Consider the following 121,896-nt stretch of genomic DNA (forward strand, 5'->3'; position numbering starts at 1 on the left):
ATTATTTTTAAAGACTATTTATTTTGTAGACTAACCCTCTACTGGGAATTTTCTTTATAGATAGATTTGCAAAATATATTTTTGTCAGGAACACCCCAGAAGCACTGTTGTGCTATTCTCAGTACATCCCATCAGGAGGCACATGGTATCTAACTGTCTCATTAATGTTGATGCTAATTTTGTTCACTTTGTCAAGGTTTCCCTTCACCCACTGGTTTTAGTAGCTATTAATGATTCTTGAATAAAAAAATTATTAGTATGGTGATTGTCAAATGGCCATTTTCTGAATACATCATGCTATCTATATTTATCCTTTGCCATTCTGCTGGAAAGAAGAACTTACCCCTCTGTTTGTTTGTTTGTTTACAATGGGCTTACAAATGTTCCCTATCTATATTCAGCATGGATTTGTGGATTTTCACTTTATGGGCTAAAAGACAATTATTACTATTTATTTTGATGTTCAAATTCCCTCAATTTGGGCCAGTGGGGTTTGTTCGAGCTGTCTCCTATAACCCTTTGATGTAGCCCATCTTTGTTTGAGCATTTCCTTACTTTTTGGTGTAAAAATATATTCCAGAATCACCTCATACTTTTCTAGCCCCAACTTTATAATTAGTATTTTCTATAAGGGTCCTTAATTCTTTTTACTGGAAAATAGTACTTAAAGTCCAAGATCTGAGGCTAGGTGTGCTAATTATTGTTGACACTGTCGTTGTTCCAAGAAATCCTCAATAGACAGAATTAAGAAATATATGCCTGTGTGTATTAAATATATGAGTACATAACTTTACAATTATAATACTTAAAATCTATCTATACAAAAAACTGATTTCTAACTGATGCTCTGAATTCCAATCCAAGATACTAGTTCTCAGAATGAAAGTCCCACAGAACCCCAAGAAAGATAAATAAAAAGAAACATAGTTTTTAATCCCATTCAATCTGATTTAGAAAACTTTCAGCACATCAAGTAGAAAGAGAAAATCCAAAATGGGATTTGAGGGAATACCTGAAAAAAATGAAAATCTAATAGGTCTAAAAAACCATGAAGATATTGAAAACAAACTTCAGGTTTATAATTCTATACACAGAAAAAAATATTATATAGTTTTAAGTTAATAATATGAATAAATTCTTGGCAACTGTGATCAAGAGAGAGGCATAAATCATGAATAAAGAGGGGATTCTTTTTTTTTAAAGATTTTATTTAGTTGTCAGAGAGAGAGAGCATGAGCACAAGCAGGCGGAGTGGCAAGCAGAGGGAGAAGCAGGCTCCCCAACTAGACAAGGAGCCTGATGTGGGACTCGATCCCAAGACCCTGGAATCATGACCTGATCCAAAGGCAGCCACCTTAACAGACTGAGTCACACAGGCTCCCCAGGGGGATTCTCCTTTATGAAACTTGATAAGCCATTTCTAACATTCAGGCGAAAAAAAATGTGTAAGAATAACCAAGATAGCTATGTAAGTGAAAAAGAGAGAGAGAATTCTTGTCCCAACAAATACCAAAACATATTATAAGCTTTTAAATATCAAATCAGTGTGCTAATAGAAACAAATAAACACAATTAGGCCAATGGACAGGCCAGAGAGTCTGGAAACAGAACTTATGTATACAACGGAATTTCTTATATGGCTAAGTGTTGTCTTTATATTGAAGAGAAATTCTAACACGTTCTATGGCACTGGAAAAACTAGCTACCCATTTGGGAAAATATTAAATGAATCCATAGTTTTCAACATTCACAGAAAAAATTTTTTACACGGATTTGAGACCTACATGTAAAAAAGCACACAAATATAAGAAGAAATATGAGATAATATATTTATCAACATAGGGCATGATTGTCCTTAAATTGAACACATAAAGCAATTGATATAATGGAAAATATTGAGTTCAATAAACGTTCAAATTTTGTAAGGCGAAACACACAAAAAAATAACAATGTGATTCATAGACTATAAGATATAACGCTTATAATGGTTGTAATGCTATACTAACAATTATTTTGTTACGAATCAATAAAAAAATAAATAATGTGCAACGGATAGAAAAATGAGCAATAAATATTAAGAAGAAATGCAAGAGGAAAAAATGGCCATAAATGACCATTAAACGCATAATAGGTAAATAATGTCTAACCTCTCTAGTGATCAAATGAAAATAAAAATAAACCAGTCTATTTTCACTCAACAGACTGACAACAACTTAGAAGTTTGATAATGGAAATTATTAGCATATATGTAAGAACTGGTTGTTATAGAAGGGAATGTAAAATAGTATGGCCATTTTTGTTTAAAATTTAACAGTAACTATTAAGAGAAAAGTGCATATCTCATGTCTCAGCAATTTCACTCTCAATATTTACTTCAGATAATTATTTGCAATATTCAAGACAATGTATTCAGTGATACTAGTTGCAGACTTATTTGTTGTCAGGAAATATTGAAAAAATTCTAAGTGTCCATCAGTATGAGAATGACTATCAAATATTATTGAAACAGTTAACGTATCTCTAAGGTATATCATTTAGTGGGAAAAAACAAATTTTAAGGTGAGATATATAATACCCTTTATGTCATGAAAAAACCCCAACAAATGCAAATTCTATGGTACAAACAGATGTGATGGAAAACAAAGAACATATTTAGAAGACATCTCAAAAACCTCTGAATGGATTAAGGTATCCCAGAATGAAAGTTCATTTATGAATGTAGCACCCAGTGAATCATTTCTATTGGACAAAAAAGACTCAGGTAAAAAGAAGACAAAACTATGTGACTCTCCCATCAAATACCAATGTAGGTGCAATTGAGAGAGAGAGAGGAGGAATCAAGAAAGCAAAGGAAAAACTCAAAAGAAGAATCTTTAGAAAGTAATTGTGGCTACTGTTGCAGGAAAGTGTAGACTTTAGAATTTTTGAAATCCAGCCTTTGCCATTTACTAAAGATCTGCATTCAAGAAAAACAGAGGGACAGAGCTACGAAGCTAAGTGACCCTCCCACCTCAGTACTAGTGCTTCAGTGATACAGTGATTTTTATTTATGAGTGCAACCCAAGATTCCCCTCAACACGACCAACTTTCCAGAAATTGTTTTGGAATCCACAGGGCTCTTAAAAGGTAAAAACAACAAATAATGTGTATTTCCGTATTTTCCTTATCTAGTTGTTTATCTGATCTTCAATCAGATCATAAGCTCCATAATGAAGACGGGGACTTTTTTGTTCTCATGGATCTATTCTCAAAGCCTAGAACAGAGACAGTTACCTTCATATACAAAAGTTTAACTCCCGCTTAGGAATTTCAAGAGAGAAAAAGATTTTCCCCAAATTATCAGTGATATTCCATTTCTGAGGGATGGAAAAATTTCCTTTATGTCATTTTTCAGATGATCTACCTTTCCAAGATGACTTGGAGATGCCAATGGAAAAGAAGCTTTTCCCACCTGTGTTTCAGCCTCTCTCCCTCCCCCTTGGTAGTGGGATGTTTGCAGGGGACCAGGTAGGGCCTGGCGGGGATTATTGGTGAAGAAACAAAAATAGATAATATAGGGCGCTTGGGTGGCTCAGTCAGTTAAGTGTCTGCCTTCAGCTCAGGTCATGATCCCAGGGTCCTGGGATCAAGTCCTGAATTGGGATCCCTGCTCAGCGGGGAATCTGCTTTGCCCTCTTCTGCCCCTCCCCTCTGCTTGTGCTCTCTCTTAAAATAAATGAATAAAATCTTTAAAAAATTTTTAAAAAAGAAGAGATGATATATATTTGAAACCAATCTAAGTATACATTTTGAAAAAGAGGAGTGGCAATAAATAAAACCAAATATACAATTTGAAAACAAGGGCAGGCACAGCGAATAAGGCAAAATATATACATGAAGAGAGACTTAGACATTTGAAAAAGATAGTTCCAATATAATATTTATACAGAAAGACTTGCAAGAATATGATATTTATTTATTTAAGATTTTTATTTATTTATTTGACAGAGAGACACAGCGAGAGAGGGAACACAAGCAGGGAGAGTTGGGGAGGGAGAAGCAGGCTTCCCAAAGAGCAGGGAGCCTGACACGGGGCTCGATCCCAGGACCCTGGCATCATGACCTGAGCCGAAGGCAGACGCTTAACGACTGAGCCACCCAGGCACTCCCAAGAATATGATATTTAATATAGACAAAGAAATCATGACTTTGTTCAAGGGATAAAACATTGCATATTTTTATTAGCATCTTATCTATTGATGGCAATAAGTTCCATATGCCACACTTAGACAAAAGCAGACCCTCCATATTTAACAGAGCATTGTGTCAAATGTTCTAAAAGTTAAAAAATTAACAAAGGTCTAAAATGATTTTTTTCTTGAATTTTCTTGTCACAAGTTTCACCTATCTGGATTAAAGGAGACTGTGTCTGTTCAAGTTTAAAATTAACCCTTGTACCTCCCAACTGTTCCTGGGTAAGAAATGGAACTTAAAAAAGCCTCTTAGTCCCTAAGGAGGTATATTAACCAGTGGTTTTTTCATATGTAGTCAGGGAGGATAATGAAAAAAGAACTTCCAGAAGGCCCTAGGGAACAGTGGACAAGGGAGCACAACCACTCCCTGGGAGCAACTGAGGACTTAATCAAGGAACATTACACACTTCCAAGATAGCGAGCACAAAACAAAACAAAACAAAACAAAACAAAACAAAAAAAAACATGTATCAAGAGGTCCCATATTTGGACCAGTGGTAGAGACTAGGGCACATTTTCCTTGGTGATAAGACTGCTCAATATCAGAGATCCTGAGCCTTGAGCTTGCTATAACTAGACTTTTGGCCTGTTTCCTGACTGGAAGGGATGTGGGCATTTCACATGTGGAAAAGAAAATGGGCAAAATGTTTAGTGATCAAAAGAGGAAACTGTGATTGGTCATTAAGGCTAACCATAAATATTCTATTTAATCCTCCTTCCAGGCACAAAGGAGGAGTGAATTCTGTACTTTATTCCCACTCTTGCAGTTAAATGTGGCCAAGTTAAATGTGACCAATAAAATGTAAAGCCGGAGACCGTGCCCTGCTATGTGTAAGCTTTCAGGGTTGGTAGATTTATTGATCACTATATACTTTTCCTGTCTGCCACAGGCACTGCCTATGTGCCAGATTGTGGCTGTTCCATCAGCCTGAGGCCTGGAGTGAGGAATGAGGCAAAACAGAATCCAAGATGGCCCTCAGGGCCCATATTAGGAGGAAGAAATAAACCTTGTTTTGCTAAGCCACTGAGATTTTAATATTGTTTGTTAATGGGGCATATCCTAACTTGTGCTAACTAGTTCAGGGATTGTATATTTTTTAAATAAAAATACAATGAAATATTACCTACATTGTGTGAAAAAGAAAACCACAGGCCCAAAAATGACATCACTTCAGCCAGGTCAAGTCACAAAACTAGGGCTGAATACCTAACTTAACTGCAGTTTCAACCTATCCCAGAAATGTAAGTCTTAACCTATTATTCAGGAATTTTCTGATAAGCACCAATGAGGTAATGTGTCACATGGGCCCTCTCCATTCCCCAAAGGAAGATGAGGAGGTAATCCTCCCAATAAGACCCCCTGTCCTTCCACCTAAGGGAAGGTGATTTTTTTTTTCTTTTCTATTGCTAATAATTTCTTGCCCCATCCTCCTTCCTATAAAAAGCCTTTGCTCTTATACAATTCCTCAGAACTCTCCTCTGCTTGCTAGCAGGGATGCTGCCTGATCTGTAAATCACTTAAAGCCAATTAAATCTTCAAATTTACCTGGTTGAATTTTTTTCTTTAGCAATAGTAGCACTTTTTTTAAGTAAGGAAAGATCAGAGAGGTGTTTGGGATAAAAATTAAAAGAGGAAAATGCTGGTGATTACTCTCTGTGAGAGACTTGTCTAGGGAGGGAGTTGACAATATGGGATTCAGCCCAAGCTGCTTTGTGAGATTTTCATGGTCATCCAAAAATAACCACTTGAGCCCTCAGTACTGCAGGTCACGTGCAAAGGGACTTCCTATAACCCACTGAGCTGGGAAGATGGGAAAGCAAAACACCAGTCAAGTCTCAAAATAACAAGGGTTAAATTCTTGGACTTCTGACTCAATCGCCCTTTGTGGTTAAAAATTAGAACAAAGAAAAATGGATATTCTCTCTTTTCTCACTATCAGTCAGCAACAGCTTCTGGGAGACAGGCATGGGCAAGACTTGTTTACCTTTACATTGCTCTGCTATGCATGTCCATAAATAATTATTACATGAATAAGTAAATATGAAAGAATGGATAATTGAATGAAATCTACATCGATAGTTTGGGCAAAAGACACACCATTTGGGGTATGTACAACTCATTCTTAAGTAGCCAAGTGAAGAGCATAATGAAATACCTCCTTTTACACAGGCATACACACGCATATTTAGTTCTTTCCAAAGGTTATTGAGTCCATCATTTAAATATCCCATATCTGCCTCCATTTTCCAACTTCAGTGGCTTAATTTGGAACCTCATTATCTCTTGCTTAGGCTATGGCCATAGCTTGCTAATTGGACTACAAATCTTCTTCATCTTCACCCCGCAATTCATCTCTACACAGCCCTCTGAATGTAAAGCAGATGATGCTACTTTCCTACTAAAAGAAAATTTTAGGCTTCAGTTAGCACAGAATCAAATTCAACTCCTTAGCAAGTTAAAGGAACCCTCATCTTGGTTCGTTTATATTCTCCAGTGAAATTTTAACTCATTCTTGGCCAACCACTAAATTTCCTGAACTACTTACCTTTTTGTCTTTTCCTCAAAATCTTGTATATGTGGCTGAACTCTTTCACTGGGCATGCGATTCCTTTAACAAACACCTGTCCATCTGCCGGAAGATCCCTTACACATAACAAAACATAGTATCAGCTGACTACTACTATTTCTTAAGTGCCCGCTATGTACCAGGCACTGGGCTATCCTATTAATTCTAAGACAAGTATCATTGGGACAATTAGATGGTGAAAAAAACTGAAGCCTCGAGATAAAAGAATCAACTCAAGTTCACACAGCTAATAGATTTGGGAGCTTGAATAAACTGACTCCAAAAGCCCATTAACTGCTGTCACACCAAACATCATTCCTGGCAACTTGAAGCCAATTACCCATACTTTTTGTCCAAAATTCTCTCATAGAACATAATATAGTATAGCTATTTGTTACACATCTCTCTCTTTAAGTAGACTATGAGCTCTTGAAAGTTAGGTAATGTATCTTATTGAATTTTGAATTTTCTTTTTGGACATCACTGCTGAGCAGAGTGGTTAAGCAAGAGAACCTAACAAATGTTTGGGAAAAGAAAAGTAGGGAAAGTGTGAGAACAAAAGTTTGTTCACAATGGAGAGAGAGACAGAGACAGAGACAGAGACAGAGAGACACATAGAGAGAGAGGGAGAGAGAAAGATGGGGCAAGGAAGCACAATTTCAAAACAAAAATGGTAATGCTGTATGGAAAAGATAATGTTTTATGGAGATACTTCCTCCTCCCAAAGGAAGAAGACATATAGAGATTAGAAATGACAAGAAGACAGGAAGTCATAGAGTTGATGAAAACTGAAATAATTGGTCATTTTCTGATTTGGTTTATTTTTATAAACACATCTCTGCATCTATCACAGCCTCCCTCATGGCTGCCCCTGCAAAGGGATAGTGGCGGTCAAGGGGGCAAGTAGGTTCAAAATGGGGATGAGTGGAAGAGAGCCAATGCAATGAGCCAAAAAGAATATAAAATTAAAATTAAGAATTAAAAGTGCCAACGACTTGGAAAGGGAAACAGTAACAATATACTGACTTGGAGCAAAGGTTATTTGAATCAAAACATTAATCAAGAGAGCATCTCAAAGAACTTAAGAATGACATTAGACAGCCTCTCAGATACTTCAGGAACATTGACCAAAGACATATTTTTATTACCGGAGAAGACTTTCAAACATCTAGCAGCTAGGCTGATTAGAATATTAATTAAAATTAATGGGCAAGGTAACAGTGCAACTAAGTCCCAAGGCAAACCTGACTTTGAAAGCGGGGGCCGACGTGCTCTCACACAATTTGCAGCAAAACAACCCCAACACCAACACCGAAGCCTGAGTCGTCTGGGCGCATCCACACAACCTGGCTCTAGGAGATTAGCCAAATGTGATAGACACTGTTAAAATCGGGAGGCATCTAAAATCCAAATGCTTTCAACCCAGTTCCATCTCAAATAACCATAACTATAACTATAAACGTAAAAGAAGAGAAGCAGGAGAATACTCCTCTGTTTTGTGCAATCCGGCTTCAGGAGATTGTAAAATGCTCGGAGGAAAGCAAGTTAACAGACAGGGAGGATGAGAAAACCTATGGGAACAATTTCAGAAGCATTGGGTTGTGCTTGAATGGAAATTGAGCTCCTTGGAATTCTAACCAGGGGGCAAGGGCATCGGAAGTTAGCCAAAGCTGGCTGAGGAAAGATAGCAGCGGAGTATGTGAGTAGACAGTGAAGTGCTCACAGAGTAAACAAACAACCCAGACATTTCGAGTAAGCTCTTTTAAAGTACAACCGTGCACTAACTTTCTCCTCTGTTTTTCTACCGAAAGGAGTGAAGTCGAGGACAAAAGCTTTCTTTTCCTAATGTGATGCCCAGGGCATCGATTTAATACCAAAGGAACACCTGCTAGGCATCTTCTGAATTAATAGGGTTGAATTTGGTTTATTGCGGTTTTAATACCAGATTGCAAGTGGCTCAGTCAACAAGTATTTACTGAGGAAGTGCAATGCACAAAGCAGAAGATGCCCTGGGTAATAACCAGAGTTTGATGTACATGTTGAGAATGGACTGTTGTGGGTAATTTTATCACCTTAGTGGGTGCATCAGTGTTTATTTGGAAGAAGAAAAATGAGAAAGTAAATGTTGTAAAGGGCTTTCTCTCGTTTGCAACCTCCTGCAGCCTCATTAAAAGATACACAAACGTTTCTTAAAAGTAGTCTATACTCCCTGACTTCCCTTCCTCGTCTCCAACTCATTCTTCCAAAAAATGTACTCTGCACCTAGTTTTTTAAATGCAGGTGTTTAGGAAATGCTAACTATATAGAAAAATAAGCAGACATACACTTATTCACCAATCAGATTTAACAAGTACCCCCCTTTTCCATATCTGCCATAGATTCTTGTTTAAAAAGAGAAAATATGACAAAACACTGAAAAACTTCCCCTATTCACCCTTCCCTCTTCCCATTTAATATATAACCCTTTATTTTCAGGTTGTTAAATGAAATTACATGCCGATGTTATAAGTATAATAAATATGTGTGTAGAATTTTTTTCCTGACCTTGTAGCCTATGTCCTAAAATTCCTTCTTAAAGTTTTAAGGTTTGTTTTCACCTTTAGGACCTTGCCCCACGGGGAATTCCATTTCCATCAAAATTGCAATAGTGTGTGGTAGTTAAGAGCTAGGGCTCTGCGTCAGATGAAGAAAGCACACCGCTGTGCTTCTGCCACTAAGTCGCTATGTGACTCTGAGCAGAGTCTGCCTCTTTCTGAGATTGGATTTGGTCATCTGTCAAATGCCTCCTTGACACGTAGAAAGGATTAAATGAGCTAACACGTATACAGCGCCTGGCATGTGAAGAGCACATAACACATGTTAATGATTACCGCTACTGTTGTTGTTGCTGCTATTATTATTGCCAGGTGAAGTAGAAATTGAATGTTTTACCAATGGGCAATTACTCCAAACATATGTATCATGCAGGCAACTATTTTTCCACCACTGATTTCTAAGCCACCTCATCAACACGCTTCTACATATACACGTGTCTGTGCCGGGCTCTTTGCTGTGCAGTTGCTCTCCTGGCCCACCCCTGCACCTCCACCGCTCTTCCCTAATTAGGAGACTTATAATAAACCTGGTGTCTGGGGTAGCTAGCTAGTCCATCCCCCTCTTCTCCCTCTTTTGTGTAGTTTTGGCATTTGTGGCCCTTTATTCTTGCATGTTAATTTTAGTATCCATTAGTTAATTTCTTTAAAAACAAGAAAGAACTAAGAACAGTGTGGGTTGGGGGTTAGAATTACAGATATTCAGTGTTTCCATTCATGAACATGACTTCTAACACCAACTATTTTGATCTTTTTAGACTAGCTCTCAATAATTTTTTTAAAGATTTTATTTATTTATTTGAGAGAGAGAGAGAGTGAGAAAGAGCATGAGAGCAGGGTGAGGGGCAGAGGGAGAAGCAGACTCCCTGCTGAGAGACCAACACAGGGCTCAATCCCGGGATCAGGGCCTGAGCCGAAGGCAGACCCTAAACCGACTGAGCCACCCAGGCGCCCCTCTCTCAATAAATTTTTGTAACTTTTCCATAAAGTTTATTCTCTAATTTTCTGAAATATTTTCCTATGTACTCTTGCTGTTGTCATGGATAAGATTTGTTGATATATATTTTCTAAGGTTTTATTGTTGATATAAAAACATTATTGTCATATTTAGTAATGTTGAGGCACTTCTATTAATTCTAATCGTTTGTGCATTTTCTTTCTTTGTGTAGATAACCATGCCACCTTTGAATAATGCTCATTTTGTTTCTTTCAAATTGCACGTTTTGGGCATTTTCTTATCTTATTGGCCTGGCTGAGACAGAGGGTATAATTCTGAAGGAAACTGCTGATAGCAGGCATCCTTTTTCTTTACTTTAGAGGGAGTGCTTTAATGTTTTAGCATTAAATACCATATTCAATTTCAGATGTTGATTCACAAAGCACTTTTTTTTATTAGTGAATATTTATTAAATCAATAAGTGATTAAATCAATAAGCTTATCAATGAGTACCTTTATTTCACCAACTTTGGTCAGTCTATTTTTCTTCCCTTTGAAAAGGGCTTCACTGTTTTAATTAATAATTTGTGAGTAAGATTAAAAATTTGTAGTTTAAATCTCAGTAATTCTTTTCATTGGATTGTTTTTTTTAATTTGATTTTTAAAAATATTTTTTAAATTTTTTATTGTTATGTTAATCACCATACATTACATCATTAGTTTTTTTTTAAGATTTTATTTATTTATTTGAGACAGAGAGAATGAGAGAGAGAGAAAAATGATAGAGAGAGCACATGAGAGGGGGGAGGGTCAGAGGGAGAAGCAGACTCCCCGCCGAGCAGGGAACCCGATGCGGGACTATATCCCGGGACTCCAGGATCATGACCTGAGCCGAAGGCAGTTGCTTAACCAACTGAGCCACCCAGGCACCCTACATCATTAGTTTTTAATGTAGTGTTCCATGATTCATTGTTTGTGCATAATACCCAGTGCTCCACGCAGAACGTGCCCTCTTTAATACCCATCACCAGGCTAACCCAATCCCCTCCCCTCTAGAACCCTCAGTTTGTTTTTCAGAGTCCATTATCTCTCATGGTTCGTCTCCCCCTCCAATTTCCCCCCCTTCAATCTTCCCCTCCTGCTATCTTCTTCTTTTTTTTTTCTTAACATACATTGCATTATTTGTTTCAGAGGTACAGATCTGTGATTCAACAGTCTTGCACAATTCACAGCACTCACCATAGCACATACCCTCCCCAATGTCTATCACCCAGCCACCCCCTCCCTCCCATCCCCCACCACTCCAGCAACCCTCAGTTTGTTTCCTGAGATTAAGAATTCCTCATATCAGTGAGGTCATATGATACATGTCTCTGATTGACTTATTTCACTCAGCATAACACCCTCCAGTTTCATCCACGTCATTGCAAATGGCAAGCTCTCATTCCTTTTGATGGCTGCATAATATTCCATTGTGTATATATACCACATCTTCTTTATTCATTCATCTGTTGATGGACATCTTGGCTCTTTCCACAGTTTGGCTATTGTGGACATTGCTGCTATAAACATTGGGGTGCACGTACCCCTTCGGATCCCTACATTTGTATCTTTGTGGTAAATACCCAGTAGTGCAATTGCTGGATCATATGGTAGCTCTATTTTAAACTTTTTGAGGAACCTCCATACTGTTTTCCAGAGTGGTTGCACCAGCTTGCATTCCTACCAACAGTGTAGGAGAGTGCCCCTTTTTCTGCATCCCCGCCAACATCTGTCGTTTCCTGACTTGTTAATTTTAGCCATTCTGACTGGTGTGAGGTGGTATCTCATTGAGGTTTTGATTTGGATTTCCATGACAAAGCACTTTTAGAAAGTTAATGCCAAGTTTTATGCTTAGTTTGTTGAGATTTTTTAAAATCATCAATGCTGAATTTTAACATACGTTTTTTGCATTTAAGATCATCACATCGTTTATCTCCTTTAATCATTAATTTGTTATGGTAGAGGAATTATAGTTATAGAAACTATCAACAAATTATTGGGATGCATCTTGCTCACTGAAAACGTGGCTGGATTCAATAGTCTACTAATATTTTATTTAGAATTATTGCATCTATATTCCTCTGTAAGATTGCCTTGCAGTTTTTCCTTTTGATATTTTCTTGGTCTAATTTTAGAACTGAGATTTTATTAATTTCATAAACTGACTTAGCTGCTTCTCTTTGGCTGTTTCCTGGAATATATTACATGCTTTAATTTGTTTTCTAGTTAGGCTTTTTTTTTTTTTTGGAGGGGTAATAAGGAGAAGGATGGATAAGTAGACTTTTTATCATTAATTGAATAACTTTAATGACATAATTACTAAACAGATATCTCTCTATTTTTGTCTCTCTATCAAGTATTTGCCTATAATATTATTTTTTTCGAAGAACCAGTTTTGATTTTTGTTAATCCTCTTTAGCTTTTTTTGCTGTCATTTTTCCCATTTATTAGTTATTTACCCTTCTTTTCTTTATGTTCACCTACTAGTCTTTCCATAGTTCACAAATTGAACACATAGCTCACATTTTTTTTTTTTAATTTGTGTTTATTCTTAACTTGTGCTTTTAAGGCTCCAGTCTTCTGTATTACTTTACTTGCAACTCATGAGTGGTGATATGTGGATTTTCAGTTCTCGAGATATTCTAAAATCCATTCTGAATTCCCCTTTGACTTATGAAATACTCAAATATTAACATTTTAAAATTTTTGGACAAGTTGTTTGGGTATTTGTGGAGATATTTTTGGCATTTGTTTTTAATGTGGTCTGTACCATATCAAATTCTGGCACATCTTAAGACATGGTAGATTTTTATCAGTATTCTGCCTGTTATTTAAAAAAAATAGTATCTTAATTGTTGGATACAGTGCTTAATATAACAATTTGAACAAATTTCTTATTGCACTCTTTGATTTTTTTTTTTACTTTTTACCATTTTTCCTGATTGTTCTGTTTTTCACAAGTGACAAGTAAGATCTGCTATAATTTTATTTTACCAATTTTCCTTGTAATTCTATTTTTTACTTTATATATTTTGAGATTATACTGTTCAAGTAGATGGATTTAGTATTTTATTTTCCTGGGGAATTGTTTCTTTTAATCTCTATCATTATCTTTATCACTAAAATTCCTTCATACTTTCAAATTTAATTGGTTGACATTAATATTGGTATACAAATTAATATCTTTCTTTAGGTTAACATTTGCTTTATATATCTTTTCTGATTTTTTATTAATGTCATTTCTGTATAATGCCTATAAATTGCATTTAACTTAACTTTTTGTTTATCCCAATTAGAGGGTCTTTATCTTTTAACTGATGAGCATGCTCTATATTTGTTGGTATTGTGGATATATTTGGAATTATTTGCATAATATTTTTGTGTGTTTTCATGCTATTTCTTGATTTTTTTCTCCTTTTCTTAATTGTCTTTCTTTAGATGATTTAGAGTTTTTTTCTGCTTTTCTCCTTTCTACCAAATTAAAAGATATTTAATATATTTTGTCTAACAGAATGATGTAATGTTAAAATGCATACCTGAATTAATAAGTTTTTCTCATGAGCAATAAAGAACAATCAAATGACTGTACCTTCCAGATTATTGTTGTGTGGCATTTTAACCACATCCTGCATTACCCCCTCCTTCTTAATTAGGATTGTTTTAATTATAATCACTAACTATGACAATAATTTTTATTGAGATTTACTCACATTGTTCTTATTAATTTCCTAACCATTCAATTTTGCTTCCTATTTCTCCCTTAGTTTCAAATCCCATCTTCATGGGATACACCTTGTAACAATTCTTTCAGCAGGGTATCTGAGGAGTTAAGTTAGTATCTGTGTGAAAATATTTCTATTTTACATTTGCTCTTGAAGGAGAAGTTTAAATGAGCATAGAAGTTTAAATTCACATTATATTCCTCAGCAACTTTAAGATATTATTCAATTATGTCTACTCTTTCTATTTTTGTTGACTGAGTTTCTAATTGACAATCTAATTGTTTATGTTTTGCAGGTAAAATGTCTTTTCTATCTCATTGCTTTGGAGTTATTCTGTTTCTCCTTTTGTGTGCAGTTCCACTATGATGCATCCCACTGAATGTTTGTTTCTATTTATCCGGCTCAGAAATTCATGATTCTTTATAATGAAAATTCATAGTTTCTTATCAGGTCTGGAACTTCTTAGTTATTTATCATTTTGTACATCTTTTTGCCCAATTTTTCCCTTATTCTCTTCTTCTGCATCTCTTAATAGACAAATGTCAGTCATCTTTATTCTATTTGCCATGATGCTCACTCTACTACTTCCATTCCTTTATCATACTAGGCTATTATTTCTTGTAGTTTTTGCCACACACTAATCTCTCAGTTCACTAATTCTTTATTCAGTTGTGTTCAACATGACATTTAGCTAAATCTTTGAGTATTTAATTTCAGTGAATATATTTTCATTTAAAAATTTTTTTCAAAAACATTTCTAAAATGTTACATTTTATTGTAATTGTATTATATCTTTTAAACCTTTAACAGTTTTAAGCACTTTTTATGATTTTTCTTTTACTTCTAGTTCTTGAGACCTTATTCCTTGTGTTTATTATTAACCAGATTCTCACTCAGGATAGATTATTTTCTTGTGTGGTTTGTAATTTTTGTGTGTGCCTTTTTTTTTTTTTTATGTTATGTTAGTCACCATACATTACATCATTAGTTTTTGATGTAGTGTTCCATGATTCATTGTTTGCATATAACACCCAATGCTCCACGCAATATGTGCCCTTCTAAATACCCATCACCGGGCTGACCCATCCCCCCACCTCCCTACCGTCTAAAACCCTCAGTTTGTTTCTCAGAGTCCATAGTCTCTCATGGTTCATCTCCCCCTCCGATCTGCCCCTCTTCGTTTTTCCCTTCCTACTATCTTCTTCTGTTTTTTTTAAACATATAATGTATTATTTGTTTCAGAGGTACAGGTCTGTGATTCAACAGTCTTACACAATTCACAGTGCTCACCATAGCACATACCTTCCCCAATGTCTATCACACAGCCACCCCATCCCTCCCACCCCCCTCCACTCCAGCAACCCTCAGTTTGTTTCCTGAGGTTAAGAATTGCTCATATCAGTGAGGTCATATGATACATGTCTTTCTCTGACTTATTTCTCTTAGCATAATACCCTCCAGTTCCAACCACATCATTGCAAATGGCAAGATATCGGCTTTTTTGATGGTTGCATAATATTCCATTGTATATATGTTGTGTGTGCCTTTTTATTTAGCTGAGATATGTTTGTGTGTGCGTGTGTGTATGTGTCTGCATGTGCATGAGCACTGGGCAAATATCTTAGAAAATGTTTTTTATCTTTTTGCTTAAGTCAGGATCCCAGCATATCTTCACTCTGGGACCAATATTTATGCCAGGTTTTTCTCTCCATTTGGCTAAATCTATGAAATGGGGGCTTCCATTTTCCAATGAATATCTTCTCCCAACTTATATTTCCAGGAAGAAATCAAGATCTTTGTCTCTTCCTTGAGTTAATGGATGGATATATTTTAATTTTCCTTTTACTCAGTGAGAAACCATCATCAGTTGTGGACTTTATGCAGAAGTCTTAATTACATATTGCTTTTTCAAATGTGCCTGACATCATGAACCCCACTTCTTCTCAGGTACCACTGCCCTAGGCCTGGAAATTCAATTCCTGCCTGGGCTACCATGGCATCACTCAGGAATTTTCCTCTCTGACTCTAAGATCTTCATTTCTGGCATCTAGAAATTTTACCTTCTTTCTTTTTAGGCCAAATATATATTAAAATATTTTTGTTTATATATTACCAAACACTTCTATGTACTAGTTGCAAAAAGGTAAGCAAATATCTCAGTATGTCATGCTGTAAGAACCAAAAGCCCAATTACTCTTCAAAAAAAGGTTATTGTGAAATAAATTTATGTACTAAAAAATGCCATATGTGTGTGTGTGTGTGTGTGTGTGTGAACTTTATTACCAGCACCTAAAGTCCGTGGGTCTCTCTCCTTCATTCACAATAATTAAAAACTGACTTTTGTGATAGGCGTTTTCTTGCTTTTCATTATAGTTTTAAAACTTATATTAATTATGAAACAAAAGAGTTTACTTTTGCTTGATTTTGAAATTTATAGGACTGGAATGATTCTCTATTCATTCTTATGTCCTGCTTCTTTTGATCAAGAGTACACTTTTAACATCCATCTATGTCAGGGGTTGACAAACTTTTTCGGTAAGGGACCAAATAGTAAATACTTTAGCTTTTTCAGGCTAGATACATTCTCTGACACATATGCAAAATCTTCTGAAGAGCTTCTTCTTTTGTAAGAGTGCTTTCTCTGTGCTTGATAATTGCATTTCTATGTTACTTTTACAATAAGTCCATCATATTCTAAAATAAAACAACAATAACAACTGGTGAGTTATTGATTGTGATTGCATTGAATCTTTCAATCTTGGGTCTTCCAAGCCATCAGTAGGATCTATTCCTTCTCTTGTTTATATTTTTTCTTCTTTAATGTCTCTCAAAAACACCAAATGCCTCATAATTTCTTCGTAGAAGTCTGTCACACATTTCATTAGATTTTTCTTAAGTGCTTCATATTACTTGATGTTCTATAAATAGTAAAATGCTTTTCCTAAATTTTATAACTTCCAATTACTAAATGTTCACTTTTTGCTATAATACAGAAGTAAAATTGGTTGTTTTATATTTCTTCAATATTCAGCTACTATTTAAAAACACTCATATTAGTTTTAATAATTTATCTATAGTTTTTTAGGATATACATGAAATCATATTATCTCTGTATAACTACCCTTTTTTTTCTTTCATTGCCACACTTGTGCTTAATTCTTTATCTTGTCTTATTCTTCTAGTGTAATGTAATTGGAGGCAGTGATAGCACACATGCCTGGCTTATTCAGCTTGTAGAAGGAAAGCTATTGCCATTTCACTGTGAAGTAGGATGGTGCTACAAGTTTTATGTAGATTTCTCAGAGGCTAAGGAGTTTTTCTTCTACTCCTAGGATGAGAGTTATATCATAAATGAATATTGGATTTTTATCAAAATTTTTGATAAATGTCTTAAGAAAAATCTTATGAATTTTCTCTTTTAACCTGCACATATTGTGAATCAGGTAAAAATTTGAGGATAAAAATTTAGGAATCATTGGTAGAGAAATAATCTGGAAGCCAGAGAATTCATAAGCTAATACATGGAAAAGTATAGAGACACAAGAGAAAAAGTCAAGGACTGAGCCTTAGGTAAATTCTTATAAAATATAAGCAGGTAGAAAATAATATTGAGAAGGAATATTTAGTGAAGTAGAAGAAATACCAGAGAGTTGAACACGGCCTAATAAAATATTTATTGGTTGACAATAGGGAGATCTTGAAATAACTTTTGCAGTAAACATGTTCACAGAATGGAGAAGAGTTGCTGAGTAGACATAGGGAAGCCAAACTGGAAAGAATCCAAACGAGACTCTGGAGGGGAGAAAAAAGTTTATGAGATCAGTCTTCTCAATAAAGCAGCTTCAAATCTAGACTAAAACATTTTCAAAGTCTCTAAAGCACTAAAAAGCTCACCAGACAGTCTAAACTTTCTGGAAAAGTTCTGCAGGAAATCTGGAATCCAGAGATTTAAGCAGAATATGGAGGTAACCAAACCAATTTTCTCTGAGAGTATTTTGAGTATCATAATCAAGGGCAAAAGAATACTACCTGAGAATTATCCATTAGCTCAGTACTGTCCTCAGACCCAGACAAGTAGGATTCCTCTCCTGAGCCCTGTGCTGCAGATGCCCCCTCAGGCCACAAATCCAACAACAGCAATGTTACAATGATGAAGTCTGCCTGGGCACCTCTGTCATTTGGGAATCCCACACTCAGTATTGGCCCAGCCCTACTCGTAACTGGTGACACCTGCTCTTCGACTAATAAGATTCAAGGAAATATTTTCCACGTCTCCTGTCTTATATACTTGAAATAAAACACAATTTTCTTCAAATTCTATAAAAGTTTGGGACTTGTTCCACTGCTGACATAAGAGGACACAGCTTTGAATTGCCCAGTGGGTTTGAGAGGAAGAAGCACTTAGATACATTATTTTACCTCTCAAGCCCTACCTCTTAGATACTATGAATGACATAGATCTTTACATTTCCCAGAAGTGTGTGGCATCCAGTTTTGGTTTCCTTTTGGTTCCAATTTGGTTTGGGAGATATTTACAAACAAACATGGAATATGGTACTAGCACAAACTGTACATAGTGTCTGAGGAACATTCTGTCATACTAAAAAATTTGTGTTGCTCTTAAATTTGTCTATATGTCAGACTAGATGTAAAATGCATGAAAAGCAATACCCATTATTTACCCTTGCAATGACATGGATACTAAATGTCAAAAGTTCAAATAGCTTTACTTTTGCAAAACTATATAGTAAGGCTTACTTATATTTGAGAGAAAACATTAAATTTTCACCTTTATTCAAGTTATTTGCATTTCCTTGTAAACTTTAATATTTAGATATATGGTCCCTCCTTTTATACTTTTGGCCTGGGCCTTACAAACATTAGAGATAGGATTTCATGTGGGCTAGATCAATAGGGCCTCATAGGTCATAGTAAGACAGGTTGATTTTATTCTTTAAGTAATCAAAAACCCTAAGAGCATTTTAAAGCAGAAGGGTGATGTTAGCTAACTTTGAGTTTAAAAGAATAGTTTTCATATTATATGGAAAATTTACTGTGGAGGATAAGAGTAAATGCAAGACTAAAGTAGGAGATTGTTATGGTCATCTAAGCATTGTATAATGACAGTCAAGACCATAGAATCTCTGGAGATAGGTTTCTCTCGTTTGAAATTCGTTCTTGAGCACAAGCTATCTCTATGACATTGTGAAAATGACAACATCTGTCTTTCCACCTCCTTATCAGTAAAATGGAGGTAAAAATAAGCTAGTTTATTCATTTTTTGTAAGGATTAAGTAAGTTATGTAAAGCACTTGCAACTGTGCCTAGATCTCAGTAAGTGCTATGTGAGTATTAACTATTACTATTACTGAATGTGGAAAGACAAAAAGAGTGAAATTGAAGGCAATTTTAATCTTTTGAGTTCAAGCAACAAGATGAATGGTGGCATCATTTACTGAGCTAAGAAACACTGGGATATGAGCTGGTTTTGGTAAAGAGAATGGAATCAAGAATTCAGCTTTAGTCTTACTGGATTTGCAATTTCTGTTCAACATTAAGTGGAGATTGGATGTTGAAAAGCAGTTGGATAAATGAGTCTTGTGAGAGGACAATTAATATAAACAGTGCACTGGTTGAGAATACTTAAGAAGTGAGTGTAGATTTAAAAGACAAGAGGTTCCAGGAAAGAGCCTTATGACACTACAACATTGAAGATTTGGGAAGAGGAGAGGATCCAGCCAGAGAATCAGAAAAAGCAGTCAGTGTGGTAGAAAGGGAACTAGAACAGTAAGATGACAGGGAAGCCACATATAGAAAGGGTCTTAAGAATGAGTGAGTGACCATTTGTTTAACAACGTCCTGAGAGGTCAGGTAAGAATGAGAATGTGAACTGACCATTAGATTTGATATTGTGGAGGACCTGTTGACCTTAATGACAATGGTTTCAAAGGAGTGATGAAGAGGTAAATGTATTGAGTAGATTTAAGACAGAAAGGAAGACAGAAACTTCAGACTGAATATAAACACACTTTTGAGGTGGTGTCTGCTGGGAATTTCCACTGTAGATATACTCTTTTCTTATTTGAAGTAAGTAAGTACGTTGTGGGTGTTTCTTCAATACTATGTAACTATTGCATTTCAAATCAAACATTCAATTTATTCATTTATTTGTATCAGAATAAGACTCATGATTTCCTATTTTATTCAATTAGTTATAATCTGTGACTACAATTATTTATTTTGATGCCCAAATTGTTTCTTATTTGGCCAGTGGGACCCTGTTCAAGCTGGCCTCCATTCCCTTTTTATCCTGTTTGGTTTTGACATCTCATGCCAGGCTCCCTTTTGCATCCATGCCCTCCTTACCCTTCTTGGGATATGACACTCTTTGTTTTTTCATCCCCAAGGCCCTTGCCACAGATCCCCCTTCCCCTGCCTGGGCTTTGACACACTGCTCTGAGCCACCATGGCTCATGCTCTGAGCCACCATGGCTCATGCTCTGAGCCACCTGGCTCAGACACTTACCTTACTTGACTCCACTTAATGACTTGTGCAGAGAATTGTTCCAGAAGGGAAGGAAGTGGAAAGGAAATACAGGTGAAAGAAAGGAAAGAATATAAAGGAAAAGAAAGGGAATTAAGGAGAAAGAAACTGAAGGGAAAGGAAGAAGTAAGGAAGGAAGGGAAAGAAAAATCAGGGAAGGAAGGCAAGGAAACGGGAAGCCATTGAGGAAAGGACAGAGGAGGCACAAGAAGAGCAGGAGTGAAAATAATTCTTAGTTGGTCTTTCCATGTTCACTCGTGGCCTTTTCCCATCCATTATCCATAAAGCAACTAAATACCATTTGCTAACTACATAAAATCATGTCAGTATGTAACATGATTGGAAATTCTTGTCTTCTGTGGACTTCTCCATCTCCATCTCTTCTACTGTCCCCCTAATTGACTGCAGTGCTGCTATGCTTAAGTTGCTCAAACCGTCTTTCACGTTCTTACACTGTTAAACCTTTTCCTTCATGGAGGTCCTCAGCCTGTGCCTTCCTTTGCCCAGCAAATTCCCATCTATCCCTCTGGTCTCAGCTTTACTAGAACTACCCAAGAGATGTCATTTCCCACCTACCAAACTATGAAACCCCTCCCTGGTGTTTTCTTTCACCCTGCACCCCACTTATTGCACTTAACACAATGGGTAATTATGTGTATTTATTCTTTAAATGCCACTCTCATTCATTAGGGATAAGGTCTACTTTGTCCATCTTTATATGTACAGTGCCTCATATATATTAGGTACTTCATAAATACATGTGGCCAAATGAATGTCAAGATAAATTAATAAATAAAGATAGCTGACTTCAAAACCAGGCGGAGCCATTAAACTACTGATTGTGTACCACTACTTTCCTAGAAACCATGCTTTCTCCCTTAGCATGGTTACTTTTGAACCTGCCACTTTGATCTTTAATGATGGTCTGGGGTGTGCACATCAGAAATAATTCTGTGTGTTCTCCCACCATATGTTATCCTAGAGACAGCCCCCAGAGGAGCCTTTTGGATTATTTCCTAATTTGAGACTCTACTGCTGACAAAGCATGCATCGCATTACAAAATGGGAAAGATTTCCTTAGAGCAAGATCACAATGAACTAAACTTTAGATCAGCAAGCCCAGGTAGGCTGTACTGACATTACTCCTCCTCCTACTACTACTCATGATGATGATAATATTTTCATGTATTTAGCACTTCTGATATGTCAATCATTTTACATATAATTTCATTCATTTATTTCATCCATTTATTTCAGCTGTAAGTTAAATTCTAGGGTGGATGGTATTGTTTTCAATGTCTATATCTGAAACATGAGTAAAGTAATATGATCCTATTTCTTTACAGATGAGAAAACTGAACATCAGAGCAGTGAGTTCCATGGTGAGATTCAAACCCTGAGTAATTTACTCAAAATATCCTCTTTTTAAAAAAAAAAAATTATTTTATTATGTTATGTTAATCACCTTACATTACATCATTAGTTTTGATGTAGTGTTCCATGATTCATTGTTTGCGTATAACACCCAGTGCTCCACGCAGAACGTGCCCTCTTTAATACCCATCACTAGGCTAACCCAACCCCCCACCCCCTCCCCTCTAGAAATATCCTCACTCTTGCCCTTAAGGCACATCCCAATATTCTGCCCCAGCTGCCTACATATTCACACACCATAAGCATCCAAAAAATGCTAAAATAGGAAAAATAATAAGCCCTCTATCATATGATTTGCCACATCTGTTGCTAATAGAAGCCCCATCCAGAATTACTGGGATGAGGGGGGGAGAAAAATAATTTGTAAATGTTAAAACTTTTTATTCTTCACCACCTCTCCCTTTCTCAGAGTCTGAAACCCTATTACTTTCTTACAGCTGCACCTCTTGAAACAAGACATTACCATTCTGTGCTCAAAAAGGGGAATCTTGACAGAAGGGGTCTTTGCCTATTTGAGACGACTGAGGGCGTATCTACCAGACCTTTATTTTCCCTTTCTAAATGCCTCCACTGTTATCTGGGAATAAAAAACACAAGGCCTCTCTGAACTCGTGTCACGGTGTTAGTTGGCCCTTCCTGAAGTGAAAGGCGCTCCATTATGAAGAGTCACCAGGCTGAGTCACCTGCTGATTAACACTTTCTAAAAGGAAGTGCCTGTAGACAGTGCCTTTATATGCAGAATCTGCTGGTGTTTGTTTTGGAGACCTCTTGCTCCAGAAACTTTGAAGAAAATACATCTTGGACTAAGAATTCTGTAATGACCTGTTTCAGTTCCTGGTAGACTGAATGCTGGACTTGGGGCTGTGGTTTTGATTTTTTTTTTTTATGTTGAAATCTGAGTGATGAAGTGACCAAATGATTTTCGTGAGTAGTACAATGCCCACCACAACTTGCTCTTTACCTTAGACACTGAGATCTGATAACTTTACAAAAAATTTCATCATCCACATATTTGGGTTGTATTTTGATATTTCTGGTTTCATCAAACATTGACAGAAATTAGAAAAATTTTTTTAAAGCCTGGAAGTATTTTTTAAGTACCATGGTATTGGCTTTGCAGGATGTCCATCTCCAATTAATATAATATATTTCATATTCTGACATCCAAGTATTAAGGTAAGTACTAGTGTTTGTATTATACCTCATTCCATGAAAGACTTGAATAACCTTGCAAAATTGCAAGGGAAATTTTCGATTGGAATAGAAGACTAAGCTTGTCGGGAGAATTAGAAAATGATCTGGATCATGGGGATGGGTAATGTGCCTTGGCAAAAAACAAAAACAAAAACAAAAGGCCTGAATAGAAATAAGGCACCAGACCTGAGGAGATCTGAGGAGACCTGAGGAAAACCCCTCCCTAGGCTCCACTGGCTTGTGGCAGGACAATGGGAAGGTTTCACCTTTGTATCTCTTCCTCTCCATCCTAGTTTTGTGTCCAAAGCTAATGAGTTGACTTTGGTAGTCCATGTGTAAAGGCTCCCCATGGTTCCTGAGTCTCCCAGACCTGGGGATGTAACATGGGGGTTGGAGAGGGGGAATGGGAGATCCCATCCCAGCATGGTTTCTCTGCCTCAGGTTGGATGCCTCCAACTGGTTCAGGCCTGACATCCCAGCAACTCCACTCACCCTTGCTGACTCACACACTTGTAAATTCAATGTAGCTTAGTAATTGCCCACAAGATTAATAATCAGTTCCTAAACTACGTTGGTTATATAACACATGACGTGATTACTCTTTGAGTATTATCATCTGTAAGATTAGTTAGATTCTCCTCAGTATAGAGAAGAGTGAACTGGCCTAGGGGTACCCAGCTGACTCAGTTGGTAGAACATGCAACTCTTGATCTTGGGGTCATGAGTTCAAGCCCCACACTGGGTGTGGAGATTACTTAAAAAACAAACTGGCCTTAAAAAGGTAAAATGATTTGCTTCACTTTTCATCATTAATAAGTGAAAGTGTTAGAGTTGGAACCCAGTTTTAGTGCTTGGGTCTCCACTCCATTACTCTACACTGCTTACTAAGATAACAATAGTGACAGGGGCTTCGATGAATACCCCCAAAAGTAGAAGTAAATCTACCACAATATTCTCCATATTCTTTAATAAAGAAGAAAATATATGCATATGTGAAACTGCCCAAATATGACAAATGGCAATAGATAAAAAGTTTTAGAACTGAAAGCAGGGACTTGAAGAGCTATTTGTACACTTATGTTCATAGTAGCATTATTCTCAGTAGCCAGAAGGTGAAAGCAACCCAAGTGTCCATGAATGGATGAATGGGTAAGGAAAATGTGGTATATACTTACAATGGAATATTATACCATCCTAAAAAGGAAGGGCATTTTGGGGTCCCTGGGAGGCTCAGTAGATTAGGCATCGGACTCTTGATCTCAGCTCAAGTGTTGATCTTAGGATCATGAGTTTGAGCCCCACATTGGGCTCCATGCTGGGAGTGGAGGCTACTTTAAAAAAAAAATGAAAGGGGCACCTGGGTGGCTCAGTTGGTTAAGCGACTGCCTTCAGCTCAGGTCATGATCCTGGAGTCCCAGGACTGAGTCCCACATCGGGCTCCCTGCTCAGCGGGGAGTCTGCTTCTCCCTCTGACCCTCTCTCCTCTCATGTTCTCTCTCTCATTCTCTCTCTCTCAGATAAATAAATAAAATCTTTAAAAAATAAATAAATAAATAAATAAATAAAAATGAAGGGCATTTTGACACATGTTAAAACATGGATAAACCTTGACATTGTGCTATAAGTCACTTGCAAAAAAAAACCAAAAACTGTATGATTCTGCTTACATGAGATATTTAGAGTAATTCAGTTGCTAGAAACAGAAAGTAGAATGGTGGTTGCCAATTCTGGAATTGGGGGGCAGATAGGGTGTTATTATTTAATGGGTACAGAGTTTCAGTTTTACAAGTTCTGTGGAGGGATGGTGACTGTGGCAACATAACAATGTGAATGTATTTAATGTCACTGACCTGTGTAAAAATGATTACGATGATAAATTTGATGTGTGTATTTTATCACAATTAAAAAAAAAGTATTTGAGATGCAGCAAAGACAAAGATCTTGGTGAATGGTCTGTGGGAGCTGTTGGGGAAGGAAGCACAATGTCAAAAGAAACACTTTGAAGGGTGTGTTCGGTCTGTGCTTCTCCCCTTCCAGTAATGGTCTTGATGCAAAGCCACAGGACCAGAATAGCCAAATTCAGTCATTCTTTCCTTTTGCAGCAACCAAGGTGATTTTCCTGTAGTACAAACATGATCACCTCTCTCCTCTTTCTAAAAATTGTCATCGACTCCCTATTGACTTCTACATAGAGTCTAAACTCCCTGATATAGTTCCAAGGCCTTTTGTAATCTGAACCCTGGGAATTTCTGGGTCCCCACTGCTCTCCTGTCTTTTCCAGTCCTCACTCCCTGAGCTCCAGGCCTCACTGAGCTGTTTTCAGACCCTAGATGTACTACCTTCTTTTAGAGCTCTGGACCTTCACATGCTTCAAGTTCATGGCATATGAAGATAATAAGACAAAAGTTACTTAGGTGCCCAAACCTCCCAACCCTCTCCATAAGCCTTTTTTGAAACACTCTTTTCTCCTGGTTCCCCTGGCTAACTCTTTGTCATCCTGCACTGGTGTAGACATTACTCTCTCCAGGAAGATTTTCCTAAGCATCCTTCTCAACCCAAGCCTGAATAATGTGCTTCTACTGGCATTCCTATAGTACCTTGTACTTCCTCATCTTAGCACTGACTACACTTCATTAAAACTTCCCTGTTTTTAGTCTACATTCCCCCAAAGACTACAAGATCAGTGAAAACAAGGACATTATTGGTCTTACTTACTGTCACATCTTTAATGCTTAGTGTAGTGTCTGCCATATAATAGGCAGTTATTGAATAATATTGGTTGAGTAAATAAATTCAGTGTATAATAATGTTTAATTTTATGCAAATATCTTCACAAGCTCTTTTTCATTTTGTCCTCTTAAAACTTTTGCCATCAAGATTGAGTAGATCTTAACTGCTTTCAATTTCACCCATGTGAAAATTGAGGACTAAAACTATTAAGGTGACAATGTAGGACCACACAGATAGAAAGTGGTGGAGTGATCTCTTATTAAAGCATTTGTTTACATCACAATGCCTCATGTCTTGGTTTCTTTATATAAAGAAGATTGCTCCTCTCTAAGTATCTCTTCTTTTGTTTCTCACCAGATGCAAATTTTTTAAAGATTTATTTATTTATATGAGTGGGGGCAGAGGGATAGAGGAAGAATCTCCCACAGACTCCCCACTGAGCGAGGAGTCTGACCTGGGGCTCTATCCCATGAACTTGAGATCATGACCTGAGCCAAAATCACGAGTTGGACACTTAACCCACTGAGCCACCCGGGGACCCCAGATGACAATTCTGCGTGTGTCTGCTGACTGTAGCAAACACCACTGATGTGCTCTCCCTGTATTCAGTCTATCTCTGAGTAGATTATAGTGGTAGTAGACAGTTTCCAGAATGTTGAGAACTTTTCACCTCAGGAGCCTACATTTTCTTTCCCTCTGCCTGAGGGTTTTCTTCAATACCACCTGGACTTGCTCTCTACATACCAGTGCAGCCTAGAAGTGTGTGCAGGGGCTTAATGTCCTTGGGAGGAATCCCCAGTGAATGCAGTTGGGAGTCTCTGGATAAATCATGCAGCCTCTGCACTCTCTGGTGGAACAGTTCTGAGGGGTGCTCTCTCCTCGTGGATTTTTACAAGGACTTCACCAGGGTCAAGCCCCAGTTGCCTACAGAGCTTAGCTCACACTATAACACACCCTCTAATGGTAATTTTCTCCCTCCCTGAATTGTTGTCATCACCTTCTCATTTGTGCCTCTAGAGGTCACTTCACAAATTTGTGGCACCCAAGTCTTTGTCTCAGGGACTTCTCTTGGGGAAAAACCAATCCAAGATATTGATAAATACGTAACAAGTAAGAAGGACAGGGGAAAAACACAGCTTTATCTGCGCTGCTAATTAAGGGTCCCTGAAAGACACTCCCTCGCCATGTCCCTCACCTGCTTTCTCCCTAAAGAACCTTGCAGGGGCTCTTTCATCTCTGAGAGGCCACTCATGCTACTCTAGGGTGTACTTGTTTATTATCAAATGCCGGATTTGGACATGGCTGTTCTTCCAATGTGGTGTTCCTATAGCTGCACAGGAGCCCTGAGGGCACTGACCTATGGCAGGTGGGCAATTGGCACAGAGCAAGCAATTTTCAACCTCTGTGCCCGTTTGCTCTGTCCTCTGTTTATCAGAACTGGCTGGAATTACTGACTAGTATCCCTAAGGGGAGGACAGAAGTTGCAAACAACCATGGCTATCTACACTCCATTAGCTGAAGCAGACAGAGCCAGCAGCACAATAGAGCATTAACTTCCAGACATGCACATTTAGTTTTAGACAGTCCGTGAAGAAGGGTGGAGAGTGTACAGAAAAAAACATACCCACGTAGCAAAATGCAAACGAGCAGCACACCAAATGCCCTTGGTCAACTCTTGCACAACAGGTTTCTGAAACCAGTATTCCCAGAGTTGCTGAAATGTTTGTTTGTGCAAGGGACATTTCTCTAAATTCCAAAGGTCAATTTAGCTGACTCATGTCAGTGCCACCTCAGCCACAAAATGTGCACTTCTGACTTGCGTCCTCTTTTCACCTCTCCCTGGGGATAATGGTGGCTACCTGCTTAGCACCGCCTCGGTACCAACTTACTGTTTTCTTCACCCCAACTATCTTAACCTGATGAGTGTGCCCCATACACTCTACCCTAGCAGAAAGAAATTACATGTGCAAGGAGGCAAATGTGTTTTATAGGCAGTGGTTGATACTTGATTAAACTTTGGGCACCTAAGTAACTTTTGTCTTATTTATCTTCATATACCATTCCTAAGTAGAGTATCTGGCACTTAGCAGATGCTCATTAAATATTTGTTGAATCCTTGGATACATGCATGAATGGATTACTTAATGTATACATAATTCTTTCAACTTGAAGCAATGAGGCTTATGATATGAATATATATCCAGAATAATTAGCTCTGTGCATAGTGAGTGCTCAATAAATGTGAATTAATGGATACATAATGTGCCTGAAAGGGCTTTGCAGAGAATAAGTCACTATGGAGGCCTGTGGATCTGCCCCCACCTGGCTGTTGGTGGATCACATGAGGTACTCACTGAGTGATTATAGTCTCACATAAGCGATTCTTGTGATAGTTTGCACTGCTGAGATTGATAAGACATCATTTTAGTTGGGCTTTTTATTTCGGCATATGCCCTTTTTCCATATCCCATTTTGTATTAGTCTTTTGAGGCATCTAGGCAGGTTTAGATAGCGGAGGAAGACCAGGGCTATCATTAGGTTCCAAACAAATCCCTTAATAGAGTAAGAGTTTGTAGTGTTAAGTATAGGCAATTAGTCCCAAGGGGAAGTATAGCTATGTTATCTACAGTGAACTGTGGGCATGGAATACATTTTATAAAGCCAAATAAAGTAATAGGTACAATCATTCATTGTTGTCTTTATCCATTTAAACCTGTTTCAGAGTGCTCTATCAAATACAGCTTCCTTTTTATAATTCTATTGTAGAGTCAAAATAACTTATTTTTCTACTCCTATATAGCATTAAATATTTCCAGAAAGTTGTATAAATAGTATACCTTGAGCCAACATTTCTTACATTTAGTAATAATAATAATAGTGATAGCAATTGCTGTTTTTGAGCATTTACTATGTGTTACACTCTGTACTAAATGCTTTATATGTATCATCTGATTTATTCCTTGAATTTTTTTTTTTATTTTTTATTTGGATACTTTTGAAGCATTTATTATTTTTTTCAGTTTATGTATGAGGAAATGGATATTCCAAGAAGAAATTTGATTAGTATCATAGAGCTGGTAAATAGTAGTTTATTTGATTCAAAATCCTTTGCTCTTAACTATTTTACTAGCATGAATGCAGGAATACTTCACAGAAAGCTAAAATTAGGACCCTCATTTTAAAAAATGGGACTTAGAATAGTAACAACCATCATCAGATGCTGTCCTAAGCATATTTACAAGTTGTCTCATTTAATATTTAGGCTGTGCATTTAATAAATTGTTACAGCTCCTTTACATAGATGAGAAAATTTAAGCTCCTAAAAGTTATGTGATTTGCTATAGGCAACCAGCAACTAGGTAGTACAGCTGTGACCTAAACCAGTTCTGTCTGACCTTGAAATCTTATTAGCTTCCCCATAACACTACTGTGTCTAATAAGGTAAAGATTGCCAAAGTATCTATAATGAACACTTGTCATTTTTTGTCCGTATAACATTCATTTCCCCTTCTTACTGACATCTTGATTTTGCATTTTTTTGTTGTCGGGGAAGGGAGCAAATACCTCTTCTCATTTATATAGAGTTATTGAGATAATAAATCCATGTTCATAGCTTTTACTAAAGAAGCTCAAGGACCACATTTTAACTTCTATCAATTCATATGGGCGAGATGTGGACAGATGACTTAAATTTGCCAATTGGAATACTTTTGTTTGTTTGTTTTCAGGAACTTGAATCTTGATGATGTGATGTAGGTAGTAAAGACTGACTGAAATGTATTAATCTCATTTGTCTTCCAACAAATTTCCCTGCAATGAGATTATTCTTGTGATTCCCACATTACTATAACCTCACTCAGGCATAACCCTGATGCACAAGGAAGAAAGAAATCCTTCCATGAGCTGAATTCTAAACAGCCCATTTCATTAATTTTGTTTAGGAGAGATGGTCTGAGACAAGATCCTCACTTAATCATGGTCAGATGACAAGGAACTTGAAGGAGTCTGATTAGTAAATTGTTGAGAAAGAAGTTTTGAGATGTGGATGCATCTTGAAGAATGGATCCTATCTTATTTAGGATTAGTTTCAGCTTATAACAGAAAACCCTAAAAATAGTAACCAAACTAGGTGGAAGGTCATTTTTTGTTTTGTTTTGTTTTTTTCTTCTCACATAAAAGAAGTTGTAGGTGGGCATCCAGGACTGATATACCTGCTCCAAGGTCATCATGGTTACTTTATGGTCTAAGATGCCTGCGGAACTCCAGCCAATCCTATTCTAGGCATTAGAAAGGAGGAAGAGGAGAAAAGCAAAAAGAGGAACACTTCGGAGTTGAATTAGCTTCTTTTTATCAATTTTCTTGAAAATTCCATACAATATTTCCATTTACATCCCATCAACCAGAATTTATTTACATGGCTACACTTAGATACAATGTGGCTAGAAGTATAGTTTTTTTTTTTTTAGCCAGATGGTTTGATACTCTAAATAAAATCAACTTTCTATTTCATATAAATTATCACCAACAGTCTGTCACTGCAAAAGAGGATCTTACTAATCAGGTGGACAGACTTGCATTGTACTAAGTTCCTTTCCTGTCACCCCAGATTTCCTCAATACATTCACGAACAAAGCAGCCACATTGGCAGGCATGGAAAATGTTCATTGGACTAGCTACAAGGACATGCCCTCACCAAGGTTGACATACAATTCACCACTGCTGAATATCCAGTGGTCCTACATTGCTGAACATCCAGTTTAGAACTGTTTACCGTCAAGAGAATCCAGTATGATGATGCTACATTGTTTATATTAGGCCACTTCCATCATGAAGGAGGCAAAGATTTAATTTTACTGGCACAACCTTTTCTTTTTTTTCTACATTTGGATTTTATTTCCATTCCTGTCATGCCTTTGCCAGCACTATAATCCATGAGATTGTAGAAGTAGTCATATACCACTATGGTATCTCACACTTTCATGATATCAAAAATATTGCCTCATTGTGAAAGTAGTAAGGCAATAATTCTATGCTAATGGTATTCATTGATCCTATTCTGTATCTCATCACCCTGAAGAAACAGCTATACCACAGCTAACAGACAAAAGCTTGCCATGTTGTAATGCTGTCCTGGAGAATGTAATTAGTGTTATGAGGCAATACCTGATATATGAAGGTGTTTTACCCATAGCTAGAATATATGGTTCTTAGTATTTAAAGATGGAAATGGATTTGGTGCTTCACAAGGCTACATATCTACTTGCCATCTACAACATCATTGCTTCCTGTTCTTAGGACTTGGAAATCTGAGATTTTTAAAAACATTTTTTATTTAAATTCAATTTAGTTAACATACAGTATTTCATGGGTGGCATTCAGTGATTCATCAGTTACATATAACAGCCAGTACTCATTACATCAAGTACCCTCCTTAATGCCCATCACCCAATTATGGTATCCCCCCCCCCACCTTCCCCCCAGGAAACTTCAGTTTGTTCCCTATAGTTAAAAGTTTCCTATGGTTTGCCTCCCTCTCTGTTTTTTTATTTTTTTATTTTTCCTTCCCTTCCTCTATGTTCATCTGTTTTGTTTCTTAAATTGCACATATGAGTGAAATCATATGGTATTTGTCTTTCTCTGACTGATTTATTTCACTTAGCATAATACCCTCTACTTCCATCCACATTGTTGCAAATGGCAAGTTTTCATTCTTTCTGATGGTTGAGTAATATTGTGGACATTGTTGCTATAAACACTGGGGTGCATGTACCCCTTTGAATCACTATTTTTGTATCCTTTGGATAAAGACCTAGTAGTCCAATTGCTGGGTGGTAGGGTAGTTCTATTTTTAACTTTTTGAGGAACGTCCATACTGTTTTCCACAGAGGCTGCACCAGTTTGCATTCCCACCAACAGTGTAAGAAGGTTCCTCTTTCTCTGCATTCTTGCCAACATCTGTTGTTTCCTGAGTTGTTCATTTTAGCCATTCTGACTGTGTAAGGTGGTTTTCTCATTGTGGTTTTGATTTGTATTTCCCTGATACTGAGTGATGCTGAACATTTTTTCATGTGTCTGTTGGCCATTGTGTGTCTTCTTTGGAGAAATGTCTGTTCTTATCTTCTGCCCATTTCTTGACTGGATTATTTATTTGCTGGGTGTTGAGTTGGTAAGTTCTTTATAGATTTTGGAAACTAGCCCTTTATCTGATAAGACATTTGCAAATATCTTCTCCCATTCTGTAGGTTGTCTTTTAGTTTTGTTGACTGTTTTCTTTGCTGTGCAAAAGCTTTTTATCTTGATGAGGTCCCAATCATCTATTTTTGCTTTGTTTCCCTTGCCTTTGAAGATTTATCTAGCATGTCTTTTTGTGGTTAACTTCAAGTTTTATAGCACTGTGCTCTTAAAATATTCATGGTATGATCTCAATCTTTTTATACCAGTTGAGAACTAATTTGTGACCCAATATGTGATCTATTCTGGAGATAGTTCCATATGCACTCAAAGAGAATGTGTATTCTGCTGTTTTAGGATGAAATGCTTGAATATATCTGCTAAGTCCATCTGGTTCAATGTGTCATTCAAAGCCTTGTTTCCTTGTTGATCTGCTTGGATGATTTGTCCATTGCTGTGAGGTGTTAGAGTCTCCTGTTATTTTTGTATTCTCAATGTGTTTCTTTAATTCTGTTATTAATTGGTTCATATATTTGGCTGCTCCCAAGTTAGGGGCATAAATATTTACAATTGTTAGATCTTCTTGCTGGATAGATCCTTTTTTTTTATGATATAGTGTCCTTCTTCATCTCTTATTACAGTCTTTGGTCTAAAATCTAGTTTGTCTGATGTAAGGATGGCTACTCCAGCTTTCTTTTGATGTCCATTAGCATGATAAATGGTTCTCCACCTCCTCGCTTTCAATCTGAGGTGTCTTTGGGTCTAGAATGAGTCTGTTGTAACCAGCATATCGACAGGTCTTTTTTTTTTTTTAATCTATTTTGATACCCTATGTCTTTTGATTGGAGCATTTAGCCCATTTACCTTCAGAGTAATTAGTGAAAGACATGAATTTAGTGCCATTTTATTGCCTATAAAGTCACTGTTTCTGTAGATTGTCTCTGTTCCTTTCTGGTCCTTTTCACTTTTGGGCTCTCTCTCCACTCAAAGGATCCCCTTAATTAATATTGTTTGCAGGGCTGGTTTAATGTTCACAAATTCCTTTAATATTTGTTTGTCCTGGAAACTCTTTATCTTTCCTTCTCTTCCAGATGACAGCCTTGCTGGATAAAGTGTTCTTGGCTGCATATTTTTCCCATTTAGCACATTGAATATATTATGCCCATCCTTTCTGACTTGCCAAGTCTCTGTGGACAGATCTGTTGCCAGCCTTATGTGTCTACCCTTGTAGGTTAAGGACCTCTTCTCCTAGCTGCTTTTGGGATTTTCTCTTTGTCTTTGTAATTTGCAAGTTTCACTATAATATGTCATGGTGTTGACCTATTTTTGTTGGTTTTGAGGGGGGTTTTCTGTGCCTCTTGGACGTGAATATCTTTTTCCTTCCCAGATTAGGGAAGTTCTCAGCTATAATTTGTTCAAATAAAACTTCTGCCCCTTTTCCCCACTCTTCTTTTTCTGGGATTCTTATATTATAGATAGTATTTTGCTTTATGGAATCGCTGAGTTCCCTAAGTCTACCTTCATGATCCAATAATTTTCTTTTCCTCTCCTTTTCAGCTTCATTATTTTCCATAATATTATCTTCCACAGCACTGATATGCTCTTCTGTTTCATCCATCTTCGTCTTTATGACCTCCACTTCGGACTGCATCTAGGTTATAGCATTTTTAATTTTGGCCTGACTAGACTTTAGTTCTTTTATCTCGACAGTAAGGGATTCTCTAGTGTCTCCTATGCTTTTTTCAAGCCCACCTAGTATCCTTAGAATAGTTGTTTTAAATTCTAGCTCAGAAATTTTACTTATATCCGTATTGATTAAATCCCTGGCTGTGAGTACTACCTCCCGTTCTTTCTTTTAGGGTGAATTGTCTATCTCATCATTTTGTCGAAAAAGAAGAGAAGAAAAAGAAAAAGAAAAAAAAACAACAACAAAAACAAAAAACAATAAATAAAATAGATTCTGGGTGTCTTTTGGTCTGCTTGTTAAAAGAATAGATCCCGATTTCGTCTGGTCTCAGGAATTCAGCTGGATAGGGATCAAACCATTCCGAACACCTATGAACTCAACAGGAGATCAAAGAAAAGAATAGCAACAACTCTCTGAACAGAAAAGCGACCAATTTCTGGAAGGTAGGACGTGCGAAGAAGTGAATCCAAGGCGACATTTGGGAGGATAGACGGCAGGGGAGGGGGCCTCCATGGGCCACTTCTGGAAAGTGATAGAGCAGTGGAGCACAAAATTGGAACTTTTAGAAGTCGGCTCCGCTGAGGAACGTTGCTCCAGTGGCTAAGCAGGGGTAGAACACTTGTAGGTCAGTGTGGTCTCAGGACCCTCGGGGTCACAGAAAGACCAAGGATGCCTGAGGGTAGCAGAGCTCCCACGTATCAGAGCAGGGAAGCCGGCTGCAGAGATGGAGCCAAGGCGCAAGCTTTCAGCTCGGGGTTGCCATAAACCATGATCCGCAGCACAGTCGGGCCACTCCTCCTCCAGCAGTGACCCAACAAACAGCAGATCCCGGGAGACTTCCCTTCCTACCCTGGGAGGAGCGGCATGGGAGAGCACTGCAGGAATCTGCTGGGTTTGGAGACTCCACACCGAGTCGGGTGCCAGAGATAGAAATGCTCGGTCACAAGCCAGGTGAGCACGGAGTGCGGCCTGAGACCAGGGAGAAGGGAGTGATTGACTGCTTCTTTCTGGGGGCTCACGGAGGAGTGGGGCCCAGAGTTCTTAGCTCCACCTGGGTAGAGATTGGGAAGCTGCCATTTCACTCTTGTCCTCCAAAGCTATAGGGAAAGCTTGCAGGGAACAAAAGTTCCCGAGAGCAAACCCGAGCAGATTACATAGCCCAGACCAGGCAAGGGTGGGTCAATTCCACCTCCGGCAAAGACATTTGGGAACCATGACAACAGGCCCCTCCCCCAGAAGATCAGCAAGAACAGCCAGCCAAGACCAAGTTTACCGATCAATGAGAACGGCAGAAATCCAGTGCTAGGGGAATACTGCACATAAAATTCATGGCTTTTTTACCATGATTCTTTAGTCTTTCAAAGTTAGTTCTTTTAACTGTCTTTTTTTTTTTAATTTTTCTTTTTCCCTTTTTCAACCAACATCTTATCAATCCCTTTTTAAAAAAACATTTTTATTTTTTATTTTTAGACTCATATTCTATCCCTTCATATTAGTTACACTTATTTTTGCTGTATATATATATATATATATATATATATATATATATATATATATATGTTGTTCTTTCTTTAAAATTTTGAGATACAGTTCCTTCTAACAGATCAAAATATACCCTGAATCTCTAGGGCATGGCTTTGTTCTAGTCTCCTGCCTGATCACATCATCTCCCCTTTTTTTCTTTTTTTTTTAATCTTCTTTCTTTTTTCAAACAACTTATCAATTCCTTTTATAAAATTTTTTATAATTTTTATCTTTACAGTCATTATCCATCCCTTCATCATATCAACCCTTATTTTTATACATGTATGAGTTTTTCTTTCTTTAAAATTTTGGGAGGCACTTTCTTCTAACAGACCAAAATACGCCCAAAATCTAATGTGTAGCACTGATCTATGCACCAGCCCAATCATATTTGATCATATACTGTTTTTTTGTTTTGTTTTGTTCTGTTTTTGTTTGTATTTATCCTTTTCTTTTTCTTTTTCTCTTTCTTTTCTCTTTCTTTCCCTTTCTTTTCCCCTGGTTACAGGTCTTTTCTGATTTGTTTAGAGTATATTTTCTGGGGACGTTGTTATCCTGTTAGCACTTTGTTCTCTCATTCATCTATTCTCCTCTGGACAAAGTGACAAGACGGAAAAAATCACCTCGACAATAGAACAAGAGGTAGTACCGTTTGCCAGGGACCTACTCAATACGGACATTAGTATGATGTCGGACCTAGGGTTCAGAATCATGATTTTAAAGATACTAGCTGGGCTTGAAAAAAGCATGGAAGTTATTAGAGAAACTCTTTCTGGAGAAATAAAACAACTAAAATCTAACCAAGTTGAAATCAAAAAGGCTATTAACGAGGTGCAATAAAAAATGGGGGCACTAATTTCTAGGTTAAATGAGGCAGAAGAGAGAATCAGTGTTATAGAAGACTAAATGATGGAAAATAAAGCAGCTGAGAAAAAGAAGGATTAACAACTACTGGATCACGATGGCAGAATTCGAGAGATAAGCGATACCATAAGATGAAACAACATAAGAATAATTGGGATCCCAGTAGAAGAAGAAAGAAAGAGGGGGACAGAAGGTATATTGGAGCAAATTAGAGAACTTCCTTAATGTGGGGAAAGAAACAGGCATCGAACTCCAGGAGGCACGGAACCCCTCTCAAAATCAATAAAAATAGGTCAACACCCCGATGTCTGATAGTAACACTTATGAGTCTGAGACAAAGAGAAAATCCTGAAAGCAGCTTGGGAGAAGAGATATGTAACCTACAATGGTAGAAATATTAGATTGGCAACAGACCTATCCACAGAGACCTGGCAGGCCAGAAAGGACCGGCATGATATCTTCAGAGCACTAAATGAGAAAAATATGCAGCCAAGAATACTATATCCAGCTAGGCTGTCATTGAAAATAGAAGGAGAGATAAAAAGCTTCCAGGACAAACAAAAACTAAAGGAATTTGCAAACACGAAACCAGCCCAATCAGAAATATTGAAAGGGACTCTCTAAGCAAAGAGAGAGCCTAAAAGCAGCATAGACCGGAAAGGAACACAGACAATATACAGGTAACAGTCACCTTACAGTCAGTACAATGGCACTAAATTCATATCTTTCAATAGTTACCCTGAATGTAAATGGGCTAAATGCCCCAATCAAAAGACACAGGCTATCAGATTGGATTAAAAAACAAGACCCATCGATATGCTGTCTGCAAGAGACTCATTTTAGACCCAAAGACACCCCCAGCTTGAAAGTGAGGGGGTGGAAAACCATTTACCATGCTAATGGACACCAAAAGAAAGCTGGGGTGGCAATCCTTATATCAAACAAACTAGATTTTAAAACAAAGACTGTAATAAGAGATGAGGAAGGACACTATATCCTACTTAAAGGGTCTATCCAACAAGAAGATCTAACAATTGTAAACATCTATGCCCCTAACATGGGGGTGGCCAATTATATAAGACAATTAACAACAAAAGCAATGAAACACATTGACAACAATACAATAATATGGGGGACTTTAACACCCCCCTGACTGAAATGGACAGATCATCTAAGCAAAAGATCAACAAGAAAATAAAGACTTTAAATGACACACTGGACCAAATGGACTTCACACACATATTCAGAACCTTCCATCCCAAAGCAATGGAATACACATTCTTCTCTATTGCCCATGGAACATTCTCCATAACAGATCACATCCTAGGTCACAAAACAGGTCTCAAATGGTACCAAAAGATTGGGAGTATTCCCTGCATATTTTCAGAACACAATGCTTTGAAACTAGAACTCAATCACAAGAGGAAAGTTGGAAAGAACTCAAATACATGGAAGCTAAACAGCATCCTACTAAAGAATGAATGGGTCAACCAGGAAATTAAAGAAGAATTTAAAAAATTCATGGAAACCAATGAAAATGAACACACAACTGTTCCAAATCTTTGGGATGCAGCAAAGTCGTCCTAAAAGGAAAGTATATAGCAATACAAGCCTTTCTCAAGAAACAAGAATGGTCTCAAATACACAACCTAACCGTACACCTAAAGGAGCTGGAGAAAGAACAGCAAATAAAGCCTAAACCCAGTAGGAGGAGAGAAATAATAAAGATCAGAGCAGAAATCAATGAAATAGAAACCAAAAGAACAGTAGAACAGATCAACGAAACTAGGAGCTGGTTCTTTGAAAGAATTAACAAGATTGATAAACCCCTGGCCAGACTTATCAAAAAGAAAAATGACCCAAATCAACAAAATCATGAATGCAAGAGGAGAGATCACAACCAACACCAAAGAAATACAAACAATTATAAGAACATATTATGAGCAACTATGTGCCAGCAAATTAGATAACCTGGAAGAAATGGATGCATTCCTAGAGATGTATCAACTACCAAAACTGAACCAGGAAGAAATAGAAAACCTGAACAGACCTAGAACCACTAAGGAGATTGAAACAGTCATCAAAAATCTCCCAAAAATCTCCCAAAAAACCAAGGCCAGATGGCTTCCCAGGGGAATTCTACCAAACATTTCAAGAACTAATACCTATTCTTCTGAAACTGTTCCAAAAAATAGAAATGGAAGGAAAACTCCCAAACTCATTTTATGAGGCCACCATTACCTTGATCCCCAAACCAGAGAAAGACCCCATCAAAAAGGAAAATTATAGACCAATATCCTTGATGAACATGGATGCAAAAATTCTCACCAAAATACTAGCCAATAGGATCCAAGAGTACATTAAAAGGATTATTCACCACGACCAAGTGGGATTTATCCCTGGGCTGCAAGGTTGGTTCAACATCCACAAATCAATCAATGTGATACAATACATTAATAAAAGAAAGAACAAGAACCATATGATCCTCTCAATAGATGCAGAAAAAGCATTTGACAAAGTACAGCATCTTTCTTGATCAAAACTCTTCAGAGTATAGGGATAGAAGGTACATACCTCAATATAAAAGCCATCTATGAAAAACTTACAGCAAATATTATTCTCAATGGGGAAAAGGTCAGGAACACAGCAGGGATGTCCACTATCACCACTGCTATTCAACATAGTATTAGAAGTCCTAGCCACAGCAATCAGACAACAAAATGAAATCAAAGGCATCCAAATCAGCAAAGAAGAAGTCAAACTCACTGTTTGCAGATGATATGATACTTTATGTGGAAAACCCAAAAGACTCCACCCCAAAACTGCTAGAACTCATACAGGAATTTAGTAAAGTGGCAGGATAGAAAATCAGTGCCCAGAAATCAGTGGCATTCCTATACACCAAAAACAAGATAGAAGAGAGAAATTAAGGAGTCAATCCCATTTACAATTGCACCCAAAACCATAAGATACCTAGGAGTAAATCTAACCAAAGAGGCAAAGGATCTGTGCTCAGAAAACTATAAAATACTCATGAGAGAAATTGAGGAAGACACAAAGAAATGGAAAAACGTTCCATGCTCATGGATTGGAAGAACAACTCTTTTGAAGATGTCAATGCTACCTAGAGCAATCTACACATTCAATGCAATCCCTATCAAAATACCATCCACTTTTTTCAAAGAAATGGAACAAATAATCCTAAAAGTTGTATGGAACCAAAAAAGGGGGCCTTTTTTGAATAACCAGAGGAATGTTGAAAAAGAAAAGCAAAGCTGGTGGCATCACAATTCCGGACTTCCAGCTCTATTACAAAGCTGTCATCATCAAGACAGTATGGTACTGGCACACACACACACACAAAAAAAAAAACACATAGATCAATGGAACAGAATAGAGAACCCAGAAACGGACCCTCAAGTCTATGGTCAACTCATCTTCCACAAAGCAGGAAAGAATGTCCAGTGGAAAAAAGACAGTCTCTTCAACAAATGGTGTTGGGAAAATTGGACAGCCACATGCAGAAGGATGAAACTGGACCATTTCCTTACGCCACACACAAAAATAAACTCAAAATGTTTGAAAGACCTCAATGTGAGACAGGAGTCCATCAAAATCCTAAAGGAGAACACAAGCAGCAACCTCTTCGACCTCAGCCACAGCAACTTCTTCCTAGAAACATTGCCAAAGGCAAGGGAAGCAAGGGCAAAAATGAACTATTGGGATTTCATCAAGATAAAAAGCTTTTGCACAGCAAAAGAAACAGTCCACAAAACCAAAAGACAATCGACGGAATGGGAGAAGATATTTGCAAATGACATATCAGATAAAGGGCTACTATCCAAAATCTATAAAGAACTTATGAAACTCAACACCCAAGGAACAAATGATCCAATCGAGAAATGGGCAGAAGACATGAACTGACATTTTTCCAAAGAAGACATCCAAATGGCCAACAGACACATGAAAAAGTGCTCAGCATCGCTCGGCATCAGGAAATCCAAATCAAAACTTCAGTGAGATACCACCACACACCAGTCAGAGTGGCTGAAATTAACAAGTCAGGAAACGACAGATGTTGGTGAGGATGCAGTGAAAGGGGAACCCTCCTACACTGATGGTGGGAATGCAAGCTGGTGCAACCACTCTGGAAAACAGTATGAATGTTCCTCAAAAAGTTGAAAATAGTGCTACCGTACAATCCAGCAATTGCACTACTGGGTATTTACCACAAAGATACAAATGTAGGGATCGATGGGGTACATGCACCCTGATGTTTATAGCAGCAATATCCACAATAGCCAAACTGTGGAAAGAGCCAAGATGTCCATCGACAGATGAATGGATAAAGAAGATGTGGTATATATATACAGTGAAATATTATGCAGCCATCAAAAGGAATGAGATCTTGCCATTTGCAACGACGTGGATGGAACTGGAGGGTGTTATGCTGAGTGAAATAAGTCAATCAGAGAAAGACATGTATCATATGACCTCACTGATAGGAGGAATTCTTAATCTCAGGAAACAAAGTGGGTGTTGCTGGAGTGGTGGGGAGTGGGAGGGATGGGGTGGCTGGGTGATAGACATTGGGGAGGGTATATGCTATGATGAGTGCTGTGATTTGTGCAAGACTGTTGAATCACAGATCTGTACCTCTGAAACAAATAATGCAGTTAATGTTAAGAAAAAAAAAAGAAGAAGAAGATAGCAAGAGGGGAAGAATGAAGGGGGGGAATCGGAGGGGGAGATGAACCATGAATTCATTTGACTCTGAGACAAACAAACTGAGGGTTCTAGAGGGGAGGTGGGTGGGGGGATGTGTTAGCCTGGTGATGGCTATTAAAGAGGGCATGTTCTGCCTGGAACACTGGGTGTTATGCACAAACAATCATGGAACACTACATCAAAACCTAATGATGTAATGTATGGTGATTAACATAACAATAAAAAAATTTAAAGAAAACAAAACAAAACAAAAACAAGAAAAATTTAAAAGAATGGATCCCATAAGAAAGAAAGAAAGAAAGAAAGAAAGAAAGAAAGAAAGAAAGAAAGAAAGAAAGAAAGAAAGAAATATATATATACACATAAAAAGAAATACAAAGAAAGGAAACAAAAATAAAAAAATATATAAAGTATATATGAAAATAAAAATTAAAAAAGAATTGAAAAAAATTAAGAAAATATTTGAAAAAATAATAATTAAAAAAAAAACCCTAAAGAATAAAAATACAAAGGATTTTAGATACTATTTTCCTCTAGAGCTGAAGTTTTGCAGCTCTGTATGACCAGTAAACTTGGTGTGAGAAAGTTGTTTGTGTTGATCTTCTCAGAGGGGGCCTGTTGCACTGATTCTCAGGTGGAATTGCCCTAGTGGAAATGTGCCTCCAGTAGGCAGAGAGTAAGGGCTCAGTGTAAGCACCCCTAGACTTCACTAGGTGGTATTGTTTTGTTCCCTGATGTCTCTCAGCACTGATGAGTTGGATGAATATGGTGGTGCCCCACTCTCTAGACCCCAAGCTGAAAGTTGGTGCCCCCCAGCTCTTCAGTGGGCCCTCACAGAAGAGCAATCAATTACTCTTGTCTTCCCAGTGTCCGTCAGAACTTTGTGCGCACCCTATCTGTGTCTGAGCTTTTTTATCTCAGGCTCACAACTGAGTTTCAAAACTCCAAATTTTAGAGACTCCCATTGTGTGGACCCACGTTGTTTTTCCTGTGAAGGGTCTCACCACACTTCCGCCTTTCCTTTTTCTTTTCTTTCTTTTCTTTCTTTCTTTTTTTTTTTTTTTGTGAGTAAAGTGATAGAAGTTTATTAAGTGAAGATACAGAAAAAGCTCTCAAGAGTGAGAGGGGTCCTGACAGGGTTGCCGATGAGGGACTTTAGTGTTGGTCTTTTATAGAAAGCTAACGAGGGAACTTAAACCTTTTTAAAATTTCTACTGATATTACCATTGAGCAAAGACTAGTAATAACATCTTCAGTGGATTACTTCCTTTTTAGGGTCCGGTTATTCCTTCTTGGTCACAGGTGATTATCATAAAGACACCCACCTCATACAACCCACCCCACATACCAGTCCCAGGAAAATGGTCACACAACTGCACAGCAGTTCACAGTTTATGGCAACACAGAGCAGAATGCCAGAACCTACACTCACTGTGTTTGGCTGGCTTCCATGTTCCTGTGCCTGAGAACAGTACATCACTTAGGCATAATCTGTTCTTGCAACCCAGGGGATCCTCAGATCATGGGGTCACACCTGGGATTTTGCCCTCCTTCACCACCTGAGCACCTTTAAACTAAGCATGTCCCCCACTGTAGCAGACTTCTGAAAGTTCTGATTCTGTGCTCTAATGCTTATAATACTTTGTAGTAGCCTCCTTAAGCGGGCTCCTTCCCCGCTGCTGTTTCCCCTCAGCTATGTCACACTGGATTCAAGTCTCTGCACCTCCTACCTTCCAAAAGTTGGTCACTTTTCTGCTTGTAGACTTGCAGAATTTGTTTTCTCAGACCTCCAATTGATTTCTTGGGTGCTCAGAATGATTTGATAACCTAGCTGTATTCAAGGGATGAGACAAACTTAGGTCCCCCTACTCCTCTGCCATCTTAACTCCTCTGAAATCTGAGACTTTTAATACCAATTCACTTGGGAACTTGGGGTTCCCCATGTTCCTGGGTGAAGACGTCAAAAAAAGATGTTATAGATTTAACTAGATGGAGAAATTGGACTATTCAAATACATTTGGTAAGGAAAGAACATGGAAGAAATCCAACTTATTCCCTTGAGGGTTTATACAACTTATGCCTAGTAGTAAATGGTTAATGGAAGTCCTTAATATAAGGGCTACCAAGGTCTGAGTTCATTAGTAAGGCAAAGGTGTTGGTCACCATGTTAAACAATCCTCTGATGAACCAGGATGGCAAGGGGGAATATAGCATATGTATGGGAGAAAGGGAGAGAGAAATTTTAGTTATTGTCTTGTGACCAGTTACAGAAATGAGACCTATAATCCCTATCTTTACAGATTTATTATGCAAATCACTGTAAAACTACTGGAGGAGTAATGGTCATCAAACACAGTTCTTTGATTTGGAGATGATATATAACTTATGAGACTTAAGGTACATAGTTTTCTTTGTATGTGAAATAGTTGTAATTATACTAATGGGTGGAGTTCTAGAAAGTTCAACCAAAGGGAAAAGTTCTGTGGATATTGGACAGCACTGTTCCCTAAAACATGCTATTTTTCTTTTGGATAGGTTTTTATAGGACAGAAATCTAGAAGCCTAATTCAGCAGTGAAAGCCATAAAGGCCAAAGTGACCCTAATGTTCACTTCTGTTATCATGGGGTATCACATATTCTAAGCTTGGCCAAAGCATATTCCTTTTTCTCTGTATTTTGAATTTTAATAGTTAGAGATTATTTATCCTAATGCTGTCAACTTGACCAGCTTGACGGAGCTCCAAACTGGACTTTTTGTTCCTTAGTTCCCCACTGAGATGTTTGCTTCTTGTTTTTTTCTACAAGTCTGATAATAGGAATTTTAATCATAGAAAAATTAAAAGACATAATTTCACTCTTCCCCCACCCCCAGCTAAATAGAACAAAAATCCCCTGATACAGTATGTAAAAAATCTTAAGACACTGAAAGGCAGAGTTAAGAAAGCAGGCAGACTAGGGGCCTCAGGACCTATGTAATGCCATGGCGATAAATTGACTAGGTTTTCTTTTTGTTTCATATACCCCTGACTGGATAGGAGAGAAGCCAGCAACCCAAAAATGCCAGTGGGTGCAGACATTAAAAAGCCCAACAAAAGCCTGCTATCTTTAGCCAAAGGATCAGGAAAGGGGCAGACTTCAGGACAGAAAAATTTTAGAAACTAGCCACTCTACTCCAGCCAAATGCTACAGAAAAACCATTGCTCTACCTCCACACCTGACAACAAAGGCCAATGGAGAGCATATGCTGTAATGAGGGTCCCTAACCCCCTCACAAGTATATTTTCAGGAAGAGTAGAGTACAGACCCAGGACATTCATCCTCACTAGGCAGTAATTAGCTTTCCTAGCTACATGATGTCAGTGTAGACCATTTGGGGGCCTGGATTACCACCACCACCCAACAGTAATAAGGTGACCTCCATTTCTTCTGTTGCAGTAGTATCAGAGGACACTAATGGAAAATCACCACCCAGTGACCTCACTGGGGAGCATGGTCTCATTGGGGAGCAATGATAAGGCATCCATTGTACCTCTCAACCAAGATAGTATCAGCAGGGGTCTAGTGCAGATACCAAACCCCTAGTCATAATGAAGAACACCTCCTTTCCCTGGGTGTTGATGGACACATAGTAGGGAACTCAGACTTCCACACCATCCAACAGTGATGAGAAGGTATCTCTCTTCTCTGATGAAATGGTATCAGAGAAGGCTTGCTACACCAGAAAGTATAAGATCCAGAGTATCCTAATATAATACATAAAATATCCAAGTTTATTCACAAATCACTTGTCCTACAAGGACCAGGAAAACCTCAATTTGAATGAAGAAAGATAATCAACAGACACAAACAAGGAGATGACAGATGTAATTATCTGACAAAGATTGTAAAGCTGGCCTCATAAAAGAATGTTTCAACAAACAATTACAAACACAGCTGAAACAAATACAAAATACAGTATCAAGAAAGAAATAGAATACATAAAGAAGAACCAATTGGAAATTTTAGAAGTGAGAAAAAGAATAACCATATTTTAAAAAACTTAATGGATGAGCTCAACGGTTGAATGGAGAGGAAAGAAGAATAAGGAAATTTGAAGTTAGAACATTAGAAATTATGCAGCCTAAAAATATACATTAAAAATACATACATACATACATACATACATATATACTTGGAATCTCGGCTATCTGTGGAACAATAAAAAAAAATCCAATGTTTGTGCTATTAGAGTCCTAGAGGGAGAGAAGAAAGAGGTTGACACTGAAAAAGTACTTTAGAAAAAACTTTCCAAATTTGTCAAAAGATACAAACAGATTCAAGAACTTGAGCCAACACCAATGAGGAGAGACCCCCCAAAGTCAAACTTCTGAAAGCTAAAGACAAAGTTCATAAAATCAGTAAGAATTGACACTTACCTACAGAAGAAAAACAACTTGAGAATCTTCAAAATCAAAGAAGGCCAGGGGAAAGTGACACACCTTTTTCAAGTGTTCAGAAATGAAAATATCAAGCCAGAATTCTATACCCAGTGAAAATGTTCTTCAGGAATAAAAGGGAAATGAAGACGTTCTGAAATGAAAGATTTGTCAGCAAACTACACTAAAAGAATTGTTAAAGGAATTTCCTTAAGAAGAAGGGAAAAGATGCATATGTCAAAAAAATCTTAGAATATCAGGAAGGAAGAAAAAGCAATAAAGAGAGTAAAAATATATGTAAATATAATAAAGCATTTTGAGTCTTACTTTTGAGTTTTCTAAGTTATATTTGATATTTTTAACAAAAATTATAACAATGTTTGATGTGGATCTCAAAGTATGTGAGGAAATACTGAGAACAATTACATTGTACATGGAAAATGGATAAGGTATATAAAGTGAAGTGAGGTTTATACACTTCACTTGAACTGATATAATGTTCATACCAGTAGACCTTATAGAGTTGTGCATATATAATGTTATACTGTGTATATATAATATAATAAAGCAAACGCTAAAACTGCTATACAACAAGATCCTGCTATACAACGAGATATAGTTAAAATACTGTAAATAAATAAAACTAAATTGCAAAAATGTTCAAATAACCCACAGGAAGATAAGAAAACAAAACAAACAACAAAAAACAAAACAAAACAAAACAAAAATGACAGATATAGCGCTACCATATAAATAATTACATTAAATGTAAATGCTCTAAATACACTAAAAAACAGAAATTAACAGCATGGATTAAAAAACAAAATAAAATCTACCACCTAACCAAATGCTCTCTACAAGAAATTCATTTCAAAATGACAGTATAGATAGGATCAAAGAATGCAAAAGTATATACCATGGAAACATTAATTAATAAAAGTAGGAGTGGCTATATTAAATTAGGTAAGGTAAACTTCAAAACAAAAAAATTTATCAAGGACAGATTAGGGACATCACATGATAAAAGGATCAATCCATTTAGAAGATATAGCAATTCTAGTAGTATATATCAAACAAAAGAGCTGCAAAATATGTGATGAAAATATTGATAGAACTGATATGAAATATAAATACTAATTCACAAATAGAGTTGCAGACTTCAGTATGCTTCTCTCAACAGTTGATAGAACAACTAGACAGAAAATCATCAAGTATATAGAAAATTTCAACAACACAACTGACGTGATCTAATTGATATTTATAGACACTTCATCCAGCAATGGTAGAATATACATTCTTTCAAGCACTCACAGAACATGGATCAAAGTAGACTATATCTTAGAAAACAAGTCTCCTCTCAGCAAACTAAAATAACTGGAATCATAGAGATTGTGTTTACTGGCCACAACAGAATCAAATTAGAAATCAATAATAGAAAGATAAGAGGAAAATCTCTAAATACTTGGAAACATATTTTTAAATAATTCATGAGTCAAAGAGGAAGTTTTAAGGGGAAAATGTATATGCATACATTGAACTTATTGAAAATGAAAATCCAGTATATCAAAATGTGTGGGACAGAGCAAAAGCAGTGATTACAGGGAAATTTATATGACTAAATGCTTACATTAGAAAAGAAGAAAAGTCTAAATCAATAATCTAAGCTCCCACTTCATCATATAAAGAGAGAAGATCAATATTTACCCAAAACAAACATAAGGAAGGAAATAATGAAGACCAGAATTCAATGAAATTGAAAGCAGAAAATAATAGAGAAATCTAATGAAATAAAAAGCTGGTTCTTTGGAAAGATCAATAAAATTAAAAGAAATCTCTTCCAAGACTGGCAAATGGGAAAAGAGAGAAGACATAAATCGCCAACAATAGAAATAAAGGCTACCACCACAGCCCTTCCTTGCAAATATAAATCAGGAATACTGCAAAAACTCTACATAAATAAACTCGACAACTTAGATAAAATGACCAATTTCTTGAAAAGCATAAATTACCACAATTCATTCAATATAAAATAGATAATTGAGTATCCCTGTAACTATTAAGGGCCAGATGGTTTTACCAGAGAGTTCTATGAAATGTTTGAAGATTTATTCTAAATTCAGTACAATCTGTTCCATACAATGGAAGAGGATGGAACACTACCGAATTATTTTATAAAGCCAATATTAACAAAGCCTGTACTGAAAAAGAAACAAACAATCCTTCCAAACTACAGACCAATATTTTTCATGAATATAGATGTAAAAGTCCTTAATAAAATTATAGCAGATAGAATTCAGCAATATATGGAAAAAGTATGCACCATAACTAAGTTGGTTTTATTTCAGGGATGCAAGACTGTTTCAGTATTTGAGACTGACTCACTGCTTACAGCACTAAGGAGGTACCTTGTTTCAGTATTTGAAAATCAAATGATATAATCCACTATATTTTACAGGTAAGAAAAAAATCTCATGATTATATAAATTGTTGCAAAAAAAGATTTAATAAAATTCAACATTTATTCATGGTTAAACTCTCAGGAAGCTAGGAATAAAGCACTACCTCAATTTGATAAAGAACATCTGCAAAAAGACCTGCGGCAAACATACTTAGTGAGGAAAGACCGCATGCTTTTCTCCTATGAGAAGAAAGTAAAGATGTCCACTACCATTCAACATCATACTAGAAGTTCTAGCTAGTATAGAAAGATAGGAAAGGGAAATAAATACAACACAGATTGAAAAGGAAGAACAAAAACTGTTTCTGTCTACAGATGACATGATTGTCTTTGTAGAAATCTCAAGGAATCTACAAAGGAACCCTTAGAACAAGTAAGTGAGTTTAGCAATTTAAGGATACAAGATCAACATAAAGAGATTAATTTTATTTGACTACATTAGCAGTAAAATCATTGAAACTGAAATGAAAAATACAATATCATTTACAATCACCTGATAATATGAAATATTTAGGTATAAATCTAACAAAACATGTACAAGATTTGTATACTGAAAACTGCAAACCACTGATGAAAGAAATCAAAGAAAATCTAAGTAAATGGAAAGACATACTGTTTTCATTGATCCAAAGACCCAACTTAGTAAAGATGCCAGTTGTCCCAAATTGGTATATAGGTTTAATGCAATTCCTATCAATATTTCCACAAGACTATTTTGCAGATATTGACAAGATTATTCTAAAATTTACATGGAAATGGAAAAGAACTAGAATTGCTTAGATTTTTTTGAGAAGATACTATAAAGTGGGAGGAATAATTACCTCTTTTTTAGAATTATATGTTATATAGCTATAGCAACCTAGAATGTGTAGAATTTGAGGAGGGATAGGCACATATGTCAAAGGAAAGTAACAGAGAACCCAGAAGTAACCCTATATCAGTGGAGCCAACTAATTTTTTTATAAAAGTATAAAAGCAATTCAATGGAGGAGGCATAGTCCTTTTAATAAATGATGCTAGAATAATTATATATACATAGGCAAAAAAAAAGATCTTTGACCTAAACTTCACACCTCACACAAAAATGAACTCAAAATGGATCATAAATTTAAATATAAAATGCAGAAACACAAATTTGTTTCAAGAAATCATAAGAGAAAACCTCTGCCACCTAAGGCTTGATACAGAGTTTGGGAATGTGTGACACCAAAAACATAATCTATAAAAGAAAAAAGTCCGTAAATTGGACCTTATCAAAATTAAAATCTTTTGTTCTATGGAAGACCATGGTATCGGTACAAAAAGACAAACTACAGACAGGGAGAAAATATTTTCAAACCTCACGTCTGACAAAGGACTCATATCTAGACTATATAAAGAACTCTTAAGACTCAACAATAAAAAATTAAACAATCCAATTAGAAAATGGGCACAGACACAAAGAGACGTTTTACCCAAAAGGACATAAGCCTGGCATATAAGCAAACTAAAAGATGTTCAACATTGGTAGCCATTAAGGAAATGCAAATTAAGACCACAATATATCATTACAACTTTTCAGAATGGCTAAAATTAAAAATAGTGACAATACTAAATCCTGGAAAGGATGCAGAGAAGCTGGATCTCTCATACATTGTTGGTGGAAATGTAAAATGATGCAATCACTTTGGAAAATAGTTTGGTAACTTCTCAAGAACAACAACAACATACATTTAACCTTATGATTTAGCAATCACAGTCCTGGGCATCTATCTTGGAGAACTGAAAATTGATGTTCACACAAAGACCTGTACAATGATTGTTTCTAATAGGCTTATTTGTAATAGCCAAGAACAGGGAACAGCTCACATTCCCTACAATAGGTGGATGATTAAAAAAACTGTGCTCCCACAATACCATGGAAGACTACTCAGCAATCAAAAGAAATAAACTATTGATACATCAAGAATTTGAATCATGCCAAGGTCATTATGTTGAGTGAAAAAAAAAAAAAGCCAATCTCAAGCCAAGGGCATTATGTTGAGTGGAAAAAAAAAAAAAAAGCCAATCTCAAGAGGTGGCATGCTGTGTGACTCCATTTATATAGTAGCTTTGAAAGGACAAAATTATAGAGGTGGAGGACAGATAAGTGGTTGCTGGGGGTTAGGAATGTTGGGGAGGAAGGGGTGATTTTATGTAACCATAAAAAGCAAAAAGCAGAGGCAGAGGCAAGGCCAGCATGAGAAACCCACTTAGCACCAGGGAGAATATAAAACCTCACCCAGGAATCTGTAGCATGAAATTCTGTTAATAACTCTGAGGTCATATCTGGCGGAGTTAAACAAGGAAGCCAGGTGCAGATTCCAGGACAGGTACACAGCGAGGACAAATAGTTACAGACAGTAGTTCATTGTGTCCAGGCTTTTTATTTTTTTATTTTTATTTTTTTTTAATATAATGTATTGACTTAGGAAACTGGAAAGTCCAAGGGCAGTGCCAGGTTCAGTTACAGCGGCTTGGACACATCTTCTAAACTCTCTTCTGTCTCCCTCTCTTTCTCCCCCCCACTTTCCTCTCACTCCACTCCCTGTCTTCACTCTACTTTCTATTTCTGTTGGTTTTATGCTCAGACAGGCTTTTACCTACATTTTCATGAACTTCTCTCAGCACCTGGATGTCCAAAGTCAGAGAAGAGTGTGATTGACCCTGTTTGAGTCACAAGTCAACCCCACTGGCCTGGGTACTTGAGTACCCCATTCACACATGATTAAATCACCCACCCACATCTGTGGGCAGGAGAACTGGAATTGGCCCCATTGGTAAGAGATGAAATGGAAAACAACCATTCTCACCCTGTTCCTAAAGTACTAATAGGAGTGGAAGGTGCTCTTGTGGGTAAGTTAGAGCCAGGCATGTGGGAAATTAGAAGTTGGGTATAAAAACACTAGAACATTTGAGAAGATTACATAAAAGGAAACATAGATGAAGGAGGGCACTGTAGACAAAAATCATTTACTTCAGTATTTTTTCAGATAAGTTGTGTGTAGAAGGAGGCCACACATGGAGCACCTTTGATACAGAGATATCACATTAGGATAATCACACAGAAGGTCAAAGGAGGAAAATTAAGATGTCTGAATTTCCCTGTAACTGCACCAGGCTGTCTCTGAACATAACAGTTACCCCCAAGGTTTGCTTAAATGGAGTGAGAAGTCTTCTGTCTCAGAAAGAAATGAAAAACAGAGTGCAATAGCCAAGCCTGTGTTATCTATCTTCCTCAGCTCAGTAATGAAGGAAACTGAAAGTCTGGACTCTGCAATAGCCTACAGCTACCCTTAAAATCATGAGTGAAACATCAAGGGGGTGGACCAGGAATAGAGCTCATAGAGCAAGTCCTTTTAAAATACTTAATACTCATGGAGTGATGGATGTTTTGAAGCTTTTTGTCTGGTATAAACACTAAATGTTAATGCATCATTTTCTGCCTGAGGCTCTAAGTATGAGACAAGGAGAAGAGTCATTCTGGTGTTTTGCAAAGTACTGCATAACACTGGTAGTGTGAACCTTACCCTTCATCTGACATTTTGGAGAGACTAGCAGTTCTTTGAGGACATGTCTTGAGACCATTCTCTATGTATATTATTTATATATCTCTTGCCTGGCATGTATAATATAAAGTGTGCTCCAAAAATTATCATTTATTTGATGGTTTAGAAATGAATGCTCTGAGGATCAGGCATTTGAAGTATGTCCTTGGTTTGAAAGCATACAATCTATTCCCTAATATTTTTATACCTTTATAAAATCACTAAATTACTTTATTGTGTTATATATAAAAGCTTATAAACCGACCATGATTCAGCCCCTTAACCATAAGTAGTGCCCCCATCAGACAGCTCTTTGACAGTACTGCTGAGAATTTCAGTCTAGGATCTTTTTCACTATGCCTGGGATAGTAAATCAAGCCTTCCTTTCCTCTTTGGACAGAACAATCCAGGTCTATAGTTTTATGATATCATTAGGGTTTCAGAGATGAGCACTAATGAAGCACCAAACCAAAGTTGTTCCACTTTCTCCACCCAGGGAGGCCCTGTGGAAAGCTGTGGAGGATATTTCAAATCACAACCGTGGAGTTCCTCCATCACTGCTGCAATAATCGGTGATCCCTGTCTCTGGATTAATCCCACAACTCGGAGGCCAGATTGCAAATGCACTTTGGATTGCTCCCTCTTTCACCATTGAGGAATCCTGGAGGTGACCACAGAGTGGGGAGGGAGGAGGAGATGCTATATTAATGGGTATTTCTATTGAGAATGAAAAGGGATATCTGCTTTCATTTTCCACTCTCTTTTCTCTCTGGGAGAGGACTTCTTGCAATTGCCCCTAGCTTTTAAATTAAAGACGTCTCAAGTAAATGGAACTGTTTATGAAGTATGAATTTAAGATTAGAGTTAAATGGCCTGACTCACTGGTGATTCACTGTAGGGGAAATCTCTGCCCAAAGCCATTAAGTGTAGACTCGCCAATTAGGGCCATCACGTTAGGATCCTGTATCCCTAGGGTGTTGCTGCCAGAGTGAGAGAAGCTCGGAGTTGCAACCCTGGGACAGGAGTCCAAGTGACAGAGGCAAGAAAACCAAGTCCTCTGTCAAGAAACGAGAGGGACTGAGACAGGCTGGCTGACATTCTCCTCCCACTGCCCCCAGGACAACATGCATCCCCGTGTTTGAAATTGCTTCTCCTTTGACAATCGTGTCGTGAAAGAACAGTACAAAGGAGCCAAACAATCTGGGTTGGGTTCTAGTTCTGCCATGTACCATGCTCTTGAGCTTGGGGAGACACCTAACTCCTTTGAGCTGCATTTTCTTTACTAGCTGAAGCAGGATCACAATAGTACCCACCTGAGCCGGCGGTGGCAAAAATCAAATGGAATAATATCTGTGAAAGCACTTCAGAAATTATACCCATATTTTTATTATTATATTGTTATGTTATTATTATTATTTTATTATTTATTATTATTACTACTATTGTATGCCCTGAATGCTTCTATCTGAGCTATGTCTGATGCTTATGCTGTAAGTCTGTCAGCATTTAAACCTTCGCTCGATGAAAATTTTACTATTTTTTTAGTATAAAAGTGTGGTGAGGGAAAGGCTCGTGAAGTAATTTGCCCCAGGCTGCAGATTCTACAGGGATAAGTAGACTCCTGTTTCCTGGTAAGGCAGTTTATTCCCCTTTTACCAAAAGTTCTACGTTTGCATTGCTGGCTCTCTCGCAAATGGGTTCTTGCCACGCACTCTCTGAGCTTACTCATTCCTTCACTCATCAAAAGATTATTTACTAAATACTCTTATGCCGGCATAAGAGAAACAGCAGTGATTTCATGGAATTTAGAGTTGCATGGAGGAAGCAGTTATAGAACAGGTAATTATAACCACCCTATTAAACAAATCTGGAAATAGAGGCAGGTCCATGTTTTCGGTTGGCGGGGGGGAGGGTGTTACAGGAAGGGCCCCCTGGAACTGATGCTTGAACTGAGTCTTCAGGGATACCTAGGAGTTCATCAGGAAGAGACAGAAGTGGAAGGTGCTGAGGAATTTCAGGCTCTCCTTATATGGAATTGAATGACTTAGTTAGCTATCATAAATGATGAAGACTTAAGATAACATGTTATTTCAAATAGCAATAGTCACTCAAATGTGTCGTGATACTGTCTGGGAGGAGCAGATGGCCATGGCATAGGGAGGGCTTGTTCAATGGAACCAGGGGTTGTGCGGTGAGTGTTTTAGGTAAGGGAGAAGATGGGTTTCTCTGGTGAATGTCATTGTTAAACTATGATTAATTAGTCTATTATTTACCACTCTATTTGTCATAAATGCAAACAAGCAGAGTCCAGCCTAAATGCCAATGAACCAGCTAGGGCTTAGAATAATTCCTAATTAATATCACAGACAGAGCTAATTCCTTGTGCACACAACCCAGGACCGCCTCTTGCACACCCAGCAGAGTATCACTGAATGTTACAAGAGACCTCAGAGATCAGGCAGTGCAGCCGGCTTGCTTCATAATCCAAGAGACAGGTTCAGTGAGGCAAGGCTGTGTACCTAAGATGGGCAACAGAGAGGAGGAATCCAATCATTTAGCCACACAAAGGTATGTATTTGCATAAGAATCCTGATTTGTATTAAACATTTTCCAGCTCTGACATAAGGCTAACCTTTCAGATGTAGACTGCTGTAAACTTATGGAATGCAACCCATTTAAACAATTTACTCCTGACCTTGAGAACAGGTAGAATTTCTTCCAACCTGAGAGTAGCTATTTACACAGGCAGGACTTCTTCCATATCACTGTAGCTAGCTGCAAGTTGAAGATCATGTTGGGATTTTTAGTACCAGTTGCCTGGCTTCAGGTGAGGTGGGCTGTCTATGTGCAGGGTGTTCAACCCCTTTCCTGTCAACACCACCTCTACTCTCCTTATTCTCCTTCTTCCTCCCTTGAAAATTTACTAGCAAAGTTTAATAAACTTGCTTAAGGCTTTCATCCTGTGGTAATTCATCAACATGCATTCATTCCCTTCTTCCTTTTTTTTAACAGAACACTGTTTTTTGCTAGGTGTGTGATTGTTCTGTTTAAGGACTATGTTTGCCAGTCTCTACTGTAGCTAGGAAGGCTATGAGACTAAGACACGGTCAATAGAAAAAGAAAAAAAAAATGGGGGATTTCTTGGAAGTTTCCTTAAAAAGCATAGAATTGTCTTTCTTTTCCCTTTTCTTCTTGTGATCTACAAGACAGATAGAATGGCTGGAGCTCCAGCAGCCTTCTTAAACCAAGAGGTGGAAGAAACCTCCTAAAGGCATCAAGGCACAGAAAGAGCAACTTGAGTCATTAACGACCCTACAGAACCACCATTCTATCCCTGGATATTTTAAAACACGAGAGAACAACACACTTATCCTTGAGATATTTTTGATTATATAAAATACAACATTGTCCTGAGAGAAGAGATGTCACCAAGATGAGGGTTGGCAGCATAGAGAGGGGAAGTTAGAAGTGTGGAGGATAAACTTCCCATACTTTACAGCCTAGCCAATCCCATCAGGCAGTAGGATATAGCATTCCTTCTCCCAGGAAATTAGCTTCTTCTTGCCAATATGCTTATGAGTCTTTAGCTCTGATCTTAGTTCTAGTTTTTGTTTTTTTTTCAGACTCTCCGTATCTCTGCTTCTCTCACAACACTGACATGATTTTCGTTTGATTTTAAAGTAAACATTTTATATTATTTAGAATTTAGAAGGAGTGTTGGAGAAGTTTTTGTATAGTGAACATGACAGTAATCAAACAGTCTCAGAAAAACATTTCCCTAAAAAAAGATGAGAAAGCAATATAATAGAAATTTCTCAATTTTTCCAAAGGCCTTCCTCTGGGGTTCTTAGATCATAAATTTCTCCTTTCCAGTGAAGCCTGAAAGGACAGAAATAAATGGAACTCTTCTATGACTCTGTCTTTGGTTTATGAAAGCAAGCTTTCCTCCACACTATTCAACAGTGTGTCTAACAGTCCCTGGTAATTAATAATAGCAATAATAGTAGAAGCAAGTAGTTAAATAATGTTTGCTCTACATAGACACTGGTCTAAGTGCTTTACATATAATAACTCATATAATTATCATACTCTTTAAGTGTGGTTATTACCCTACATGAAGATGTTACAAATATATTAAATGGAGGAACTGGAATTTGTACTCAGGCAGGTGCCACAGAAAGGAAGGATGTTATGAGTAGATTTGTGTGGGCTTCTTACTTTGTATTCAGATCACTAATCTCAAATTTATGTTTAATATGTGGCTACAGGGGATTGAGTAGTATATAGTGTAGATTTGTTGTTTTCATTAGTTTCATATGAGAATTTCAAGTTCTTTGTTCAGTGTCGTTATTGGTCATTGGAAGTTAATGACAAAGAAGATGATAAATAAGGACACTCTGAGTTTGTTTTCTTTTCCTCTTTTGTTTTTTGAAAGCAGGTTGAGCTTGGTAACAGTGAGCAGATCAGCTAGATGCCACATTGCCTATTCCCTCCGGTGCCCCAGGCCATCTGCATTTCCCTCTCCAGAGTTTTCATATAACTCCAGTGCTTGTCCGTAATAGGACATTTTTTAAGTGGAACCGCCTACTTGCAGGTGCAGATTGCATCACTGAGCTATTATGATAGGAGGTGTTCCCCACCAGTCATGCATGGCTAAGTGCCACAGAGTTGGGTTGGGTGTGAAGGGGCAATGAGGAGAGAAATATTTAATGTATCATGATAGTTGTCTTTTATTATAGACAAAACCCCGACTAACCTTTTTCTAAGCTTAAGGCAGTTATTTGGCTTTTCCTGTTTCCTGTATTTATGTGATCTTTCTCTTCAATGCTCAGTCTGATTACTAATCTTCTCTTCACAATTTGGCAACATTTAAGCGGCCGTGACAGTAAAGATTCTCAGATAACACTAGTCACTGAGGTAGGACAAAGAATTCCTCTCCAGCTTTAAAAGAAAAAAAATGCTTTAATGTTTTCCTTTTTAATAAAGAAAATTATCAAAAGAGGGATGCAAATTATCCACAGTTCTAGCACCCAGAATATCCCTATTAAAATTTATAAAGGAATAGAATATGATTTGCTTTTGGACACAGATATCTATCTGGATTGATTTAGTGTGGTTCTATCTAGAGGCAGCGTTCTGGGTGATAACCTCCTGAGATTCCTGGACCCAGTCCTACTGTGAAGAAAGAGACACTTCTAAAAAAATAGGAAAAACCTTTGGCCTATGATATCAGCTAAGAATACATACCTCGTTTGGAGCTCTGGGGCTGAGCATTGCAGGTCGAGATTGCTCTCTGGTGGTCATAGTCCAGACTTACAAGCAAAGATTAAACCTGACAAGCTTGATCCTGCGTCAGACAATCCTCACCCCTAATGTTTGCCAGGGCCTGGGGTAAAAATACAAATGGACATCCACGTACCATTTCTGTTCTATACATATGTAAAAGTTATAAATCAGGCTAGCAAATAAATAAAAGGTGTCCTACTATTCTACCTAGAAACAGACTTTCTTTTTTTAATTTTTAAAAAATTTTTCAAATTTTATTTAAATTCTAGTTACTTAACATATAGTGTAATATTGGTTTCAGGAGTAGAATTTAGTGATTCGTCACTTACATATCACACCCAGTGCTCAACACAGCAAGTGTCCTCCTTAATACCCATCACCCACTTATGCCCATCCCCCTGCCCACCTCCCACCAGCAACCCTTAGTTTATTGTCTATCGTTAAGAGCCTCTTATGGTTTGCTTCCCTCTTATTTTCCCCTTTCCCTATGTTCATCTGTTTTGTCTCTTAAATTGCACGTGTGAGTGAAATCATATGGTATTTGTCTTTCTCTGACTGACTTATTTCACTTAGCATGATACCCTCTGATTCCATTCATGTCATTGCAAATGGCAAGATTTCATCTTTTTTGATGACTGAGTAATATTCCATTATATATATATATGTATCCATTCATCATTTGGATGGACATTTGGGCTCTTTCCATAATTTGGCTATTGTTGATAATGCTGCTATAAACATCCGGGTGCATGTATCCCTTTGAATCAGTATTTTTGTATCCTTCGGGTAAATACCTAGTAGTGCAATTGCTGGGTTGTAAGGTAGTTTTATTTTTAACTGAAAAAGATACTTCAAAATAACCTGGAAGCCCATTCAAGGTAAAAGTCTCTCACTCTTTAGAATTCTATATCAAACATGGAGGCATGAGGACAGTCTCAGATCTAACCTCACTCTCTCCAGCTCTGCTCTGTTGTAACTTCCAGGGACCACTCCCTCATGCTTGTAGACACCCCAGCCTCCTGCCTGAGCTCCATCCACATACCTGCAAAGAGCCCTAACTCTCCTGTGAAGTACATGATTACGAATGGCACAATCAGGAGCAAACACAGAAGACAAGACTGTGCAGGTTCCAGAAGCATTCTTGAGGCCATTTGTGCAAGGTATTTTGGAGCTCCGGGCCTCCAGAGCATGATCTGGAAAATGGTAGTAATTGAGGTGGTGTGGGCTCTTAGAGGGCAGGTCTGGTGACCAAACTGGTTACCTGAATCTGACTTGCTTTTAGCACTGGAAGTCCCATGTCCTGAGAACCCCTTCACGGGGGATGTTAAAAGCCCCACTTTTCGATCTTGTGTTGGATTAAAAAAGAACAGTGAAAAATCCATATGACAGCAACCCTGTTTTAGTGTCAAATGGATTTGGTGCAGATTATCCATCTTCCATAGTCATTTGTTGTTGGTGGGTTGTCCCCTGATCTTTTCTGTTGGCAAATGTAGTTCGTGCTCCACAATGACGGATGGTCCATTGCTGCTCCGTCTGAATGACGTGACCAAAGCCAGCATCTGAAGTGGGTCCTCATTCTGAGTCTGAACAGTAGGCATCAGCTCTGCCTGTGGATTAACTGTTGTGTCTTGTATTGAGATAGTTGAGTGTGATTTTTCACATTGTGAATATTGTCATCATGTTTCCAGAACTCTTTTGAAAAGTTTAGATAATTAAAATGAAAGTAATTACATAGTATTTGTTTAGTCTTATTAATTACTATTTGCTGCCACTGTTAATTAGCCAATTGTTTTGTTTAAATAATAATACTTATGCGAGAGAGAAATAAATAATGCCAATTATGGTAATATAATTTCAAATGGATGCTTACTTCTCATATTTTAGTGACAAATTATTAACACTTATGTACATAATTACTTTTTATTTTTATTAATTATTATCATTATTGTTATTTTGTCTACTATGGCTGTGCCCCTGACTGGTTCTTTAAAAAGCTGATCATCCTAAAGGCAAGTTGTACTGGCCCCAGGACCCCTTGCCTTGTGAAGAAGGATGTGACCTGTGAGGGGTCAGAGTGGGGTCTAAGACCTCACTGCAAATGGCTCCCAATGTACAGTGAGGCCAAATTCTGATTGATACCTTAAAAAAAAAAAACTATTTGTGGATAATTAAAAGCAAATACCATAATCGAGTTTGGTTTGAAATCTACAGCTGCCATAGAACCATGTGGGCCAATAAATTTGTGAGTTTACGAAGGACATTACTTTGCAAAAAAAAAAATAATAATTTATTTTTGATGATGCTTAACATTCAAGAACTCAGTTTTTTAATGTTACTGGGAAGCAGATGCTAAACTGCAAAAATTAATTAGCGATTGCATTCCAGAAAGCAATGATATCCGACTTCTTTATTAAGTTTACTGTTATGTGAACAAAGAAAGAGGAGAGCATTTCTTCCATTAGCAAAGCATATAGGACATCTGTGCATAAGAAGATGCAAGACAGAATTTGGTGGGTGAAATTCATTGTTGTGAAAGGAGTAATTGGCTTGTAGGTCCTGCAAGTTTTATATCCCAGATCTTAAATCGGATAGGATCTCATGGGTTTCAAGCATTTCTTATCATTGGTGTTTAGTTTTATTTTGACTTTAACCCTATAGAGATTGTATTGAGGCAACAAAAAACTAATTTCAGACTAACAACGAGGGAGGAGAAACTCAGCCTCTGAGCCTCACTGTCTTGGCTTGACGCTCTGTAAGCTGAGAATTTGGGGGATCCTGTTCACTTGCATGCAGCCTAGGAATGAGGAAAGTGTAGGGCCTGTGTGCCCCACAGAACAAACACTGAATGTTACCCATGCCATCTAACTGGTATTCCTTTATGGGTTTTGTTTGCTTTCTTTTGAAATCATCCCTGAGTCTTTACTAAAGTCTTCTACAAATTACTAATCTAATCCTAGCCGTGCATGGGCACAGGATGAAAAGGAATCGGTGTCCCCTTGTCCGCAGCAGGACTAGGTGGGGGCAACATAGGGTGAAAGTGGACCCTCATGGTACAAGGGTTAGGACTTTAAAGGCCTTGTCCCCTTTCCCAGGTGAAGATTAGCCCTATAAAATCAACCTCAAAACAGTGTGTCATATTTTTATTAATAGAAACGATGGCTTTATTCTACATGGATCACCCAGCATGGAGAGCTTTTAGTCATCAACATAGTCAGATTTTTCTGGGCAGTATTCCAGGCTTTCCCTCCAATGCTCTGCTACATCCCTTCCTAGCATCTCTTGGGGAATAGCTATACTCAACGCCATTTTTGTACCTCCTCTCCATCATTACAAAGGATGATTCTTCTGAAGTGTGGGGGAGAGTGTCTGTCAGATACCATAACTGTATCCTAATTCAGGTTCTTCTCAAGGATGCTTGTGATGACTAATTTTCTGCCACCTTGGCTGGGCCATGATGCCCAGATATTTGGTCAAACATGATTCTGGATGTTTTTGTGAGGGTGTTTTGTTTGGATGAGATGAACATGTAAATCAAAAGGCAGTCAGCCTTTCAACTTGGTGCTTCCCCCGGTCTCCAGCCTGCTGGTCTACCTTGCAGATTTTGGAATTTCCAGCCTCCATAATGACATAAGCCAATTTCTTAAAATCTCTCTCTCTCTCTCTCTCTAGTACACAATAGTATATATATAGAACACATATATATATATATATATATATATATAGTCAGAGTGGGGTTTAAGGACCGGAGGGATCTGGAAAGTAGTCAAATGTTTTTCCAAGTGGCATAATAGAACGTTGAGGGCTGAGGACTCTGAAAAGCCTCTAGGGACAGGATGAGACAAGCTGCAAGCTCCATTTGACCAGTGCCCATATGGGGAGGGGGACTGCTCAGCAGATGCTAACTTGGGCAGAGGCTGCCTCCAATGATCAGGTACCTCTTCTTGAGGCCATGATACTAGATTGGCCCTCAGGAATGTAGATACTGTCCCAGATATACGTGTGTGTGCAGAGTGGGAGGCAAGCCTAAATTAATGGAGTTTACCCTAAATTGGCAAGATTAAAGTTTTCTAGCTTTCTACTGTCAGATGAAATGAGATCTTAAGATAGAAAATAAATCAATAAAAAGTTACATCTATTTGTGAACGAACCACGTGGATTTACCATTTATTCCCATTTTGATCATTTACTTTCAACGGGTCAATTAATTCATTTTACAAATACAAACTTTCAGTGTAGGGAGAAAGAATCATTCTTCTAAAAATAAAGAAGGAAATTAAAATAGAATTTGCAAATTGATGAACCATGTGGAAGAGCCTTATCTGTTCCCACATCATTAACTATTCATTGCTATACTGGTGACTTCTAAGACTTACGTGAGCCTCCTCTTTCCTCCGCTTCACCACTGGAGCATTTCCAACCTCCTGCCACAGACTCAGCACACACAGGGAGAAGAAGAAGGCTGGACTGGGGCCACAAAAAAATCTCTGCTCTAATCCCTAAACCAGTGTTCAGTAGGAACATAATAAGTTTTTAACTGAATGAATGAATGCATGAATATTTAACTTGCTTTTTAAAGAAATCAACAAGGGGATCTGTCTACAGGCAATTTTATTTGGTTTTGGAAATTTAGATTGATTTTCTATCACTTTGCAAATAGAATAGGACTAACTCACTCCTCTGTGGGGTTCTGAATGAGGAAGTGTCCAAACCCGTTCGCTATTAACCAGTAATCAGGTAGGGAAAGGAAAGTCTCTGGCCATGAAAATTCTTCTCTGTGAAGACTAACAGCTCTCAACAAAGGAGGAGCAGGAAAATAACTAAGGCTGAGGTCCCTTTCAGATTATTCCAGACATTCTTATTCTCTGGGCCCACATGCCCTCCAATGGGGGAGAGGGTAAGGGAAAAACCCGTGTTTGCTGGTTTTGCATTGTTGGGCAGAAGGCAGTCTCTTAATCACGTTGGTGGAGAATTGCCTCTAAGGTCTTATCCCTGACACTCTTCAGGAAGCTCAGAACTACAGTCCCGCCTGTGCCCCTCTCTTCTAGGGCTTGAGATGGCCCAGGGAGAGGGTTTGGCCTCCTGCCCTTTGCTTTGGCAGCCGCTGTGATGAGGTATTTTGTCACCACAGCGATGTGATAGCTGCGCAGGTCCACCAGGGCCTCCACACACTGATTATAGGCTGTCAGAAGTTGGCTATTTTCAGAGGACAAGATGTGGTCTCTCAGTGAGGGACTTGACTGGATTTCTTCTATAAAGTCCTTATGGGAAGGAGGCATGTACTCCCTCATCCTATGCAGAAAGTCGGCTGAAAGAAACAAACCAGAACAATGTCATAGCTCCACATGGAAAGATAAGAGAGCCTATCTGCTTTTCTGGACATCAGTGCAGCAAAAACTTGCTTTCATCCTAACTGTCCGATCTACATTGCTGGCTCTTTTGCTCACAGATGTCAAATACTATTTTCTTGACTACGAATAGGAGATGGGGAAGGAAAAATGAAGCAAATACATCTCGGATAACTGAGTTGGAACTAGATCTATCAGCCCATGTATAAATATTTGTTGCATACCCAAGGGGGGCAAAGTATCTTGCTAATCATCATGAGAGGTATCTACAAATGTAAGGCATAAACCCTTAAACTGATTTGCTAAATACTCTGATAAATTTTGCTCCCTAGGTGCTCTGTTTGGAGGGAGTTCTAAGGAGGAGGAAAGTAATAGAGTTTATAAGATCAAGAAAATAAAGAATGACAAACTGTTTTTCGTAATAGCCTCTTGAAGTCAACTTGTTTAAAAATCAAATCAATAGATATTTATAGAAAATGTGGATAGATCGATCATTTATAGGATATTTATAGGATATCCATTAGGTATTTAATACTATCATAGTTTTTGACAACTGACTTTTGTGGACAAGACTGGACCCTATGACACAAAGTTCTAGTCATTTCTTTTCCTTACCCATCTTGAAAACTCTGTAGTCTAAAGTGCCCTTTTGCAACTATTAAACATTGCCTTGCTGCTAGCAGGCAAAGAACTGAACAATTTCAAGCTTCTAAACTGGTAGACCCTTCTTCTAGTCTAAATAGGCTTGGCCTGAGGTTGCAGCATTTTTACAGGGAAAGGCTTTAGTGGAGGAGCTCAGACCCAACACCAGCTATATCCAGACTTAGTAACTTAATGCCACAGCCTTCAAACTCTAGATCTCTCCTCCATTTTAGAGAAAGGAGGCCACTGCCTAAGGATCCAAACAAAACTACAGGGAACAGCTGGATATGTAGCAATGTTTTAAGATTTGGACATGAAACCCAATAATCTGCTGAGATCAAATATTAATTGACTTGACACAATAACATCTGGCAGGCACACAGCCTCCTGGTTGGCTTGGAGAAGTATAGACTTCATGACATTTTAATTTACACATTACATTACATTTTAATTTAATTTTGGTCTTGTCAATTGGTAAAAAACATCTCTGTTCTTCCTCCCTGTTAAGGAACAAAAAGAAACAGCAAGTGTCCGACTTACCACTTTCCTTGCTATGGCAAATGCCTAAGAACTCATCAAAGGCATGAAGCACTGTGCTCTGAGCTGCACTCCCTCCAGAGTACTCCAGGGGCTCTGTGGAGACTCCTTCATAGATCAACCCCACAGGCATTGCTGGGTTATCCTTCCATCTAAGCCAGAGGAAAAGTCAAAGAGAAGGCGTGGGTGCTAGGAGTTAAGAGCATATTTTCTGTTACAGAAACAGTGAGTAAGAGAGCAAACACAACTTCAATGGTAATTTTAGAGCAAAAGACTGGATATTTTTGTAGGATATGTACTTAAGCATACTTCAATTTCGTAACAGGCCACAGGATACAGCTGTTCCTTTCCTCAGTTGAAGGATTATTCCAGAGAAGTAAAGGATGTTTAGAGAAGAATCCTTAGCACTGGTCCTATGACATATTTATTAGGAAAAAAAAAAATCACTTATAAAGATGATATCAGTGCTGATCAATAGGAGCAATTTAGGGGCTCTGGAATAATCTTCACCTAATCTCAACCCTGATAACCTGATACCTTTAACTCTGCAAGCAGAGCTTTGAAAGTAAACACACACACACACACACACACACACACACACACACACCTTTGCCCTTCCCTGAAATAGCTTTAACAGTTGTCATGCTGAACTATCAGTTTTAAATACTACCTGACTTTGTGGTAACACCTTTGTCAAATATGTTCTTGATAGCAGGTATTGATAACGAGGGCAGCAATAAAGAGAACACAGTACAACCCGGCAGGTTACCAGAGGGACGTGGAGATGGACGGAATTGAGGCTCTTTGTCTTGCTCAGATGAAGTGGGCCCGTTCTTCTCTTCTTCTGTCTCCCTGATTCCATTTCTTTGTCTTTTTGTGTCTGAGTCCCCTTACCTCTACCTCCAACTATTTTACTCATTTCCCTGTCACATTTGTTATAGAGTCTTGAACAATTCCAGAGACTACGTGGGTGACTCCATAATAAGACAAAAACAATAGCACTAAGAACATATTCTAGTTGTACTTCCAAGGCGTTAGTCTATAAAACCCCTGCACATTCATGTTCTCATTTGACCTCTTTTGAGTAGATGAAGGCAGGTTTTTAAAACCCCTTTTACAGATAAACAAAGACTCAAAGCTGTTAAGGCTCCAGGGCCACATTTTTAGAAAATGGGGAAACCAGAATGTAAATCCCAAACTTGTAATATATTTTTTTAAGACTTTATTTCTTTGACAGAGAGAGAGCGTGCGCGCGCACAAACAGGGAGGCACAGCAGGCAGCGGGAGAAGCAGACTCTGGCTGAGCAAGGAGCCCGATGCGGGGCTCAGTCCCAGGACTCCGGAATCATGACCTGAGCAGAAGGCAGATGCTTAACCGACTGAGGCCCCCAGGCGCCCCAAACTTGTAGTTTTCTATTTTCATTTTCCAGAGACCCCGCATGTGAATTTGCACTTTTACTAAGGAATAGAGTCTTTTTTCCTCTTATTTCCAGGAATGAGCCACAGTCCCTGCTGTGAACAGTTTAAATAACAGGCTTACGTTGATGTCTCGTCTCCTTCCTATAATTCTAAAAGTCATTTTGCTCAAGAGAAGGGAAACATCACACACATACAAAAGCCGTAGCCAGACTGCTCAGCTTGCTGTTCATGTCCTTTTTCCAATACTTCCTTGAGGTAAGAAAGGCTGTACGGAGCTGGGTTGTTTTCTTTGCAGGTTGGTTTGTTCAGCAGTTGTATGGTTTCCACTGCATGAATGTCAGAGTGGCCTTTGCAGTGGGGGTGACATCACTTCTGGAAACATGAGGCACAGAAAGCAGAGCCCGGGGAGAGCGAAAGAAGGATTCTGGTATTAAGATTAGAACATGCTGTAGCTGTTGGGTGAGAGGGCTCTTTTTCAGGCAGATAGAGAATTTAATCTCAGCTTTGGTATTTATTAACTGTGAGCCTTGGCTTAGGTAATTAATCTCTCTGAGCCTCAGGTTCCTTATCCAAGTGATATTAGGATCTACCTTATTGGGTTGTTATGGGAACTAATTAAAATAATACCTGCTCAGGGCCTGGAACATATTAAGCATTTGCTAAATATTAGCCATTTTATATTATTCAGAGTGAGTTGGAATCCCTGCTCCCTCCATTCATTATGTTGGAACTTTGCATGCACTTTCGTGAGTCTTGGTCCTAATTTGCACCTACTTCCTAAAGCTGCTGCATAATTAAACGGGTTTTAGAGAAGTTTTATGACTTATCAAAGTTCAGGACACTGCTTCAATAAAATTTCTAAACAACACTTTATTGGGAAGGAGTATTGAAAACGTAAGTGGAACAAAGAGAGCGGCCACAGTGGTTCAGAGTTGTTTTTGCCATCCTGCGGATGATCTCAGATGGTCACTTTGGTCTCTTTCAACAGTCCCTCCTCATCATGACCACTTCTGCATGTTGGACTTTCTCAGGGCTCAGTCCTTGGGCTCCCTGCTACTTTCACTTTCCAAGTGGTCTTATTTAGCTTCATTGATTTAGAAGGCAACTATATTAGGACTATTTAAAAGCATGCACTTACACCTGGGCCTCTCCCTTATGGTCCAACCTCATGTATTCAGCAGCCTACTTACAGATACCTTCACCAGAAATGAACATGTCCCAAACTAAGCTCCCAATTTCCCCTCCCTTCTGCCAAATTTGTTCCTCTGATGGCCTTCCTCATCAGAGAAAATGGCAGCTCCATTCTTTCAGTGGATCAGGCCAAAACCTTAGAGTCCTCTTTAACTAATCCTGTTCTCCTCCTTCTGTAAGCAATCCAATAGCAGGTCCCCTCAACCTTACCTTCAGTCATGTCCGGAACTGAACATTTTTTAGCACCTCTGCTGCTTCCACGCCAGTCCAAGCCACCATGCTGGATTGTGGGATAGCTTCTTAAAACGTTTGCCTGGCTTCCATTCTTGTTCTCAAATCATCTATTTTCCACTTAGAAGATACAGCAATGATTCGAAACTTAAGACAGATCATGCCATTTGTCTCCAGACTTTCTACCCCTGCTCTTCTCTCTCAGAAAGGAGCCAACAAGCCCCAACATGATCTGGTCTCCTGCTATTCCTTGTATCTCTCTCATTTTCCCGCATGTGTCTTTCATCCCAGCGACACTGGCTTCTTTGCAACAAGGAATCCTTGTTCCTCCATGACAAGCATGCTCCAACCTCAGGGTTGTTGCAATTTTTGTTTCTTTTGCTTGGAACAGGTATCTAGAAGGTTTAGTTCTCACTTCTTTCAAGTATCTACACAAATGTCACCTAGAAGTGTGGCATTCCCAGATGATAATAAATAAATGAGAACCTTCAGCCACCACCCACCCCTAGCTCTCCCTTGATGCCCTGTGTCTTACTTTACATTTCCCCATATTACTTATTGTTGTAACATATATTGTATGACACTTGCTTTAATTATATTTGTTTATGCATTATCTGGCTCCCATGATTAAAATGTAAGCTCCAGGATGCCTGTGGGGTTTAGTTGGTAAAGTGTCAGCAGGTCATACCCCAGGGGTGTTGGGCTCCTTGCTCAGTGGGGAGCCTCTGCCTGCCGCTCCCTCTGCTTGTGCTCTCTCTCTCTGTCAAATAAATAAAATATTTATAAATAAATAAATAAATAAAATGTAAGCTCCATGGGAATGAAGTTGCTGTTTTGCTTTATTGCACATTCCCAGAACCAGGAACTATGCCTGGCATATGGTAAGCACTTACTAAAGAGTTAATGAATGAATGAATGAATGAATGAAAACAATATCATTCTATAATTCCCTATTATATATCTAGAATATGTGGACCCAAATGTTTGTCTGGAAAGGATCTAGCTAGCTTTAAGGAGGCATCAGATGCTCAAATGGCCAAGAGACATCAATCAATCTTTTTTTGGTGCCCCAACATGATGAAAATGTATCAAAGCCACATTGAAGGTGACAGAGAAAACATCAGCATGTAAGTCAAAAAAGATAAAATAAGGGGATCTACTTTCAAAATCCATGTTCTCCACCTGTGATGAGATTAGTCTGAGGAAGGGAAATAGGGTTTCTCTGACTAGCCCAAGGACTGCGCCCATGCACTCTCAGCCCAAACTACTGTTTGTAAAGGAAAAGAATTAGTTTCCTTTCAAATCTCTGTAGACAAGGTTATTTTTAATCTTTCTCATAGCATATTTCTAGGAAACCCAAGAGGAAGTGTAAACAGAGAGAAAAAAAGAAAGAAATGAAGTGACATTTTTCCACAGGGGCTGATGACTTCCCTGTGAAATTTAATGTGAGTGGGAAATAAAAAGAATATGTTTAATCTACAGATGATGAAACTCTCCTAAATAAAAATGTTTTTAAAAAGTAAATAAAAACAGTAAATCAAACATGGGACAAGCCAAAAATATAGGAGTAGATTTCGATTTTTCAAGACAACTCTCTTGAGAATTCTCAACAATCCAGGTGATTTTAGCCATCAACACTTATCAATACATTTAAGATTTGGTGCCGCCCACTTAGTTGTGCTACATGGGAAATATTTTTGAGGGTCAGACAGAGGGGAGACTTTTATGGAGATCACAGATAAGATGCACCACTGACCCAGAACTTATTTTAATGAAAACAATATCACCCTGCAGTGACCATTTAATCATGATGGGTAGAATTTTGAAAATATTGCCCCAAGATCTCCATCCTAATTCCTAGAACTCTTTATATTATAAGCTACCATGCCTGTCAATATGATATATTATACAGCAAGGCCAAAGAGACTTTGCAAATGTAATTAAGGTTACTAATCAGTTGACCTTAACATAGGGATTTTCTGCATTGTCTCATGGGCTCAATCTAATCACATAAGACCTTAAAAGCAGAGATTTTCTCTGGCTAGTGGCAGAAGGAGAAATCAGAGGTATTTAAGTACTAGGATTGGAAGCACCATGGCTGCGTTGGAGGATACCATGTAACAAGGAAAGCAGGAGGCCTCTCTAAACGGAGGACAGATCCTATCCAACAGCCAGCAAGGAAACATAGACCTCAGTTCCAAAACCACAAAGAACTGGATTCTACCACAAACCTGAATGGTCTGGAAGTGAATGATTCCCCAGATTCTCCTGATAACAGCTCAGCCAAGCAGATAGCTTGACCTCAGTGTTTGGAGACACTAAGCAGAAAACCAAGCTGAGTTTGCTTGGCTTTCTGACCTACAGAAATGCGAGATAATAATTGTGTGTTGTTTTAAACTGCTTTTTTAATTTGTGGCAATCTGTTATGCAATGGTGGAAGACTAATACAAACTTAAACAGCAAAGTGAAGTACAAAGAGATTTTCCAGAATTAGGTACTTCCTAAATCTCAGTCTATTTAAAATGTTTAAAAAATGCCCTTTTTTTCTCTAATTCTACCAAAACCTATCTGCAAGTTTTGCTTAACATTTGTTGCTGGAATCACTATCATACAATCAGATCTTTGTCTTAACCCTGAGCACATGCAAAACGCACAGAGAGCAAGAAGAGTTCTAAGGACAGATAATCTCTTTGGGGAGGATTTCGGGACTGAATGGGTATACAGTAAAAGTCTGAGTTCTGAGAAACACTCCCAATTCCATTCTGCACCCTTCCCCATTTCTCTGGTTTCCTCATCAGTCAGGTACCCATTACTCTCAAGTTATTCACTAGAAACCTTCCTGCTTCCATTCTCTGAGTCCTGCAGTGAGGAATGCCCACCCAAGCTGGCCTCCCCTTAGACTGTCTCATACTCCAGACCTACTCAATCTAGAGAAAATACTGAGTTCATGTTGTCACTTCCTTCTTGCACCAATGTAATATCCACTACATCTACTGATAGATCAGTAGATCTGTTGATTTTGGTATTGGACTTGTCTCTTACTACTTCAGGGCACAGCTTCAGATTCTTTCTGTACATAGCACTTAGGCATCTCCTAGTTATCAAGATGGAACACTAGGTGAGCTCTCTTTCACATTTTTCACCTCATCCATTCACTACCTCCACTTTTCACTTTTCACCATTAAAAAGCCAAACAAACAAACTTAGTTTCTCTCAGTTAATGTGAATAGGAAAGCAATTTGATTAAAACATGTCAAGGTATAACTAGTGTATTTAAAGGAAGAAATATATCTAAGAGTAGAGTTCTCTAACTGGAGAAGTTAACAGGCCATGTCAGAAAAGACCCGCAAATATGAACAAATGACTTGGGGTAGCTCTTCCAGGAGTAATAGAAGAAAGCTTTTAAGCCCTTTCTATGCTTCCATCTGCCTTCGTAACAAGGGGGAGAGAATGGATATAAATGATAGAGCTTTGTGGTTGCATACTGGGCTTTTTTTTTCTGCCATCAAGATGGGATTCGAAGTGAATACAAATGAATCTAATATGGTCGTCTAAGGAAAACTATTCTAAACTTAAATATTCAAACTTCAATGTCATTTGTCATGCAGATGGTACCCCACCTCTTATATCCAAGAATGGATAACTGCTAGCAAGGGTTTCTTGGTGTGTTTCTTACTCTAGGAAGCTTCTCTCTCCTCTCATAAATTTGGAATATGCTACAGAGGCCTCATGCAGGAAAATGGTTGAACTGTACTTACCCAGAGAGAAAGATCCGGATGACTGCATAAAATATGTCTGGATCAACATAATCTGGAGAAGCAATCAAAATGTGAACTTTACTACAGGCAAAAAAGCAATTGGTTACATGTGCATGGGTCCTGCAGCTCTCCTGGGGCCGCCTCCTCTATCTGATCTTCATGGAAATCTGGAAGGAAGGCAGCAGAAGGAGGGGGATGGAATGTTCTCTTCTGTGGCCCCTCACTGGCGCTTACAGAAATTTTAAACTGTTCCAAATGCTGCCCTTTTCTATTTGTGGCACTTCCCTTTTCTGAACTTCATAACAACAAAAGGAGAGGTCAAAGCCATCTTTAAAAAATTAATATTTTTAAACAGACATGATATTTGAGAGAGCGTAGGAAGTAGAAAGAAGCAAAGCAGAGAAAAAGAGTCACCTCTCTCAAGGCTTGCACAAGAGAGGAAACCTAAAGTCATCAATGCTCACGCAGAGTTCTGTTCAGGCAACAAAGGATGGAGGGGAGAATGTCTTGCCCGGGGGCTGCCACACCAGGTCTGGTATGGGCTCGTGGAGCTGCATTCCTTAGTCTGTGCAGCTAGTTTTGCCTCTGAGCCGATGCTTGGGGATAACTGATTCCACTAGTTTATTAACTTGCATTTAAAGAAGCGTGTCTTCACATTTGTACTACATCTCTTCTCATTAACTTTTGAAGATTCTTCCTTCTTCTTTGCATAATAGGGCCCATCTATGACCTGGCATGTTTCTTTTACCTGGATTTCTGTCCATTATTTCCTTGTTTCTCTTTGAGAAAAAAAAAAAACAAAAAACAGGGGTGGTTGGTTGGGTGATTGAGGTGGCTGCCTTCAGCTCAGGTCATGATCCCGGGGTCCTGGGATCGAGCCCCGCATCGGGCTCCCTGCTCAGTGGGGGACCCTGCTTCTCCCACTCCCCCTGCTTGTGTTCTCTCTCTCTCTGTCAAATAAATAAATAAAATCTTAAATAAACAAACAAAACACCCCAAAGAACATCTTTTTTATGAGACCCAAACAATGTCATCTCTATACCATCAATTCCCTTTTCTACCATCATACTTACTCTCTGTTCCTCCATCTCTATTTTCTCTGAAACCCCACGGGCTCAGGTCACTCATATCTTCCTTTAGCCTCAGGGTTTCCCAGTGTTCCTGAGTGGTGTCACATTCTTAATGCTCTTCTGTGACAATGTCCCATGTGCTGGACTTTTATTTGGGTCCCGTTTCTATGTCTTTCCCATCTGGTCTTCTGCTCCCACAAAAACGTTAAGTATTATGGACAAATTTTTGCTGAAGCGACAATGACCAGCAATAGTGTAATATTTTACCCACAAAAGTAAAATGATTAGTCAGTAGATATAAAATAATTTTAATGTAAAAATTGTCAATAAATGTAAAAAAAATCCATTTATGATTATAAAAAACAGAAAAATTAGCTAATTAAAGATAGGAGGAACATTTTTGAACTGATAAATTCACAGAAAGCCTATTGTACATTTTGTACTTGATATTGAAAGATTAAAAATAAGTGTTTTAAGATGTGGAACAAAACAAGGATCACCACTTCCATTCAACACGGTGTTAGGAATCCTAGATAGAAGAGTACAAAAAAATATTTAAAGAAATAAAAGTTATAAGTATTATAAATGAAGGAACAAACATGATTCTCAAATAACATGATTTCAACATAGGAAACCCAAATAATCTGCAAATAATTATTAGAATTAATAAGAGTGTTTATCGAGGTACTAAGTTCAAGGTTAATAGTCAAATATCAATTTCATTTAGTAAACCAGCAACAAATAGTTAGGAGTTAGTTAAATCAAAAGATACCATATTCACTAGAAACACAAATCTAAGTTAACTATGAAAAAAACCCAGAAGATATCTAAGTCTCTTATTTTGAATGAAATTAAAAAGAAATTCAAGAAATTAAAGAAGAAATCTATATTTTTTTTTAAAGATTTTTATTTATTTATTGAGAGAGAGAGAGAGAATGGTAGAGAGAGAGCATGAGATGGAGGAAGGTCAGAGGGAGAAGCAGACTCCCTGCTGAGCAGGGAGCCTGATGCGGGACTCGATCCCGGGACCCCAGGATCATGACCTGAGCCGAAGGCAGTTGCTTAACCAACTGAGCCACCCAGGCACCCAGAAGAAATCTATATTGATGGACAAGAAAACTCAGTATCAATATCAAAGAGAAGAAATGTATCTAAGAAAGAATTGTCTATCTGAATAAATTTTAGCCGGCAGCCAGCAATATGAAGGCACAATTTGGAGTGGCTTGTCCAACAACCCTAGCTGGCGTTTCCATGCTATTCTCTGACTCTCCACTTCCTTGATCATAAGACAGAAAGACTAGATGCAATATCAGAAGCATGTCATTTTTTTCCAAATTAATGTATGGATTTAATGCAATATGAGCAAAATTTTTAACAGAGATTTTTTTCAATGCAATTTGACAAGCTGATTCTAGCAGTTTACATGAAAGGCAAAGGGTTGAAAACAGTACAGTCACCCCTGGAAAAGAAGGGCAAGATGAAAATGAGAAATACTATGAAGCTATAGTTCTTAAGACAAATGATATTCCTGATGGGAAAGAGAGACAATGAAGAAGACTAGGGAACCTGGAAACAGAGCCAGTCATTTCAGAAAATCTGATAGAAGACAGTGCCAATATTGGAGATTAGGGATTATTTAAAAAAAAAGAAATTGAATTTATTTCCTATGTCATGTCACATATAGATAATAATTATGTGAATTAAGGTCTAAAATGTGAAAGACAAACAACAATTCGAGAAGAAAATGCAGGAAAATATACTTATGACCTATGATTATGAAAAAATATCTTAGGCAAGACCTCCTAAAACATAGACTTCTGCAAAAGAAATGACAGATACCTTGACTATATTTAAATTAAAAAGTTCTGTTTTCAAAAGTCATAAGACAAACCACAATATTTGCAACACACATAACTAACAAAGAGCAGACCCCCAGGATGCACAAAAAACTTACAAAAAGATAAAAGATAAAAGGCCATTAAAAATATAAGGAAACGCATGCATTCACAAAAGAGGGACCTGAGTGGTGAGCACCAACCAGCACGTGCATGCACACACACGCACAAAAGAAAGAGTTAACTCAAATCAGAGAATGCGGGAGTGACATCATCATCATGGTGGAGTAAAAGTTTTCCGCTGTCTTCCCCACAGAGAACACTGGTTTAGACAATCACACATAGACAAGAGAGCCTTTGTGAAAGTCCGGGAATTCAGTGGAGACGTCCCAGCACAACACTGAGCAAAAAGATCTGGAGCTGGATACACTGAAGAGGGTAAGAATATTTCACTTTGCTCACAACACCCTGTCCACAAGGCAGCGCAGCTCGGTGCTAAGAGAGACCTTCTAGGGCTGTGATTCTTCCCGTGAGGGAAAATGAGAGCATATGAGTGAGTGCCTGGCTTCCCCAACTACACGGGAATGCTGCCAAGCAGACCCACTTCTTTCTCGCCCCATCCAGAACACTGAGGTGTACAGCACAACTGGGGAGACTGGGCGTGGGGAGGAGCTAGGAGAATGCCACATAGGGCTCTTGGGGGTTTCATTAAAGGGATGCGGATCATATTGATCACCTCACAGAGTCCATTCAGAAACCCTCCCACGAGATGCTGAGAACATTTCGCTGGCAGATCACCCAACACCCCTAGTGCTCTGGTGTCTCACCCAGTCCGGGGCCAACTCCTTGTGTGCACTCCTGAAGGCAGAAAGAGTGAGTCTTTGCTGAGGATTAGTGAGCTCATGCAGCAAGCTGGCTGATTCTGTGGGATTGGGAGAAAGCACACAAACTTGAGCTTTGAACACTCCTCTGTGGAAGGCAAACAGAAGGTGGTCAGCACCTGGCTTTACAGGATCAAGAGAAGGTGCACGCAATTAAAACTTCTGCCACAAGAGGGAGCAAGAAGTATGGAGCACAGGTATCCATAGCCGGTCTGCTAAAGCTTTGGAATCCCTGCCAGGGCTGATGGAAGGTATTTCTCTCCTGAAACCCGTCGGTAAATCCTGGAGGAGGTGAACACTTCTTGAAATACTTCTTGCAGCAATGCAAAGCTTCACAGAACATAAAAAAAAAAAAAAAAAAAAAATCAAGGAAACATGATACCACCGAAGGAACAAAATAACTTTCCTGTAACTGACCTGAAAGAAATGCAGACCTGTGATTTGCCTGATAAAATTAATTCAAAATATCTGTTTTAAGGAAGCCAGGTGAACTATAAGTAAACACAGAAAGATAACTGAGGGTTGCTGGAGGGGAGGGGCGTGGAGGGATGGGGTAACTGGACTTTGGGGAGGGTATGTGTTGTAATGAGCACTGGGTATTATATAAGAGTGATGAATCACAGACCTGTACCCCTGAAACCAATAATACATTATATGTTAATTAATTAGATTTAAATTTTAAAAAATGAAAAAAGAAAACAGAAAGACAATTCAATGATATCAAGAGAACAACACACGCACAAAATGAGAACTTTAACAGAGAGATAAAAATCATAAAAAAGAACAGACTACTAGGAAATATATTTTGGTGATGGACTCTGAACACTCTGAAAACTGTTCAGAAAATACCAAGTGTTGGCAGGAAGTTTTCCTGTACTATTAACATGGGGCTGGTAAGGTCGGAGAACCATGTGAACACTCTGGCTTCTGGGTCTAATGTGCGCACATCTTGGCTGAGAAGGGGGGTTCTTAAAAGCCAGTGACACAGAGGATCTAAGAACACACCTGAGTTACGTCTCCTCCTTTTCCTTCCATGTGGCTTCCCAGTAGAGTGAGAAAAAGGCATCAAGGACTATAGCTTCTGCCCAGATGGCCAAGCTCAGGTCCATTTAGTGCCTGGCGAGTCATCTTCCAGTGTTTCTGTGGTTGTGTTCAGCAAAACACAAAACATTTTGGCCAAGCAGCCTTCTCTTTTAAATCCAAGCGAATCTCTAGAGAAATATAATGTCTGCTTTTGATTCATTTACACTGATAATAATTTTGTGTCATAAGCATTATTTTTGTTTTGTTCGGAAAACCTAAGGAGACTAGGTTTTAAAGTTTTCAAGGGTAGGGATTTAGATTTTTATACTGAGAAATAGTCTTTACACAAAGCAACACTAGAAAATCCTTGCCTTGGATCAGTGCTGTAAAGTCACAGGCGAGGAATTACCGTAGTGTTTCACATTATTTTAGTAACATTCATCTGGTCTCACTCAGGGAAGTAGCATGGCAGGTGCTCTGGGGACATACGACAAAGCATGGTAGATGTAAAATCAAACCATACATCTGATGCTCATGACCACCAAACTGTAACTCTTTCACGTAATTCCAACTGTCAAAGCCACATATTTCCACTGGATGTCTTGTCATCACCTTAAGCATGACATATCTCAAAGCAAGTTCATCATCCTTCCTCTGTGTCCCTATTTACTTTGAAAACCAACCAACCCATCAAGCAGAACTTGATTCAATCTTCCAAGTGACAGGTCTTTGCCAGAGGCATCGTGATTTTTTTTTAAACCAACTTTGAAATTATATATACTTCCTGGACAACTCTTTCTGTCTCTGATCATACCTACACTCTGCCAGTCCTTCGTCCTTTTCCTTGATGTCTCTTGCCCATCTCTTCTGTTGCTCTGACTGTTCTAGCCCCTTCCCCTTTTCCCAGACTTGGTAGCACTGTTGGCAGGGTGTAAGAAGCTATATGTGCCTGGACGACACCAGGGCTTAAATCTGGAGTTTATGGAAGTAGGAGTGAACCAGGCAGAGGGTGACTGGGAAAGAATGAATGAAGCAGAAGGAATAGTGTGTAAACAAGCCTTGAAATTGAAGAAAGTTGTAGAGAGCAAAATGGAGTCTGTCACATCAAGCAGGCGCCTGTGTCAAGCAATGACGTGAGCAGTTCAGGTCCTGCAGCTAGGAGGTATCACCGGGACCCACGTCAGCCGACACCCCAGAACTGATCACGAAGAACCAGAGGAGGTCTGCAGAGATCCAAAACTGATTAAATCCTTTTAAAAAGGGAAGGATTTTGGCAGCAAACTGTTAAACTCTTCGGATCTGACCCCTCTTTGACCACTTAAAAAAGGCAATTGCCACGGAAGGCTCTGCCCCATTGATCTCCGTGATCTCTGAACAGAACCGGGAGCCTTCACCACTAGAACATCAGAAGCCCAGGGTGGAGAGCTGACCCGGACCAGACCGAGGCCTTAGCTCAACCACACGCCCACAGACTGACTCTGAGTTTGGTTCGTTCACTTCCTGTATCTTCTGTTACCTTGTTCGTTGTGTGGCTTGTCTTCTCTCCTGCTCTGGGTGCTGTGTAAGAAGCCAAGTTTAATCACATGGTGAACTGTCACTGAGTTTGGAATCCTGAACCTGCTTTATAACTGTGGTTAACTTTGCTTTATGATTGAATAAAGCTGACATTGTGGAAAAAGACATATTGATCACCTCACAGAGTCCATTCAGAAACCTTTTCAGGAACTAAAATATAGTATCAGAAAGAATAAGTGAAGGAAAACATGGTGTCAAATAAAGAAAATGAAATTAAAATATTCTGGGGTCAGATCATACTGAGTCCTACAGAATGGATTAAGGATTTTGTCCTTATCCTTAGAATAATGGATGAAATAGTGCTGGCAATAGGACTGTAATGTGACAGGCGTATGTAATTTAAAATTTTCTAGTAGTCATATTTCAAAAGGTAAAAAAAGTTGGGAAAATTAATACCAATACTATATTTTAGTTAACCCACAATATCCAAAATATTTTAATTTCAAAAGATAATCAATATAGAAATTATTAATGCGTTTTGTGTAATAAGTTTTTGAAATTTTCTGTATATGCTTACAGACTTAAAATTTATTTATACTCGGGGCGCCTGGGTGGCTCAGTCAGTTAAGCCAATGACTCCTGATTTCACCTCACGTAATGATCTCAGGGTCGTGAGATTGAGCCCTGCATCAGGTTCCCTGCTCAGTGCAGAGTCTGCTTGTCCCTCTCCCTCGGCTCCGCCCCCTTCTCTCTCTCAAATAGATAAATAAAATCTTAAAAATAGTTATTTTAAACTTATACTGCATTTCAACTTGGATGCTTAATTTTCAACAATTAAGTGAAATATGACCATTCAGTAATAAAGCTATGTTTAACCAAAAACCATTTTACATTGATTCCATTTTTAAATGTCAATTTCAATTGTTTAAAGTGAAATATGATTAAAATTTAGTTTCCCAATCACACTGGTCACATTTCAAGTGTTCCGTAGCCACAGGTAGCTGGAGGCTACCTTCCTGCACCGTGCCAGGAGAGAAACTAAAGAGTTTTAGGAGTAAGAGTGATTCAGCCGGCACTTCTGGCTTCTGTGTAAAGAATGAATTGGACTAGGTAAAGGGCAGATGAAAGACGGGATGTGGAAGGTCACTGCAGAGTCCTGGCAAGTGATGAGGAGAGCCAGGTCCAGAGCAAGTGATGGAAACAGAGAGAAAGGAAGGGATGCAAATGACACTCCAGAAAGAGTCTTCCATTTGGGGTAATGGAGTGCTACTTCACTTGGACCTATCCTTCCACTAAAAACAATCCAAAAAGAGAGATAAGAGATGCAAACATCTTAAAGGCATCAAAGCTGAAGAAACAGCAAGGAACCACAAGGCAAAAATTTAAGGGAAAGTGGGAAGCCCTAGAAAGGGAGGTAGAAAATTAGAGTGGCAAAACCACTTTTCCCTGAAGGCATTTGCCAATCCAGGTACACCTGGGCTTGGTTTTGGTGGTTTCTCTGTATGGTCCGTGCCATGAGTAAGACCCTGGTCCCAGCCACGGTGAAGCATTTTACAAGATACCCTGTTCATATTAATCTGGGGATCCCAACTGCCTATATCTCAACATCAGTGTGCATCAGAGCTCCCACCTCACCACTGCTTGCCCTAGAAGACAAAATCAGGGCTACCTTGGCATTGAGCAAAACAGGAAGACCAAAAAAAAAAAAAAAATCTGTCCCTGCAAAGTTGTGACTTTTTTTTTTTTTTGCACATTTTCAGCCCGAGTTTAATTGCCTGATTGATACATGGGCCCTCACTTGCTGAACTTGATTCAAGATGGGATGGAATTTTAATGTCCCCAAGAACCAGGAAGAACTGAATACAAATATTTCTTTACCCCAGTTCCAAAAGACTGCCTACAGACAAAGTTTCAAAGACAATGAGTAATACCTGGGCGGGGCGGGGGGGGAAGGAACAAAAGCAAGCAGAGACACAAGAAAACATGACAACCAGCAATGAGAACCATTAGGAAAGAAGAAATAACAAGAAGGAAACAGAATCAAGTTTCCAATATTAGAATCATCACATACAAATTATGAAACAGCCACACATAGCATGTTGAAGAAAACCAAAAGCAAGCTTGAAAACGTCTACAGCGGACAGAATGTTGTAAAATATGAACAGGTTAGAAAATAATAAAATACAACTTTTGGAAATGAGACAATAACCTATTGGATGTGTGTATTTAGCAGCAGGTTGGAAGCAGTTGAGAATTAATTAGTTAGATCAGAAGAATTAATCCAGAATGCAGCACAAAGAAATAAAGAGATGGGAAAAAACAGCAAGGCTTTAAGAATGGAGGACAGCAGAGCAAGATCTCCTCTCTTCAATCACAGCTGTGGTGGGAAGACAGGAGATGGCGAGGCACAACCGGCGAGGATTTAACGGATGAGGACTTTCCAGAATGACAAATCATATTCATTAAAGAAGCGTAAGGAAGCCCACGCGTAATAAATGGAACAACGGGAAAGACAGACCTGTTGAAGAGAAACTCACAAGCAGACGGGGAAAAGATAGGTTGCCCCCAAACAAGTAAGAGACTGACATCTAACTTCTCAATAGTGACAATGGAAACCAAAAGATATTGTAGTGATCTACTCAGCATCTAAAAGAATATAGTTGCTAGCAAAAATATTCTTCAGGAATGGGAGTGAAACAGGGCAATTTGCAGACGAGAGAGTTTGCCAGCAGCAGGCCCTCACTAGAGGAAATCCTAGTGGCAAAAGTAATGTGTGTAATGGAATGAAGGGCAAAAAAAAATAGGTTATAAATATGTAAGCAAATCTGAGTGAACCTTAACCATATGCAACAATAATAATCATTGTAGATTTCTGGATATTTTTGATGTGTGACATGCGATGTATATTCTTCTTTGTATGCCTAAAAACATCTTCTGTGAAGACTTAATGGGACTCTTCAATATTTGGAGAACTGCCAAAAGACATGCCAGTGTATGTGGATGCTTGGAAATCCGAACATATTTTAGCCTTCCAACAGAGCACAACACTCAGACCAGGTCAAGTTTTCTGCAAATCACAAAGAAAAGGGGCACAGCCAGGGATCCCACAGGTACCCAGTGCTGACTGGCAGCCAGCAATGCGGTGAGGTGGGGCACGGTCTGTTAGTTGTAGTGCTGGTACGGACTTCTGCCTTAAGAAGAGTCAGGCTGTGAAAATGGAGTCATCTGGTTTTATTTTCCAGTCCGTGGTGAGGATTATGTAAGGCTGTGAGGTAGAAGTCACATGTGGGCTGGGCCAAGGCCAAGTGACAGCGCGGGGGTCCTCAGCAAAGCAAATTGCAGCCTCACAAAGAGAGTACCTTCTCCTCTGCCTTGGGCATGTTTTCAGGCTGTCCTGCCTGGCAATGAGGTGCATATGGAGGAAGGGAGGAGACCCCACCGCTCTTGCTAAAGTTGAGCTGGGAAAGAAAGAATGTTTGGGTGAGCTCCATTTTCTGGGAGAAAGCAGAAGGAACAAGTGCAGCTGAGCTCGGCTGATCATGCAGGAAAAAATGCCATTAACTATAAACCAGTCACAGTGACAAACAAACCTGTGTGATTCCATAAACCTTGCAGTTTCTAGTATTTCTTATTTTTATAATTTCATTTCTCTCTCTTTTTTTTTAAGATTTTATTTATTTATTTGAGAGAGAGAGGAGAGAATGAGAGATAGAAAGCACGAGAGGGAAGAGGGTCAGAGGGAGAAGCAGACTCCCTGACCCGAGCCGAAGGCAGTCGCTTAACCAACTGAGCCACCCAGGCGCCCCTTTCATTTCTCTCTTTACTCTGGCTGCATACCAAACCACTCCGAAGTCAGTCAGCCAGTATATTATGCTCATGGATTCTGCGGGTTAGAAATTTGGACAGGACACAGGGGATGGCTTTCCTCTGCTTCACAGTGTTTGGGTCCTCAGGTGGGAACACCTGAAGACTGAGGATGATCTGAGGGTGGGAACCTAGAATCAAACCAAGGGCTCATTTGCTCCTGGGTCAGGTGCCAACCGGAGCATCTACATATGGCCCCCCTGTGTGGTCCAACACCCTCATTCACAGCCGTGGCGTCAGAGTGCGTGGCATTTTTGGGTGGTGACTTCGTATACAAGGTGGCAGTCGCATCCCCTCCCTCCTCTAGCCTTGCCTCAGCTCACGTGGGGTCACTTCTGCCGCATGCTGTTGATTACAGGCATGTCCCGAGCCCGCCAGCATCACAAGCGAGGACACAGACGGCAGGCACGTGAGAGTCGCGTTGGAAAAGGCAGTCTGATGCACTCATCTATTTCACCACAGTGACCACAGGTAAAACCTTTAAGAGAGAGTATGTCTGTGTGGGAAAAGTTGCCTTTCCGGAAAACAAGGGAAGTGGCCCTCGTACTTCCCCTGGCCATCAAACCTCCTACAGGCGATAGTCAAGAGAGCACTGGGGCTGGCCCCGCGCTGAAGAAGGAAGTGCCTCTGACAAGGAGCACAAGGAAAGTCTGTGACAGGCAGGGCTGCACCATCTCACCACTGCAGGCACTGTGATGGGGGTAGGGCCTCTCCTGAGCTTCCAGACTACTTGCTTTGGCTCATTCATATGATCTGAATGCACCTGCAGTGAGCCTCCCCTGGTCTCGGTATCCTGAGTAACAGACTCAGGGTCCCTAGGCAAGGCTAAAATCCACATCACCCAGGTTGGAGAGCTTGTTTGGCAGGAGGCCTCCTGATGTGATCCGGAGGGCTTTAAAATTAAAATTCAGGGTAATGGAGGAAATGTGAATCTGAAATATAAAACAAGAAGTTGAAAATAATGCCTTATTTCCATAACACTGTGATTTCAGATGGGTTTCCACTCGTGCAGAGGGTCTGAGATGACAAACAAATTCACTCCTTTAATAGAAGGCCATAAAGCTGGGCACCACCCTGTGTCCTCCCCCACTCCCACCCTCCCTCCCGTCCTTTCTCATAAACCTCTTCTTTCCTGGACTCCATCCGTCTGTGCAGCAGGATTAAGGGAAACTGATACTTAGGTCCTCACCCCTTGTTAAACAGATCACACCCCTCTCCCACACCTTCCTTAAACACACACTAGTTATATTCTTCTGATAGAGGAAGTTGAAGAGCTGCAGTCACCAGAAAAAGATATAATCAACCCCAGGCGGGGGGTGGGGAGGGTGGGGGGTGGTGCTGCACTTAACTGGCCACACCTATGATAACTCATCCCTAAACTAGCCACAGTGGAGGAGCACTGGAAGGGCCCTCAGATAAGGCCCAAAGCCAAGGTCAGTCATCTCAGGTCCCACATGAGAACAAAGAATCAAAGAGGCTTTAGAGAGTGTAAGCACAAACTCCCTCATACCCTAATTCTGCCCTGCAGTAACCTAATGTTGCTGGATAGAGGTGTGTACAACCCATGTAGCATGCTTCACCCCTCCCTCCCCAGTTTCATGCAAGACCTCGACATGCAAAGAGATATATGGCCAACGAGAAGAAGCCACTGAATCACAAGAGAATATAAAGAAGGATAAACCCATAAGAAAATCCCTGCAAACTGAGAGATCATTTTCCAGGAGCACGAACAAAGTGGGTGCCTTAAAACAAAGCTAATGCACCGGCGCCATCTTGTGGACGTTGCCAAACCTCCAGCCCCTTTTGCCCCAAGCAGAGCCCTCACTCTTCAAGAGCCTCATACCGTGCATTTGTCCTAAGGTTCTGGTGATTTCCTGAATGGAGAGTCTCAGTCGCTGCAGGGCTTGGAGCAGGGCGTTCTGGCTGCGCTGCGAGATGGCATTTACTGCCTCAACAAGCGCCTGCAGAGGAGATTCATTCACTCAGTTCAGGAGGAGCATTCAGTCCGTTGAGAGAGAGTGGGCTGAGCTGTGGGAACCTAGAGGAAGGGCACCCCTCTGACTGCTGGGCTGTTTGGCAGGGCTCCCTGGGGGGCATTCCTGAACTAGATGTCCTGAGAGCCAGAATCTTCCTGGGCACCTCCCAGATAGATCCCTAGTTAAATCTTTCTGGATCTTTCTCATTGGCTGCTTCTTCTTGTAACTCTCAAGGGCATAACCCTATCAATTTCGTTCCTTCTTCTGGATTTATCTCATATTATGATCATTTCTACTTCTGCTTTGCTCCTTCTGTGATCTTGAACTGGGGCACCCTCACTCCTGAGCTCTGCTGCACATAAAATCAGACAGGTTCTGTAGAACCCTTAGCTTCAGAGCCCCCTCCACCAGGAAGCCTTCCTTGTCTCCAGCAGTCTTCACTTTATGTAAGCTATCTTTGGAAGACCAATACTTTACTCTCTATCTTTCAATGAACTAAACACAGGAATGAGAAGTAGAGTAACCATATAGTTTCACTTTTGAGAGGGAAAGAGGGGTGCTGAAATAATTGTACCACAATCTGGTCACTCTACTGAGGACACAGTAAGCACTCCAAGTATGCTTAATAGGGAAGGCAGCGAGTGAGGAAAGACACAAATCTCACTTAAAATATCTCACTTAAATAAGGCACAAAATCCCTAGTTTGCAACCCCCCCGCGCCGCAAGGCTAGGGAATCTCTCAATGATGATTCATTGTCCTCTGAAGCTTTGCATAACAGTTCTCTGGGCCAGGAATACCACTCCCCACCCCCCATTCCCACCACCTGATTAATTCCTGTACATCACAAGGATGTTAACTCCAGCTCTCATTTCCCTTTGCCTGACCCTGCAAGTCTGGATTAGGTTTTAGATGTCTTTTCATGAAACACTGCTTTTTTTTTCTTGTTACCCTATATATCGGCCCATCTTCCTCCACTGGACGGTGAGCTTCTGTGGAGGCCAGAGTAGTGTCTGTTTTGTTCCCCCAGAGACATCCATTGCTTAGAATTAGGCTAGTCTGTTGAGTGGATAAATGGTCATTCCAAGTTTTACGGTCGTTGAGGAACGGCAGAGATCTCTGTGGGCTAGAGTTCAGATATAAACCAAGCAGGACAAAGCCTGTCCATCTATATTGATTAGCTCACCACAGGGAGAGGGACTTGGTGGGAAGTAAAGCTCACACTAATTTCTCATTTAGGGGAAAAAAAAAAAAGTTCTGTGAAGACAATACCTTAATCCCAGGCACTGCTGCCTTCTCCACCAAAACAGTCACCAGTATAAAGCCACGCAGGCTCTCTCCCCCAGGAAATGAGACAATGAGGTCCAAGTTCCTTGGGAAGGAAATGACCACATGGTTAGCAAGGCTTGGACACCGCAAGGCGCACAGCCGCCAGGCCACCTCAGAGTGAGACAACCGTGAGAGCAAGTGGACTCTGAGAGAAACCCTCTCGGCTCCACAGGACTGCCCTGGGGAGGAGCCTCCACCTCCAGCCACATTCCAAAAAAAAAAAAAAAAGAGAGAGAGAGAGAGAGAGCAGATCTATTCCAGACCCCGTTCACGGGACCTGAAGACTCTCAAAGTCTAGCATGGCCCTGATGGTCCTCGCCTGTCTCCCCCAGGGGATCAGCTGAAGCATAAGTGGGCCGGCCCTGCTGATTCTCCACAGGGCCATCCTGGGCCCGTCACACCACTCCTGTCAGGAGCAGAGAGTCTCGGAGCCGTAGTGACCACAGGCCATAGCTAATTCCATGCTCCTCTTTTAGACATGAAACTATGGCCCAGAGAAGCACGGTGGTTTCCCCAGAGTCATGCAGCTGATGAGTCCCAGGACCAGGGCAGGAATATCTCATAACTCAGACTAGTGCTCTTTCTCATCAGTGATTTATCTTTTTCCCCCAAGTGCTGTATTATAGTAGAATGACAGCAGGAAGACTGTTATACAGGGATCGATTTTAAATGACCACTCATCATATAGATGCAAATATCCCAGACGTCGATCCAGTCTATAAAACCGAAAACTTCACTCCATAAGTCACTTCTGCCTCTAACATCTTATGCACGATGAGAGATGAAAAAAAACGCAAAAGAAAAGTAAGTCCGGAACTCCATTGTGCCAGCAGAGACAATAGCGTGGAAGGTGGTGTCTTTGCCTTTCCACCCTCCATCTTCTGAGCTACAGCTTTTATACTGAACCCCCTCCTGTGCTGAGGTTTGGCTCCTTTAGAGGCTAATTTTGCTCGCTGGGGAAAAAGGAGACTGAGGATGTCTGGAGCAGGCCTGCCCCACAAGCACCAGTCCGTGTAAAACAAGACATTGCAAAGGGATTCTTTTGTAGTTGGAGCAACCGCTGCCTGCAGTTGGGCCATTCATAGACCTTATGGTGAGACCAGAGATCTTTTTCAGATCATCAGACTTCAAAGAATCACAGAGAATTAGAAAATTGGTAAATTTTTTTTTTTTTTTTTTTGGCATTGCACTTTACTTGTTGCCTTATGCACAGATTGGAAAACATAGTAAAGAAAATTAATCCACTAATCCTTACAAAGCAGGGCACCACCGTTAACTTTTGGACTGTTAATTTTTGGCACATGTCCTTCTAGTCTTTTTTCGGGCATTTTTAGATAGTTTATATACCATACATAAAAATTGGTATGCTTTCTCTTTTATTTATTATAAGCTTTGAGTTCAAATGTATTCTAAAGTGAGTGAAGGACTTCGGAGAACTTACCCAATTTCCAAGGGTCTTCAGTATTGACAACCACAAAGAAAAAAAGAAAAGAAAAGAACAAATCAGTTTGTAAGCCGGATATGCCTTTTGCAGTCACATATACACAGGCATGTGTATTTGTGTGCACACACATACCCGTGCACACTTTGGATGTCACAGGTAGTGACTACACTGTGAGCAGAATATGCGACCCCAAAATGCACCGCTTTGGCGCACTCATTTCTTGAACTAACATTACTTGAGAAAGAGCTGGTACAAGAAGGACACTCTGACCTCCTTTGTTCCGCTGAAAGCAGGAAATAAATCTGCTACATGAAAGGTACTCTCCTGAGCCAGGAGAATAGAAAGTGTCCTTATCACCTGCAATAGGGAATTTAGGGGTGAGATGCCTGAGTAAACACATCTTATTACTTCTTCCCTAATTTGCTACCCCAAGTCCAAACCTCTTTGTCTTATGAATCTTTCCCAAATGTATTGCTTTCTTGTCTAAAAGGTATAGAAGCTGCTTGTTTTGGTCACTTGTTTGAGTCTCAGATTTTTATGGGCTCCCGTATGCACAAAATTAAATTCATTTTTCTCTTATTAATCTCTCTTACGTCAAGTTAATTATCAGACCAGCCAAAGAACCTAGAAGGGAAGAAGGGAGAAGTCTTCCTCTCCTGCAAGCCGCTGTGTGACAAAGAGGGAGCTACATCTCAGCTCATACACGAGCACCAGAACATTTAGCCTGTGGCCAGCATCATAAATTATCTTCTTCCTTTTATATGTTTGTAATTGCCACAAACCCACATTTCTGTTGTAACTCTTCTGCTCTTACTCACCTTTAGCATGTAGCTTAGGTCAAGTTTCACCCCCTCACCAAGCTGCTTCCTGATTTTTTTTTTTCTTCCTGATGGGGTAATAAACTTGCTTGCATGAGGTTTATTTTTTTTTATCTTAAAGATTTTATTTATTTATTTGACAGAGAGAAAGAGAGCGCACAAGCAGGGGGAGCTGCAGAGGGAGAAGGAGAAGCAGGCTCCCCACTGAGGAGGGAGCCCGATGTGGGGCTCAATCCCAGGACCCTGGGATCATGACCTGAGCCGAAGGCAGACACTTAACCCACTGAGCCGCCCAGGCGCCCTGACCAGAATCATTTCTACACATATATTTATTTTTTTTTCTGTCAAAACTCTGAGCCAGATTCAGCAGCTTTTTATGAGAATATTGGTCATCAATTTTGTTATGAAAGCAGAATTGGTCAAAGATCATTATTAATAATTATGGAAAATGTATCCTCCCAGGGCTCAGAGCTCCTTAGAGAGATGAGATGACCCCACTTCTTCCAAGGGCCACACAAATTAGTCCAGAAAGTTATATTGTCTGTCAAGTGTTTAATCCTCTAGAACAGATTCCCATCATCTCTGAAATCCTGTGGTACCCACAAACCTCATGCTGAGGAAGTTCTTCCTCACATCTAACCTAAATGTCCCTTTAGCTATTTTATGAAGTCACGAAGCACTATCTCTTGCATCTACAGCCTGAACTAAATTTGCCTGTGATAATAAAGTTCAAAGGGAAATTAAATACTTCCTCTCTTCCACCCATTCTATTGATTGTTTGTTAAAAAACTCTCGCTACTTCTTTAGACTAATGCTTACCTACATTCCCAGCCCAGCTTTCAGAGGATTGATGCCAACTAGGTAGAAGAGATGACATTATTCATCAAATTTCTCAATCCAGCTTATCTAGAGCCCTACGCCTTATTCACCCATAATCATTCATTTATGATCGCTACATCATGATCACTTACTGAAGTCACTGGCCCTAATTTGACATGAATGGAGGGCATGTTAGGGCACAGGAGATGATTTGGTGAGAAAGAATGAGTGAAGTCTAATCATGCAGGAGCTTGAAGGTCAAGTTGAGATGGGACGTGGAAGCAAACAAACAAACAAGAAAAATGTAGCCTGTACCAATGTATTCAGAGTGAAACTTCTGGGAACTGCGATTTTTGAACTTGCGTTCAGGTTCATCCTGCTTTGCAATCGTAAAGCAGATAATAAATATGAACATCTCTAATTGCAAGTGGCTGAAAAACCCAGGGCCTTCACTGTAGGAAGAGTAAAAGTCACAGGGCTGCCCTTTACTCAGTTTCAGTCTGTTCACATCCAAAGCACTCACTCCGCATCTTACCTTTCTGGATCCCTAGGGGTCCAGTTTGTCAGCACCAGGTCTGAGTGGACCAGGATAGGAGGGAGCCCCAAGTTTCTGGAGACTTCAACAAGGGGAAGGGCAAGATTTCTTGGCAGAACCTTTTAGATATAAATCCAGATATATACGATCATGATACAATAGATAGAATATACGGCAAATAGATAAATCCAGATACATATGACTATGATACAATACGATACGATAGAATGTACGACTAGTATCTTCTAGAAAGAATGCAGCAGAGGAAGTAGTCATGGTTGCCCTCTATTCCAGCAATCCTGTGGTAGAGAAATGACCTGGGCAATAACACTGATATTATCTGAGTGATCCATAAATACACACCTCACTTTCATATTTTTTTTCTGTTTACAATCTGGTGGATATATTGTTTATAAGTACAAGCTGAAATATATAATAATATTACAAAGCTGGACCACATACACATAGATATAGCATAAAATAATCTCTGAAAATTGACTGCAAAGAAGGCATCAAATGTTTGACCAAATGTTTGAACATCAACTGGGGACTGAGTTGATGCGTAGTGGGAAAAAAATCTCTATCTCTATTTATCTATAGACAGAGACAACTACATAAATATGTTGATATATCTGTTTGTGTGCATAAGAACACAAGCATATTTACACATGTGGGTATGTATGTACACACATACGTGTGTGTGTGTGTGTGTGTGTGTTTATGTGTCAATCAGAAAGAGGAATGGGGAGGATAGAACACTTCATCCTGTGTGGCAGCCAACTCTGTCCATCACTTCATACGTCAAACCCAATAATACCTTTAAGTAAGTCACCTCAAGACAGTTCCCTTTCAACCCCTAAGTTATCTGAGGACCACTCCAAAGAGACTCATCTGCCCACAAGTCCAGAAAAACTATTCAGATCTATGGGGACCAGAAGGGGTCTCTTATTTGTGGACAAGGCTAAGTTAGTTTGGATCCAAAAGAACATTCTCATGCTCCCTATCTCCCACTTCCATTTTTATTTCCCCCTAAGATAAAAGCATCTATTAAAGGAGCCCCACTTCTGCCTTTGCTTTCCCTTAGATTTTTAGATCAGACTTGGGACAGAACTGTTTTTTAGGTAGAAAGAAATAAAGAACTTTAAAGAGTCTTAAAATTCAAACTGAAGTTTAGCTTTCCTTGGGAATCAGGGGATGAGGAAGGCAGTGCAGAAGGGGGTTGTCTATTTCGGTGAGAAGTTAAAAGATGAGATGCAGAGCAAGTCAGGGATGATCTGGGGCCATGGACAGGGCCTTCCTGTTTGCCTGGACGTGAATGGACACACCTCGTTAGAGACTCCCTCTCCCGTCACCCTTCTCCACTCCTCCCCCATCTAAGATTGTGGTTTGGAGAACCCAAGGGGGAGGGGAGCCCAGTGGGATGGTTGGTAGTGTGCCTAGATTCCAGACTTTCTTATATCAGGCACACAATTTTAAAAATAAGATTTCCTAACATTTAAAAACTCTGAAGCAACTCTATACCTTCCTCCTCTCTCCTTTCTCAGCCTCCCTTCATTTTCCCATGGGAGTTTCCCATGTTTACTTGGAAGAAAAGAGGCAGGATCAATCAAGCAAACCAAAGAGGCTGGGGCTGCTCAGTGAACATGAAGTACTGGAACAGTGTAAACTCCGATTCCTGGAAAAGGGACACTTCTGCAAAATGAAAGGGAGTAGTGTTTTTTACTGCCGTCAGTGGAACTCAAGAGACTTCACGTTGCAAGGTTCAGGTTGAAACCATGAAACGTTAAGTCAAGATTCAGAAGAGATTTAAATAAACTATTAAGAGACCAATAATCAGTAGAAAGAAAGGAGTATTAAAAATTTAAAATCATGTTAATGTCAAGGAGTGCCTCTAGGGAAAGAAGTTTACATTGGTGAATCAGAAGGTCTGAGCGTGGCCTTGCATTTTACACTCACTTGCTCTCTGACCTCGGACAAGGACTTTATCTTCTGTCATCCTCAGCTATCTGTAAAATGGGCATAGTGGAGTTTTACTTACTTTATGGGATTGTGAAAGTCAAGAGATAATGTATGTGCAGAGGCAGACAAAATGAGGTAAAAGGTAAGCTATCATTAAGTATTTTATGAGACCTCAGTTCTTGCTTTCAAATGCATCTTGAAGCATTATTGCCAGAAAGAAAATAGATGTGAAAGCTAATGAAAGGGAGAAATGGCTATAAGTTCTAAAAAAAAAAAAAAAAAATTAGCTTCTTAGGGAAAAAAATTCTTTCACTGAAGTGGGCCACTTGCCCTTCCTTCAACGGATAGCCAGAGAAAAGAACAAGAAAGGACCTATCTTCCAGAAAAACAGTGGGGGGGCCAAGCAGGGAGCGCATTCCAGGAGCAGCCGAACTGCCGGACGGCAAGGCGGGCATCTACTTGCCCCGTACCTCTTCGGGCTGTGTCTCTCCTCTCTGCCAGACATAGCCCATGGTCATGAAGCTCAGGACCAAGTGGGCCAGGCGCTGTTCCCGGTAACTCTTGAGGAACTGGCAGTTCAGCAGGGGCATCTGTTCAAGACAATATTCACACATTATCAGCTGCAGGGCTGAGGATGGGCACAGGGGTTCTCTGACTGGAACGGCTCATCGGGTGTGGGGAACAGGTTATATTTTTGTGGAGGAACCAAGAGCCTCCGTGCACACCCATTCTCCCCCTGATCCGAGTACCCCGCAGTACGGAGGCATTCCGGGCAACATTGCTCGGGATGTACCGAACCACTCCACCCAAGCTCCCATATGGCCCCCGTGGTTGTGCCAGCCACTGGTCGCCTCCACCGAACTGACAGATTAGTTAGAGCGTTCTTGCATAACGAATTCCCGAGACCGGGATCGTTTACTTCACCGAGCGTACCGTGGCAACTTTTATAGCCCTACCTATCAAGGCAGCTCTGCTTCCTTGACGTCATGTAAGCCCGATAACAAAGCTGCGCTGCGGGCCTGCTCTGTCAGCTTAATTCGGAAGTAAAAGGAAGCCCAGGGGAGTTGGAAATTTGACCAAATCCCTAGGCATTAGGGCATTAGCCCAGCTGGGCCAAAGGGTTGTGCGGTCCCTGTTTGAACCCTTCCAATGACCCTGGCTGGGTGTTTTCACCTCTCCATGTCCTCTTCCTTGTGGAAATGTGTCACCTGGAAGTTTACTGATGGCGTCCTCATGAAAGCCACACCTTGCAGAGAAGTTAATTATTGACAGCCCTGCCTAAACAACAACGGGTTTCTCACTTTTGCCTGGAACAGCCTTGCCTGTCTTGGTTGACACCAACAAGGAGCTCCAGTTTCCTGGCAACGCCCCCTCCCCACCTCTGCTCTCCTCCTTCCTCCCATGGCTGCCCCAGCTCTAGACACAGCCTGATCCAGATCTTCCCCTCTCCGGGGTCCTTAAGTGCCACAAAAGGTGGTGGCAGACGTCTTGTGTATCCTTTTAAGCTCCAGGCACCGCCGAGCAGCCTCAGACCTGCTGCTCCTCCCGCGCGGGCTCCCCCCCCCCCCCCCCCCCCGCCGCGGAGTCCTCTCTCTGCTCTCCGCTAGAGGGCAGCCTTTCCGCGTCTGTCCGCTCCTCGCAGCCTTTCCGCGTCTGTCCGCTCTTCGCAGCCTTTCCGCGTCTGTCCGCTCCTCGCAGCTGCGTGTTTATTCCTCCTAAAAATTGGCTCTGACAGAATCGCAAATGCAATGTGCTCTAGGCTTCCGTGCTTGCGTGTGTGTATGGGGTGGAGGGACGGGGGGGACGGGTGGCTGCTGAGATGTTGCATTTCAACAGGAAGTAGGCTGAAAATTCTAATAGTTTTTGAGTACTTGTTATAAAAAGGCTCCTAACTAAAGTGTTTACTAGGCGGGATGCTAGGAACTTCCCACACCAGATGGTGTTCCATCTTCCCCCCAAATCCACAGGACAAAACAGTCAGAGAGGGTAGGCACTGGGTCACAGACCCGGGAGGGACTGAGCCAGGGTGTTACTTAAGTTCTACTGACCACTGTCCTGCTTTCTCAAGTTAGCACTCCCTGATAGAAATATGAGAGCCACATTTGTAATTTCAAATGTTCTAGCAGTGACATAAAAAAAATACTAAAAAGAAACATGAAATTCGTTTTAATAATGTATTTTTCTATGTCAGTATATCCACAATATTATCAACACATAGTATAAAAATATTGAGATATTTTGTTCTTTTTATAATAAGTCTTCAAAATCCAGTGAGTAGCTTATTTATCAATTTGTCTTAACCACATTTCAGACGTTCAATAGCCATAAGCCCCTCTTGGCTACCTATAATGCAGCCTTAAGGGAAAGGAACAAAGTCTGAGTTGGAAATGTGGCTCTTGGTTAGAGGTTTTCTTGGAAATTTCTTGCACATTCCAGAGTCCCTGGACTCTCCCTTCCAAGCAAACACAAATAATTAAAAAAGAAAAAAAAAAAGATTTAGAAAAAAATAAACAGCAACAACAAATACTCTTCGTAGTGGAAGTTTTTTCTACAAAAAACGATGAAGTGGTTAGGGGAAGAATGAGTCATAAACTTAATGTTTTCCTCAATTTAAAGTAATCAACTTATGGGGCGCCTGGGTGACTCAGTCGGTTAAGTGGCTGCCTTTGGCTCAGGTCATGATCCTGGGGTCCTAGGATGGAGTCCTACATCCAGATCCCTGCTCAGCGGAGAGCCTGCTTCTCCCTCTCCCTCTGCCTGCCACTCTGCCTACTTGTGCTCTCTTGCTCTCTATCAAATAAATAAATAAAATCTTTAAAAAAGAATAATCAACTTGGTTTCATATTTGTGTTTTAAGATGGAAAGTAAATACAGAAGTTGTAAAATGCAATCTCATTAAAGTTATAATTTTCATTTTCCTGATTATTAATAAAGGTTAGCATCTTTCATATGTCACTTGGTCAGTCATGTTTGCTATTTTGCAAACTGTTCATGTTTTTAGCACCTTTTTTTTTTTAACTTGGTTGTTTGTCTTTCTGTTTTATTTCCAGGACTTTGTATATCCAGGATACAAATTTTTTTCTCATTTATATATGTGATAACATCATCTTTCAGTTTATGGCTTGGCTTTTCATTTTCTTTATGGTCTATTTTGATGAATGGAGGTTCTATTTGAATGAAATGAAGCCTATCAGAAAAATATCCCAGTTTTAGTCATTAGGAAATCTTCCTTAGTCCAAGTACATATTTTAAATTCTCTTCTAGAACTTAAATTTTTGTCTTTTACATATAAATTCTTAACCCATCTGGAATGAATTTATTTTTGTTTATGATAAAAGTAGCCAATCCAGTGGTCCTCTTTGTTTATTGCTGGCCCCATATCATCTGGTTTTAATTTTTGTAGTTTTGTATTATGTCATGATAATTGATAAGGCAAATCTTCTCCCCTTGCTGTTGTTAAATATACATATATTTGTTCATTTACTATGTAACATGACATGATAAACTAAACATTATCTTACTTTCACAACTTCCACATCTTTTTTTTTTAACATCTTGTTAAAAATAAATGTAGAATTTTAACTCCATCATCATGTTAATGCACTTTGGCCACAATACTATGTCCATACACACACATGGCATGCACAAATTATTTTAGAAATTCCTTCTTATTTCACAGACACATTAGCAGTGATTACTAAGAATTAACTGTACCCCTCCCCCCAAAAAATTGACCGTATATTTCATTAATTTCATTATTTGGGGATGTTTCTTAAATACTCATTTTTCATCTTTCCTGAGTCCTTTATTCTGATTTAGATTCAGGATGCTGGAATAATTTTTGAACATTTGAGACAAAGTGCCTGGATAGTATATTTTCATATTTCTTGATTTGACTGATAATTTACTTTTTTTAGTTCTTATGGATGGTTAATAAAATCTGGGTTCTTCATACATTATCTTTAAAAAATATCACTATAGACAGACATATATTTATTTTATACTTTGGATTATAACCCAATGCTACTTTATTTACTTGCTATATTGTTCCATATGGGCCACCGGGGGCTCTTTCAGGTTGGTTTCTGTGTCCCATTTGACACGTCCCAACCTTTCGTGTTTGTTTGTTAGAATTCCTTTACTTTCCGGCAGTGCAAGATGTTTCATCTTGCATTTGCCCTGTCCCAAGTTTATAATCAGCCTTTTCTCCAAGGAGCCCTAGTTCCTTTTATTGGAGAAAGGTTATTTGTCCTGACACTGGGCTTGCCCATTGCTCCTGGGAGCCACTGCTCCTAGGTCTTCACAGGGGACAAAGCTAGGAACTGTATCGTGTGCCTGTGTGTGCACACATATTACATATATCCATACCCATATAATATTGATTTATCTGCATATGTTTATCTATTTACCCACGTATGTAATGCTAAGCATGACTTAGGGAAATGCGTGTGTAATATGATGTAATATCATTCCACTCTTCAGGAAAGGTGAGGTAGCTTTCTTGGTAATTTCAATGGCAATGATTGGTGTCCCTGGGTCCACTGACCCACTTTCATAATGCTGATAAAGAAATGTGGTGTGGGGTTGAAAATAAGATGGTGAGAAGAACTTAAAGAGAAAAAAAGAAGAACTTAAAGAGAAGAATAAAAAATATATATACCTTGTTCACTCGAGCTTGAAGTTGGTGACTCTCAATCAAATGAGGGAGTTCGTTGGCAATTTCCATCCAAGGCCTAAAATAATCTGGAAGTTGTTTCTGCATTCAAAATGGAAACATCTCAGTATTTTAGACCTCTTGGGGGAGCAGCCTGGGGGAGTAGCTGCTTACAGATTTCAGTTTTAAATTAAAATTCAGGTCAGTTCAGTTCAACAAGTATTGAGAATTCACTCTATGCTGGGCCCTGTGCTAAGCATTGCAAACACACAGATGACCAAAATACAATCCTTGGGCTTAAGGAGCATGTGGTCTAGTAAGGCAGAAAAAAAATGCAGTCAGATATATCCCAATGCAGTGTAATATGTTCAGTTACTGACATGTGTATAAGCTTAAGAACTTGAAAAGAAGAGAAGTTGTTAATTCTGTCAGCAGTTGTGGGAAATTAAAGGGAAGTATCTGTAGAAATATGACAATTGGGGCCAGTGTTGGAGTCTGAAAGTGACTTTGCTAGGGGGAGTTTGAAAATGGGAAGGCAGTAAAACAGAAGAGATAGTGGATATAGAGATAACTGTGCTTCCTGGGACTACAGGGGACTACCGGTGACTCAGTGTTATTGGAATATAAAGCTCAGGAGAAAAAGTGATTGATAATGAGACCAGAAAATCAGACCAAATGTGCTTTTTATAAGGTACATAAGAATTTTCTTTTCATGTAGTTAGTAACATGGTTTAATTTGAATTTTAGAAAGATAATTTTGTTTGTAAGATTTGAAGATATAAAATCAGACTAGGAAGGCTTTCAAGTACTATTTGAGGACTAAATTTAGGCAATGACAGTGAATTTACAAAGGAAATATTCAAGAAATATTTGGAAAGGGACACCTATGTGGTTCAGTTGGTTGAGTGTCCAACTCTTGATTTCAGCTCAGGTCTTGATCTCAGGGTCATGATCTCAGTGTGGTGAGATTTAGCATCAAGCTCTGCACTCGGCTAGGAGGAATCTGCTTGTTTCTCTCCCTCTACCCCTCCCCCTGCTTGCACTTTTGCTTTCAAATAAATAAATAAATCTTTAAAAAAGAGAAATATTTGGAAAGTAAAATTAAAATGATGAGATGATTACATTTAGAGGTGGGGGCTAAGGGCAAGGTGACTTCTAGACTAACAGCACTACCTGTGCTGGACCCAGGGTTTAGCCAAGTAAACATAGGCTGAATTTCAGCAATCCTAACTCCATCCCAGGAAATGGCACACTATACCTATTGTTGTAAATAAACTTATTTTGGAATATAATCACACTTGTGTGTTTACATATTGTCTGTGGCTGCTTTCACAACACAGCAGCAGAGCCTTGGGTAGTTGTGACAGAAAAACTGTATGGTATGCAAAACTTCAGGGATTTACTATTTGGCCCTTTGCAGAAAAATTTGGCAACTCCCAATCTATCCCTATGGTCTGGGCCTCCTTTTTCAGAGCATAAACTGTGCAACTGAATGTTGTGTCTCTGGGTTAAGAAGGAGAGGCCGTAAGGATGATTTCCGGGTTTAGAAAATAGGTTACTGAATGTAGCGATTGGAACACAGATTGAAACAGAAATGCAGGGGGATGTCAAAGAGAAAGCATACAAATAGTGAATTTATTTTTCAATATTTATAGCCTAAAATGTCTGTGGAATGTCAAGATATGGCCACATACCGGGCAAGTGCATTTGCAGTTTGAAGTTCAGGATAAAAACTAGTATTAGAAATGCACAGGTGGGAGGCATAACTGTGGTTAAAAACTCCCCATGTAGTTAAAACCCCACAAGAGTGTATAAAGTCATTCAGGAGAAGTCCCAAAGTAAAAGGAGAAGGCCCAGATCATCACACTGGGGAATACTGACAAAGCAGGCAGAGGAAGTGAATCCAGCAAGACAGATCAAAATGAGGTTCGACGGGCCAGAAGAGAATCATCCTACAGAAGTCAATACTTTAGAAGACATTAGAAGACATCAAAGAAGGGACTCATCAGAAGGTCAGGTGTATCAGTAGAAAGTTAAAGGAAGATTGTCTCCTATGGAAAAAAAAAATTAAGCGGGTACTCATGTATATCAGTCTTTCTATATACAGAAATTTAGGTTAGGGTCGTGGAAGCAGGGTTCAAATTTTAGTGTGTTGAGGAAGTGAGAGCATAGAGACCGAAAGTGTAAATTACTATCTTTAGGAGAGTCTTGGGCATTAGCAAGGAGGCATGTGGGTTTGAGAGCTATCTCAATTTTAAAATGAGAACCTTGAGCAGTTTAGTCTTGAAAGAGGAGACTTTGAAGATAAAGGACAGACAGGAGTAACCTCAGGCAAAATGTCACGGAGGAAGGCGAACAGGGCAGTAAGAGGCCAAGTGAAGCATCTTGCTTTGAAGCGATAGAAGGAGGAGGCCTGGAGTTGGAGGGAATTTGCTCTTTATGGACTCAATATGTTATTAAATGGGAGTGATGATCAGGTTCTATGAGTTGAAGAAAAGGGTTGGTGTTAAATTAATTATAGAAGGGAGAAGGAACAGGAAATTAAACATAAAAAATGCAAGCAGTACATTATAATATGCCTTATATTATGTACATTATACTATCTTATAATGCTACATAAGACCCAGTGCAGTTTGAAAAGTATAAGTTTGGAGAGGTATGGAACTATAAGTTACCTATGAATCACTTGTTGGAGGTGGTCCTCTGTCTCTCAGAATCTGAGACAAAATTGGGTTCAAACTCCTAATTAACTCATAACCTGGGTGAATCTAACGTTCAATCCACAATCTCTGAAAATTAGACTTTACTTAATCCTCTCTTTTTTATCTTTAAAACTGAATCAGTTCAGGACAGAGAACCCCCTACTAGCTTTCACAACAAATCAGATTATACCAGCATCATATTATTTTTATTTTTGCTATAGATTGAGATGTCATGGAAAGAAAATTCCATCACACTCTCCTCCTCAGGTGTTCCTTTTTTTTCCTTTAAGATTTTACTTATTTATTTGTCAGAGAGAGAGAGAGAGAGAGAGAGAGGGAGCACAACCAGGGGGAGAGGGAGGCAGAGTGAGTAGCAGGCTCCCTGCTGGAGCCAGATTCAAGACTCAATCCCAGGATCCTGGGATTATGACCCGAGCCAAAGGCAGACGCTTAACTGACTGAGCCACCCAGGCATCTCATCCTCAGGTGTTCTTCACACAATACCCCTGCTTCTGGGAAGGAGTCTACCTTGCTCTCCCGCTCTTTTCCCTGGGAGAAAAAGTTTATAAGCATGGTAGTATAATCTTCCCCAGCAGCGCTCAGCAGTAGGTGCAGAATTGAAGAGGACTGATAATTACATTGACACAAGTTTGGGGATTTGCAGAGTGGAGGCAGAGTTGAGAATATTAGCAAGAATAAAGGCAGAGACGTCTATGGTAAATGGACTCTGAACTGGCAACTTGTTTCTCGTTTGTATGATGCATTTTTCTTTAAAGATTTTATTTACTTATTTGACAGAGAGAGAGAGTACAAGCATGGGGAGCAGCAGAGGGAGAGGGAGAAGCAGGCTCTCCACGGAGCAAGGAGCCCAATGCAGGGTTCGATCCCAGGACCCCGGGATCATGACCTGAGCTGAAGGCAGATGCCTAACCGAGTGAGCCACCCAGGTGCCCCAATGCATATGTTTTATGAACAAAAACTGAATACAATTTTACAGAGATAATGGAATATAATCTTCATAAAAGAAAAATCAAAGGTGCAGAGTCATAATATTAAAAGGGTCCTTTTAAAGTAGGTTTTTAAGGGGCACCTGGGTGACTCAGTCGGTTGAATGTCTGACCCTTGATTCTGGCTCAGGTCTTGATCTCAGGGTCATGGGCTTGAGCCCCACTTGGGGCTCTGCTCTCTGTATGGAGTCTACTTGTCCCTCTCCCTCTGCTCCTCCTCCCCCACTCTCTCTACTCTCTCTCTCAAATAAATAAATAAAATCTTTAAAATAAATTAAAAAAATAAAGTGGATTTTAAGAAGGAAAGTTGTAACCAAATCATCACCTCCAGCCTTCTTTCTTTGATGCCTAGACAAGGAATCCTATTCTGAAAATTAAATGGAGGCATCCTGGATTTCTGCTTTCCTCACCTGCATGGAAATCCTTACATACTACCTTTTGCCTTCAGCTAGGCTGCAGTGGAGTATTTCCTTTTCCTTTTCCCTTAGATTCCCAGAGGAATCTCTGCCTTCCTCCTGTTTTTTCCTCTCCTTTCTTTAAAAAGAGGGAAACAAACCATAAGAGACTCTTAAAAACATAGAACAAACCAAGGGGTGATGGAGGGAGGTGGGTGGGGGAGGGGCTGCCCAGTGATGAGTATCAAGGAGGGCACTTGATGTGATGAGCACTGTCATAGTAAGTGATGAATCACTGAATTCTACTCCTAAAACCAATATTGCACTGTATGTTAACTAAATAGAATTTCAATAAAAATTAGAAAAAAAGAAAAAAAATCAAAAATTCTAATGTTTGAGTTTCTGTATATCACCCACAAACACAAGAAAATCATGAGCTTTTGCAATCATCTGGGCTCTCAAAGTGTAGTCCCTAGTCCAACAGCCTGGGAACTTGTTAGAAATGCACATTCTCAGGCCCCACCCCAGGCCTACTGAATCAGAGACTCTGGGGTGAGGCCCAGCAGTGTGTGTTTTAGCAAACCTTGCAGGTGAAGATGATGTACTCCAAAGTTTGAAAACCACTGATGTGGGGACCTTGAAAATGATCAAGAAGGGGAGAAAGGTTTTTAAAGATATTTCATAATCTATTAAGATTGTAGCATTTCTTTTTAGCTTTTCCTCTAGAGACAGAAGAAAGTATTGAATTGTTAATTATTTTTTCATTGTCAGACTTTTTTTTTTAATTACAAGGTAGGAGACAGGATTAGCTGATGAGTTTTTCATGAAATAGCACCCTTTTCTGTCAGTTCACACATATCTAACACATCTGTTTTAAAACTTGTATGGTATTCCAGTATTCTATTAATGCATATTACTAATTGTTTTTAATTTTTCCCTATTAAGAAATCTGAAACAGTCATCCTTATACATGTAATTTTGGATATTTTCTTATTATTAGAACAAATTTCTGAAAGTGGATTTGCTGGATTAAAGATTCTTCACATGGGAAGGTTGAAAACCGCTTCTTGATTTTCTAACAGAAAAATTACATAAATTTATAATTGTAATTATAGTATGTGATATATAATGGGAGTACCAGCTTAGCTTTACCAAACTTTTTTTCATATTGTTATGCTTTTTTTTAATTTTACTTTATTATGTTATCTTAGTCACCATACATTACATCCTTAGTTTTTGATGTAGTATTCCATGATTCATTGTTTGCATATAACACCCAGTGCTCCATTCAATACGTGCCCTCTTTAATACCCATCACCAGAAACAAATAATACATATATGTTTTTTTTTAAAGATTTTATTTATTCGACAGAGAGAGAGAGATAGCGAGAGAGGGAACACAAGCAGGAGGAGTGGGAGAAGGAGAAGCAGGCCTCGTGCCGGGCAGGAAGCCAGATGAGGGGTTCGATCCCAGGACCCTGGGATCATGACCTGAGCCGAAGGCAGAGGCTTAACAACTGAGCTACCCAGGTGCCCCTGTTATGCTTTTTAAGATAGTATATGTATTATATTATTGCATTAAAATTCTATAATAATTTTTTAAAGATTTATTTACTTATTTATTTGAGAGAGAGAGAGAGAGAGAGAGAGTGAGCACACAGAGGGAGAGGGAGAAGCAATCTCCTCGCTGAGCAGGAAGTCTAATTTGGGGCTCAATCCCAGGACCCTGGGATCATGACCTGAGCTGAAGGCAGATGCTTAACCAACTAAGCCACCCAGGCGCCCTATAATTATTTTAATATTTAATAAACATTAACCTCACAAGAAATATACCTCTTTTGGAAATGATTAAAAATAATGCAATCAATGTTTATGGTAAAACAGTCCAAAAGCACAAAATTTATAAGATGGAAAGTAAAAGTACCCTAATTCTCATCCTCCCATCTAGTAATGACAACACTTGCAAGTTTCTTATGTAGTTTTCCAGAAACTGTACATGCTATCATACTATTGTATACATTAACCCTTCCATGGTTATTAACGAGTTTGAATATCTTTTCATATGCTTTGATCATTGCATTTTGTGTAGGTGTGTGAAACAGACATTCACAACAGGGTAGTCAAATGGACCAGTATTTTCATTTATGCCATTGGGTTTTTACATTATGCTTAGAAAGTTCTTCTCATCCCAACCGTATTTCTTTTAGGCTATTTCTAGTTTAATTGTTGATGCTTACATCTGTAATCCATCTACATTTGCGTTGTACATGTTCTGGGTTAGAACATATTATCTCAGGGCGCCTGGGTGGCTCAGTCCTTAAGTGTCTGCCTTCGGCTCAGGCCATGATCCCAGGGTCCTGGGATCGAGCCCCCATCGGGCTCCCTGCTCCGTGGGAAGCCTGCTTCTCCCTCTCTTTCCCACTTGTGCTCTCTCTCACTATCTCTGTCTCTCTCAAATAAATAAAATCATAAAACAAAAGAACGTATTATCTCATTTCCATCTTGAAATAAAGCCCAGAGTTGTTGGATGGCTTTCCGCTTTCCTGAGATTATACAACCTCCTCTGACTCAGAGTTCAGTGCAGTTAATACCACCTCAGAGTAGTGGACATAGGGGGATGGGAGATGGTTACAACCATCAAATTGAAACTTTGTGTGTTTCTCATAACTCTCATTCCAGTAACTGGAACTTCCAGGACTAAGATGGACATAGATAATGAAATATTTGGCCCTCTTTCCTTTATAAAAACCAATTTCCTACTTTATGTTATTCTTTTGCTAGACTTACACATCTATCAAAGTATAATTTTCAAAAAAGTTAAAAAAAATTACTCACACAAATAGAGAATGTATGTCCAAAATACATTTGTTTCCTTAATGAGGAAATCAGCAGGATGGTAAAGTTGGTTCAAAAGCACTTGTTAAACTGGGTATTCACAGAGTTTTAAAAAAAGAATGTTGAAATCAAATTATTAGGCTTAATAATAACAATGATCCAGTTAATGTCTGTAACTTTAGGGGTATATCTTCTACTCAACAGAAATTAATTGTAGCTTTTTGTACAACAATCAGGTTAATATGTAACCTTATAGATTGGGCCATAATTAATAGTAAGTAGCATAGCAAACAAAGGGACAATCCTTAGATGATTAAGTAATTCTCAGGTGAAACTGTTAGGGCTCCAGGATGGTATTAAATGAACCACAGCTACCCTTTTACTCTATTATGGATAATTTTTCTCAACACATTTATAATATAAAATAGAGTAGACTTCTAAAAGGATCTATCTTATAGGAATAATAAAGTCTTTTAGATTAGCACTTAGGTTAAGTTAACTAAAACTTCCAGTTAAGAAAATAACACAGAAAGTTTAAAAATAAAAGTTTGGGTAAAAATAAACCAGGGAAATATCAGCAAAGCTGGATGACAATATGAATATTGTAAGCAGATGGCTATAAATGAAATAAAAGATTTTGTGTCAATGGAAAGCAGCAATCTGACATTGCAACAAAGTCAAATGAGGTGAAAGAAATTACCGGATGGCTTTGAAGAGATAGGTAAGCAGCATGAGGGACCTTGTAGGCTACACCAAAACATTTGGTTTTGTTCTAAAGAGTAGAAAGATAGTTTTAAAGATCGGAGTGAGGAGGCTGGATTTTCCTTTTAAAAAATCACTCTGACTGCTGTGCAGTGTGTTGTATAGCTGGGCAAAAGTGGAAATGAGACAAGGTAGAAGGCAAAAGCCCAAGGGAAAATAATGGTGGATTACATGAGGGTGGATAGCTAGGAAATACATTTCAGAGATAAAGCTGAATCCACTCATTCTCAAATGAATCATTTGTGACTAGTGAAGATTATTGTGAGGCTCAGGTGAGAAAAATGTAGTTAAGGTCAACACAGGCAGAGTACCAAGTTAGCATTTACTAAATAGTAATTACTACTATTATATCATATATTATAAAGGGATTATAATAGGAAATAAGAAAAACTCAACTCTTAATGAAATACAGGAATGAATTGAATCGCCATTTCGAACACTAAAAGATCTTTTTTTTTATTTAGAAGTAGGAAACTTAAATGAATCAATAAGCATAGAAAAAAATAGAAAATGAAGTTAAAAACTTACTAAAATTTCTCTAGTCTCAAGAGGTCTCAGGACATATTTATTTTCTGTGTGGAGCATAGAAAAAAATGAGACAGCATCTAATGAATCTTATGAAGAAAACAACTTCAGGAGTAGTCCTTGAAAGAATAACACTACTGTTATTTATGAATAGATAAAGGATAATCCTGGGGCACCTGGGTGGCTCAGTCGGTTGAGCATCTGCTTTCGGCTCAGGTCATGATCCCAGGGTCCTGGCATTAAGTCCCACATCGGGCTCCCAGCTCAGCGGGGAGTCTGCTTCTCCTTCTCCCCCCACTCACTCTCTCTCTTTCTCAAAAATAAATAAAATTAAAAAAAAAGAAAAGGATAATCCTTAAACAAAATATTATCTAACTGAATTCAATAGTATGTCAAAAGACCAATCAATTTTGAGCATTGTTGTGAGTATATTTTAACATTAGAAAGTTATTATTATACATGAAATCAGGAGAACCAGACAAAGAATATAGAAGATGTTTGGAGAGAATATTTTCGTAACCTGCTGGAGGACATACCAAAGTATGGCTAAAGCGCTTTGAAAGAGAAAGGACTTGACAATAATAAATCTTTTCTTTTCATTACTTTTTCTTTTTTTGTTTTCGTTTTTGTTTTTTTCCCTGAGGGATGGTTAAATAGATTTGAGACAGAAGCTGAATAGCAATGGATAGCAGCTCCCATAGAGAGCAGTTCACCTTCTCACGCCCCTCTCTCCACCTAGAATGGGAGCACAGTCATTCCCCATAATAAACACTAGACAAACAATAACTTTTAATTGGCACTAAAGTAACTAGTCTATCTAGACGCCCAAATCTTTTGTTTTGGTCTTCTATTGTATTCTAAGCATCTACCTACATGCCCTTAAATGTAGAAAATAGAGAAAAAATACTAAGTTGAAACAATGAATAAAAAGCCAGTAAAAAAAAAAATGAGAGAATAGTAAATCCAGAGAAGGTCATTAATTTGACACTAGAGAGAGAGCAAATGGTTGGAGGTTAGAAAGTAGGATGCGGAAGAGTTCTAAACAACTGCCCTCAAAATTAGCTAGTGATGAAAAGATATTTTCAGGAACAAGTAACAGAATTTTTGTGTAAATGGTTTGGTTTGAATTAAAACATCAAGGGTGGAACAAACACACAAGTTTTTATGTATCAGTTTTATTTATGAGAGGAAATTGAAACTAACCCAAATGTCCAATGCCATTTATTTATTTTTACTTTTTTTAAAAATTTATTTATTTATTTATTTATTTATTTATTTATTTATTTGAGAGAGAGAGAGCACAAGCATGGGGAGCAGCAGAGGGAGAGGGAGAAGCAGGCTCCCCGCCAAGTAGGGAGCCCAATGTGGGGCTCAATCCCAGGATCCTGGGATCATGACCTGAGCTGAAAAAAGACACTTAACCCACTGAGCCACCCAGGCGCCCCAGTCCAATGCCATTAAAATTGCAGTGTTATATTGTGCAAATGGGATTTGATGAAAGCATTAAAATTATGTTATTAAGACTGATTAATTTTAAGCAAATGTTTATTTTATAGCATCGGGTTAAACATGCAGAGCACAGGTTTGGATATACAACAGGATTACAACCTTACAACTTTGCAAACACACACACACACACACACACACACACATAATCACATACCCAAACATACACACACTTAGGTAAATTGCCCTCAAACACCAAAGGTATTTTGATTCTGTGGTGGAGCTATGAATAATTTTTATATATTTTTAAATTTTTCCAATATTTATTTAATATGCTTTTATTAATTTTGTAATAAAATAGCCACATTTAGAACATTTTTCCATAAAATCATTCATTGTGGCTAATGATAAGCCATCATACTTCAGTAGTCTCCCAATTTCTAAAGATAAAAGTAAATAAACACTAAAAAGAAATGTGAAGTAAAATATCAAACAGTGGATTGTCAATTTATGGGATTTATTAATCTGAGATTATATGTATTTGAAAGAATTTAATCAATAATAAAGCCATAAGATGTTATTAAAAGTAGTTGGGAGATATTCATGGTAACCATGTTTCAAAAGCAAATTAAGAAGCATAGTTTGATAAATATTGGCATAACTATGGTATGAAATGGGATCAAATATTCTATTTCAAATTGGTCATGATTTAGAAATTCTGGGCTGTATTGTCCTAACTTACCCTGTTGTCAGTAAGCCCCAGGGCCTGATTTGGCCCAGAATTGAGTTCTAGACTCAAACCAGAGTGTCAGAATTATAAGGGGCTTTACAGATCAGTAATATCTAACCTTTACTGATTTCTTACTTTCGTCCTTGCAGCATGCCCATGAAGTGTTATCCTCACATAGAAAAAATCAGGTTCAAAGAGACTAAATACAACTTGTTAGTTATAATACTGGTTAAGAGTTTCAGCTAGAATTCAAACTCAAATCAATACGACTAGTATAGAGCTTGCCTATGCCATTAATCAGAATTTGTCATATCAATTATCCACTGTTTCTTAACTAGAATTGTTTTAAAAGAAGAAACATCATGGACCGCAGAGAATAATTTCCCAAAGATCCAAAGACTTCAGTTGGGAAAAAAAAAAAAAAAAACGAAGAAAGAAACTAAAATCTGATTTTATGGAAACATCTTTCAATTGCAAATTATCATCACAACATGAAATTTTTGTTTTTATTTCCAGAGAATAAAAACACAGTCAAATTTCTTGGTACTCATGCGTTTTCAAGAATATGTCTTTGCTCCTCTTCCCTCTTCCTACTGCAAAGGCCACAGTTTCAGCAACATGGTTCTAGCATAGCCTTTTAAATTTATGCACAAGACACTTCTTTCCCACATAACCGTGGTCACGTAATTATTGCCCATATGATGTTTTATCATATTCCAGCTTTCCTCTGACCTTAAAGGTACAATTTTACAGCAGAGGATGTGACTTTTCTTCAGAATATCGAGGTCATTTGGTGAACATGAGCTAACATTATGCTGACAAAACTGGTCAGTGATATTCAACTGTCCCTTGGCTTGTTGACCATTTGATATCTTGCACTCTGCTTTTCATTGTCTTCACTGTCCCAGGCGTGAGTGGTCAGGTCTTAGGACAATCGTAGTTCTGGTTGCTCAGGCACCTCTCTACCTCTAATGCTTTATCTTTTCATCTCACTCCCCATGGTGGATTGAATGTATGCCTCCACCAAGAAACGAAGAAAAGAAGGAAGGGAGGAAGGAAGGAAGAAAGGAAGAAACAAAGAAAGAAAGAAGAGAAAGAGAGAAAGAGAAGAGAAAGAGAGAGAAAGAAAGAAAGATAGAGCCACTTGGAAACTGTGAACGTGACCTTATCTGAAAAAAAGTGTAGTTTAGTTAATGATTGCAAGATGAGATCATCTTCGATTAAGGTGGCTCCAGTGACAAGAAGAGAAGACATAGGAGGAAGAAGACACAAAGAAGGCCACGTGAAGATGGACGCAGAGAGTGGAGCCATGGGAAGAAAGGAGAGGCCAGTAAGGATTCTCCTGTGGAGCCTCTGGAGGGAAACTAGTCTGGCCGACACCCTGACTTCAGACTTGCTCTCCAGCACTCTGTGAGAATACATTTCTGTTGTTTTAAGCCACCAAAACGGTGGTAATTTTGTCATAGCAGTCCTGGGAAACTAACAAATGCCCTGAGCCTCATTTTGAATGAAAGGAGCATATTTGTGTTTTCCTATTTTTTTCATTCTTTCTTAGCATCCGTCAGCTCGTCTCCCCGTGTTGTCGCATGTTTCTCTGCAGCTGAGATATCCTGCACCAGAAAACTCTAAGTGGCATCATTGTTTAAAACTCCAGTTTCCAGAGGACCGAGGACGGTCTTGGCTATCCCTGCTTCTAATTCCTTATCTCTGTCTGCCGGTTTCCCCTTTGGCTCTTCTTGTTTCCTTTATTATTATTATTTTTTTAAGATTTTATTTATTTGAGAGAGAGAGAGAGAGAGACAGCATGAGAGTGAAGTGAGGAGCAGAGGGAGAAGCAGACGCCCGCTGAGCAGGGAGACTGAGGCGGGGCTGATCCCTGAACTCCGGCTCACGACCTGAGGGGAAAGCAGCAGCTTAACTGACTGACCCACCCAGGCGCCCCCCTTTCTTGGTTCCTTAATTTTGGCACAGATATCCATGCCCCATCCACATTTTTCCTTATTGACCTACTTGAACTATTACATAATCGTATCTCTTTGTCTCTCTCTCTACTATATTACCATCACTGCCTCAAACCCCCTTCAACATGATCAGACTTGCCCTGGAAACTAGGGGAGGTGACGATAATTTCTCAGGGAAATATTTGAATATTTCCTTCCTACAACTTCTGTCTGAAAACTACAGCCTCCAATGCTATAAAATAGTACTGAGGCAATTATTCTACTCCTCCTTCTAAGCATCTGGAGTCCACTGCTTCCATCAAGGTTGTGAATTTCCACAGGACCATATATGTATCTACTTTCCCCAAATAATTATTTGATTACTATAAAGAATAAAGTTCAATAAACTATTGGGACTTCATCACAGTGAAGGAAACAACAAAACCAAAAGGCAGCCTACGGAATGGGAAGCACCCAGATGTTTATAGCAGTATTGTCAACAAGAGACAAACTATGGAGAGGGCCCAAATGTCCATCGACTAATGAATGGATAAAGAAGATGTGGTATACACACACACACACACACACACACACACACACACACACACACACAATGGAGTATTACTCACCCATCAAAAAAAATGAAATATTACCATTTGCAACGACATGGAGGGAGCTAGATTGTATTATGCTAAATGAAATAGGTCAGTCAGAGAAAGACAAATACCATATAATTTCATTCATATGTGGAATTTAAGAAAGAAAATAGATGAACAGAGGTAAGGGGGAAAAGAAAAAAAGGAGAGAAGGAAACAAGCCTAAGAGACTCTTATAGATAGAGAACAAACTGAGGGGTGATGGAGGGAGGTGGGTGAGGGGTGGGTTAGATGGGTGATGGGTATGAAGGAGAACACTTGTTATGATGAGCACAGGGTGTCATATGTACGTGATGAATCACTGAATTCTACTTCAGAAACCAATATTGCACTGTATGTTAATTGCCTAAAATTTAAATGAAAAAAAGTTTCAAAAAAATAAAAAAGAATAAAGTTCCCAACATTGCCATGACTACTGGCACCAGTCCTGCTCCTGCTCCATGGCACACATACAATTTCCCTTTTCCTTTTTTTTTCTAAAAAATTATTTAAATTCAATTAGCCAACGTATAATACATCATTAGTTTCAGATATAGAGTTCAGTGATTCATCAGTTGTGTATAACACCCAGTACTCATTCCATCAAGTGCCCTCCTTAATGCCCATCACCCAGTTACCCATGTCCCCACCCATCTGCCCTCCAGCAACCCTCAGTTTGTTTCCTGTGTGTGTGTGTGTGTGTGTGTGTGTGTGTGTGTGTGTGTGTGTGTGTGTTTTGTTGTTGTTGTTGTTTTTGCTGGAGAATCAGTTAGGGGTTTATTGCCAAACAGTGAGAACTTCTGAGCCCTGGACAAAGATCATCTTTGGGAACGCTGAGCCATCAGAAGCACCGCCAACCTCATTAGAACTTTTGGCAAGAATAGTTCATAGGCAGTGAGGAATGTGCACTTCTATTAGGAGATGTGTCGTGTCCAGTTCTGAGCCACCTTTGACAATTCTTTCCTCCATCCCTTATTTCACTGTGTTTGATAAGATGCTGATATTCCTTTTTTTTTTTGCACATAGAATATGTTTAATAAATATTTTGATCAAAATTAAACTAAGAAAAACCCCAAATAAATGGTAAGTAATGCTACCAAAACAATCCAGAAGAAAAATAAAGTATGACAAACCAATAGCAAGAACATTAAAACTATGTCTAGGTATGATGACCATGTCAGGGAGTCCTCTCTGTCTATCCAAACCTACCAATTAACCTTGCAAACTTGCTCAAGTTCTGTCTTCTCCAGGAAGCTTTCCCCGTCACTTCTGGTGTGCACCAGAATCACCTCTGAACTTCCAATTCTGCCTTCTGTCCTTAAAGCTTCTCTTCTCTCCAACAACTTTAGCCCCTTCTACCATTGTCTACAGGTCATCCTGTAGACACTTTAGCATTATAGTCCACCTCCTTCAGCTAAATTCCCCTTCAGCACTAGAATCCTTTTGACAGAAAGCATCCTCCCAGCCATTCCAGATGGGAGATCTCATGCTCCTGCCTCCTTTCCATTCCTGCTGGTGCCTTTACCTCCAGGCTGTCACTGCTTCTCCAATACCTGCCACCTTCCAGACTTTGCCTTTCAGAAGTGCCTCCCCACCACCCCTCTTCAGAACCTGTTTAACAAGAGCTGGTCTGATCACATCTTTTCCCTCCTCTGAGGGAAAGCCCAGCCCAAATTCCAAAGACGATTAGAACGCAGGGAAAACACCTGATTCACAACTGACCTCAGCTCCAAATTCCTTGTCTTCTCCCTTGCCCAGCGCTGCCCTTCGTTTAGGCCAGGTTCAGCAAAGCTCTTCTCTGATTAGGAGGTTTCCCCTAATGGCAATCTTGTCGCATACTCTCTGATTCCACTGACCATCCTGTCCTCCCCGTTAGAGCAGCACCCCCAGTAGACCAGAACTGCAGGAGCAGGACTGGATTTCTCTCACACGCTACCAGCATCCACCACAGTGCCTGAAAACAGTCCGCTATCAAGAGGTACTTGGAGCAGGAGTGAAAAGTGAAGTGTGGCTGTCCGTGGCCTTTTTTTTGTGGCAGCTATGCCTTACATTTGGTACATTTGGAGAGACAGTGATATTCTAATTCCATCATTTATTTTTCATTTATGAGTCACTTCTGGATGATGCCTGGGAGCTAACTCTTTAGTTCAGAACTGTTTAAAAAAAAAAAGAAGGAAGGAAGGAAAGAATCAAGCGTTTTTCCTGCCCTTGTAAGAATGGTGGATCAAAGTAAATAGTTGACAAGAAGTTTATGGTCATAGAAGCATCCTTTGGTTTTGTATTTGAATTACTTCCAAGCTCTACTCAGTGCTTCTTATAGCCATGACACCTTTACTTCTATAGCCAGCCTCTCAAGTGTAGACCTTCATCTCTCACCTGGACCTGCACTGTCCCCAATGCATTCTGTAGCTTCCAAGCACTGAGCCACTTAAGCTAGAGATTCCGAATTAACTCTTGGGGTGGGGCTGTGGCATCAGTGATTTAGGTGTGCAGTCCAGGGACTGTTGCTCTAACCCACCCTGCACTTAACATTCTGCTGGGAAGATATTCAAACACCAGTTGGTTTGTGCCAGATGTAAGATCCAAATTCCTGAGCCTAACACTGGAGATCTCTGTTCCATACCAATCTAAACTATGGCTATAATCTACCATTATGCCCTTCCTTTCCTACTAAACTGATTTCCTTGTATTCTTTATGTCTGAAGAAAAATTACTTCCTACCTCCCTCCACCCAAACACTCATACACAGTCACAGGACACATGACCTGGCAAAGGATTTTTGTGGCGTATTTACGGACAGGAGTCTGACAGGTACACATTTTCCACACTGAAACATTAGCCCCTGGAAATATTTGAGAGTGGATAGAAACAGTGGGGTAGAGTATTTAAAACGAAGCCAGCCCCCTCCCCCAAAGCCACAATATTTGCTTATTCATTAGCCTGACTGTTTTCTTCAGAGAGACTTTGAAGGAAATACTCATACTAAGCATCTAAGCTTCCTGAAAGAATATCTTTGGGCTAATATAGGAGCAAGATGGCAGAGGAGTAGGAGACCTGATTTTGTCTGGTCTCAGGAATTCAGCTGAATAGGGATCAAACCATTCTGAACACCTACGAACTCAACAGGAGATCGAAGAAGAGAGTAGCAACAACTCTCTGAACAGAGAAACGACCACTTACTGGAAGAATGACAAGACGAAAAAAATCACCTCAGCAAAAAGAACAAGAGGTAGTACCATCTGCCAGGGACCTACTCAATACGGACATTAGTACGATGTCAGACCTAGAGTTCAGAATTATGACTTTAAAGATACTAGCTGGGCTTGAAAAAAGCGTGGAAGTTATTAGAGAAACCCTTTCTGGAGAAATAAAAGAACTAAAATCTAACCAAGTCGAAATCAAAAAAGCTATTAATGAGGTGCAATAAAAAATGGGGGCACTAACTGCTAGGATAAATGAGGCAGAAGAGAGAATCAGCGATATAGAAGACCAAATGATGGAAAATAAAGAGGCTGAGAAAAAGAGAGAGAAATAACTACAGGATCACGAGGGCAGAATTCGAGAGATAAGCGATACAATAAGACAAAACAACATTAGAATGATTGGGATCCCAGAAGAAGAAGAAAGAGAGAGAGGGGCAGAAGGTATATTGGAGCCAATTATAGCAGAGAACTTCCCTAATGTGGAGAAGGAAACAGGCATCAAAATCCAGGAGGCACAGAGAACCCCTCTCAAAATCAATAAAAATAGGTCAACACCTCTATTATTACATCTAATAGAAAAACTTAAGAGTCTCAGAGACAAAGAGAAAATCCTGAAAGCAGCTCGGGAGAAGAGATATGTAACCTACAATGGTAGAAACATTAGATTGGCAACAGACCTATCCACAGAGACCTGGCAGGCCAGAAAGGACTGGCACGATATCTTCAGAGCACTAAATGAGAAAAATATGCAGCCAAGAATACTATAACCAGCTAGGCTGTCATGGAAAATAGAAGGAGAGATAAAAAGCTTCCACGACAAACAAAAACTAAAGGAATTTGCAAACATGAAACCAGCCCTACAAGAAATATTGAAAGGGGTCCTCTAAGCAAAGAGAGAGCCTAAAAGCAGCATAGATCAGAAAGGAACACAGACAATATACAGTCACAGTCACCTTACAGGCAATACAATGGCACTAAATTCATATCTTTCAATAGTTACCCTGAATGTAAAAGGGGTAAATGCCCCAATCAAAAGACACAGGCTATCAGATTGGATTAAAAAACAAGACCCATCAATATGCTGTCTGCAAGAGACTCATTTAGACCCAAAGACACCCCCACATTGAAAGTGAGGGGGTGGAAAACCATTTACCATGCTAATGGACACCAAAAGAAAGCTGGGGTGGCAATCCTTATATCAGACAAATTAGATTTTAAAACAAAGACTGTAATAAGAGATGAAGAAGGACACTATATCCTCCTTAAAGGGTCTATCCAACAAGAAGATCTAAAAATTGTAAATATCTATGCCCCTAACATGGGAGCAGCCAATTATATAAGGCAATTAATAACAAAAGCGAAGAGACACATTGACAACAATACAATAATAGTGGGGGACTTTAACACCCCCCTGACTGAAATGGACAGATCATCAAAGGAAAACATGAACAAGGAAATAAAGACTTTAAATGACACACTGGACCAAATGGACTTCACAGACATATTCAGAACATTCCATCCCAAAGCAACGGAATACACATTCTTCTCTAGTGCCCATGGAACATTCTCCAGAACTGATCACATCCTAGGTCACAAATCAGGTCTCAACCAGTACCAAAAGTTTGGGATTATTCCCTGCATATTTTCAGACCACAATGCTTTGAAACTGAACTCAATCACAAGAGGAAAGTCAGAAAGAACTCAAATATATGGAGGCTAAAGAACACCTACTAAGGAATGAATGGGTCAACCAGGAAATTAAAGAAGAATTAAAAAAATTCATGGAAACCAATGAAAATGAAAACACACCTGTTCAAAATCTTTGGGATACAACAAAGGCAGTCCTGAGAGGAAAGTATATAGAAATACAAGCCTTTCTCAAGAAACAAGAAAGGTCTCAAATACACAACCTAACCCTACACCTAAAGGAGCTAGAGAAAAAAACAGCAAATAAAGCCTAAACCCAGCAGGAGAAGAGAAATAATAAAGATCAGAGCAGAAATCAATGAAATAGAAACCAAAAGAACAGCAGAACAGATCAACGAAACTAGGAGCTTGTTCTTTGAAAGAATTAACAAGATTGATAAACCCCTGGCCAGACTTATCAAAAAGAAAAGAGAAATGACCCAAATCAACAAAATCATGAATGATAGAGGAGAGATCACAACCAACACCAAAGAAATACAAACAATTATAAGAACATATGATGAGCAACTCTATGCCAGCAAATTAGATAACCTGGAAGAAATGGGTGCATTCCTAGAAATGTATCAACTACCAAAATTGAACCAGGAAGAAAGAGAAAACCTGAACAGACCTATAACCACTAAGGAAATTGAAGCAGTCATCAAAAATCTCTCAAGAAACAAAAGCCCGGGGTCAGATGGCTTCCCAGGGGAACTCTACCAAACATTTAAAGAAGAATGAATACCTATTCTCCTGAAACTGTTCCAAAAAATAGAAATGGAAGGAAAACTCCCAAACTCATTTTAAGAGGCCACCATTACCTTGATCCCAAAACCAGACAAAGACCGCATCAAAAAGGAGAATTACAGACCAATATCCTTGATGAACATGGATGCCAAACTTCTCACCAAAACACTAGCCAGTAGGGTCCAACAGTACATTAAAAGGATTATTCACCATGACCAAGTGGGATTTATCCCTGGGCTGCAAGGATGGTTCAACATCCGCAAATCAATCAACGTGATACATTAACAAAAGAAAGAACAGGAATCCTATGATCCTCTGAATAGATGCAGAAAAAGCATTTGACAAAGTACAGCATCCTTTCTTGATCAAAACTCTTCCGAGTATAGGGATAGAGGGTACATACCTCAATATCATAAAAGCCATCTATGAAAAACCTACAGCCAATATCATTCTCAATGGGGAAAAGCTGAGAGCTTTTCCCCTAAGGTCAGGAACGCGGCAGGGATGTCCACTATCACCACTGCTATTCAACATAGTATTAGAAGTCCTAGCCACAGCAATCAGACAACAAAAAGAAATCAAAGGCATCCAAATCGGCAAAGAGGAAGTCAAACTCTCACTCTTTGCAGATGATATGATACTGTGTGTGGAAAACCCAAAAGACTCCACCCCAAAACTGCTAGAGCTCATACAGGAATTCAGTAAAGTAGCAGGATATAAAATCAATGCACTGAAATCAGTGGCATTCCTATACACCAACAACAAGACAGAAGAGAGACAAATTAAGGAGTCGATCCCATTTATAATTGCACCCAAAACCATAAGATACCTAGGAATAAATTTAACCAAGGAGGCAAAGGATCTGTACTCAGAAAACTATAAAATACTCATGAAAGAAATTGAAGAAGACACAAAGAAATGGAAAAACGTTCCATGCTCATGGATTGGAAGAACAAACATTGTGAAGATGTCAATGCTACCTAGAGCAATCTACACATTCAGTGCAATCCCCATCAAAATACCATCCACTTTTTTCAAAGAAATGGAACAAATAACCCTAAAATTTGTATGGAACCAGAAGAGACCCCAAATAGCCAGAGGAATATTGAAAAAGAAAAGCAAAGCCGGTGGCATCACAATTCCGGACTTCCAGCTCTATTACAAAGCTGTCATCATCAAGACAGTATGGTCCTGGCACAAAAACAGACACATAGATCAATGGAACAGAACAGAGAGCCCAGAAATGGACCCTCATCTCTATGGTCAACTCATCTTTGACAAAGCAGGAAAGAATGTCCAATGGCAAAAACATAGTCTCTTCAACAAATGGTGTTGGGAAAATTGGACAGCCACATGCAGAAGAATGAAACTGGATCATTTCCTTACACCACACACAAAAATAGACTCCAAATGGTTGAAAGACCTAAACGTGAGACAGGAGTCCATCAAAATCCTAAAGGAGAACACAGGCAGCAACCTCTTTGACCTCAGCCGCAGCAACTTCTTCCTAGAAACATCGCCAAAGGCAAGGGAAGCCAGGGCAAAAATGAACTATTGGGATTTCATCAAGATAAAAAGCTTTTGCACAGCAAAAGAAACAGTCCACAAAACCAAAAGACAACCGACAGAATGGGAGAAAATATTTGCAAATGACATATCAGATAAAGGGCTAGTAGCTAAAATCTATAAAGAACTTATCAAACTCAACACCCAAAGAACAAATAATCCAATCAAGAAATGGGCAGAAGACATGAACAGACATTTTTCCAGAGAAGACATCCAAATGGTCAACAGACACATGAAAAAGTGCTCAACATCGCTCAGCATCAGAGAAATCCAAATCAATACCTCAATGAGATACCACCTCACACCAGTCAGAATGGCTAAAATTAACAAGTCAGGAAACGACAGATGTTGGCGGGCATGTGGAGAAAGGGGAACCCTCCTACACTGTTGGTGGGAATGCAAGCTGGAGCCGCCACTCTGGAAAACAGTATGGAGGTTCCTCAAACAGTTGAAAATAGAGCTACCATACGATCCAGCAATTGCACTACTGGGTATTTACCACAAAGATACAAATGTAGGGATCCGAAGGGGTACGTGCACCCCAATGTTTATAGCAGCTATGTCCACAATAGCCAAACTGTGGAAAGAGTCAAGATGTCCATTGACAGATGAATGGCTAAAGAAGAAGTGGTATATATACACAATGGAATATTATGCAGCCATCAAAAGGAATGAGATCTTGCCATTTGCAAGATTTCAACGACGTGGATGGAACTGGAAGGTGTTATGCTGAGTGAAATAAGTCAATCAGAGAAAGACATGTATCATATGACCTCACTGATATGAGGAATTCTTAATCTCAGGAAACAAACTGAGGGTTGCTGGAGTGGTGGGGGGTGGGAGGGAGGGCGTGGCTGGGTGATAGACATTGGGGAGGGTATGTGCTATGGTGAGCGCTGTGAATTGTGCAAGACTGTTGAATCACAGATCTGTACTTCTGAAACAAATAATGCAGTATATGTTAAGAAAAAAAGAAGAAGAAGATAGCAGGAGGGGAAGAATGAAGGGGAGTAAGTTGGAGGGGGAGACGAACCATGAGAGACGATGGACTCTGAAAAACAAACTGAGGGTTCTAGAGGGGAGGGGGTTGGTGGGATGGGTTAGCCTGGTGATGGGTATTAAGGAGGGCACGCTCTGCATGGAGCACTGGGTGTTGTACACGAACAGTGAATCATGGAACACTACATCACAAACTAATGATATAATGTATGGTGATTAGCATAACCTAATAATAAAAAAATGTAATGACCTAAAATAAAAAAGAATATCTTTGGGCTAGTTGACATGACAGAACAGCTCTCCCACCACCTTCCTTTAAACTAAAGGAAAGCAAAACCTCTTTGTGGCCTTAGCAAAGTCAGCGACATACATTCCCTAATCTGTGATCAGTTTCAACACCTCTGTTGCCTGGTACCACCGGTGACAAAATCCTTCCTGATGGATGGAGCAACCTGGGACAGCTTCTGATTAAAACTTCCTCCTCTCAGCTTTTCCCAGAAATAGAGATGTTTACAATTTTCACACAATTCAAAGGAAAGTAAAACTGAAACACAGAATCACATTTTCAGAAATCTGACATATGACTACTCTAAAGGAGGCCCGATTTGCCAGGGAATTTTTTTTATATGAAGTCAGAAATGGAAATTTCTTCTAAGGGGTTATCCATTAACCAAATCACAAGACAGTCATGATCTGGCTCTGGACATCACAAGCACTTGATACCTGTTATTCTTTCTCATCTAGTTTTCTTATTTATCAAAAAGGAAACACAGAGGGGAACTCAGTCATTGTGGTGTTATAAAGTTACATACTTTATAAGATTATTTTTCCTCTGCTTCGTGTATATATTTAATCTCAGTAAGAGTGTGTTAGCCTTTTCTTTCTTGTGAACGAGGGATGATGGGAATATCCCCAAATCAAGTTTTACACACACAGTGGAGTTTGTAATGAGCACTGGACTGAAGGTCAGGAGAATTGCTTCTAGTCTTTCACTGGATTTATTAAAATGTTTCATTCCACAGGAATCCAGTGGGAGTGGCACTAGATCTCCATCCACTCCATGTGAAAACAGGGTCAGGCAATGCTTGTGATTCACACAGGGTTACAAGAGTTAGTAAGTGCAAGTCAGAATGACTGACACATTCTGGTTGCCCAGGACTTTCCTGCTTTAGCCCCTGAAAGACCCACATCTTGGGAATCCCTTCAGTCCCTGGCAAAAGCAAATTCTTGGTCACCATAGTGGCATTCAGAGAATACAATCTGTACTCTGGGCTACAACTCTACTCTCCCTAACTCCCTGAAGTCGTTACTTCTAATGTTCAAGTTACTTGCAGATCTGTGGCTTGTTCTCTCAACTAACAGCTCTACAAACAGCTTTTGGGACCAATGAATAGATGATATCTTCATCTGTTTCCTCAAATAACGGTTGAAAGTAAATAAGCATTAGAGGGGTATTCAATAAAAGCTCATTGAATTCTAGACATTCTTTAATCACAGTTAAATGACAAATTAGGCTTATGGGGTGGGGAAATTGGATCTATTAAGTTATTGTAATAACTTCAGTATTGGACCCCTAGATTCTCAACCAAGTAATTTTGGCCCTTATCTATGATGTAGTAGAAAAAAAAGATGTTAAGAGCCCTGAGTACTAGTTCTGCTTTCAACACTAATATGACTTTGGCAAGTCACTTCCTTTGAACTTCAGCAAGCTCAAATATAAAAAGCAGGAAGTTGGGACCGGATGGTTTCTAAGCACTCTTACAGTCTTACCATTCTAGGCTTCGGACCCCATTCAGAGAATTAAACAGTATTGTTAAAGGTTAAGTGATGAAACAGAATTGTATTACAGGTTGTGCCTTCAGTACAATTAGGAAATAGGTATTGCTAGTTCTCAAGGTTTACTTCCTCTTCTCAGCAATGTCTATGAATATCTGATTCCTCCGACCAAAGCCCAAAGTACCCACAGCTTCCAGTGTTCTTTTGGTTCTCCCACTAGCAAGCCAAGATAAACTGACTTGCTTCCTTAATTGATCTATAAGTTCTGTCTTTTCCTTGGTAACTACAGATTTGCTCATAAGTTTACTGGACTGAGTGGATGACAATCTATTAAAAACAGCTGGCCTTAAAACATTCTGTTTGAGCTGTGCTGTGCTATCACTTTTCTTTTGTTCATGATTACACAGGTATTTAGATCACCTGTCCCCTGACGACCACATAAATTAAGCATACAAAAGAAGGAACAAATCAGCATCTCAAGAAACCTATTCTGCCCTGGTCCAAGGCTCTATACTTACCAGAGGATGTGGAAGAAGAAAGCCATAATCTTCAGAAATGTGAAATCTTCCTAAAGATAATAATGGTGTTGTCTTCAAATTCTGACTTGGAGGCTCCATAATTTTGTTTGAAGTATCTACACTAAAGCCTGAGTTCCTGAGCTCCCACTACCCCAAATATATCAAAGATCCAGGGAAAGGGAGCTTCAGAATAGCATCTTCCCACTGAAGTTAATTCTGCAGTGCCTCAGCAACAGAGAAGAACCTTGGTCTGAGGTTGAATTCCGACTGCCATGAACTTTCTCTGACACAAGGCTGAGTAAACAATAATAAACTGCTGACTAAAACAAACAGGTAAAACCACAGCAGAAAACAAATTTCTCCTTTTTTTTTTTTTTTCCACACAGGTGTAGTAAAAAAAGATTGGTTTTAAATCCAGACACAAATATGTTCTCCTTTGGAAAAGGAAAAATGAACTAGAATTTTGGTCATGGCTGATCCCAAATACCCAGACAGTAACCTGGTCCACAATGACTTTTGACACACTGGGTCTTTATCCCAGAGGAGTAAACTATTAAAACTGGAAGTTAGTTACATTTAGACAGATATTCCAGTGGTTGGTGTTGACTGGCAAGGAGAGGAAGACTCTAAATGCATGTCAGAACCTCACAGGGTTCTGAACAACAACATACTCTAACACACTGAATGACATACTCTAAAATACAATTGCTTTGATTTTCTTTAAGAAATAATATTTAATCATTTTTCAAAATCTTTAATCACAACAAGGAGGACATACATATTTTTAAGTTTAACGAATGAGGGAGTGGATGTTAACAAACTTAAGAGCCTGAACAGATGATTTGATTTAACCCTCTACCTTTACCTACCATCTTTTGAGAACCTACTGCTAAGATAGGTGACTTTACCTATGAAGTACCTACTAATTTTACTGATTTTACAGATTAGTAACTGGGGCACACACATGTGAATAACTCTGTCTATTGTCACTCCACTAATTATTGGCAGAGGGAGGACTAGAGCTGAGGCATCTCGACTTCCAAGCCATTGCTGTGTTCCCCAGATCAGGATACCAGGCTGTCTGTTAAAAGTGCCATCACAGTTTGAATTCACTTAACTATGGAACCCATAACCCAGTTATGAGTTCCAGGCCATAGAGCTGCACTATGGAAATTCTGAACATTCTGCCTTTTGCCGAATGGGCCCTGAACTTGGGTCATAAAGTTGTAAACAAATTTATTTGATATGCTTTTTAAAAAAGATTTTATTTATTTATTTGAGAGAGAGAGAGAGAGAGAGCACAGGCACACAAGTTGGGGGAGGAGCAGAAGGAAAGGGAGAGGGACCAGCAGACTCCCCACCAGGCAGGAAGCCCTACCTGGGGCTCCATCCCAACACCCAACACCCAGAGATCATGACCTGAGCCAAAGTCAGACGCTTACCAACTGAAGCACCCAGGTGCTCCCCCTCCCCCATAAACAGATTTCTTTGGAAGCTAATTTATCTAAACAGAACTTCCCTTTCCTCCCCTTCTCTAAGATAAATAGAAAAGCTAAGGTGTGCTTGGGTGCCTCAGGGTTGAGCGTGGGACTCTTGATCTCAGAGTGGTGGAATTGAGCCCCAAGTCCGGTTCCAGTGCGAAATCTGCTTGAGATTCTTTCCTCCACTCTCTCCCTCCCCCTCTGCTCCTCCCCCTACCCATCACACATGCTTTCTCACTCTCAAATAAATAAATAAATAAATAACACCTTTTTAAAAAATGCTAAAAGCAGGAAGTTCTCTGATCATTCATTGAACAGTTACCATGGAAGGTTCAACTTTAAAAGTTGTATGTCAAAAGCAGCCTAATTGATTTATGGTTCATCAAACACCTGGGAGCCATTTTCAGTTATCTACTTTCCCTCAACCCCCTATCCAGCCAGTCTTGAAATTGTTTCCTATGCCTTCTAAATCCAATTTCTCAAACTTTATACATTTAATCATCTTGTTCTCGCCTTCATTTTTGGACAAAAAGAAGTCCCAGTTATTTTTGTTGATGCTAGTCATGTTATTTTGCATCCATTCCCTCTGCACCCTCTCCAGAATTTACTGTAACGCTATAAAAGCATAGACTCATAAAATATCAGAACTAAAAAGGAACATTATAGAGTACATGATCTAGTTCAACACCCTCGCTAAACATATGAGAAGCTTGAAATTTACGGGAGTGAAATGACTTATCAAATGTCATCCTGGAAGTGCACAGAAGAATTGGACTGGAGTTCTGACTTGCTGCCTCTCAGTCCAGAATTTCTCACTGTTAACTCAGCCGGGCCTACCTGCTGAGTAGGAGTATGAATTTCTATCACCTATCTGCTATGAGGCTTTTCAACAGGTGGCTTAAAGTTCTGAGCCTCTTTGTCCACTTCTGTAGGAAATAGTAACATTTATCCCAGAGACATTTTGGGATAAATAAATGAGAAACCATTAAGTGAAGCACTTATCAGAAAACAGTAAATGCTATTTTTCTCATGCTCTTATCATCTCATTCTGGAAATCCTTTTTTAATATGTTTCTCTGGTTTTCTTTCCTATAAAAATTCTGATTATATCCTTTTCTATTTCAATCACTGATTCCTCTTTTTTATTTTGACGCTGAACATGTACATATTTGTAGTGTTATTACAACTATTCTCTACTTCAATGTGCTTATGTATTTCCATCTGATCTTAGCCATCAATTCTATATACCCACATTCCCAACTCTGAATATTCAGTCTTGAACTTTCTGGCTCCCAAGGTTTAGATCTTATGGTACTTGTGGGTCAGTGAACATCTCAGGTCCTACCTGAAAATCTTTCAAGTGCTCCTTACTGTGGGGCGCCTGGGTGGTGCAGTCGGTTAAACATCTGACTCTTGGTTTCAGCTCAGGTTTTGATCTCAGGGTCAGGGTTATGAGATCGAGCACCACATGGGGCTCTGCACTCAGTGTGGAGTCTGCCTGAGATTCTCTCTCCCTCTCCCTCTGCCCCTCCCACCATGCTTTCTCTCTGTCTCAAATAAATAAATAAATCTAAGAAAAAAAAAAGAGCCCCTCACTGTAAATTGAATAAAATTCAAGTTTTCTTGATCGGGCATTCAATAATGTCCATTGCTGGACCCCTTATCATCTTTCTAGCTGTGCAAAATTCTACAATCACTTTGGACTTTTTCATGTCCCATTCAAGTTCTTCCTGGTGTGACAGTTACTAACACATTCATCTCATCTTTTCTGTTAGATTGTAAGCTTACTGAAGAATTCATACCCAACTTTGCATCTTCCTTTAGCAGCATGTGTCCAGTGTCTGGTGCTCAAGAAGTCTTTGTTAAATGAGTTGTCTCTCAGAGTCTCCTGGTGGACCCCATATTTTTAGAACCTGATTCTTGATGCCAGGTAGAAGTTTGTACTGGCCCCGCCCCAGAGACTTACTCTGCCCTAAGGAACATAGTGGCCACGCAGCCCATGAAGCCCTGCCTGGCATCTTTCTTATTTACTAAGAGGAAGTCAGTGAAACATAATTGTGCACAGGAATGTCCCCTCCTAAGAGAAAGGTTTGGAATTTCAGAGTCTTGTGTTCTATATAATTAGCTTTCCCACCAATTACGGTAGTATCAGTGTGCAACAAGGGTTCTTTGTCTTTCTGGGTATTAGGGCCTTTTGGAAATGGAACGAGGGGTATTCAGAAAAGGAAAACATTCACAATTGAAATTTTTAAGATACCATTTATATGTTTATTTTTTTGAAGATTTTATTTATTTATTTATTTAAGTGCGAGAGAGACCACGAGCAGGGGGAGGTTCAGAGGGAGAGGGACAAACAGACTCTGTGCTGAGCATGAGCTTGATGTGGGGCTCAATCTCACCACCCTGAGATCATGACCTGAGCTGAAATCAATAGTCGGAGGTTTAACCGACTGAGCCACCCAGATGCCCCAAGGTATCATTTATATGTTTAATGGTGGCAATTTCAAATATAGTTAGTCTCAGTTTCAAACTGGTAAAGTTCATCTGACTTGTCACAAACAATCAACCCAAACAGTGCTGGTACACTGGGACTACTCCTGTACAGCTCATTAATCCCTTCTTTGTTTGTAAATTTGGTGGGACTTTTCAGTCCTCTCTGATGAACCATGCGGAAATCTGGCATTTTGCCTTTTCTTCTCTCCCCCCGCCCCCACTTTTTTTTTTTTTTAACTCTCTTCTCTTCTTGACATCTGCTAGGACATCTGTTCCTTCTGGTTTGATTGTACTTAAAAATAATAAGAAAAAAATAGCAGTTAATACTCACTGAGTTTTCCTGTGACAAGTCTTCTTCCATGAATTATCTCATTTAACCCTCACACAGCCCTGTGACTTAGGTCCTATTATTCCCATAATTCAGTTGAAGAAACTGAAGCTTGTAAAACTTAAGTAAAAGCCTAAGGTCGTATTTTTTGTTAAGTGGTGGATTCAGGACTGGAGCATAGACAATCTGACGTTAAAATCACCAGTCCTGGTGCACGCAGGGGAGGGCGCGGGAGGGGGTGATGGGTCCGTGTGCACGTGGGGGAGGGCTCAGGGGGAGGGGGTGACGGGTCCGTGTGCACGCGGGGGGAGGGCGCGGAAGGAGGGGGTGATGGGTCCGTGTGCATGCGGGGGAGGGCATGAGGGAGGGGTTGGTGGGTCGGTGTGCACGCGGGGGAGGGGGTGCAGAGCAGGTGACGGATCTGTGTGCATGTGGGGTAGGGGTGCAGAGGGGGTGACGGTAGGGGAGCACGCTCGGAAGGTGAAGGACAGAGACCTGGGCAAGCAGCAGGGAGAACTGACAGAAAGGGGCTCAGCACAAAGATGACGGAGGGGTGGGTGACGGAAGGGTAGACACCAGAGTCATATT

The 121,896-nt window shown here is 39.2% G+C and overlaps 1 protein-coding gene and 1 long non-coding RNA gene across 4 annotated transcripts; one reads left to right on the forward strand and one right to left on the reverse strand.

Annotated features, from left to right (window-relative positions):
* Nucleotides 1–60,836: 60,836 nt before the first annotated feature.
* On the reverse strand, nucleotides 60,837–117,425 carry IDO2 (indoleamine 2,3-dioxygenase 2). Of its 3 annotated transcripts, XM_027598427.2 has the most exons (10): nucleotides 117,008–117,425; nucleotides 93,542–93,637; nucleotides 89,352–89,471; nucleotides 86,923–87,041; nucleotides 84,748–84,762; nucleotides 83,250–83,349; nucleotides 81,847–81,964; nucleotides 69,816–69,867; nucleotides 63,220–63,368; nucleotides 60,837–61,997 (listed from the first exon to the last, which is right to left on the reverse strand). In XM_027598427.2, exons 1-10 carry the CDS (start codon nucleotides 117,104–117,106, stop codon nucleotides 61,642–61,644), a joined length of 1,224 nt encoding a protein of 407 aa, XP_027454228.1. In that variant the 5' UTR covers nucleotides 117,107–117,425; the 3' UTR covers nucleotides 60,837–61,641. The 3 variants fall into 3 exon arrangements, with proteins under 3 accessions (XP_027454228.1, XP_027454229.1, XP_027454230.1); XM_027598428.2 differs by lacking the exons at nucleotides 93,542–93,637; nucleotides 117,008–117,425 and adding an exon at nucleotides 90,055–90,588; XM_027598429.2 differs by lacking the exons at nucleotides 93,542–93,637; nucleotides 117,008–117,425 and adding an exon at nucleotides 89,838–90,003.
* Nucleotides 71,904–116,967, forward strand: LOC113924542. Its single transcript, XR_003520703.1, has 3 exons — nucleotides 71,904–73,158; nucleotides 80,362–80,474; nucleotides 116,897–116,967. It is a non-coding gene; the product is annotated as an uncharacterized LOC113924542 (long non-coding RNA).
* Nucleotides 117,426–121,896: the final 4,471 nt, after the last annotated feature.

This window comes from Zalophus californianus, chromosome 2 (assembly GCF_009762305.2).
Source record: "Zalophus californianus isolate mZalCal1 chromosome 2, mZalCal1.pri.v2, whole genome shotgun sequence".
NCBI lineage: Eukaryota > Metazoa > Chordata > Mammalia > Carnivora > Otariidae > Zalophus > Zalophus californianus.

What these genes read in the sequence shown, in the direction of transcription:
- IDO2 (XM_027598427.2), bottom strand. Translation starts at nt 117,106, where the DNA reads ATGGAGCCTCCAAGTCAGAATTTGAAGACAACACCATTATTATCTTTA. An exon ending in GAGAGACACAGCCCGAAGAG is followed by an intron (nt 87,042 to 89,351) that starts GTACGGGGCAAG and finishes TATATCTAAAAG; the next exon opens with GTTCTGCCAAGAAATCTTGC. An exon ending in AACCTTAGGACAAATGCACG is followed by an intron (nt 69,868 to 81,846) that starts GTATGAGGCTCT and finishes TTGCTTCTCCAG; the next exon opens with ATTATGTTGATCCAGACATA.